At 41.5% G+C, this 110,629-nt stretch overlaps 2 protein-coding genes across 3 annotated transcripts; both read left to right on the top strand.

Moving 5' to 3' along the window:
- Positions 1-11,012: 11,012 nt before the first annotated feature.
- Positions 11,013-13,320, top strand: TMEM169 (transmembrane protein 169). The gene is made up of 2 exons (XM_028112108.2): positions 11,013-11,286; positions 12,448-13,320. The coding sequence occupies exons 1-2, from the start codon at positions 11,013-11,015 to the stop codon at positions 13,068-13,070; spliced, it is 897 nt and encodes a 298-aa protein (XP_027967909.1). The 3' UTR covers positions 13,071-13,320.
- Positions 13,321-20,107: 6,787 nt separating this feature from the next.
- XRCC5 (X-ray repair cross complementing 5) lies at positions 20,108-108,451 on the top strand. Of its 2 annotated transcripts, none has more exons than XM_028112237.2 (21): positions 20,108-20,230; positions 24,338-24,451; positions 27,529-27,712; positions 28,592-28,640; positions 29,651-29,773; positions 33,388-33,579; positions 36,694-36,808; positions 39,015-39,153; positions 42,168-42,280; positions 47,410-47,472; positions 52,481-52,618; positions 53,457-53,547; positions 55,876-56,009; positions 59,379-59,575; positions 68,090-68,180; positions 69,905-69,974; positions 94,520-94,629; positions 96,280-96,376; positions 98,238-98,305; positions 107,382-107,456; positions 108,224-108,451. In XM_028112237.2, the coding sequence occupies exons 1-21, from the start codon at positions 20,210-20,212 to the stop codon at positions 108,236-108,238; spliced, it is 2,199 nt and encodes a 732-aa protein (XP_027968038.1). In that variant the 5' UTR covers positions 20,108-20,209; the 3' UTR covers positions 108,239-108,451. The 2 variants fall into 2 exon arrangements, with proteins under 2 accessions (XP_027968038.1, XP_087877694.1); XM_088021568.1 differs by having other exon boundaries at positions 20,128-20,230; positions 24,342-24,451.
- Positions 108,452-110,629: the final 2,178 nt, after the last annotated feature.

The following is a 110,629-nucleotide window of genomic DNA, read 5'->3' as shown; positions in this document are numbered from 1 at the left end:
ATAATCGGGTTTATTAAGCATAGAGGAACTTTTTAATGCCTCTCTCTTTTTTTTGAGATTAAAAAAATTGTTTTAAGTAATCTCTCTATACCCAATGTTGGGCTCGAACTTACAGCCCTGAGATTAAGAGTCACACGCTCCATCCACTGAGCCAGCCAGGCACCCCGTAATGTCTCTTTATTAAACTTCCCTTCAGTCTCAGTCTTTGACAAAATCAGGCTAATCTTTAATTGCTACCAGTTCAAACTCCCGCCCCAACCCAAATCATTAATCCAGTTACTTAAAAATTTGTTTATTGGACATCTGTGTGTTGGCTTACTTATATGGTAGCATTTCCTAGACCTGAGAGTCGAGTAGAGGAGATAGAAAATAAACAAGCAAAATAAGAAATAGAACTTGGGACACCTGGGTGGCTCCGTTGGTTAAGCATCTGCCTTCAGCTAGGGTCATGGTCCTGGGGTCCCAGGATCGAGTCCCCATGTCGGGCTCCCTGCTCGGCAGGGAGTCTGCTTCTCCCTCTCCCTCTGCTCCTCCCCCTGCCTGTGCTCTCTTGCTTGTGCACTCTCTCAAATAAATAAATAAAATCTTAAAGAAAAAAAATAGAACTTAACTACAGATGTTGATAAGTCTTGTACAGGAAACAGGCTGTTGTGATAATCATGAAAGGCAGGGCAGGGAGCCTATTTTAGGTTTGGTGTCAGGAAAGCTTTGGAGGAGCTGACAAATGAACAGAGCCTTGGGAAATACCAAGGAGATGGCCATGTGACAGAGCGAGATTGTGGAGACCAGGCAAGGCAGACGGTATTTAAGGCCTCAAGTGGGAAAACGTTTAGTGCTCCTGAGGAATGTGTAGGCAGCCAGTGTGGTTGTAGCATAGGAGGTATATATGAAGGAGGTGGTATATTGCATAGCATGGCAGGGTGGAGAGGGGCCACGTCAGGTAGGTCTTTGGGCCATATGAAAAAGTTTGGATTTTGTTTTATACCAATGAGGAGTCACTAGAGGTTTTAAGCAGAAAACGGCATGAGTTTATTTATGTTTTCAAAAGATCTTTCTTACTGCTGAGTGGAGAATTGATTGGAAGACAGCAGGAGGAGAAGCCAGAAGACAAGGAGCATTTTTTTAGAACCACACATAAGAAAGGATGACTTTGGGGTATCTGGGTGGCTCAGTTGGCTAAGCATCCACTCTTGATTTCGGCTCAGGTCATGATCTCAGGGCCCTGGGATCCAGCCCTGCATTGAGTCCTACGTCGGGCTCTGCACACCAGGCATGAGCTCTCTCTCTCTCTCTCTCTCTCTCTCTCAAATAAACAAATAAAATCTTTAAAAAAGAGAGAGAGAGAAAGAAAAAAAGGGGAAGAAAGAGAAAGAAAGAAAGAAAAAGAAAAAGAAAGAAAGAAAGGAGGAAAGGAAGGAAGAAAGGAAGGAAGGAAGGAAATCCTCTTAGATAAGAATGATAGCAATAGAGGTGGGAAAAAGTGGATGAATTTAAGAAGTATCTGGAGAATTTCCTTCAAGAGTGGCTTAAAACCAGTTATTTTATGCATAAGAGTCTAAGCATGTTCTTTAAAACCTATTTTTCCCCCTAGGATGACCAAGAATTTGGAGTTAGTGATTAGTTGAAGTTAGTGTCCTGCTGTATCATGTTTGTTAATAATTTTCAGAGGGTAGCAGAAGTGGAGGGTGGGTGAGACCTAACTTCCAGAGAAAAGAGCAAAGTCCTCTCTCTTCTCTTAACTCTACTGATTAAAACCTTGGAAACTGGGGAAATTTGTTTTACTCTCTCTTTTATGGAATCTAAAAGGAAGGAGAAATGTTCAGAACCTGCTTCTCAGATCAGATATTGACAGCATAATAAAGTGTGTGAAGATGGGGAAGATAATTAAGCCTTCCTTTCTTAACAGTTATATCCTATTTCTTTTTTTTTTTAAGATTTTATTTATTTGAGAGAGAGAATGTGCACGAGCCGGGGGAGGGGCAGAGGGAGAGGAACAAGCAGACTCCACGCTGAGCCAGGAGCCCAACAGCAACTGGATCTCACGACTCTGAGATCACAACCTGAGCTGGAATCAAGAGTCAGATGCTCAACCGACTGAGCCACCTAGGTGCCCCCATTTATATCCTATTTCTGTTTAGGCACTTTCCCTTCCCCTCCGTCCTATCAGGTCAACAAGGACATATTGAGTGTCTGCTACATGTCTAGCCATGGGGTCTTTCCATTGGAGGTGAAGAAGAAGAAGACAGGTCCTGATTTCTAAAATTGTATAATCTCCCTGGGAAGATGAATGAAAAATAATGAAGCCATTCATACTCAATACCAGATGATATGAAATGCTGCATAATTAAGCACTGAGAGAGCATAGTACAGATGACAAATGCTACTGAAATACAGAGTAGAAGGCAAAAGAAAGGGATTGGAAAGTAATATTTATGGGGTATCAATCCATCGTACACATTTTATACTTGAACACTCATTCCATTCTCCCCACTCTTCTGCAGCATTAGGACTGGGGTGGGGACAGATGGGTGGGCTGGAGTAGTCACAGAAGGGGACACGAATGAGTGAGTCTGTCTTGGGCCAGGCTTGAAACAGGTGGAGAAGAGTGAAGAAGGTGATGGAACCAACATAACTCGTCAACACATATACTTATGTTGGTTCCATCACCATCTTCATATGTGTTGACTAGTCATGTTCTAGGGAAGAGGAAAACTTGCTCCTGAACCCTAGCAGCGGCATGAATGGGGAGAGCCTCAACTCCAGACAGACCCTTTTAGATAGAGTTTAGTCAGTCATGACAAGATAGTGATGATTACTGGACAACATAAAGATGATGTTTTATTTTGTTAATCACCATTTAACACATTTGAGGAAGAATTCTGAAATGGAAGGTGAGAAACCAGCTTGGAGGAAGTAGTATTAGAGGCAAATGGGGGTAGTAGAAATTCAAGTGAAGACATTTAACGAAGAGATTTCATGGGAATGAGTGGCAGGACTTAGAAATTGATTACTATTAGAAACATAGGAATCTATCCCTAACATGGGAAATGGGTTCATTGAAGACAACTCTAAGGGTTTAAGTATAGAATCTTGGGTAAATGCTGACAGACAGCATGGCACCATGAATAGAACATGGGCTTTGAAATGAGCAAACCTGGGTGTAAGTCCCAGCCCCACTACTACATAACCTTGAGCAAATTGCTCCTCTAGATGGTAATAATAATTGTACCTGCTTCATTGGTTTGATGGAAAAAAAAAAAAGGGCGCCTGGGTGGCTCAGATGGTTAAGTGTCTGCCTTTGGCTCAGGTCATGATCTCAGGGTCCTGGGATCGAGTCCCACATCGGGCTCCCTGCTCCTTGGGAGCCTGCTTCTCCCTCTGCTTCTCTTTCTCTCTCTCTCCCTCTGTCTCTCATGAATAAATAAATAAAAAATCTTAAAAAAAAGACAATTAAACAATATGATTACTGTAAAGCCCTTAGAACAGCACCTGACACATAGTAACCATCCAATAAGTTTTAGTTGTTACTAATTTTAGGTCCAAATGTCCTCATTTGTAAGATACTATTTGTTTCTTTTTATGATTTTATTTATTTATTTGACAGAGAGAGACAACGAGAGAGGGAACACAAGCAGGGGGAGTGGGAGAAGGAGAAGAAGGCTTCCCGCCGAGCAGGGAGCCCGATGTGGGGCTCGATCCCAAGACCCCGGGATCATGATCTGAGCCGAAGGCAGATGTTTAATGACTGAGCCACACCCAGGTGCCCCAATACCTTCTGTTTCTTAAAATTGCTGTGCCTAGGACAGTTGTACAGTATCTGGCACCTAGTATTGTCCAAAAAAGTATTAGAATGTAATGAAATGGGAAAACCATGTATAAGCAATTAACACAGAGACTAACAAATGATGTTGTCAACAAATGTTATCTTTTATGAGAATAGGCACAACATAAATGTTATAGGGTTTCCTTCTCCATCCCTTTCTCCTTTCCCTTCCCCCTTTCCCTGTCCTCTTGCTAACACTAAGAGGTTAAGTCAGCTAGAAATAAAGATGATGAGTTTGGTTCGAACATGCATAGCCAGAAATGATGAGATATTTAGGTGGAGAATATCTACTAGGCTGCTGGAAATCCATCTGGATGATACATTAATTCTTGACATCTATATTTGGGCATTCTTGGCATAGAGGTGTCCTGCAGAGGTAGGCAGGAAGGCTGCATATTTCAACAGGAGGAAGAGAATGTATTACTGAGAATAGAGGGCAATCAGCTGAGAATTGAGTCTCCAAAGCACTGGCTATTATGGGTGGAGGAGACAGACGAAGGAATAAAGGAGGCAAAAGGAGGATTTGAGGTAGCAAGAGAATGAAGGTAGAAAGTCAAAGGAGGTAAGGGAAGGTTCAAGAAAGACCTGGAAATAAGCAGAATTAGGGCTGTGGTATGGATAAGGAGAATAAGCATGGTAAAATCGTCACTGTGGTCACACTGGTAACTTTCAAGGTTGTATTATTCCACACAGAAAAGAGTGACTCTATCACCAAAGGAAAGAGGAATGAGGTTGAAACAGCAAAAACCGAAAACAAACAAACAACAACAACAAAACCAAGCCCCACACCCAAAAAAACCCACACAAAACAAAAACCCATCAGCTGGCTACTGCAGCCACCACTAATCTTGGAGGGAAAATTCTGGGCTTTTGAAGTTATGCACTTTAGGCTTAAATTCAGGTTCTCTCACTTCTTTATTTAATAGTGGGCTTGTTGAGATGTGCAAATGAGGTAACGTATAAAAAATTTAGCTTACAGCCTGGCACATAAGACTTGATAAATGCTCATTTCCTGGCCTATTCCTTATCTTTTCACGTGACTTACCCGTGTGCATGTGGGGTGTGCGTCTGTGTGGTGAGTGTGTTAGAAAGGGGTTCGGGAGAAGGGAGAAAAAGATGGTAAAGGGAACAAGACATTGAGAGGATGAACTGATAATGACTGGATGTAGACTATTTGATGGAGAAGCTTAGTTATGAAACAGAGAAACAGGACACCGGATAGAATAAGTGGCAAGTAAAGCTAGTTTTCCACCTGGGGTCTTCTAGGTTTATTGGCAGGCAGAAAGGAATCAGCAAAGGGGGAGAAGTTGGAGCTATTAGAAAGGGAGGAGATAAAGGCTGAAGAAGACAGAGGATCAGGAGTACAGTTAAGGGGCACCTGGCTGGCTCAGTCAGAAGAGCACATGACTCTTGATCTTGGGGTTGTGAGTTTGAGCCCCACATTGGGTGTAGAGATTACTCAAAAACTAAATAAATAAACTTAAAAAAAGAAGTACAGTTGAAGTGGTCAAGAAAAATATCTGCTCCCAGATTGCTCACTCTGAGGGAAACCAGACACTGTTGTGAGGATACTCAAACAGCCCACAGAGAGGCCTGCAGAGGGAGGAACTGAGTCAGCACCATGCAAATGTGCCATCTTGGAAGCAGATCCTCTGATCCCATCCAAGCCTTCGGATGAGTGCTGCCCTGCCATCTTCAGGGACCTTGAGACAGAACATCCAACTAAGGCACTCTCACATTTTCTGACCCAGAAAAACTATTCACAGGGGAGCCACAAAGTTTTTAAGAAAATGATATTGACAGAATACCTAAAGAGTTCAGAGACTGTCCAAAAGAAAAAAGGCCTTTGGACCCCCAAATTCTGTAGGTGGGAAGAAGACTAAGAAGACTACTGCCCACCCAGCTAAGACACTCCTAGATTACTGACACAGAACTGTGTAGGATAATACTTGGTTATTTTTTTAGACCTCTAAACTTGGGGTAATTTGCTACAGGACAATAGATTGTTCTGAGACACAGCTGATCTCATTTCAGCCTCATGGCAAATAGAATAAAAAAGTTCCCACAAATTTAGGAAAAGACTGTTCTAAAGCCCTAACAAGTAGTCACCAGAAGCAGTTTTAAACCTGTTTGATCAACAACTGTCTGTGTGAATATGCTTTTGAATGCCCACTCATCAGTGGAAGCCCCTGGCTTCTGACAGGCAAATTTACTGACCTGATTGACTTTTAGAAATGAGAGATGGACTCTAATGGGCTGGTTTCCAAAACATCTCCATTGAGGGAAATTGTTGTTGATCAATTGAACAAGTTCAAAACTGGTTCTGATGGCTATCTTTTACCAGAGCTACCAAACAAACCAACTTTAAGTTTGTCGGGCCATTTTGTACTCTCAAATCATGGGGGTTTTGTTGTTGTTGTTGTTGTTTGGTTTTTGTTTTGTAAGTAAGCTCTACACCCAACGTGGGGCTCTGAGCCACCCAGGAGCCCCTCAAATCATGTTTTGAGGTGAATCAGGGACAGTTACCTATTTCGTCAGTAGACACTGGCTGTATACCTGTCTAAAAATAGCTGTGCCCGGAAGCAGGGAATAGACCCCTAAGGTGAATTACCAGGAGCTCACCAACTCTTTATACTTAATGCTTCCTCTAAAGGATTTTAATGGGGTTTCCAAGGGTCATCTCCATCCTTGCTTACAGATAGAATTGTTCCTCCCACCACCCCATCAGCTGACAAGATAGTCATGTTTCTCTTTACATCCTCAAGAGACGCCAATGCTTCTCTTGACTCCTGTTTTCTGTGTTCTGTTCTAGGGCTCCAGAAACTCTTACTATTATCTAACACCGGTCTGTTGTAGCCACCCAAAACTGAAGAGTTAGAACACCACACATTATTCTGTTTGCAAAAGCCCATTAACAGTGATTATTACTCCATGCATGCATGATGAACCATAGATGAGTCCAAAGAGACAGAGGGAAGATCAGCTTTTATTAAGCTTTGGGAAGAAACTGGGGAGGGTTCTTTTGAACAAAAGTTCTTTGTAAAACAAAGAGTTCGAGGCTGTGGCTGGTTCACATTGGCTGCAAGCAGTGGTTAGTGATTGTTGCTGGGGCAGGGAAGACTCATCCTTCCTTTTCATAAAAGCAGGCGATGAAATTCCTATGTGAAAAATGGCCTTAAGATAATTTTCAAGAGGGGTACCTGGCTGGCTCAGCTGGTAGAGCATGAGACTCTTGATGCTGGGGTTGTGAGTTCAGGCCCTGATGGGTGTAGAGATTACTTAAATAAATAAAACTTAAAAAAAAAGATAACTGTCAAGATAATTCTTACCTTTCTCTTTCTGCCAGTTGTGCAGGCTGCAAGGAGTGGTAGATGCCTGAGAGCTCCCCTGCCCGGGCTTCCTGACTCTATTTTAAATGAAACCTCTTTGGTTTATTTTCACACTCTCAAGCTCTGGTGTTTGTACCGTTAGAGTAGATATAAAGTGGTGCGTTCAGAGATCACCTGCATCATAGAATTACCTTGATATGACTTACCAAGTATCATTTTTACTAGAGGATTTGCACCAGGGAAAACATTTTATATTAAATACAGACTCTTAGAAAGTATAATTCAAAATTCACATACATTTTTAACAACAAAACTCAAACCTTAGGGAGAGCCACACACAGCCTATCTTTCTAGTCCTTTCTGGCTGGATGGCTACTCTTCTGCCCTGGGGCTACTTTGGTAGGGAGAGTACTGTTTGAGCTTATAGACACCCTTAAGGCAAAATTAAACACTCCCTAAGGCAAACTCAGTATTCTAATGGTTGAGTTCCATATTCTGGCTTCTCTTCAGATTCCTCAAATCTTTCTAATGGTTGAGTTCCTTGAGTCCTGAATCAATTTATCTTGGAAAGCCTTTGTGCTCTGGATCTTTCTGTTCTTAGACACATCACCTAAAGGCTCTTACATAAGATTGTGAAGATAATGATGCTCCTTCTTTTCAAACAGTCTCCCCTGCCCCAGGCAAAGTCAGGCTGTGAGGACTTCCTATAGCCTTCCAGTTCTACCTGTGGACATATTCACTTCTGTCAGTCAACACCTTCTTTATTCCAGTCTGTGTGCCCAGGACACAAAGGTGATTGAGACTAAGTACCTGCAATCCAGTGGAGAGGCATATAAGAAAATTAACAACTATAGATGACGAAGAACTTGGGCAAAGGGTAGTGGAGCAGAGCTACTTGCTGAAAAGGTAGCTCAGCCTTTGGGGTGAAAAGTCATTCCGTTGGTATTAAGTTGCATCCAAATTTTAGAAACACTGAGATGAGGAAAAAAGAATGTGTTTTGGCATTTGAAGAAATATGATATAGAGTTGGCCCTGTCACATGATAATATCAAAGATGCATAATTTTAAGACATGAGATTTGCTTCAAATCGAGTGGCATTTAGAGCCTTGTTAGATTTTTTTGTTTTATTTTTGCCCCCTTGCTTGGGCCAGCCCACTGGACATTAGGACCATTTAAGACAAATGAGAGGAGAAGCCTCACTATTGGGGATACGGAGAAATCAAAGAGTATGCATGTGGGATTGAAAGAAAGGAAATACTCAGAGACCACTGAAAGAAAATGAGGAATTGGAAATTGAGAATTAAAGTAACAGAAAGCTGGCAACCTGGAGTCACTGGAGAGTGGCCAGTCTCCAGGATCCTGGGGTGGCAGGGCTGTGAGTAGAGTCTAGCAATGCGCAATTGTAAATACGGTTATTTGTGAATGGGGAATGTATTAGGTAAATAGTTCAGAAATTTTTCATATTAATAGAAGCTGTCACTGCAGTCATTACAGAAAGATATTTTCCCAGTATTATTTCCAATAATAATGGATAATAACAGGGCCACTTGCCTCCTCTACCAAGTTTAAAACTGGGTTTGTTAAAAGTGCATGAGAGTATTCTGGCTAATAAATGAAGAAGAAATGAGAGAATTGGAATATCACCATTTTGCAACTCCTGATGAATTAATGGATCTAGCCAATGATTATCAATGGCTACTAATTTCACACAAAAAATGGCCCAGTTGGCATTAGGTGTCTTCAGATGCAAGTACAAAACGCCCTCTATAACATGGTCTGGCCAAAACAACCAACCCAAAACATTCCAACATGAATCCAATCAAGCCTATTTAGCTACCAATTTACAGGAAATACATGGTTCCGAGGAACACCCTATGGGAATGCAGTCAGCAAAATCTAGGCTGTGTGAATCTGCAAGGTAAATAACCAACTTTGTTTAACAAAGAAACTGGAAGGAAAATATTTGGAGGGAGAGCATATAGACCTGTCCAATAGAGTAGTCAGTAGGCACATGTGGCTATTTTTAAATTGGCTAGAATTCAATTTTTTTCAAAAAAGCATTTCCTCAGTTGTACTAGCATCATGTGAGGTGCAACGCAGAAATTCTATTGGACAAAACTATCGTACACAAACAGGCATAGGTAGGGTCTGTGTGCATCGCATAGATCTTATTGAGATCCTAATTCCAGAAAATAGACTTTAAACTGTTAAACAAACAAGGAAATTTGAACTGACCGGATATTTGATGATATTAAACAATTGTTTTAAAAACAATGAGGTGTGATGATGATACTCTGGTTATGTCTTTTTTTTTTTTTAAGACTCCTTATAGGGAAGAGGTACATACTGAAATAGATGAAATGGTGTCTGAGATTTGCCTTTAAATAAATTGGCTATGAATATTTTGATTATTGTTGAAACTGGGTGATAGGGACAATGAGGGGTCCTTAAAATTGTTCTCTGTCTTTTGTACAGGTTTGCCTCTTTCCATAATAAAAATGTTCTCCATTTAGTATGTTTGAAACTGTCCATAATAACATACTTTTGAGTTTTTGTTTTTGTTTGTTGTTGTTGTTGTTTAAAAAAGCATATGAGCAGGGTACCTGGCAGGCTCTGCTGGTGGAGCATGAGACTCTTGATCTCAGGGTTGTGAGTTTGAGTCCCATTTGGGTGTGGAGATTACTTACAAATAAAATCTTTTTAAAAATAAAAATAGAAAGCATCCGAGCAACTAGCTGCCTAAATATGACTAGCTGGGTATTTGCTAATTTTCCCCTCCTCAGTAGCAGCACTGAAAGCATTTCTCTCCTCTTAATGGTTCAATGCACCCAAAACACAGGCCAATCATGTCTTTAAAAGATGTTATGTAGACTCTTCTCTCTCCCCACCTCTCTTCACCTGGAGAACAGAAAGAGGAGAGAGAATCTTAAGAGTGGAAAAGTGTGCATCCTCTCCACTGGTCTCCCCACATGTGATAGAACAGATCCCCGGAATTTTCTGGGATCTTGGGCTAACAAGAAGCCAGGAGACATGTTATTCATAGAATACCATGGTAGACATGATTGGTGACATTGTGCCATCTTTGGGGAGCTTAATGAAAGTTTCATTCATCCTTTTGAGTATGGTTGTAATGCAGGACTTGACAGCCAGTTGCCTGGAATACTGGCCCTAGCCATCCAAACTGTCATGTTTCATGGGAGTGAGAATAGTTCTTAAGTCCCATTTATCTATAAGTCTTCCTCACGCAACTTCCTCATACTCAATATCTCCCAGCTAAACTGATGGGTTTTGCATAATATTGTAAGTTTGCATAAATGACAAAAATATTGCAACACAAATAAAATTTTATTCACAACAATCCAATCTTGTCAGAGTATTTCCACAGCACTCCCAAAATACAGTGTTATGAGAAGTAAAGGGAGGAGAAGCCTTTGGCCAAGTTGGGAATCATTTCCCAGACCCCTTTCCATCTCATCCTATTTCCTTTCTTTCTTTCTTTTTTTTTTTAATATTTTATTGATTTATTTGAGAGAGACAGAGATAGTGAGAGAGAGCACGAGCCGGAAGGAGGGGGGGAAGTGGGCTCCCCGCTGAGCAAGGAGCCCGATGTGGGGCTCGATTCCAGGACCCTGGGAGCATGACCTGAGCTGAAGGCAGACGCTTAACCATCTGAGCCACCCAGGTGTCCTCCTATTTCCTTTCCATTGATGGCTTTGCTTTCCTATCTTTCCTGTGGAACTCAAGTGATGGAACATCTTTGCATAGCCCCATCCAGGAAGAAGCTCTGTGATGTGTGGATGGTGAGTTTGCCGAAGCAGGTCAGACTCTTCACAAGGAGTAACTAGAGTGAGGAAGCAGGATGGAAGAGCTCGTGCCAGTAGAAGGTGAGGGCCAGCTCCCAAGCCCCCACCACCAGGGCTCTCTGAGGAAGGCTGTGGCTGCTGCCTTGGCCCTGGATGGGGAATCCACAATGGGTCGCAGGAAAAAGAAGAGGAAAGAGTCCCGCCCCGAATCTATCATCATATACCGGTCAGAAAATGAGAAACTGGATGAGGAGCCCGGGGAATATGAAGGTGGAGACCAGCCTAAAGAAGAGGAGGGGGATGATTTCTTAGACTATCCTGCAGATGATGGTAAGTTTCTGGGGCCACTTACTTAAGGCCACAGGAAGGAATGAGGATTCTCCAGAAGACAGACAGGGATTTGCTCACTGACCTACTTCGTCTTGTTGATAACATTTCTTTTTGCAGTGTTACAGTCTTCATTCAACAAATGGGCAGTATTTATGAAGCGTTGACTGTGTTCTCTTCGCAGTGATGTGGAAGAGATCTCTGTCCTTTCTGAACTAGTGTAATAGAAGAGACCGATTTATACACAGAAATTAGTAATACAAGCAGACTATGCTTATTATCTAGTTATTTTTAAGACTGCTAATTATTTAATACACATAAGATAGAGAAGCTAATAGTTGACTTTTATAATAATCAGGAACATGCAAATTACAATAGCAGTGAGTTACAATATTCCTTTACATGTAGGTTGGCCAAAAATTGAGTAAACTATGATAACATCAATGTGAGAAAATAGATGTACTGTCAATATACCTCAAGTGGAAATGGGATCTGTTTTACCCGCTTTGTAGGGACATTTATCAATATTTATTAAATTCAAACTGCATATCTTATGTTCTAGAAATTCTCAGTATTTACCCCATGAAACTTATGCCCATGGGCATAAGGATGCATGTATAAGAATGTCTGTTGCTGCTAACAAAGCCGTCGAGTGTCCGGATTAAGCATCACCGTGCAGCAACAGATGGAAAGCAGAGAGACAGGGATGAGCAGGGAAGGGGAGTGCACTGCACATCAGTAGGATACACACGCAGCACAATCTTCACACATACTAATGGATACTCATGCACTTATAAACTAGAAATAAGATCATTATAAAGTGGAGTCTATGGCAAAGTTCCTCACACCCCTCCGTATTACAGAGATCGTGTCGAGTTTGAGGTCCAGGAAAGTGGAGAGAGAACTTGAAAAGCAAGTTAACCTGCTTTGCAATTTTTTCAGAGTCCACATGTGTGGAGTAAGAGTTCCCTGGGGGAGTAGTAATGTCAGGAATCAGCTTCCTGAGGGAGATCCATCCACTCCATCCCCGAGTCATGGACTCCGGGACTGTGCTGGGTGCTATAAAAACAGGAACTGTGCTATTCAGCCTCTAGCTCAGGTGATGACACTGTGATGAAATGTCCACTCTTCTGACCTTAACGTCACCTCCTTGATGCCCTGCAGGGATATGGAACATGCCTTTGGACAGCCGCTATGTCACATTAACTGGGACCATCACACGAGGGAAGAAAAAGGGCCAGATGGTGGACATCCATGTCACACTGACGGAGAAGGAGCTGCAAGAGTTGACCAAGCCTAAAGGGTCATCAAGGGAGATAACCCCTGAAGACAGAAAGGCCTGCCAAATGGGAGCAGACCGTGGGCCCCATGTGGTCCTCTGGACGCTGGTCTGTCTGCCTGTGGTCTTTATCCTCTCTTTTGTTGTCTCTTTCTACTATGGCACTATCACCTGGTACAACATCTTCCTTGTATACAATGAGGAGAGGACCTTCTGGCACAAGATCTCATGTTGCCCCTGCCTCATTCTCTTCTATCCAGTGCTCATCATGGCCATGGCCTCTTCCCTGGGTCTCTATGCTGCCGTGGTCCAGCTCTCATGGTCCTGGGGAGCATGGTGGCAAGCTGCCCGGGACATGGAGAAAGGCTTCTGTGGCTGGCTCTGCAGCAAGCTAGGTCTGGAGGACTGTTCTCCCTATAGCATTGTAGAGTTGCTTGAATCTGACAATATCTCAGGCAATCTCTCCAACAAGGACCCCACCCAGGAAGCAGAAACTTCCACTGTCTAAATGTCCAACAACTTATGTCCTTCTCTGGTCCCAGGAGCCTATATATCGTCTTCCAATTCCAGAAGATTGTTTCTTTAAATTAAACCCCTACCCCTCTCAGTTCTGGAAAACTCTAGCCCACACTGTTCTGTTCTACCATCTTGGCAGTTCCAGGAGGGCAGGGAACGGAAAAGCAATTTGTGCCAAAGCAGTCTATCCACTGATGAATTCTTCTCATTACCTGTCCTAAAATGACCATTTATCTGGGACAGGGAGCTCAGTTGTGTGTAAGTTCTGGAGCTTGAAGATGTTACTGGTGCCTGGAACCCAGGGGAGGATGTGACTAAATGTGACCTGGAGAAAAAGGAGGCTCAAGGGAGACCAAGTTCACCAAAAAGATACTAAGTAGGATGGAGAGAAACATTTAAGAGACAGGGCTACCACAGTGCAGCAGAATGTAAAGATTTGTGTGTATCACTTAGATTTTGGTTTAGTGGCATATAATTCAAGTCCTAAATATCAGTGATTTAAACAAGATAGAAGTTTCTTTCTTTCTTGTACAGAAGAAGTCCAGAGGCAGACCATCAGGGGACCTGATGGAGTCATCCAAACCCCAGGCTTTATTCCCCTACCATTAGTAGGATATAGCCTTCTTTGTCCTTATCCTCAGTGCTGACTACATCTCCAGCCATCACATCCACGGTTCTTGCAGAATAGAGGAAGTGCACCTCTTCCCTGTTTAAGGAGACTTCCCAGAAGTCTCACTCAACACTTCCTGTATTTCATTGGCTAGGCCTTTGTCACATGACCTCACAAGGAAAAGAGGCTGGGAAATGTAGTCTTTTGGTTAGGTAGCAATAGTCTAGGTTAAATATTTGGGTTCTGCTAATTTAAGCAAAAAGAGAAACATGGCTATTTTGGTAGGCATAAAAGAATCTCAGCTTCACGGTAATTATTTAAATATATTCAGATCCCAAACTGCTAATATAATTTTATTTATTTATTTATTTAGGACCAAATGTTACACAGAGAATTTATACATAGATACTAGTTACATATACTATGTATATGCTATAGATATTAGCAGCTCATGTACTTTGCAATTAGTCTGTAATGTCATGTGGTTTCAGGGTTTTTAGAAACGAAGAGTGAAGAGCTGAATACAATTAGTAGCATAACTTTTTTCCTGGTAGTGAAGGCAGGATTGGGTAGTGATATTTAATCTAATCTACGTATTAAAGACTGTGTAGGGAGGGATTGCAAACAACCCCCACCAGGGATCAGTAGCTCTAAGCACATAGAACACAGGGTTAGGTTTCTGTTGTTTGGCAAGACCTCACAGCCTCACCCACTCGGACCTTACTGGAGTTTAAGGAACAGTATCTTGTCTGTGCTGTGAAATTGTGTCTGCCTGGCCACTAGGGGGCGTATACCAGATGAATCCAGGTTAATAGAATCTGACCTTTTTTTTTTTTAAAGATTTTATTTATTTATTTGAGAGAGAGAATGAGATAGAGAGAGAGCATGAGAGGGGAGAGGGTCAGAGGGAGAAGCAGACTCCCTGCCGAGCAGGGAGCCCGATGCGGGACCCGATCCCGGGACTCCAGGATCATGACCCGAGCCGAAGGCAGTTGCTTAACCAACTGAGCCACCCAGGTGCCCTGACCTTTTTTTTTTCTTTATAAATTTATTCCTGAGGGTGTCTTTCTCATGTCAAGAAACTGAATCCCAAGAGATCAAGCAGATTTTGGAGGTTTGGGTCCTTGCAAGAACAGCTGGTGCCCATTTCTTGTTCATGTCTCAGGAAGAATCTGTTAAGAACTGCTGTGAATCAAACCAGATGGGTCAGTAGTGCTCTCCCACAGAAGGCCAAGGACATTTGCTTAAAGTATGGTGAACGCCACTTTCAGAAGAACCCCCTTTAAAAACAACAACAACAAAAACTAGTATTAGTTTCACACAAAACAAAACTCTGCCCAGCATTTTTGAAAGTAAATTTGGTGCTCTCTGGTGCTTTTGCAGAAATGTAAACAATTGAAATGAAGATAAAGACAATAAAAATAAAATCAAATTAATTTTGTTCACATGGTCTTTGAATTTCTCCAAAATTGCTTTGAATGCTACCATTTCCAGAAAAAGGATGAGCATGATGGCTGTCCTATATATGTATAATGATCTTAATATGGATCCTTATGTCTTGACTCTTTCCACGTACCACTAATTTATGGGGATTCCATTTAGGTGGACTGTTTTCCACAGATCACATATTTACCTAAGCCTACATGAGGAAGTTGCAACTGCATTTGTCACATTTTTCTGGGATTAGGGAAACCAATGGCAAAGGCCAAAAATAATCATGATTAGGACTAGGGTATGGTGGCTGTGGTGGAATGGAGGAGGATGGGGTGAGGGTGGGGCCCAAGGGATACTGAGATGAAGTGGACATGGCCTTCAGCCTAGTTAGGCTCACAACCTAGTGGAAGAAACTGAAATCATTTCACAAGGGCTCTAGTAAGTTATGTAAAAGCCTAGACTAGAGGCAGGAAGATTTAACCAAAGAGATCTAAAGCAATCTCATCTTTGCTGTCAGCAATACCTAGAGAATTAATACCATCTATGAACATTCTGTTAGCTCATAGTTACCTAATCTTTATGGTGAGCATCAAGGAGGACTGCACTTTCTGATGGCTTTGCAGCCATAATACACTGAGCTGGGTAAACCATATCTGATCCACTATGATGATACTGCTATTCCTGAGCCATCTTGGCTATTGACATTGAGCAACACCTTCATATCACTTCAAAGTCCAAGAGGGAATAAAACCTTTATTCTCCAGGATTTTCAATAAAACAAAATTCTAAATTTTAAAGTTTAGATGACCTGAAAGTTTCATTGTGCCCTTGATGGCCACCCAGGACTTATATTTTGCAGTGTTGCAAAAGCCTAGTGGCTAACATAATTGGCCCTCCCTCCTTCCCCCCTGAGATGCAAACAAGCAGAGGTACTAGAATCTCTTTTATTTCTCCCAGGAAACAAACCTGTACCGGAGGAGGTGTGGGTGGGAGGGAGAGAGAAGAGAGATAAAGGAGAGAGAGGAAGAAAAAAAAAAAAGAAATAGAAACTACATACAAGATAAAAACACTGATATGGTTGACACAAAATGAACAAACCTTTCAGAATCTCTAAAAGTAAGAAAGAGTTTTATTTGAGCCCAAGTTAGAACAGGTGCCAGGGAAACATGCTCTTCACAGGGAAGAAAGTGCTCTGGAAAATGAACAGTTTTTACAGGGTTATGTACTTTTTTCACTGAGATTATAGATTAGCATACGGGCAGGTATCACTAGTTTTACTGTAAAGGGATAGGAGTGTTGATCAATAACTCAAGGACAAGATAATTTTTGTCATTCACAAAGCAGATGTACAATGCATGTGTGGTGGCCCATAAATCAGGCTTTGGGTCTGAACAAAGGTTATTTACAATTGACGAGGGAACAGAAGGCAGGCTGAGGACAAAGCACAAGGTGACACCCCACAACCTCCCCTCCCCCCAACTTCCAGGTGGGTTGTGTGTGGCATTACCCGGGCACTCCTGGCTGCCCTAAAGCTAAGGGAAGGAAAAACAAATGGCTAACTGATAGAGATCACAGTCCAGCAGGACATAAGTCTCCCTTAGTTCACAAATGTCTTAGTAATTTACAAGAAAAAAGTATTCTTATCCATAGCCTAACTTCCAGAGACCCATAGACTCAATTTCCTGTAGCTCTAACATCACCCACCCATCCATAGTGATGTGGGAAACAAAGGTAGAAGGAAATGTAAATAAAATTAAATTTCCTTATAACCTGCAGCCCATGGGCAAGGACTTATGATAGGCAGAGTATAACATTCCTCCAGGAAGCTCCCAACTGTCTTACTACTAATGCTTTACTAGAGGGAAAAACAAGCTTAATTTGACAGTGGCAAGGCCTCCAATATCTTGTAGGTCTTCTTTAGCATCTCAAAGTTCTTTTGAAAACCTCCCTTTTCCTATGTCCCCCAACTCCCAAGTATATAATTAGTCACCCCTTCAACCCTGGTGCAGCAGCTCTTTCTGCCCAAGGGTCCTGTCTGATGTTTTAATAAAATCACCTTTTTTTGCACCAAAGACATCTCAAGAATTCTTTGTTGGCCATCGGCTCCGGACCTCTGAAATGGCTTCCCTTGTATATCAGGCTTTTGGAGAGGTTTTTTATCATCAACATGAAACATACAAATTTCTTTCACCATAGTGAATTACTACTAATTCTCTCTTACATTTTATAGAGAGAATTTAAAAAAAATTAATATTTGAGTTTCAAAAGAACTCCTTGGGCTTGAAAGCTTGAAGTGATGTGATGTGGGCCAGGAGTGAACGGTCAAGAAAGAATTCTTCAGGTATTTTCGGCACAAAAAGGTGTTTTTAGGGTGCCTGGGTGGCTCAGTTGGTTGACTGATTCTTGATTTCAGTTCAGGTCATGATCTCAGGGTGGTGAGATCAAGCCCCAGGTTGGGCTCTGTGCTAGGCATGGAGCCTGCTTAAGATTCTCTTTCTCTCTCTCTGCCCCTCCTTCGCTTCCTCCCCTGCCCCCCAAAAGATTTTTTTAAATTTCTTTTTCTTTTAAATATTTTACTTACTTATTTGACAGAGAGAGCACAAGCAGGGGGAGCAGCAGACAGAGGGAGAGGGAGAAGCAGACTCCCCGCTGAGCAGGGAGCCCAACACAGGGCTTGATCCCAGGACCCTGGGATCACACCTGAGCTGAATGCAGATGTTTAACCAACTGAACCACCCAGGCGCCCCAAGATGTTTTTTTTTTTAAACCCTGGGGAAAGTACCTGTGGGCAGAAAGAGCTGCCCTGGGATTGTGAGGAGCTGACTATATACTTTTAAGTTGGGGGGAAGGGTAAAGACGAAGGAAGTTTCTAAAAGGGATTTTTCATATGTTAAAGAAGACTTGCAGGATCTTGGAGGTCTGGCTATCATCAAGCTAAGGTTGCTTTTTACCTAGCAAAGCATTAACATAAAGGCAGTTGTGAGTTCCTTGAGGAATGTCACTGCCTGTCTCTAGTATTTGTCAATGGGCTGCAAACTGTAAGGAAATTTAATTTTATCTACATTTCTTTTGCATGTTCTCATCACGAAGAACCTCCTAGGCTCTATGAGCACACTCTGAAAATGCCTGACGCTATGGCTTCAGGGCATTTATAACATTGGCTCCCTTGAGACCCCTCCATCCTTATCTTTCCAGCTTTAGTTTCTGCTTTTTCCAGGTCCATTTTCAAGAGGGAGAGTATCTGGTTGGATTTGATTTCCCGGTTTGGACAGGGGTTTGCAGCTATTTTGCAGATTGCAGGACCCTTTGTCCAATCACCTCATAGCTTGTCAGCCATTTGGTATAGAAAACAGCTGTTTATGGGCAAGGTTAGGCTTGGGCCTGCCTCCTTCAAAGAAAGCTGGGCATTTTCTTTTGAAAAGGGGTGGTGGGTGATGTGGGAAATAAAGGCAAAAGAAAAATTAAATTTCCTACTACTTTACAGTCCATTAACAAGTCCTTGAAACAGGCAGAATGATATTCCTCTAGGAACTCAGCTGCCTCAATGTTAATACTTTTTTTTTTAAGATTTTATTTATTTCAGAGAGAGAGAGAGAGAGACAGCACATGAGCATGAGCGGGGGGAGGGGCAGAGGGATGGGGAGTCTGCTGAGGGGTTCGATCCCTGGACCCTGGGATCCTGACCTGAGTAGAAGGCAGACCCTTAACCGAGTAAACCACCCAGGGGCCCCTTGATGTTAATACTTTGCTAGAGGCAAAAGGCAATCTTAGCCCAACCCCCCATGATCCTGTGAGTCTACTTTAACATATAAAAATTCCTCTGGAAACTTCCTTTATCTCTACCCCCCCAAGATACATGTTTGCTATCATCCCCCAAGCACCGATATACATCTGAAGGGTCTCAGGACTGAGGGTTTACCAAACAGTAATAAATGACCTTTTCCTAACAATAGCTAGCCCTCTCAAGGTCCTGGAAACCTTGCTTCCAAAATTCCTTAGAGACTTACGCTACCCCCTAATCCCCTCCCAGATTGAAAGTATATATAATCAGTCACCTGTCACAACCCCAGTGCAGCTTTCTGCCCACAGGTCCTGTCCCTATGCTTTTTTTTTTTAAAGATTTTATTTATTTATTTGACACAGAGAGAGAGAGACAGCGAGAGCAGGAACACAAGCAAAGGGAATGGGAGAGGGAGAAGCAAGCTTCCCGCGGAGCAGGGAGCCCGATGCGGGGCTGGATCCCAGGACCCTGGTATCATGACCTGAGCCGAAGGCAGAAGCTTAACGACTGAGCCACCCAGGCGCCCCCACAGGTCCTGTCCCTATGCTTTAATAAATCCACGTTTTTGCACCAAAGACCTCTCAAGAATTCTTTCTTGGACGTGGGCTCTGGATCTCACCTACCTACATTCGAAAACCCCAACCACTTTCTACAACAGTGAGCATGTCAGGCATTTTGATTGATAGCCCCCACCTCTAGAACATCTCCCTAGATTGGCCTTCCAAATTAAATTTCACCTCCTTCCTTCCGAACTAGCGACACTTCAAACTATTGGGAGATCTTTAGCAGGTGTTGTTTTATGCCTCCTGGCCTGTGCATGTCTCATTCCTCTGCAAAGTAAGGAATCAATCCCACTATCCACTGCCTGGAAAACTGTTCTTTCAGCAGTTGGTTCCAATGCCATCGCATCTGTGAAGCCTTTCATTATCTCCCCCTTTTGATTTTAGAGAAGTTATGTGACTTTCTGGATTCATATTCATACTCAAGGAAATCGAAGTCCACAACTCTGACACAAAACGCTGCAGGGGTGACTCTCAACACCAGGAAACGGAAATGAACCTTTCCGTGAAGTCATTCCTCCAAATCCAGGTCTAGAGACCCGAGCAACTCTACAAACCCCTTCGTAGAGCGGAACGCAGGGGCTGCGCATGCTCAGAGCGTCAGCGCACAGTCTCCCCGCCTCTTCCAGGCTCCGTGGGAAGCGGCTCTTTTTACGACACTCTGGCTCAGATTCCGCCGGACCTTCCTAGCGGCGCTCGGGGTTCCCGCCCGGAAGAGGCTGCCGTGGCACCCGCGCACCGGCAACATGGCGCGGTCCGGGAATAAGGTAGAGAGCGTGGGTTTGGGCCTTGCGGGTGCAGGGAATCCGGAGAGGGTGGTTCCGGATCGGGAATCATGGGATCACGGCGGGCCATGGCTGGGTCCCGAGGGCTGGCCGGAGGGATACGGAGAGACCCGCTGGGGATCTGGAGTCCGAATACCTGAATTTGAGCCTCGCCCACTCCCCATTCACTCCGCCTCCTCAGCACTCCCACCCTCTCCACCTCCTCATCCCACCACTTTCTCCACTCCGCCTGCCTCCTTTCTTATTACCCTAGTCCACCCTTCTCTTCCCTTACTTCCTTCACCTCCTCCATTGCTTTTGAGCCTGGATTTTTACAGTCTGTAGGAGAATGAAATTTCGCTTTGATAAACACCTACCCACGGATTTGTAAAACTTCAGAGAGGGACCGTCAGTAAAACATGTATCTTAAAATGTAAAGCGTCATATTACCCCATCATAATCTAATATTTCACATTTATCGAAATCTTACTCTATGAGGCACTGATCTAAACGCTTTATTCCTATCTCATGTAATCTTCACAACAAGCCCATGAGGTGAGAATTATTATCCCCAGTTTACAGTTGAGAAAACTGAGGCATAAAGAAAGTGAAATGATTATCCCAAGGTTATCAAGTCCCTGAGAGGTGGAATTCAGATTTGAACCCAGGCTGCCTGGTTTCAGAGTCATCTGTGTTGCTAGGAACCTATGACCCTCAGTGTCCCAGATTAATAATAGACAATATGATGAATTTTTAAAATGGTTTTTTCAGTGTAGGCAGAGAGTGGTGGTTGTCTCTGAATGATCACTAGAGAGAGGTGTGTTCCAGAGAATTATTTGTTCATCCAAACATCCAAAGGCTAGGCCCTTTAGTAGGCATCTGGTATACAGATAAGCAAGATAGGAGTTTGAGCAACTGATCCGTAGTCCCCACAACTCCCCATTGGGGAATGTTGATTAAAGCGATTATGAACATTTGATGCCACTTACCTTTCTGTTCCTCTGTCAGCTGCTGAAAACATTGCAGCTCTAATGGAGCAGCTGTTTATGGCAGGTGGACTTGCAGCAAAATTCTAACAACCTGTATTGTTTCCTTGTGTATTTTTTTTTTTAAGATTTTATTTATTTATTTGACAGAGAGAGACACAGCAAGAGAGGGAACACAAGCAGGGAGAGTGCGAGAGGGAGAAGCAGGCCTCCCACTGAGAAGGGAGCCCGAGGCAGGGCTTGATCCCAGGACCCCGGGATCACGACCCCCCAGCTGAAGGCAGACACTTAACGACTGAGCCACCCAGGCACCCCCTTGTGTAAATGAAGAGTTGCTATGCTGCTCAGTTTCCCTTTCCTGGTTTTCTTACTATTGCCGGATAGGAACTTGAAGTATCACACAGACCATTCTTCTGCTTCCAGAAAGAAGTCCTATATTGTAAAACCCTTTGATGCCATTTTTTGGATACTTGATTCCTAGTAAAGGACTTTTATTCTTCTAACTTAGAGTTTTCTGGACTAAAAAAAAAAAAAAGTTTTCTGGACCAAAAAGCCTTTATCTTCTAACTTAGAGTTTTCTGGTTTAACAGAGTTTTAAAACCGTTTTCTGGTATATTAGATAAATGGAGTGACATATTTTGGAACTCTTAATTTCAAGATTCTTATGCTCAGGGCATTGAAGCTATGGGGTGTAAATTTTATTGTTTTCAAAGAATTTTGTAGTTTATTATCACCCTTTTTTCAAACGTCCTGTCTTTACTCCATTAATTTCTTAATACTAATGCATTATGTTCAGGGCGCCTGGGTGGCTCCGTTGTTAAGTGTCTGCCTTCGGCTCAGGTCATGATCCCAGGGTCCTGGGATCGAGCCCCGCATCGGGATCCCTGCTCGGCGGGGAACCTGCTTCTCCCTCTCCCACTCCCCCTGCTTGTGTTCCTTCTCTCGCTGTGTCTCTCTGTCAAATAAATAAATAAAATCTTAAAAAAAAAATACTAGTGCATTATGTTCTGTGCTTTGTAAACTAGGGAAAAACTTAACGTCTTTCTTTTCCATCTGTTGCCTGAGATATAACCAAATTTAGAAATCATCTGTAACTTCTCTCATAGGAATGCATCCAGATTTTTCAAACACTTTTTTTTTTAAAGTAGACTCCATGCCCAGCATGGAGCCCAATGTAGGGCTTGAACTCATGAGGCTGAGATCAAGACCTGAGCGAAGACCAAGAGTTGAATGCTTAACTGACTGAGCCACCCAGGCACCCCAGATTTTTCAAACACTTCTAGGGTCAGGAGATCACTGCTTCAGAAAACAGTAGTTCTTTTATTGGTCACTTCTTTTTTTTTTTTTTAAAGATTTTATTTATTTATTTGAGAGAGAGAATGAGAGATAGAGAGCATGAGAGGGGGGAGGGTCAGAGGGAGAAGCAGACTCCCTGCCGAGCAGGGAGTCCGATGTGGGACTCGATCCCGGGACTCCAGGATCATGACCCGAGCCGAAGGCAGTCGCTTAACCAACTGAGCCACCCAGGCGCCCTATTGGTCACTTCTTAATGTTATTTTTCTTCAAACCAATCTTCCTGTAACTTCCATCTGTTGATCCATTCCATCTCTCTCTCTGACCAGTCCTTTTATAACACAGCTGCCAAATAGTTGGAACTATCATGTTCCCCTAAATCTTCTCATCTGCCTCAAATATCTAGTTTTTTTCCAACTGTTCCTCACAACCCATGTTCTGTAGATCTTTCTCTAACCTGCATATTTCATGTTCTCTTGTAATTAGTCTTTCTCATAAGATGTGCACAGAACTGCGCAGTTTGTCACATGTGGTCTGATTAGTACAAAGCACAGGTGAGACTCACTGCCAAAGACCACTGACCTGGAAAAGACCTTGGATCTCATCTAGTCCGACAACTGTTTCCTGCCTAGAATTAACAGCGAGGTTAAGTGACATTCCCAAGGACTCAGAGCTAATTGGTAATAAAGGTGGGACTAGATCTCAGATCTCCAGATTGCTAACCTAGTCTTTTTTCACCATTAGATCTTTGTTTCCGTCCTTGAATTCAATACACTGTTGATACAACCTAAAAACATGAGATAGGTGTGGGGAATGTAGTGCTGTAGCCATGTCATAACTGGTGACACATTATAATCCATACTGAAATCGTGAGTTGCTGTTTGTTCAGGTCTCCTCCGACTCATATTCTTTCGAGTTCTGGATGCCAAACATAGAACTTTGCATGTAACTGTTTTATTTTAGTTTGTTTCCCCTATTTCCTTAGTCCGTCCGTATGGAATTGCTACCTAATGACTAGGTGTCTGTGTGGTTTCCTCTACCAGTAACTCCCCTTATTCACATGTTTGACTCCTGTTCTTTAAGACTCACTCAAACATCACATCCAGAAGCCTTTTCTGCCTCCTTACCCCTCATTTATCCCCTCCACCAGTTTTGGGTAGATGCCCCTCCCATGTACTCTCTCAGTGCCCATGGCACACATCTGTCATGGAATATTGTGCTGTTATTATTTGTTTATGTGTCTTTGTCCCCTACTAGGATAGATTTGGTGTCTTAGTCTTCATTTTAGATCCCCATTTCATGAACTGATTCAAATTGTTGGGGTATATCGTTTTAGTATGTATAGATTGTAGCAGTCACCTGTTGCCACAAAAACGCTTCATAACAAGCTACCCCCAAATCAGAGCCTTACAAAAAAAGCATCTGTTCTCATGCTTGTGGTTCTGCAAAATCAACTGCAGTTTGTTTGATGTATTTTGGGCTCAGCTGCGCTGGACTTAGTTCTGGCCTATAGATTGTTTTTAGGTTTGCTCCCCTTGGGTTTATTCTTGGGCTCAGGCCGAAGAACAGCAGCTTCCCGGAGCATGCTCCTATCCTGGCTTTCTATCTTTCAGAAAATATTAGGACTATTTAAAGTTCCTCTGTAGTAAACATTTATATGTCTTATATACATTCTCTAAGTAGAACACTCCCTCTCCCTCTTAGGGAATGTCCTGCATTCCCTAAGTCTTCTAGAGTATAGGTTCTGTGGGTGAAATAAACATAGGCCATACCTGTTTTCTTTTTTTATGACCATTATCAACTTTTTCTCACTCTGGGACTTTATTTCTAGGCAGCTGTTGTACTGTGTATGGATGTGGGCTCTGCCATGAGTAACTCGCTTCCTGGTGAAGAATCCCCATTTGAACTAGCAAAGAAGGTGATGACCATGTTTGTGCAGCGACAGGTAAGTTTCAGACTGGTCTTGAGCTTATAACTCTTGTTTTAACTGCTTGTTGTCTCCACTTAGTAATGCAAGATACCAGCCTGCTTATGATGTCCAGCCTCAGTATTTTTGGTACTTTATTTTTTTTTTTTTAATTTTTGTTAGAGAGAGATAGAGTACATGAGCAGAGGCAGGGGCAGTGGGAGAGGGAAAGAGAATCCCAAGCCAACTGCATACTGAGCATGGAGCCCAGCATGGGGGCTCGATCCCAGGACCCCGAGATCATGACCTGAATCAAAATCAAGAGTCAGATGCTTAATGAACTGAGCCACCCAGGTGCCTCCAGCCTCAGTATTTTTGGGAATCTGAGGAGTTTTTTAACATATACTTATGTGCAAGTCCAACTACCACTAGAGCCTGACCTTTTTTTCTTCCTTTGTTTTGGCTCCTCCAGTAGAAATTATAGTTTTTATCAGAAACAAGGCAATGTAAAAATGTTTACAAATACAATCTCTAGAGCCAGGTGGCCTGGGTTTGAATCTTTGCTCTGTCATGACTTTTACTAATCTGGTAATCTTAAACAAGTCCTTCAACTACTTTGTGCCTATTCCAGTTACCTTTTGCTGATAACATATTATCCCAAAACTTAATGTCTTAAAGTACTTTTTTTTTTTAATCATCTCTCCTCGTTTTAGGGGATGACTGTGTAGCTCAGTTGGGCTTCTTGTGGTCGCTTGTGCAGGGGCACACACAGATGTTGGCTGGGCTGAATCACCTGAAGTCTAAACTGAGTCGGATGTCTAAGATGGCTCACCCCCATGGCTAGAAGTTAAGCCTCCGGTGGCTGTGAGCTCAGTTGGGACTGTCCATCAGAACCCTTACATGTGGTCTTTCCATGTAGCTTGGGATTCTTAGAGGAGGGCAGCTAGTTCTAAGAAGGAAGGTTCTAAGAGTGGGTATTCTAAGAGACCTGCATGTGGCTTTTTATGACCCAGCTTTAGAAATCCCAGAAAGTCATTTCTGCTCTTAGGAGCCAAGCAGGTCACTAAGACCAGCTCACATTCATAGGGCAGGAATGGGAGGTGGGGGTGAATAAGACTCCCCTGTTGAATTCTGTCCCTTCTACTTGGTATGACTGCTACTTTTCCTAAGCCCATGAACTTCTGCCTCATTCATTGGCAGCTGCTGCCCCTCCTGGACACCTCCATTGTTTCTTCTGGGTGCTGTCCTCTTCACTAGGCACTGTGACATACCCCCGTCATCCTAGATGTTAACAAATTCTAATGACCTGGAGTCCTTGATGTGTCAAGAGAATGCCTCTAACCCCATTCCTGGTTATAGTAGTTTGTGTTATTTGTATTTAAGTAATGCTGCTATGCCTAAATATACAGATTTTTGTTTTTTATTTTATTATTTATTTATTTTTTTAAAAGTAGGCTCCTTGCCCAATGTGGGGTTTGAACTCACGACCTCGGGATGGAGAGTTGCATGTTCTACTGACTGAGCCAACCAGATGCCCCTAGATTTTTTTTTTTTTAAGAGAAGCTGTGCTTCCAGTTTTTCTTTTTGGCTTTGCCTCTTCCTTGGGAGTCTGAATCTGGAAGGCTAGGAGACAGCACCTGGTGCCAGTCTCATGCTGCATTCGAAATTTCCTTCCCTCTCCTGGCTGAGGTTTTATTGTTGAGCAAGATTACCTTGCCTTAAGATGAAGTCTTGTCCAGGACACAGATAGAATTCTAGCTGGGCTGCCCCGTAGTGTGCTGGACATGTTTGAACCTCAACAGCTAGAGTTTTTTCTCCCCATGTGCAGCTGGGAATTGTATCTGGAATTATTAGCACACTGGGAATTTAACAGACCAAACAACAATAAAGAATGACAGACTCCATCCCCTCTCCCCTTGCAGCATTCTTCCCACTGATGGAAAAGGCTTAGGTTAAGTTGGTCGGAAAAGAACCACCTTTTGTGTCAGATTCTGTTTTTTGTTTTTATATTTTCTTGTGAAATGTTTCAGGGCACCTGGGCGGCTCAGTCGGTTAAGCATCTGCCTTTGGCTTAGATCATGATCCTGGGGTTCTGGGATCAAGCCCCATGTTGGGCTCCCTGCTCAGCGGGGAGTCTGCTTCTCCCTCTGCCCTTCCCCCTGCTCATGCATGCACACACTCTCTCTCTCATTCACTTTCTCTCAAATAAATAAAATCTAAGACACACACACACACACAATTACAGATAAACTTGAAGCCCCCTATGTATCTCTTCCCAATTCTCTCCTTTCCTCTTTTCCTCAGAATTTTCAGTCATTACCATGCATATTTTATACTTCTGGATGTAAGCATATTCATAAATAATATTTAGTATCGTATGAAACTTTAAAAAATGGTGTAATGTTTTTATATGGTACATATAATTCTGGAACTTATTTTTTCTCAACCTTATGTTTTTAAAATTTATTCATACTGATAACCATGCACAAATTTATTCATTTTTTATTGAGGTGTAATATTTTGTTCTATAAATATTCTGTCGTGTGTTTTTGCATTCTGTGGATGGGTAGTTAGTTTCCACTTCTCTCCTGTTATGAACAGTGTCCAAGTGAACCCTCTTGAAGTGAATGTTCTTGTCCTTGTCTTTTTGAATACATGTGCAAGAATTTCTCTATGGTGTATGTACATATAAGTGAAATTGCTGGGATACAGGACATGAACCAGCAATTATTTTTCTAATCCTCTGGAAAATTGAAACCTTGAATAGTCATTCCAGAAAGATAGACTAAAATAATTTCAAATTATCCATAATTAGTTTTCATTGAGAATTAGAGTCTGATTTGGCTGGAAGTCATCAAGAGCAGTTACCACTCTCCACTCCCCTACCCCTAAATTCTGTTGAAATGAATGATAGGACCTATACTCAATGAAAGTCTTAGAGCCTAGGAATTGTCTGTCATTGTCCCGTGGGCCATCTAGCCCAGTGTTCTGTTGTTGACGGTGGCCCCAGGGAGATGCCATAGGGAGTTATGGTTGTCTTACTCCCTGAAGGTTAGATATCTAGTGGCTTCCGGGTGATACTCAGTGATTCTTAACCTTTTAACGTTCTTCTCTAGGTGTTTGCTGAGAGCAGGGATGAAGTTGCATTAGTCCTTTTTGGTACAGATGGCACTGAGAATGCCCTTGCTGGTAAGGATCAGTATCAGAACATCACAGTGCACAGACACCTGATGCTACCAGATTTTGACTTGCTGGAGGACATTGAAAGAAAAATCCAACCAGGTTCTCAACAAGCTGACTGTATCCTTTTTCAGCCAGAGAAGACTCTTTAAGAAATTTCCTTTAATCTGGGGAATCATAATCTAGTTTGGTGAGGCTCCCTAGAGTCCCACCTCTGAGTATATGGATGTTTTTGGCTCTGGGGACATTGAGGTGGTATATGTTAGGATTTAATGTGAAATTAATTAGTTTAGATTGGGCCCTCCAGTTACTAGCCCTTTCTCTCTACCAGTGATACTGAGGGGTTGGGAGGCACCATAAGGGGAAGATACTAGTGGGTATATTTGTGTATTGATATGTGCAGAGGGATTGGTGGTCGTGATGGTTAGAAATGTTTGGATGTAGAGAAGATATAAGTAGAATATAGCACTAGTATTCTCAGTGCTTTCCTGGACGGAGGGTATTTTTGTGCCAAAAATCAGACTGACATCTAAACTGAGATTTCTCATTTCTTCCACAGATGCTATGATTTTAAGGGGTTACTCTTACTTTTCTAAGCAGTAATGGTATCCCTGATCACTGGGAGGTGCTGCTGTGCCTAGTTGCAAATGCTAAATTTTAACTCACTTCATCTTTAAGAATAGACTATAATCACCAAAAATGGATTCCAGATATTGTAAAATGGCATCATAATTTTTGTCTCAATGAATGGGAATATGTTAGATTACCTTTGAGTTTATTTTATTTATCCTTTGATATATACTTTGATATATAGCATATGTGAGTATATGTTAGTGAAATAAACTTTGGAAGAAGGTAATTTGGCAAGTACTTTTAAATCATCACAGAGTCAGTCCAGAGTCCACAGTTGCAAGCCCTGTGGACCTCACTGGAAAAAAGTTGCATGTTCTTGGGATAAAGGGACTGTTTAGTGGTATCTTCTGCCCTTAACTAGCCGAGTCCTGGATGCACTCATTGTGTGCATGGATGTGATTCAACAAGAAACTGTGTAAGTGTCTCAACTGAGGAAAGATGGAAATGAGCCTCTCAGCAAAAATTGCATGTTGATGTATTCTGTGCATAGTATTCTGTGCGTAGTGTAATTCATTGTAATCGAGCCGCATGTTTGTGTGGCTAAGGAAACATTTGATAGAATTCAGTGGTCCAGTTTGCCCTTTCTTTTTTTTGAGTTTAAAAAGAGAAAGGGCTATAGTTGATGGGAATTTTGCTGGGAGAAATAAATGTTTGGCTTATTTCAAGTTCCTTCCTTTTTGACTTAATTACCAGGAACTTTAAAAAATGTTAAGTTGTATTATTCCTAATCTTACTGAAATTAAATACATGAAACTAATATAACACCATATGTTAACTAACTGGAATTAAAATAAAAACTTAAAATTTTTTTTTAAAAGCTAAAAAATTAAATGCATAGCTCTGGCCACAGCTTCCTACTTCATTACTTATTTAATTGCTGTACCTTTAAAATGTGGGTCTTTGAATATATACACACCCACCCACCCCTTGACTGTTAGGAAGAACATTTGCACAAAATTTGCCTAAATTTGTATTATCATTTCTCTGTGTATTTGTGTAAAATCCTGCCACTAGCCCTGTAAGTGGAATCAGACCAGGGTATTTGGAAAGTGAACCCTTGCAAGGCTGATGTTGTCATCACTGGGAGAGTTCCTTGTTTACATTCTGCCTAAGTGGAGGTTGGAAAGGGATCCTTTCTAATCACAGTGACCACATCATTGGGATTTAATATTTCCATAATGCTCAAAAATTTTGATATGTTTTGTAGATTGTAGCTATTTGATTATATGTTAGTAGGAACTTAACTAAGCATCAATGATACATGGGATTCTAGAATGTAATCACATTTGTTAACTGTTTTGTTAACTATCTAGATTTGTTAACTAGATTCATTTCTTAGCCTCTTTCTGCTCAGTGACCAAGTATTTTTGAGTTTGTGGGCAATAATTCAGAGAATGATTTCTAACTGTGATAACTCTCTTTTAGAGGAAAGAAGTTTGAGAAGAAGCATATTGAAGTGTTCACTGACCTCAGCAGCCCATTCAGCAAAGATCAGCTGGATGTTATAATCCATAACTTGAAGAAATTTGGCATCTCCCTGCAGTTCTTGTAAGACCATGAGAATAATGTCTGAAGACCACTCCTATACTCTTATAACACAGGGAGTGGGGCCCCTTTATAGAGTGCTTGGTTCCCACGAGTCTTCTCTTTGTGCTTAGAGTCGAAATATGTCCGATGACTGACTTCAGCAGACGTTCGCTGGAGTACCTGCTATTCCAGGAACTCTTGAGTTTTGGTGATAAAGGGATGAAAGTCACAGTGAAACAGGAGTTTAGCTCAATAGCAGATTGTTTGTTGGCTCTTCTTGGACTCAAAGAATTGAGGAATCTTTTGAGGATATTCAGTTTATCTCTGCCTACATAGAGGACATTATACAAACAATTACCAGATTGATGGTTTCTTTTGTTAAACAGCTCTAGGGTACTGTGTTTTGCAGGCAGTAGATGTTTTTAGGGTAGAGAGAAATGTCAATGTGAGAATCATTTTAAACACATAGAATGCTTATTTATAAGTCTTTTTCAAATCTAATGGATATGCACATTTATGTAAAATGTAATTTGCTTGTGTGTATTTAGAAATGGAGTGTGCAAATTACAGGCAAAATTGTTGGCAGAAGGGGTGCCTGGGTGGCTCAGTGGGTTAAGCATCCGACTCTTGATTTCGGCTCCGATCATGATCTCAGGGTCATGAGATCTAGCCCTGCACTGCGCTCTGTGCTGAGCCTGGAGCCTGCTTAAGATCCCTCTCTGCCCCTCCCCTCCTCCTATCCCCCACCCCCATCCCCCACCCCCCGCTCACACACACACTCTCTCTCTCAAAAAAAAAATGTTCACAAAATATTTCACAATTCGTTGCAAGACAATCTCTCTCGTTCCCCAATAACTTGAATGCCCCCCTTCCCACCCCAGGCATTTACTTTCTTTATCTTCTATCCCTAACAAGAAAGTTTTTTCACCACACTAATCCTGCTGCATTCGAAACCCGTTTTAGCTTGTCCTATTTTTGGTGAAAGCAGATTGATGGTATAGGATGTTGACTTATTTGTCTTCTGGGGACACTCATTTTTCGGACTGAGAGCTGTGCCAGGAAGCCTCTAGCTCAGAGTGGTAAGCCTTTGGCTTCTTTGAAATGCTGCTATGGGGAATTAAGAACCTCTCTTGCATGTATGTACCTCTTAAGACTGCTGAGGGGCATCTCCTTTCTGTAGAACTATAGAAAAGTAGTTCAGAATAACCCATCAAAATGATACTTGTAAAGATAGTACTTCAGAGAAATTAAGTGCTTTTTAAGTGACACTTCTTATTGAGTTGAGGTTTTCTCAGTACTTCAAAAGCCCTGCCTGGCTCCTCTTCCCTGTTCATAATTTCAGGATGCCTTTACATGGTTGAAGCATACTGCACTTCTGTCAGTGTCATTGGAAAGGGCTTTTTTGTCTGAGTGATACTATAAAGTGTGTTGAAGAAGGAACATAGCCTTATTGTATGTCCCTGTTTAGTTCCGGTTGTGTTTTTTCTTGGGCAATACGCTCTATTCCTGTGCTATAAATCTCCAGCATACAAAGTGGAGTTTCTGTTTTAATTGTTTGTTGTACCCAGGTATGATTGATCATTCCAGTTGGAACAGGCCCAAGAAGCACTGTGTTCTGAGCAAGCTCATTCCTTGGACCTTGTTTTTAGTTTCTTCTTTTGGCTGTTGAGATGTATACATTTTTTTGTGACCACTTTTTTGGGGTAGAAAGGACTGTTATTGTGACTTCTTTTTCCAGGATAGCTTCCTGACTCTTGACTTTCGTGTCACTCTCCCCTTTTTCCATGTTGCTGTAGTGGAAACAGCAATGGCCTGGTGCAGATCCTGTGTGCCATACCCCGATCCCTGGCAGCTCTTTATCCGATAGGTCACACAGGACATGCATATCTGTCATGTGGAGTACACGTAGAAAACATTTAAATAGGGAGCGCTATTTTATTTATTTATTTATTTATTTATTTATTTATTTATTTAATTATTTTAAGATTTTATTTATTTGACAGATAGAGAGCACAAGTAGGCGGAGAGAGGGAGAAGCAGGCTCTCAGCTGAGCAGGGAGACCGATGTGGGGAGACCGATGTGGGGCTCAATCCCAGGACCCTGGGATCATGACCTGAGCTGAAGGCAAACACTTAACTGACTGAGCCACCCAGGTGCCCCAGGGAGCGCTATTTTAATGATAGCAAATTAAATGGTAAAGAAATTACCTTAAAAATAACCATCCACATAGGGGTGACCAATAGGTGATGTTGAGTGAACTGAAAAGTCTACTGTTTGGGTTTCAGGGGCAGTGAGGTGATATGCTGCCTTGGAAAGGACTTTGTCCTTCAGTCAGGTGACAGTCTTTGCTGTGTCACTCACTAGCTGTGCGGCTTGGCCAGATTAGTTCATCTCTGTAGCTTCAATTGCTTTTTAGGAAATGGAGGTAGAAATCTCTGTCCACCTAATAGATAGGATTAAATGAGGTTGTTTGCATGAAAGCATTTATAAAGAGTCATATAGAATATTACCATAAAGTGTGTTTGGTTGGTTGATTTTTCAATTTGTATATTGATTATTGAATATCTCCGTGACTGGTAATCCCAATCTAGTTTTAGTCTCATTTCAAACAACTGGGGTGGAACACAAGAACAAAATTGATTTGCCCTATTTCCAGCAATTAAGTGATGTCTGTATGGGAATTCTAGATCTACAGTAATAAAGGTAACATTATTTGAGTTTTAAGTATTTTGTACACATTCTGTGATTTAATCTTCATAATAACATTGAGGGATCATTAAAGTGTATTTTATTTTTTATTATTATTCTTTTTGGCTGCCTAGAACATCACCCACCTTTTTCTAGGAAGAAATCCTTCCTACGCTTTATTTATTTATTTATTTATTTAAAGATTTTATTCATTTGTCTGAGAGAGAGAATGAGAGAGAGAGAGCACATGAGACGGGGGAGGGTCAGAGGGAGAAGCAGACTCCCCGCCGAGCAGGGAGCCCGATGCGGGACTCGATCCCGGGACTCCAGGATCATGACCTGAGCCGAAGGCAGTCGCCCAACCAACTGAGCCACCCAGGCGCCCCTTCCTACCCTTTAACCTCATGACTCGACTGAGGGCCAACATCTTCTAGTCCCCAGGCTACCACTGATACCCAGCTTGTTTGAATTTGAGACTAGAATATAGTATTAAATACTCAGTCCATTCTCTTTGGTAGTAGAGTTGGGCAGTGTGTGCTCGAGTGCACTCAGGCGATGTGGAGGAAGCCAGTCAGAGAGTGAAGCCAGCACGAAGGCACATGGAGACAACACCAAGACAGTGAGAGGGTCAGGTAGTCCTTGAGGTGTTTGAGACTGGGTCCAGTGATCCTGAGGCCATGTGCAACCCTGCACTTTCAATTATTTGGTTATATAAACCAATAAGTTCCCCCCTTTAGCAGGCCAAAAAGGCTTTTGTCACTTGAAACTGATAGAATATTGACTAAGGTCGATAAGCGCCATTTGACAGATGAGGAATATAAAGCTCTGGTGACCGACATGCCCATTTTCTCATAGCCAGTGAGCGACAGTCATAGGATTGGAGCCCAGTTTATTTTTTGGCTTCAGGGCTTGTCTTCTTAAATACTGCTGATTTTTTTCCCGATAGTTTGCCTTTCCCCGTTGGCAAGGAGGATGGAACTGGGGACAGGGGAGATGGTAACTCAAGCTCAGACCACCATGAACCCTCCTTTCCTCTAAAAGGAATTACTGAGCAGCAAAAAGAAGGTATTCGGATGGTGAAAAAGGTGATGATGTCTTTAGAAGGTGAAGATGGGCTAGATGAAATTTATTCCTTCAGGTAAGAACTGAAAACTTCGATGGCAACTTTCACTTGTGACCATGTAAATTTCTCTTTTGATCAGGGGGATCCCTAATTAGCCCCTCTTGAATTAGCCGCCATTCTTCAATGAATGTTCTGATTTTTATTGAAGAAACAGTGCACCAACCCCCGATCCCCTTTTTTAAGTTTGTGTGGTTGGAACAAGACTTCTGGTTTATTTCTAGGACAGTGTGTATGAGGTTTAGAAATGTATAGATACCACAAAAGATTTAACAAGTCGTAAAAGATGAGATAGTAGATTTCTTCTTTATGCCAAGTTTGGGGCACATTTCCTGGGTCCTTTCTTTTCATTCACCTACAAAATACATTCCTAATTGTGAAAAGTGGTGTCAGATCCGAAATACGTGGTATCCTCTTATCCTCTGATTGAGGTTTTAGGAGACAGTATACTTAACTGTAATAGACTTTTTTTTAAATTTTTGGTCACAAAATAGTTTGTTCAGACAGAACAGAACAAAACATCCAAAATGTAAAGAATTTATAATTTACATCTTTTATATGGGTTTTGTAAAGGGAAAACAATTTAAGAAATGTGAAATCCCTGAAGTGCCATTTAACAATAAAGCAGACTGCCTTTGCAACCATTCAGTTAGAGACTATGGGAGAGACTGTCTCCTCTCTGGGTTAGTATTCTTGGTTGGAATTGGACATGCACTTATTCTGAGCAAAGAACCTGAGAGGAGTCTGTAGCATCCAGGACAGTATGTGTTTGAAGGGCCGGACTTAGAAGAACTGTGCAGTGTGGCTTGTGGAATTTCATGTTCTGCAGGATAATAGCACTGAATGTTCATGAGTTAATTCTTATTCATCAATAAATACACAAAATACAGGCATTTTGAGCAAAGTTCTTCATTGAAATAGAAGTTCAACAATTAAGATATTTTTGAGTAGTTAAGTGATATATGCCCAAATTTTTTTCTCAACCACAATTTAAAAATTTTTATTTATAATATATTACAAGAAATACAAATAGTACATCCTGATTTTTAAATATATCACCCTTGAAAAATTGTAGGTAATGGGAATTTTACAAATTGAATGGTAGTTTCCCTTGGGGTTGGAAAAGGAATCAGTAAAGAATCCTGTAAAGTGATGTTTCTTGTCATAATATGTGTTCTTAACTGTAATATATGCAAATATGTTTCTAACTTATTTCTTTCAAATTTGGACGTGGCTTGCTCTAATGTGAGAATGTAGGTCTGAAACTAACAAATTTACCATGATATCATGAATGAAAATTGTAGGCCAAACAAATTAATGTTAAAAAAAGTTTATTTTCCTGTGTCATAGCCAGGAGGCAAATTACTGTGTATTATCCTCACAATTTGAAGATACTTTGATTTGATACAACAGCCATTATCCACATATGGCTATTTAAATTTAAATTCATTAAAATTAAATAAAATTAAAAATTTAGTCCCTCGGTCACACTAGCCACATTTCATGTGCTCAGCAGCCTTTTGGACAGGAACGGTTAGAAATAGAACATTTTTATCATTGCAGAAAGTTGTACTGGACAGCACTGGGCCATACTTGTCCTCATTTAGACTTCTGCTTGGGGAGATTCAGGTCAACTGTGGAAATGATCCATTTGCTCTCAGATGTTACGTATTAGATGCTAATCTTTAGAATTTCTCCTGGAACTGAATTCAGACCTCACAGTGGTTTTAGATGGGACTCAAACCAGTGAGGTCCTATGGATAGGTTAGATCTGGTTCAGACCCCTTCATTCCCCAACAAGTCCAAAGCCAAGGAATAAACTCTGTTTTATTTGTTTGTTTGTTTGTTTATTTATTTCCATAGACTTGTGTTTGTTATAGATTATTTCTGAAAATTGGAGTCTTTTGAAACCTTTTTTGTCCATAACTTTGGATAATGAGGATAATTCTTTTTACCTTCTTTGTAGATCTATTTTTCATCTGTACCAAGGGGATTGATCATGGTCTGGATTTTTTTTTTTTAAGATTTTATTTATTCATCAGGGAGAGGGAGAGAGCACAAGCAGGGAGAGCGGTAGGCAGAGGGAGAAGCAGGCTCCCCGCAGAGCAAGGAGTCCGATGCGGGGCTTGATCCCAGGACCCTGGGGCCATAACCTGAGCCAAAGGCAGATGCTTAAGCGACAGAGCCACCCAGGCGTCCCTGGAATATATGCTTTGACTATGTTTGGTCATTGGTTCCTTTCTTAGTGACTACAACAAATTCTGTTTCCTATAGTCTTCTCTGCTGTGTTTGATTAGGGACCAGATAAAAATAGAATTGATCTTCATTTATGTTCAAATAAAGTAGCACTCTACATTGTGTTTGTTACTTCCTGATTCCCCATCTCCGTCCAGTAAAAAACCTAGTTATCTGCTTTAGCTTAAGACTAAGTATGGACCAAATTCCTTTATTCCCTGGAGATTTTTTAACTCTCTCCATTGTGTGCTGTCTGCTTTACCTTAAGACTAAGTGTGGACTAAATTCCTTTATCCCGTGGAGAGTCTTTATTTAACGCTCTCCATTGTGTGCATATATGTGCTTTTTATTTAAGGTGATTGGAAATAAATAATAAATTGTAGAGTTATGAACAGTGATATTTTGGGATGGTACTTACCCTTTGATATCCTGGAGCCAGGGGTTCTTATCCCCAGGTCCATAGTTTTCAGTGAGTTGGTGAACCCTTTAAATTGTGGGCAAACTCTTATGATTGTGCTTTTATCATATCTTCAAAATGTCCTTGGTCTTGAAAAAAATGTTAAGAACCATGGGCTGAGTTGAAAGAAAAGATTGAGTAGGGGAAGATAGAGATGTTCTTTCACCTGTAATGTAATTCAACTTCTTTCTCCTAAGCCAACTCAGTTGTATTCTGGCTCTCTCCCAACTTGTGGTTGTCATTTTCCTGTTGTCCCTTGCTGTTCCTCTCATTATGATCAATGACAACTCACTTCTCATTCTAGAAAATTAACTGCATCACCCAGCAAAGTTAATGTTTTAAAATTGTTGCTTTCATTATATATGTTTTTTTCCATTATGTGTATAATATATATATATTTTATTAAGTAAGAGTTATATATATATATTTTTTTTATTAAGTGAGAGTCTGAGACAACTGTGTGTCTTCAAGAAAATTGAGAAGCGTTCCATCCCTTGGTCCTGCATGCTGACCATTGGCTCCAGTTTGTCTATAAAGATCGTGGCTTATAAATCGGTAAGTGGTACATACACATTTTTAATTTTTAACTTTTTAAATTTATTTTTAAGTAATCTCTACACCAAACATGGGGTTCAAACTCACAGCTCTGAGATCAAGAGTTGCATGCTCTACCAACTGAGCCGGCCAGGTGTCCCCCACACATATTTTTTAAAGCAGTGCACCAGGGGCGCCTGGGTGGCTCAATTGGTTGGGCATCTGCCTTCGGCTCAGGTCATGATCCCAGTGGGATCGAGCCCCACATCAGGCTTCCTGCTCAGCGGGGAGCCTGCTTCTCCTCCAGCTCCCCTGCTTGTGCTCTCTCTCTCTCTGTCAAATGACAGAGTGGCAGGCAGAGGGAGAGGGAGAAGCAGACTCCCCACCGAGCAGAGTCCGATGTGGGGCTTGATACCTGAGACCATGACCTGAGCTGAAGGTAGATGCACAACCGACTGAGCCACCCAGGCGCCCCATAAATAAAAATTAAAAAAAAAAATAAAGCAATGCACCAGGCAGGCAAATATGCTTATATAAGGAATTGACAATTCATTTGTGGGTTATTCAGTACCATAATTATTGCTTCTCTAACTGCTCTCCCTGTTCGTCTTATTCTATTTAGCTTTTTTATATAAAAGGCATATTAGGAGAGAAAGTTTTAAGAATCATCTGTAATCCAGGTTGATTCCCTTCTCTCCCTTTTTTTTCTTTTTTGAAAGAGAGAAAATGGAATGCATGAAGTCCTATCACTGTAGTATTATAGCAGAAATATAGATATATACTAAAGAAGTCCAGAGTTTTTAAAACTCAGTCTCACCCAGTTCAGTTAACAATCTGGTGGTAACAGCATCTGTGAACTATCAAAAACTATTGACTTGTGACTGTGAAATTGACTTTTGTAGTCTATGTATGTTGGTACATAATAGCACACTTTCAAAAATAAATTGCTTTTGGTAATTATTTGATGAAATTGCAGTTTGAGTAGGAGTCTGTGACCTATGCCTCCATGTGACCCTTCTTGCCTGTTTTCTTTAAATGAATAAACTAGGGCACCTGGGTGGCTCAGTTGGTTGGGCGACTGCCTTCAGCTCGGGTCATGATCCTGGAGTCCCGGGATCAAGTCCCACATCGGGCTCCCTGCTTAGCAGGGAGTCTGCTTCTCCCTCTGACCCTCCCCCCTCTTGTGCTCTCTCTCCTCTCTCATTCTCTCTCTCTCAAATAAATAAAATCTTAAAAAAATTAATAAACTAAATACATACATTTAAATATAGAAAATAAACATGTATTTATATATTCAAGTATTTATATATTCAGGGACTTAATTCTAAAACACATGCTACATCCACGAAAACCTTGGAGGTACTTTTTTTTTTTAAGATTTTATTTATTTATTTAATTGACAGAGAGAGAGAGAGACAGCGTGAGAGGGAACACAAGCAGGGGGAGTGGGAGAGGGAGAAGCAGGCTTCTGGCTGAGCAGGGAGCTTGATGCGGAGCTCGATCCCAGGACCTTGGGATCATGACCTGAGCCGAAGGCAGTTGCTTAACCAACTGAGCCACCCAGGCGCCCCAGGAGGTACTTCTTTATTTCAGCTGCCATCAAGCCTGGAATAGAATATAGTCGTCTTTTTTTTTTTTTAAAGGAGGTTTTTAATATTTTTTAAGATTTTATTTATTTAGTTGGCAGAGAGAGAGCCAGCACAAGAAGTGGGGAGCGGCAGGCAGAGGGAGAAGCAGACTCCCCACTGAGCAGGGAGCCCGATGTGGGACTTGATCCCAGGAACCTGGGATCATGACCTGAGCTGAAGGCAGACGCTTAACTGACTGAACCACCAAGGCATCCCTCCTCTTCTTTTTTTCTAGTTTTCTTTTTGGATTTCCTTATTGAGTTCTGGCCCCTGATAGACGGCTCTCCCTTTCTTCTCTATTGGAAAACTGTAGTAAAAATGTGTGGTCCCATTTTATGAGTCTGAAGGTTTTGTATAGCAAGTGCTTGTGTATATACAAATATGAATATTTATCTGTGGATTACCTTTGGGGAAAAAGTGAAATGCAGCAGGAGTTATGAAATAAGTGAAAATTTCACTGGACAAGAGCAAACAGAAGAGTTTAGCTAGAGTAATTATTACAGATTTTTTTCCTATAAAGCAGAGAATATATGGGGTTTTCATTTTTTGTTTATTAGAATCCTGGCTTTCCTTGTTTTCCCTTTCTTTTTGGAATTAAGATTATACAGGAGAGAGTTAAAAAGTCTTGGACAGTTGTGGACGCCAGAACCCTCAAGAAAGAAGATCTACAGAAAGAAACTGTTTACTGCTTAAATGACGACAATGAAACCGAGGTCCCGAAGGAAGACACTATTCAAGGTGCGCCCGTGAGAGGGCTGCTTCCGGGTGGTGGGAGGCAGACTGGGGTTTGTACTGGTAGTGTTGGCAGATGTTTTTCTGAGTTCTGGAGACATGACCATGGGAGGGACCATGAGGCGCTAGGTCCTAAATTGAGCTCATCTGTCAGGTCCGAGGCAGGATCTACTTGGGTACTCCATCTGAGTTTGACATGTCCTCCAGTGACAGGACTTAATACTTGGTTTTATTTTAAAGTTTGAAACATACTAGCTAAGAGAATACTTCTGTTAATGTGGCTGAAGCAGGTTTCTTTGTTTACTCTGTTTCACATCTTACTTCCATGGTGATTATTCTTCTGAGTGCCTATTTCAGGTCTTAGGAATCCTGCCAGCTCTGCTCCCTTAGGGTAATTTAGGGGATTAGACACATTTGTGTCCATTATATGGCTTTATGTTCACTAGGATGTTTACAGTTGTACTTCATGTGTGATACCCATTTGATCTGTAGTGTGTCTAGAGGGCAGCTCTATCCAGAGGGCTTACAAATTAGCTGAGAGTGTCTGAATTTTGAAGAGCTAAAATTACAAGATATCAAGATGGTTAAGATAGAAACTAGAGTCTTTAGATAAATTCATTGTCAGGCTTTGTGCTACCTGGTATAATTTTAATTTGCAAGCCTTGAAAAAAAATGCCTTTTGTCTGTGGCACTAAATCTCGATGTTTGTGTATATTTGTATGTGGGTGCAGGGGAGACTGGTTAAGGCGATGGTGGTTGCGATTCCTTCCTTTCTCTTGATCGATTATGAGTAGAAAATGTAATTAGTATCCTGCAATCCCTACTAATTCTTTAATTCAATTCTGTATTGTAGTGTAGTCAAGAAGGTGAGTTTTGGAGTCAGATCTGGGTTAGAATCCTAGCTCCGTCAGTTACTAATCATATGATCCTTCTATAATGACTGAAAGAAAGAAGAGCATGATTAAACGTGTAAGACCAGGAAAGTAGAGAGCTTCTCAGTGACAGCAGGTAGTTGGGCCGGTGTGTCGGGCGTACACAGTTTAGTACTTGGGAACAGTATCCCATAGATGACCTGAATTTTCCCTTCTAATCATCAAAACAGCCTCATGAAACAGGCATCCCACTCTTGTTTCCATTTTACAGATGAGAGAATTGAGGCTGAAAGACACTCATTCACGTATTCAAAGTCGTACAGTTAGCAACTGGCAGAACTCGAACCCAGGACTGCCCTACTTCAGAGTCTTTGTTTCTACAGACCATTCTGAATTAGGAACGACTTTGAATGACAGGCTGAAGAGTTGATGCTTAATCTTGAAAGCAACCTGGAGCCATTTCTAGTTTTGAGGAGCAGAGTGTCATTGAGGCTATGTGTTAAGATTAATATGACGGAGATAAGATGCCAGTTCTTTTGGTTGCAAGCAAAAACAAAACAAAACAAACCAGCTCTGTTTATTTTAGGCAAAAAAGACATTTATTGCTGGAGCAATAATGGAGAGGGAAGAGTTAAACATTGAGTTCAGAGAACACAGAGGCAGCTTTTTTGTCTTATACCTTGGTGCAGCTACCCACATACTTCCTTCACCTATACTCCACTCTCTGCCCCCTAATATGCAGATGGAGGCCCTAGCAGACATATGTGTGCCAAGGAATACGGTTATATGTTGCAGTCTATTCTGTGCTTTTTGCCATGTACAAAATTTAGATACTAATTTTCTCTTTCAGTAGATGAACCAGAAAACAAGGCAGTTTCAATTAGAATTTTCAAGTTAAAAAATTCAAGATGTCTGATGACAGAGAAGAGTTAGGAAGAACATTTGGTTTAGTTACCACTCTTAGTCATGTGCCATACCTTTCCCTGATAATTTTTTTTTTAAAGATTTTATTTATTTATTTGACAGAGAGCGAGAGGGAGAGAGTACAAGCAGGGGGAGCTGGAGGCAGAGGGAGAAGCAGGCTCCCTGCCGAGCAAGGAGCCCGAGGTGGGGCTTGATCCCAGGATCCTGGGATTATGACCTGGGCCAAAGGCAGCTGCTTAGCCAACTAAGCCAGCCAGGCGCCCCTCCCTGATAATTTTTTGCTGGAGTTTTTGTTTTCATCACCAGCTTTTTTAAAAGACATACATGAAAATACAAATATATTTCTTTTTAATTAAATGCATGGCATTAACAGATTGACAGGAACAGATAAACTGGATCACAGAATCTACCCCAAACGTACAAGTTTCTTTGTGTCTTGGAGTAAAGTTGCGCGTGCTTTTCCTTTCCATTTACCCAAGGCCAGAATCCTTGGAATTTGATGATCGTTCTTCCCACCAAATACAGGAGACTGTATATTGAAAGGGCATGACTTTCCATAGAACAGAGGCCCTGGAACAGGACTGGAGTTATTTTTAAGAAACCGAGGGCCTGTATTTGTATGAATAACCAAAGTAATTAAGAAGAAAAAAACATAATATAATCCCAGAAATGAAGTAGGTTTAAATGCAGAAAAATAGCCAACTTATCAATTGAATGTTCCTAAATAGAAGAGTTTTGGCTTCTCCCATTAGGCATTTGTATGTCTCCAGCATGCATTTTGGAGAACATTTTATTCTGAAAATTTCCTTTGGGCATTTTTCTCTGTGGGTCTCCAGGTTTCTGAATAAATGTGTTCTTGTTATTATGTTTACAAATCACACTTATACTTTAGTCAACTACAGTTTATCTTTGGAGGATAACTGGTACATTACATTTGCTACATTCTTTCTTCTAGGCTAGATAATCATTAAGGTAACTAGATTGCAGAAGATGCTGCTTAAAAAATGTAATTAGATTTTAATCGCCTCTATACTGTGTATGTTGTTTATCTGCTGCTGCTTTTTCCCCACTGATCACAAGGGGCAGTAATTTGATTCCAGGGAATAGTATATGGAGGCTTGATCTGGAGTCTGCGTGTATTGTTAATGTATGCGTAGGGGTAATTTCAGCTTGTAGAAAATGAGGCCCCATATGATTAACAAATGCTCTTCTCTTGTTCTCTAGGGTTCCGCTATGGAAGTGATATCGTTCCTTTCTCTAAAGTGGATGAGGAACACATGAAATATAAATCGGAGGGGAAGTGCTTCTCCGTTTTGGGATTTTGTAGGTCTTCTCAGGTATAGCACTTACTTTACTCGTTGTCAACAAAAGAAATGAACTTTTCTCTTACTGTTATTTGAGAGGGTATGCTTTCGATTGGTCCTTTTATTTACAATGTGTATTTATTTGACTTTTAGTTTTTTTTGAATGTAGTCTGGGGATTAGTGTTAACTATCTTCAATTTTTGAACAGAGAAACCAAGATGTAGAAAATTTGAGAAGGCTTAGCATGAATCAGAATATATTCCATTGAGAGTCACTTCTTAGCTTGGCTGTCTGTCATAGCTCACATAGCCTTAAAGAAACATCATTCAGTTCTTTGCTATTGTGTTGCTTTCTCTAAAGAGTTATGTATAATAGAGTGTTTTAGAGGAATGAAGGTCTACTTGGGTTTTGATTGACACCAGGCCTCGTAGAATATCATTGGTTTATGCTGGTCACCCTTCTCAACGTCCAACAAAGAGATCTGGGATCTGAAGCCTGTCCTTAAGTCATACATTCTTTAGACACTGATGCAGAGATACACAAAACACATAGTGGAAATGCAGTAATTCACTGAGGGCCATGGGATAGCATACACTATTCTAGAAAGGGTTATTAAAGATTCCTGGAGATCTTAGATTAAATGTTCTTGAGGTAGGCAACCAGAGAAAATGAATAAGCATATCCTATAGCGTATCTTTTCTAAGGCTCTATAGGGATAAAGCAATGTTTGTTGGTTCTAAAGAAATTCAAGTGAGAATTGTAATGAAAATAAATATTAATCAGTATACTGGATTTGAGCTTCTTCGTGTTGCTCTGGGATATAGTCCCTGTGTGCTTTGGTGTTAGAATAATTCTGTGAGGGTGGGGAGATATTTTCCATGATGTGCCCAAACCGTTGGATATGTTTTTAAACTTCTTAAGCTGGAAATTGGGAGTACTTACTGAAAGTTGGTAAGATTTTAATGGTGAAAACAGATACTTTTTGGAGTTGAGAGTTTTTAACAATTCTCTAACAAATTACACTAAATATATATTTCTTAAAAATAAAAGTATTCACTTTGGGATTTCTACAGACTTAAAACTTACGGCTGTTAATGGCAGTGCCCCTAAGTCTTTCCAGTGAAGCAGAACCTTCGTTCAGGCCTGTGGATTAAAACTGGCCTGTTGGGAAGTGGGTCTGCCTAATTCCAGTTAGCTCGAAAAGACCTATCCAAAACGACTGATCCGAAATTCATGACCCAAATAACTGAAGTCACCTATGCCAGGGTGGGAATGGGGGGGGGCCTGTTTGGTTAAATGACAAAGCAAAAAAGAGTGAGCTGAACAAAAAGTACATTTTTCCATTTTAAGAGTTCTGTTACCTTAAAATTAACTTTTAAGTCATGACGTGTTCTCTAAATCAACTTATTTTTTTTTAAAGATTTTATTTATTTATTTGAGAGAGAGAATGAGAGAGAGAGATCACATGAGAGGGGGTAGGGTCAGAGGGAGAAGCAGACTCCCTGCTGAGCGGGGAGCCCAATGCAGGACTCGATCCTGGGACTCCCGGATCATGACCTGAGCTGAAGGCAGTTGTTTAACCAACTGAGCCACCCAGATCCCCTCAACTTATGTTGTTTTTAAGCTCTATGTTTATCTTACGTAAAATCTCAGACGGGTGCAATAAAGATAATCCTAATAGTCACCATTTATTGAGTGATTTTAATATTCAATTCAATATAGTAAGCATTTTATTTGAATTCCCGTTTAATTCTTATTACAACCCTCCTGGATAGGTGCTATGATAATATATTTTATACATTCGAAAATTGAGTATGTAATTGGTCTAAGGTCACAGCTAGAAGGTAGTAGAGATTGGTTTTGAACCAGTTCTCCCTGACTTAAGAGCCTATGCCATTAATCACTTGTAATTTGCCCACTAGGTGGACAAGCTGGTTTTTTTGACTAGTTTGGTTTTCATCCCTGCTTTCATGTATTATCTTAAGAAATGCATACATATCTTTTTAAAATTAATTAATTGGTTAATTAACTTGGGGGGAACACATGAAAAACACTTTGTATTTTGAGACAATTAGATTCACATGCAGTTGTAAGAAATAATACTGAGAGATCCTGTGTACCCCATACTTCATTTCTCCCAAAGGTAACATCTTGAACACTCTAAGGCAATCCTATTACCAGGATATTGACATTGATACAGCTGAGATACAGAACATTCCATCACCACAAGGATCTCTTCTGTTGCCCTTTTAGGGCCGTGCTCACTTCTCTCTCACCCTCATCCCCTCTTCAATCCCTGGAAACCACTCCTTTGTTCTCCAGTTCTATAATTTTGTTACTTTGGAAAGGCATATAAACGGAATCATACGGTATGTGACATTCAACTGGCTCTTCCCACTCAGCATAATTCTCCGGAGATTCATCCAGGTTATTGTATGTACCGATAAGCTTGTTTCTTTTTATTGCTGAGTAATATTCCTAGATATGGGTTTACCAGAGCTTTTTTTGTCTTGTTTTGTTTTTAAACGGTTATCCACTGAAGGACATGTTTTTCCCAGTTTTTGGTTATTATGAGTGAAGCTGCTATAAACATTTGAATACCAGCTTTTGTATAATGTCCTTCATTTCTCTGGGATAAATGCCCAAGGGTACAATTGCTAAATTTTGTAATAGTTTAGTTTTAAAAGAAAACTGTTTAATTTTGTAAGAAAACTAAATGCCTAGTTTCTTCAGAAACTGTCAAATTGTTTCCAGAGTGGCTGTGCTCTTTTATATTCCCATCAGTAATGGGTGAGTGACTCAGTTTCTTCACATGCTTGTCAGCATTTGGCACCATTGCTATTTTTTTATTTTAACCATTCTGATAGGTGTTTATTTTTTTCCCATTTTATTCTTCTTTAATTTAAATTTAATTAACATGTAGTATATCATTAGTTTCAGAGGTAGAGTTCAGTGATTCATTAGTCTCATATGATACTCAGTGCTCATTATATCACATGCCCTCCTTAATGTCCATGACCCCAGTTACCCCATCCCTCACCCCCCTCCCCTCCAGCAACCCCCAGTTTGTTTCCTGTGGTTAAGAGTCTCTAATGGTTTGTCTCCCACTCTGATTTCTTCTTGTTTTATTTCCCCTCCCTTCCCCTATGATCCTCTGTTTTGTTTCTTAAATCCACATATAAGTGAGATCATATGATAATTGTCTTTTTCTGATTGACTTATTTTGCTTAGCATACTACCCTCTAGTTCTATCCACGACATTGCAAATGGCAAGATTTCATTTTTTTTTGATGGCTGAGTAGTATTCCATTGTGTGTGTGTGTGTGTGTGTGTGTGTGTGTGTGTGTGTACACCGCATCTTCTTTATCCATTCATCTGTCAATGGACATCTGGGTTCTTTCCATAGTTTGGCTTTTGTGGACATTGCTGCTATAAACATTGGGGTGCAGGTGCACCTTCGGATCACTACATTTGTATCTTTGGGGTAATGCAATTGCTGGGTTGTAGGGTAGCTCTACTTTCAACTTTTTGAAGACCATACATATTTTTTTAAGAGCAAGGAGTTTTCCATAGCAACTAAGCACACACCTTTTAGGAGACTAGTAATTATCTTTAATGAGATCACATATTTTTCCATCCTCCCTTAAAGTGAGGGAAACTAACATTTCGGGATTGAATTGATGGAGCATTTTTATTATATGAAATAGGTTTTTTGATCTTGGTGTTTTTGATTTGTTTTGTTTTTTAATTGTGAAATTGAGAATTATTCTCTTAAATTTTCAATTTGTCTTCCTCCAAGTTGTCAGTGTTCTGGGTACCTAATTGTAGAATGGGTAAGAATTTAGCCAGAACTTCTCCCAGATGTCTGGTTGTCCTTTGAGAAGTCATTTAAGTGTGTTAGGAAACAATATCATTAACTGTTCTTTCATCAATCAAGAACCATTACAGATTCTAATAGGAGGGCAAATCTATATGAATGTAGCAAACTTTGTAGTTTTAATATGGGATTATTCCTGTATATCTTTAAATAGTTTTCAAATGGGGACTGGCAGTGGAGATGGAGGGTGTTTGAAGTATGTGGGCCAAACCCCCATACCTTTGAGACTCCGTCTTCTGGAGCTGCTGTGATTCTGAAAGTGCTCAGTTTCTTGGCTTCAGAGGTGGGAGGGCAGAAGAACACTTGAGGAGCATTGCCCTGTTCAGCACATGGCATGTTCTTACAGATAAGCTCCAGGCTCAAGATTACACGGAGCGGAGAGAAGTTGATCTTGGTCAGTAGATGCAGGTAGTTGGTTATGATGCTAGGAACCCTTCAGTCTTCATTTCTAATCAGGTATCGGTGGAGCTGCTTTGACCCCTCTCATACCCTGCCGGAGAAGCAATGGAACTAAAAGGGAGACAGAAGGACTTGAAGTACTTCTTGTTGGTTTCACTAGTCTCCCCTCCTCCAGTGTGGCCCCCACCCCCCTAATGAGTTCTTCACTCTGGTCTCTACAATTTGGCAGTGCCTCGTCTTTGCTCTTGGGATGAAGTCTAAGCCGCTTAACTCTGCTCATAAGACACTTCATGATTTGATCTTTGTTAATCTAATTTTTCACCTCTCCCCTCATACTAGGGCACTGCACCTACTCCAAAAGCAGTTCCCCAAAGGTACTATGTTTTTATGTCATTCCAGACTTAATTCACACTAGTGTCTCTGCCCAGCACACTTGGACGAGACTTTTCTCTTTGTTCCTGAGCATCCTTTAAGTCTTGACCTAGGTGTCACTGTTTGCAGAAGCCTGCCCTGACCAAGCTGGATGCCCTGTTTATGTGCTCTCGGAGCCCTGAGCTAGAATATTGCACTCTTGTGCTTTTATAGTGCTGTACCCTAATACTGTAGTACAGTTTCATATTTGTCTAAGCTCCTTAGGACAAGACTATATCCTGTTCATTATTGTGTTTTCGGTGCTCAGAACAATGTTTGACATATACTTGGAATTCAGATAGGTATTGTGTTTAATTGAATTGAACCTCAAATAATAAGGTGTTTCTAGTCCCTATGAATGTTTTTTTTGCTACGAGCATTTTGAATAGAATTTCTTAGTAACTGTGGCGTTACGGCTATAGGCATTACTTATTTTGGGTCAAAACCAATTGTTTTCCTCGCTTAACTCTTGCAGGTCCACAGGAGATATTTTATGGGAAATCAAGTCCTAAAGGTCTTTGCAGCAAAAGATGATGAGGTGAGTTGACAGTGGGCCTTTGAGGTAGTGCCACAGAATTGAATTGTCATTTTAAGTGAGTTGTTTGGGGCTTTTATGGTTTAAAATGACGTTAATTCTTGCAACAACAGTGGGAAAGTTCACTGAGCTTTAACTCTGAAAATGGAGAAATGATAAATGAATTTGTCATAGCATGAGCACAAGGCCCAAGGACATAGTCCTGCTACTGGAGACCAGGTGCGTATTAAAAACAAAAACATTTGAACAAATGCATTTAGGTGTGGGAATCTCCTGGTCTAATGTTGAGGGGGCTTGGGGTCAGGTTGACATTTTCATTGTCATTAAGCACGGAACATTTAGCACTGGCTTTAGCATCCTGGAGATAAGCGTTAGTGTTTTACTGGGCCACTTCCCTCATCTAGAAATTCGTCTTTGTCCCCGTCCCTCTCTCTTTGTACTCTTTTCCCACCTCCCCAGGAGATTCAGTTTTCAGGCTGGTTTTTGCCTAACGACCCATGACCATTGCATCCTACAGTCATACTTGCCCTCTCTAAATATTTCCTGTTCAGCCTCCGTGTTGGAACTTGTCATGTGGAGATGTTGAACTTTACTGGAATACTGCAGTCTCATATCTGCTTAAGATGACGTAAGCAGGGATCCAAGTTCCAGAAGTATATTTGCTTTTGAAGTTAGCAAACTGGATGTAGAAGGCTTGGTGGGGATGTGGGGAGGGCGGAGGTAGAAGTGATCTAGTCTGCTTAGTCCCCTTTGCTGCTTTTTCTCCTCACTTCTGGCTGTTGATCTAGTGAATGGGGGTGCCATTTTATTGGAAGAGTTAACTTAGGAGAATTGCTTTGTTTCCCGTCAGTACTGAATGGATTCAGTCAGAGCATAGTAGGCTTATGTGAATCCTAGTTTACATGAGAATCCTCATTCATGGATTTTTCCTGGGTCAAGTGCTCTTGGGAATTATACATTTGTAGTATATATTGTCATCATAGCTTAACAGCATTTTAACTGAATTTTAACTCCAACTTACTGTTCCTTCACACAGAGAAAATTCTGAATACTTCATGTGATTGCTGGTATGCTGTGAAGACTCTTGTCAACAGCTTTGTGTTACGGCCTATGTGATTATCTAGACTTGCTAGCTAAGGGCAGCCTTGTGGCATGCATAATTCCAACCCACCTCATACAGACCCTATAGATCATTGGGTTACTTTGAGGTCACTCAAGGAAAAAAATAGATATCTACTAATGGCAAAGGGCTCCTCTTTGGTGTCATTCTTGATGTCCTAGTCAAAGGATCATACTAATAATTGGAGCTTCTGAGATAGGCACGGGAGTAAGGAAACTATGTCAGGTGATGACTTCTAAGAAAACTTCGTAGGTAGGTAGGGAAGTAGGAGGGACATCAGATGTAATACTCCCATCATACATTAGAGAATTACCATGTGGAATAGAAATTAAACTAGGTTTCCTACCAATAGGTGGTAGTTTTGTTCAAAATGAAGAAGAATTTTTCTCAACAACGGTTACTACCTCCAGGTGAATTGATTTCTTGTGAGATGATCAGATCTCCATTCCTAAATGTTTCCCAGCAGAGTCTTTATTTGCACTAGCCAGATTTGGGGGAGGGAATTTCATCATCATGTGGGTGGTTAAATTAGATGAGTACTGTTGTTTTTCAACTCAAATATTCTATGATTCTGTGAGTAATTCCTTTTAAAAATATGTTTTCTCTGATCATTATCATGCAATTATTTTTTTGTATAGAGAATCTACACATGTATATGATTTCTACTGGGTGTGGAGGAGAAGGAGATAAAGAAGGGAAGGAAATGGAGCTTTAGTTGAGTTTCCCACAGGTGTAGCATTGTGCTTATAAAGTCACAGTCATCCCAGACCCCATCCTTCCTTCCTTAATATCCTCTTGGTTCTATCAAAGACACCCAGATAGAAATTTGCAAACAAATTGGAAGTAATCTCATCCTCAGACTCCCATTGTGCTTCTCTGGTCTCTCCAGTGGGATTTGTTAGACTGTACATCTTCTGTATTTGGTACATATCTCATTTCTGCTAGTAAAGAATGTATTAGTTCAATGAGATCAGGGACTCATCTTTGTTTTCTTACAGGGCCTAAGACAGTGTGTAGCAAAGAGCAGGCACTAAGTAAATATTCCTTTAATTGAACTAAAAAGGTAATGAATCTGCCACTAAACCTATAGAGGATTTTGAAGACAAGGTATTGAGGTCATAGGTTTTGGTGTAGGAAATGAAAATATACATAGCTAACTTGGATAAAGGTTAACTATAATACTGAGAAAAGTACAGACAATGTGTTTGGGGAGTTATGGAGAGGGAGAGACTAAAGCAAATCTAAAATGGCAAGGGTATCAATTTACTGGGCCTTGAAAATCGGTTAGCAGCTCAAGAGACAGAGATGTGGAGAGGGCATTCTAGCTAAGAGCAGAAAGCTACAGAGGAGGGAAAGTACAAGACTTATCCAGGAATAATGGTCAGCTCACTGAGGCTGGGATAATGGAACCACTGGAGATTCTTTTAAAGATTTTTTATTTATTTGAAAGACAGAGGGTGAGTATGCACATGCGCTTGAGCAGGGGCAGGGAGAGGGACAAGCAGACTTTGTGCTGAGCAAGATCCCAGCTGAGCAAGATCCCAATGCGGAGCTCAGTCTCATGACCCTGAGATCAGGACCTGAGCCAAAATCAAGAGTCAGACACTTAACTGACCGAGACACCCAGGTGCCCTGAACCATTGGAGTTTCTTATGTAAGGGAATGATATGATCAGCTCTGTGAACTGGAGAGGTATTGATGGAAGAGATAGATTAGAGAGATAGCACAGAGGTAGAATTAGTAAAGTTTGGTGAACACTTGAAGGCGAGGGATGAGTCAGGTGGCATTACTGAAGACTTGAGGTCTTCTTGTTTGGGTGATTGGGAGGTGGAGTTCATGAGGTAGGGAGTAGCAGAGAATGAGGGAAAGATAGTAGTTTAGTTTTGGTCATGAACAGTTTGAGATACCTGTGGTATACTACCAGCTAGTAGGCAATATAAGTCTGGATCTTAGGAGAGTTTTAAAGCTGAATATACAGATTTTTGATTCATCAACTCATGGGACTGGATAAAATAATTCCCAAGTAGAGTTTCACAGTGAGAGGAGTGAAAGGCCAAGAACAGAATTTCAAGATTAGTCGAAGAAGAGAAGAGTTAGGGGAGGAATGACCCACAAAGTAGAATGATCAGAGGAGAGTATTGTTTCTGAAGCCAAAGGAGAAAGTGCAGAGAAAGAGGAATGGTCAGATGTTGCTGAAAGGTCAAATAGAATGGGAACCAAGAATTGGCAATTAGGAGGTCATAGGTGACTTTGCAGAGTAATTTCAGTAAGGTGAGGGCAACAGCTGGATTAGATTGAAGAATAATTGTGTTGTAAGCCGTGAAAACACCAAGACTGTTATTTCATGAAATTTAGAGGTCAAGGGGAAGATAATAGATAGTAATTTATGGAGGGGGAGACAAAAAGATTTTGTTTAGGAAGGCTGAGACTGGAGTTTGTTTGGAGTCTGAGGGTATGAATTGAGAGAAGAAAGATTGAAGTGATGAGAGAGAGGAGCCACATATTGAAGTAAAGTTCCAGAAGAGGTTACAGTAAGTGTGATCAAATGCAAATGTATACACAGTGTGGCCTTGAAGTGGATAGAGGGCACTTAAAAAAAAAAATCTGAAATAGGAATAAAGTGGATAACAATCTTTTTTTTTTTTAGGCTCAGTATATTTTTCTTTACTGTATAATCATGTAGATATTATAGTGTAGTTCAATTAAGAAAAGGTATTCTGTTATATACATCTGAATTTATCTGACCAAAATATGGGGAAAAAAGATTAATCAATACATGATCAATATATATTGAAGAGACTCAAAAATCATTGTGAATCAGGCATGAATGGTTCTGGTGATAACCAAGAAATGACTTAGCAGAACCTCTTTAACTTCTGGCATGAAAAGGATCCAGAAAAAAGAGGTTAATGTTTTCTATTGTATTATCAGTTTCAAATTATAATACTAGTAACTCCAACTGAGGCTTTGGAAACACTAAAAGTACTCAAGTACTCAATATTTTTCCTGTTCAGTCTATATATTTGATCTGGTTATCAACAATAGAGTCCAAGGGTAATTTTTGTAAGCACAAAACTCAATTCTAAAATTCTAAATTCTCAAATTCTAAATAAAAATGTTTATAGCACTAGAGCTCAGAAGTTTGCCATACTGATAATCTAACTGCCAATAAAGAATTTCATTTTTAGTAGCATTGCTAATAAAGCTATGCTGTTTTACCAGCTAATAATATAGGTTGTAAGCATAGTAGAAACAATGTATAACTTAAAGACAAAAGAACTTTCTTTTTCTAAGTGGATAACAATCTTGTAAGTATGGTTGACCCTTGGACAGTGGAGGGTGGAGAGTTGGGGGTGCTGACACCCCATGCAGTCAAAAGTCCAGTATAATTTTTGACTCTCCCAGAACTTAATTACGAATAGCCTACTCTTGATGAGAAGCCTAACCAATAACAACAGTCACTTGCTGTGTTTCATATACCGTATTACAGTGAAGTAAGCTAGAAAAAAGAAAATGTTAGAAACATCATAAGGAGACTACATTTGCAGTACTGTGCAGCTGCGTGCACGGGTGGGCCCGTGCATTTATGGTACTGTGCAGCTCTGTGCGCGGGTGGGCCGGTGCATTTACGGTACTGTGCAGCTGCGTGCACGGGTGGGCCCGTGCATTTACGGTACGGTGCAGCTCTGTGCGCGGGTGGGCCGGTGCATTTACGGTACTGTGCAGCTGTGTGCACGGGTGGGCCCGTGCATTTACGGTACGGTGCAGCTCTGTGCACGGGTGGGCCCATGCATTCCATGCGCGCGTGCTCCCAGGTTGGCTGTGTTGAGTTGTGTGGGGAAGGAAGGCTCACTTGCGGTCTCCGTGTTCATCCTGCGGCTCTCTTCCCAGGCAGCTGCGGTAGCGCTCTCCTCACTGATTCACGCCTTGGATGAATTAGACATGGTGGCCGTAGTTCGATATGCCTATGACAGAAAAGCTCATCCTCAGGTTGGCGCGGCACTTCCTTATATCAAGGACGCCTATGAGGTAAAACCCACAGTTCTTTCACTGTTCATTATTTCCCGTCAGTTCCTTTATTCCGGACAGTGCTTCTCAACTGGGAACGTGCGTAGGAATGACTTGGGGTTCAGATTCTGTAGGTCTGGAGCGCTACCTGAGACTGTGCGTTTCTCACAAATTCCCAAGTAAGGCTGACGCAGTTTGTGAACCACATTTTCAGTTGTAATGAAAGAACGTAAATTATAAAAGTATGTGAGGAGCTTATTATTAAATCAAATCAGCGAAGGTTACCTGTAACCTTATGTTTGCCCAGTCCAGTGACCTCTCAGTTCTCACCCTTCTTGACCTCGCAGAACCTATTGGGGATAGAGAGTGCCCCTAGTTTTACAAATGAAGACTATGGATAAAGGTCAAGGGTATGATTTTGTTGTGGTTGTTGAAAAATTCAGTTTATTTAGGGTTCTCTTGTTGAAAATACAGGCTTAGATTCTTGACCATCTCCTGTTTCTCAGAGAACTTTCTGTGGTAGAACTGGAAAGGAGAAGGCAAATATCTTGACTTCCCGATATGCCTTCCAGTCACCGTGACTTTTCCATTTGTTGTATTGGTCACACATTTTGCAGGTATTCTTTGATAGTCTTTCTTTTAAGTTTTTTGTTGTTGTTGTTGTTTAATATTCTTTGTACTTTTCACAGTTGTAAACAATGAATAACAGAAATCAAAGCAATTTACTTACCACGTACCAGACTTGACTTGCCTGATTTTTGAAATACTTTTGTTGCGCCACTTGCATGGTGCTTGGGACCACTTTTATATTTTTTCCATTAATTTGGTTTCTGCTTTTACCTCCTGTCTTTCTCATTAGTGTTTAATATATGTGCAGCTGCCGTTTATGGAAGACTTGCGACAATACATGTTTTCATCTTTGAAAAATAATAAGAAATACATTCCCACGGGTGAGTTCATTTCCATTTTGCTCATGAATTGGCTCTGCACGCAGACTGTCCTTGGGAAGTAAGTCACCTGTCTGCAGTCATTGATGGGGCCGGGAGACTCCACAGGGTGGAGTTACTTAGATTCCAGTTGTGCTCGTACACAGTGATGATGAAGGTGGTGCATCATGTTTTTTCATAGTGGGGATAGATTTGCCCTGAACTCTCCAAACACTGTCTGGTTTCACTCCTCTGACTTAGAGCTTGTAGGTAGGGAGCAGCTTATTGGAAATGGATGCACATTCTCTAGTTGTGAACCAGTTCGCTCTCTGCTGAAGTGAATTGACGTGCAGTGTCAAAGCTGTGACTTTAGTGTCCTACATAAAATATGATGTAACTAATTTTGAACTGAAAAGTAAGTGCTGGAGATGAACTTTTCTCTTTGTCCTTTTTTTGTAGTTTATAGGTAACCCTCCAGGCCTCCTTGTTCCTTGTTTCTGGGAATTACTTTGAGCTTGATGAGAAAAGACCTTTATTATGCATCTGGCTACAAATGTCAGGGTGCCGCATGGAATGATTCTCACAGATAACAAATCCTATCTTAGAGCTCATAGTTTAAGACAGCTGCAATAAAATATCAGAGTGGGCCAGTGTAGAGAATATGTACCAAAAAGAACACAAAATAACGAGTAGATGTTTCAGTTTGAAAGTTTAAGTCTGTGTCAATATAGGATTACGGAGTTGTGAGGTGAGTCTCAGAAGTGGGTTCTCTGGTTTTTTTGGTTAGATCCTTGAGCAGTGTGCTGTAGAAAAGCCAGGAATCAAATAGACGCTAGGGCTTGTGTCTTCACCTTCTAGAAGTGAGTCCCTCTGCATCTTGGTGGAGCCAGGCATGGACTTGAAAGTTTAGAAGCCTCCACTGTGTTACAGTATTATTTCTCTACGTCTTGATAATTTCAAACATTTATTGAGTAGACATTTAAAAAAGAGAACTTTGTTGAGAAATTATCGCATGGACATAAATCATTCACTCAGGATCTAAATATTAAGTATCTTTCAGTCTCTTGATTTATTTTCTGTGAGTTTGCATATTTTTATTTGGACGTTCTCCATTGGGAAATGGATCATGAAAACTGTTTGACATATGCCCCAAGTAGATATTTACATAGAGGTGTGCAATGCCAGAGTGATCTGGCCTGATGGTAGTTTGATGTAGCAAATGGAAATCACTGAATGTTCCACACGCACAGGTGCAACCTCCTACCTATTGCCAGGTGGACCCTGCAGTAGTCAGTTTAAGATGGTGATGGCTGTGCCAGTGTCTGAAACCTCCCCTGGAAAATCCAAAAATGGGATAGAAATGTATCAGGATAAAAATCCCTCCGCTCTTTCCTTTTGTAGTAAAAGAGATAATTTGAAAAGGGAAGAACAGAAGCACAAGGGGCTTTTTAGGAACTGCTTACTCTTTTCCACCTTTTGCCTAATGGCTGTGAATGATCCAAAAACAGCACTTCAGCTTTTAACAGCTGAGCTGCTGTATGAATCAGCAGAATGGAAGTTATACATGGTGGTTTAGGTAGAAGTGTTTTTGGAAAGTATTGCCTTTCATCCACATTGCCTTGGACTGTGCCCCTTTTTGTTGAGTCGGTAGGTTTTTATTGAGGAGTACTTGCTTTCTGCTAGGTATTAGAGAGGTGATGAAGATGTCGTGTTCTTGCTGTCAAGGATCTTATGGTTTGAACAGAGTGGGGTAAGACAGGGACACAGGTGTGCATATAGGCCATGAGGTCTGTGAGGGGAGAGAGCTCATTCTGACTTGGGGAGATTGGGAAGGAGTCCACTCTCTCTGGTCTACTGGTATCTTCCCGTTAGGTTACTCTTCCTCTTAAGTCACTCTGACACAAGATCTAGGAAATCCTTGTAAAGCTTACACCTCATCACCAAAGGTACTGGCTTTTTCTTTTTCATGTTTTTCTCCTTTAGCTAATTACTAATTGTTTTGAATGTACTAAGTCATTGAATACTGAATATTTTGAGTCTCCGTATAGAAGTTGGGTTTTGTATGGCTGTGGTGCTTCCTCTGGAGCAAACTCTTGCTTTTGATATGATATTACACTGCAGAAGTTCACCCAGTGGACCTAGGAGGCCAGCTACTCGAAATAGCTCTTTCTACGAAAGAGAACACGAAGACTCAGGTTAAATGACTGAATAACTAGAGACTATTTTTTGGCCAAGCCTGGAGTGTATAACCTGCCACGAATGCTGTATCTATGAATGCAAAGCATTTATTTTAGTGGAGAGCAGTGGAGGTAATCATTTTTGCTTTGTGCACTCTTTTTATCCTTGGTTTAGAGGCTCAGTTGAGTGCTGTTGATGCCCTGATTGACTCCATGAGCTTGGTAAAGAAAGATGAAAAGGAGGACACCATTGAAGATTTGTTTCCAACCAGCAAAATCCCAAATCCTCAATTTCAGAGATTATTTCAGGTAAGAGAGAAAAGATGAACCACTTTTTTTTTTTTTAAATGAAAGAGACCTGAGTGAAAAGTTAGTGTAATTGGCCAGTCCCAAACAAGCGTCCTTGTCGTCTGAGAGCCTCAGTTGCTTTATTTAATGGAAGAATAATACCTTCCTCTTCCTACTAAAAAAGATAAAAGTACTCTGAGCTGTTAGAAAGAAAGAAGTAAAGTTAGGATACTTGAAAAATTATTTTTCGGGGCGCCTGGGTGGCTCAGTCGGTTAAGCGTCTGCCTTCGGCTCAGGTCATGATGTCAGGGTCCTGGGATTGAGCTCTGCTTCTCCCTCTGACCCTCCCCCTGCTCGAGCTCTCGTGTTCTGTCTCTCTCTCAAATGAATAAATTAAAAATCTTTAAAAGGAAAAATTATTTTTCTGGAGGAAGACTAGTTTTTTTTTTATTTTTTTTAAAGATTTTATTCATTTATTCATGAGAGAGACAGAGGGAGAGAGAGAGGGAGAGAGAAGCAGAGGGAGAAGCAGGCTCCCAAGGAGCAGGGAGCCCGATGCGGGACTCGATCCCAGGACCCTGGGATCATGACCTGAGCCGAAGGCAGACGCTTAACCATCTGAGCCACCCAGGCACCCTTTTTTTTTTTTTAAACGCTAGTTTTCTAATAAAAACAGATTCTTCTTTTATGCCTTTTCTAGGATTTTCTCCTCTGTTTTATATGAAGGAGACTTTGCTTTGTTTTTAATATCCAGATAGAATTTTTGTGAACTGTATAACAGTTTGACACTGTTTGAAAGAACTGCCTAGAATTCATACTGAAGATCTGGAATTCATTTTTCAGTGGGGGGGTTGGATAGGCTATTTGTCCATTGTTTGTCCTAGTTCTTTTCCCAGAAATGTCACTTGAATATCACAGAATCTTCCAGAGTAGTCTGCTGTGTTGCGTGTGGGATTACTGCTTACATCTTGAGGGCTTTCTAAGCTTTGTAGGTAATTTAGTGACCTGAGGTAGAGCACTGTGAATTAAGAATTATGCACAAGAAGGTTGGGGGTAGATTCATAGGGTTTGGGATCGCTTTGGTTTCTCCTTTTGCTTCACATTAAAGGAGCTGATGTTGTTGATGCTCAAGGGAACGTCGAGTAATTAGGAAAGCGGAAAATGGGAGTGAGACCCTGAGACAAATGAATATACTATGGAGAAGGAAGAGTGTGGTTTGGTGTATTGAGATGAGGGAGCAGCACATGAAAGTTCTAGAGGACGTCAACTCAGACGATATTTACTATTTAAGCTGAGGTTTTTGTTTTTTAGAATGGAGACTTCAGCTTACATTTTCTACAGGGTCGGAAAACAGTCCATGGGGTGGTATAAGTCATATACCTTGTGATATGAAACAGTATTTTGGAATTGTAAGAACTTTTCAGCTCCCTGGTTTTTTTTTCTTTAAAATTATCAAGGTTTAAGTCTTCTAAAGGTGGGCATAGTAGGAGTCTTGTTCTCCAACCGAATTTTGGAATGATTCTCTAGCAAAGGAAAGAAAAGGTCAATTCTTTCAAACAGTGCCATCACCCTACAGGAGATGTTCTAAAGCATCAACCACTCATATTTTTTTAAAGGTTACATTTTAGATAAAACTAAGTGGGATATGTATCAAATTCATTCAATCAAAAAAATCTCAATTCTTTAAAAATTGAGGTTACAAGAAAGTAACACTGTTTAATAGCAAAGGAGCTGAGATTACAATCTTTTTTTTTTTTAAGATTTTATTTGTTTATTTGAGAGAGAGAGAGAGCACGAGAGGGAAGAGGGTCAGAGGGAGAAGCAGACTCCCCGCTGAGCAGGGAGCCCGATGCGGGACTCGATCCCGGGACTCCAGGATCATGACCTGAGCTGAAGGCAGTTGCTTAACCAACTGAGCCACCCAGGCGCCCGAGATTACAGTCTTAAAACTTATTTCTCTTTTAAGCAACTCTTAAACTCTCTTTTAAGATCTGTCTTCCTCCTATTGTTTATCTTCCTATATTCCTTTGAGAGTATTTACTTTTCTGGGCAGATACTGGCATTGCCAAAGCTGGCTTCATAGCCGGAAAGCAGTACCGGTGACTGAATGGAATGGCTTGTCCAGGTTTCCACTCATGGGAGCAGTGCAGACCAGCCCTGGCCTTGATCCCAGCCCGTCCTTGGTGCTGCTTCCTGACACTTGTATCAACAAATAGAGTCCCGGAAAAGAGTCCCTCATTCCTTCAACCAACACCTGTTAGCTGCTTATTATGTGCCACCCACTGTTTTTGGTACTTGACATTTAGCAGTAAACAAGACAAACAAGATCTCTAGTTTTAAGAGCGGAGGTTAAATAATGAAGAGGTAAACTATAAGATTGATAAGATAATTTTAGATAATGACAAATGCTTTACAAACTATAAAACAGGGGTGATGGGAAAGCGCTGGGCGGCAGGATGGGAGTAGAGTGTCAGGGTAAGCCTCTCTGAGGAGGTGATATTTGAGGATGGAATAGAAGGATGGAAATAGGGCCAACTCTGTGGAGATCTAGGGGCAGCCCTATGAGCCAGAGAGAGCGATAAACACAGGCCCCAAAACCTGGGCTGCACTGGCGTGGGAGTGAAGCAGGAAGAGCCTAGCCTAGCTGGGGTGTGAGTGAGGGAGGAGGTTGGCGGATGAGGGAGGCGCTGTGGTGTGCTTGACTTCTTTGGGTGTGGGAAGGGCTCGGTTTAAGACGGCTTCAACTACACAGGACAGTGAAAGTAGATTCAGGGAGCCCCGTTAGAAGGTGATTGTGGTGACTCCCACTCGAGGGCTTGGTCCCCAGACAAGAGTGCTGGGAGAGCACATGGACAGAAGTGGATCGACCAGTGGAGAAGAGCCCAAACTCAGCACTCTGTGGGGTTTGGGACAGACCAGTACTCTGTCTCTCCTGCAGACTTCTGCCTGGGACTCTCGGAGCTCGGCAGCTCCACCTGATCCCCGTTTTCACTTGCTACACATTGTTGTCTAAGATAACGCAAGGGAGAAAGCAGTCTGCTGAGGGAAGCCAAAAGGATTAGATGCTTCTGGAATGATGCATCTTAGGGAGGCTTGTGTATTGTCTGGGTGGTAGAAGCAGCAGCCTCTTTCTGTAAGATGAGCCTCTTCTTTAAGAGGTCTGTAGCTGACGGCACTGCTGGGCTCGGATCTGGTTTACAGTTGGTTGTAGATGTTGCCGGTGTCCTGCTAACCCAGGTGCTTCCAAGGCCACCTCTTTGTTCCCTGTTATAGGTGGTAGGAATCCTATAGCCCTCGAAAACTAAACACAGAGGATCTCTGATCAGAAAAGTCTAGTGATCATGTGTGATGTCTACATCTGTGTTTTAAAACCCTCTTCCTTTTCCACAGTGTCTGCTACATAGAGCTCTACATCCCCAGGAGCCTCTGCCCCCTATTCAGCAGCATATTTTGAATATGCTGGACCCCCCCACTGAGGTGACAGCTAAATGTCAGATTCTGCTCTCTAAAATAAAGACCGTTTTCCCTCTGACTGAAGCCATCAAGAAAAAGGATCAAGTGACTGCCCAGAACATTTTCCAAGACAAGTAAGTGCTCGATGTCGTTGCACTTGACATTGGAATATGTAAGACTGGGCAGTCTTAGAGGAGCTCTGGAATTAAGAGTTGCATATGGGTCTGTGGTTGAGGGAAGAAACCTTTTGATGTTTGACCCTTGCATTGAAAGTAGTCGTTTCTCCTCTCTGTCCATTGTAGATCTATTATCCTTACAAATTCACCTGGAATTTATTTTTCTTTCCTTTCCTTTTTTTTTTTTCCTACCTGGAATTTAGAGCTATCTTTTGGGTTGTTGATGTTTTGGTCAGCATCACATTCTTGGTGATTTATGTTTAATGGGAAGGCTAAACAGTTTTTGAACATCTAAGACTTAACTTTTCCTGTTTTCAAAGTAGGGTGCTGGGACTGAGGACAGGGCTCAAGGTCGTAAGTTTTCTCAGCTGGGAGGCTGGCATCAGAGAATAGCAGCGAGATTTTTGGAGGAAAAGTGGGAGGAAGGATGGAAACCTGGCTCTTACTATATCAGTGATGTACTTGGGTGAACCAGGAGTGAGGGGTTTATAGTTTAAGGACTGCAAAATGCTTTCCTGTGATCAAGCTTAAACCAAATCAAGCTTTCAGGCAGCTAAATAAGTTTTTTCCCTCATCAGATTCTGTTCACGGTCTGTGTCAGTTTCCATTCAAAGCAAAACAAAAATCCTAAGAAGTTGTTGACGATCCCGAATCATTTAGGTGGATAACATTGATTTTACCAGGTGTGGGTTCAGTTATTGGTGACTTTTCTCCCCAAATCAAAATGATCTATTCATTTCTTTAGGTTACATTCTAAGATTCAGTTTTAGACCGTATTTTTTTTTCCTTTTTTTGATTTCCTTCCCACACCTGTATCTTTATGGACAGACTAAAGCGTATTGTTTGTAAACACCCCCTTGGAGGAGTACAGAATAACTTTCAGAAACCTTTACAGGGTTCTGTAAATTTTTAAATTTATTGAATTATTTTCCATGTTGAATAGAAAGCTTTGCATGTTCTGTGACTTTTTAGAGGTTAATACCCCAAGCTTTATCAGAATTGGAAGGCAAAAATCACGGGATTGGTATATTCTGTCATGTGCGTTCCTAACACCCTGGAGAGCCGTGCGTTCCTTGTCTTGTACATGGGGAGACTGTCACTAAGAATCCACTTTCCCTCTGCTGTCCTCACCCACTGTCTCCCTCTGGATTAGGATTTTAGAACAGCTCTGTACGCTTCTGAGTCCCTTCCTTCCCAAGACAGGTTTGCTGTGGTCTTGCCACAGTCATGTGGCTCTTCTCTGTGTACTAAAGCTCCAGTTCATGATCTTGATTACCTTCTGGTGTTGTGGGAAAGAAATGGGCTGTTTTTCCCTCCTCCCGTTGATTAAAATGCAAGTTAGCTGATTAAAAAGCACCCCATGAAGGCCCCAAAGACTGTTGTTCTGTGATTTGATCCCTGCAGTGATTACACCTTCAGCTCTGTTCCTCCTGCTCACTCTTCGAGGAAGAGGAAGCCCGAGCGCATCGCGGGCTGCTTGTGCTCTGCTTCCACAGTGGTTTGCGACAATGCCAAGTCATCGGCCTGGGGCCTGGGGATTATCTCGCTCACATACACCTACTTACATGCCTAACATACACCTCCTCACACGCCTATTCTTAACCCTTTCTTCTCAGAAATCTTCCAGGCTTTTAAGAACTGCAGAAATGACTCATTTAACAAATATTTATTGAGTAGTTCCTGTATTTAAGAAGAATGACTCAGTCCCTTCTGCAAGGTTCTTAAACCCCTCAAGTTTAATGATGAGGCTTCAACCAGCTTTAGAGGTGGTCTCCCTACTGGGGAAAAATTGCTAACAACTGGCTTTGTTTTTGTGTATATTTAGCACCTCCGTATTCACAGTACCTAGTTCCATTGTAGAGGTGAGGGGCTAAGACTGGGGAGTGGGCAAATGTCTACAGGAGGTGTCAGGCCAAGACAAGAGTCCTGAGCTGGGAATCACCAATTTTTATTCCAGCTTTGCCACTCGCGATCTGATTTTGGTTAATTTACCTTTACAAGAGTTTCTTCATCTAACAACAGCTTCATCTCGAGATATTTTAACAACGAAATTACAGATACTGAAGCAATTTGAACTATTTGAAAGGAAGGCAGGAGTCGGAACCCAAAGCAATAATAGTATCATTATCCAATAAAACATTGAGTATTTGAGAAGATCTAGTATTCATGCTGGACCTGTTGAATCCTGAGTGTTAGGAGTGATTTCTTCATTTCAGAAAGGTAAGAGCACCATTTGACAATATAGTCCAAAAATGTACTATGACCCCTACCATATAAAAGCATTGCTTCCCTCAGTGTTGCTGCACACCCTTGAAACAATAATGTCTCTTGGACAGGGAACTTCAACACGAGAATTAGGACATTGGAGGTCTAATCTTGTTTGGGCAGCTAACTCATATGTGATCTTGATTTCTTTTTGTCTCTGTGCAGATATAATCTAAACTTTCCTCCTCTTTTCAAGTCCCCTAAGATCCTCCCCACTTACCTTCAGCGACCAGCCTCACCTGGTTTCTGGTATAGACCTCAGACTCCAGAGTCCAACACTGTGAGTTGGTCCCCTTGCTCTGCAGTGTAACCTTAGGCACAAGCTGCTTATCCACCTTAAGCCTCAGTTTCCTCCTGGGTAAATAGGGTTACTAGGAATAGCTCTCATGGAGTTGTCATGAGGGTTCATTGAGTAATATATACTAATGACTGTTGCATGTCTAGAACCCAGTGCAGTGCCTGACACATAGTAAGCAGTGAGGAAATGGTGAGGAAATGATTTACTAAATCTTTGTAGTGTCCCTGGCATATTCAAGATGACTCCAATGGTGATAGTGGTGTCATAGGGAAGGTAGAGGCCCGTAGGTGGGAATGCGTCAGTACTGTGGCCCATTTCCTCTAAAAATATAGGAACAGTACTGTTCTGCATCTGCCTTCACTTACTTCTTTCCTTTTTTCTTTTTTTTTTTTTAGATTTTATTTATTATTTTAAGAGAGCGAGTGTGCGCACAAGTCGGGGGAAGGGGCAGAGGGAGAGGGAGAAGCAGACTACCCACCAAGCAGGGAGCCCAGTGTGGGGCTTGATCCCAGGACGCTGGGATCATGACCTGAGTCGAAGGCAGACGCCTAACTGACTGAGCCACCCAGGAGCCCCAACTTCCTTCTTTTGGGTCTCAGTGGAAGGGGGTACCTCATCCTGTCCAAAGTCCATCCTTTCACCTGTGTCCTGGGATGCCATCTTCTGTCTCATCTGATACCTCTGTCCACTAATAATTTCTTCCCACTTTCTGTATTTTCATCTTCTCCCTCCTGACCAGCTCCTTTGCCTCCACGTTGGCATTGTATCTCTTTCCTCCAAATCAAAATACAGTCATGCCCTCAGCTTTCTCCCTTGGATTGCTGCCTGTTATCATCTTCTTTCCTTCCATAAGGTAGGCTTATTGGAAGAAAAGTCCACACTGCTGCTTTTCCCAGCCCCCACCACTTCCCTGCAACCCGTCTTCCATAAGACACTAACTGGGAAATTTCCTTCAGCCTGGCGGTCCTTTCCTTTCCTGACCTCCTTGTAGCACTTGACATTGTCAGTTATTTTCCCCCTTGGGACTCCTATATCTTCCTTAACTTTAGCTTCTCCAGATTTTTCTTTCTAAACCTTTGCAGTTTCCTCTTAGATGCCTCTGACAATGTAGTCCAAAAATATACTATTACCCCCCACACCCCCTGACCCCCCGTCTTAAGTGTTGATGTTCTGTCCTGTAGGACTCCTTCTCAGAAAGAGCTGACATGTGGGCGCCTGGGTGGCTCAGTTGGTTAATCGACTGCCTTCGGCTCAGGTCATGATCCTGGAGTCCCAGGATCGAGTCCCGCATCAGGCTCCCTGCTCGGCAGGGAGTCTGCTTCTCCCTCTGACCCTCCCCCCTCTCATGTGCTCGCTCTCTCTCTCACTGTCTCTCAAATAAATAAATAAAATCTTTAAAAAAAAAAAAAAAGAGCTGACATGTATTGGACACAGGTGTGTGCGCTGTAAACATGCCTTACCTATGTGGACCATCTTGGCCGTTCTGGGAAGTAGATTCTTTTGTTAACTCGCTCTTAAAGCTGAGGACACTGAGGCTTCGAGAAGCTAAGAAACTTGCCCAAGATCACAGGGGGTTAAGTGTTGGAGAAAGGGTTTACACCCAGTCTGACTCCAGAGCTTGCCTTCCCAACCATTATGCCATATTGCCTCAGCAATGCATGTCTCAGGACCTTTTATTATTTCACATACAGGTCTTCAAAAACTACCGAATATCTGTCTATTCTAATATGCTTCGATCCTGTGCTCTGGATATCTGAAGTGTCTATAGATCCCTCAAGTTCAGTATGTCCAGAAATGACTTTATCATCTCTGTCTCCTGCCATGCTCCCTTCAAACCCTCTTCATGCTGTTATTCTGTGTTTTAGTGAATGACACTTAATTTCCAGGGAGCCAATACCTTTCCTTTACTTTCCATGTCTGATTGGTTTACCAAGTTGCGTTAGCTTTACATCAAACCCCCTCCTTTGCTTCAGGTTAGTGTAGTGGCTAATAGCATTGATTTTGCATTGCAGTCAAGTAGAGTTGGATCCAAGTCGAAGCATTTCACTTCAATGGTAGTTAAAATTGACAAGTTGCTCTGCGCTATTTGCGGTGACATATATGTACCTTTCAGAGGCCCTTCGGGAGAGTGGCTTACAGAATTCATTGTGCACCCCCTTACTAACTGTGTGCTTTAGACAAGGTCAGGCCCTTTTGAACTTTGGTTTCTTCATTTGTAAAAGGTCAATAATGATAGCTAACTCATAAGGTGGTTGTGAAGTTTAACTGACTTTTTTTTTTTATTAACATATAATGTATTATTTGTTTCAGGGGTACAGGTCTGTGATTCATCAGTCTTACACAATTCACAGCGCTCACCATAGCACATACCCTCCCCAATGTCCATCACCCAGCTAACTGAGGTATTTTAAATATGCTTGGTGTAGTGATTAGCCCATGGTTAATGTTTAAAAAAAAGTTAGCTCTTATTAGCATTTCCCACTGCCATTGCTCTTCTATAGTCCTCAGTTTGGCCTGCTTTACTGAGATAACCCCTTAAATGATTTCCCTTTCAGGTCTTACCTGTTTCCAATCTACCGTGCATTTGCTACCTGAGAGATTTTTTTTTTTTTTAAACAAATCCGATCACATCATTGCAGTGATTCTTAATCTTTGTGTGTACATATGATGGACCCTTTCAGTAATCTGATAAAAACTGCGAACCCTCTGCTGGAGTGGAGGGGGTGGGAGGGAGGGCACTGCTGGGTGATGGACATTGGGGAGGGTATGTGTTGTGGTGAGCGCTATGTATTATGTAAGACTGATGAATCACAGACCAGTACCCCTGAAACAAATAATACGTTATATGTTAATAAAAAACAAAACAACAACTGTGAACCCTCTCCCCAGGAAAATGACCTACCATACTAAATTTTGCATATAATTTCGGGTGGTTCACAAATTCCTTGTCACTATCCTTGGACACCTGATTAAAAACCTTTGCTTTAGTGGCTTTCCATTAGCATTGGCTTAAGATCAAACCTAGAGAAAAAAGAGAAACCTAAAAAGAAAATCTAGACAAGCAGAAAGAAGTACCTATTCATAATCCAGCTCCCTAGAGATCCACTTTCTTTCCTCACACTTTCGGTGTCCATGACTTAGATACAGTAGTCCCCCCGCTTTCCCATGGGGAATGTGTTTCAAGACCCCCGGCAGAAACCATGGATAGTACTGAACCCTATCCATGCTGTTTTTTTCTATATATACATTACATAACTGTGATAAAGTTTAAGTTATAACTTAGGCACAGTAAGAGATTAACAACAGTAATAGAACAGTTATAATAATATACTGTAATAAAAGTTCTGTGAATGTGGTCCTTCTCTCAAAATGTCTCGTACTCTACTCACCCTTCTTGTGATGATGTGAGATGATAAAATGCCTACGTGATGAGATGAAATGAGGGGAATGACGCAGGCATCGTGACGTAATGTGAGGCTACTGTTGACCTTCTGACCCTAAGTCATAAAGAGAATCATCTGCTTTCAGACTGCAGTTGACCACGGGTAACTGAAAACTGTAAAGCAAAAACCATGGATAAGGGGGAGCTACTGTATTTTCCATCCCCCTTTCTCACTATTTCCCAGTCTGCCTCTCATGCCCCAGCCCAGTACAGCTACTGGCTATCCTCTTAGAGGGACATGCTGTTTACCACAGTAGTTTGTTAATCACTTGTTTATATATTTATCTCTTTTGTTTGGTGAATTTCCTGAAAGTGTTGGTTGTGTATTACTTTTTATACATTTGGAATCTAGAGCCTAGTGTAGTGGCCAGCATATAGTAAGTTATTAGGTAAAAGTTTGGCCAAATAGATGAATTACAAAATATATACATATTTATAAAAGACAATAAGAAAATGAGAAAGAACAATAAATTATTGACATCCAAATGCAGCAGCTGTTGACATTTGTATGTCTGCTAGGGTCTTGCATGGATAATTTCTATCTTCCAGAGCTCAGCTTCTTCAGATAATTTTGGGATGAGAGTCATTGCCCTTTCCCACTAGAGAGAGACATTATTAGTTTAATATATGTAAAATTCCTAATAATGCTATTAAATGGTTCAGTCTTGAGAACATTAACCATACTCAAATTTTCACTACTTTCTGCTTATTACCTTTACCTGTCCAGTCTTGGAGGATTGATATATGTGTCTCTTTGTCCTTCCTTCCCTAGAACCATATTTTGGAGGGTGTAAGAAATTCTTCATGCGATTCAACCTTGTGTTCTCACAGAACTAAGCATAGCGCTTTATATGTTTAATGCTTCTTAACAGCACTATATGAGGTGATTTGCATTTTTGGAAGACCGTAGATGAGTAGTGATATGCTCATGGTGCTTTTCATCATAGTATTTTTCTGAGGAGCAAACTGAAGACCAGCGAGGGGAGTCATTTACTAGATTTTAAACTCTAGATATACAAAAATTAAGATATCAGTCAATACCTTTAAGAAGACGTAAGGGTTCAGGGTTAGTCAGTGGAAAAAGTGAGACTTGAATCTAGGAGTACTACATTGTCTGTCTCTTGGGAAGAACTGACAAAGGTTCACTGAGATGGCTGTGACTCTTTTAAAAGGACTCCAATTCTGATGGAATTTCATGCTCCCTTGGGCTTGTGCATTTTTCCTGTTTTTGCCATCAAGGCTTTGTGTGGTTATTTCTTTTTCTACTTGAAGAGCTCTGGATGACTCACCCCTTTTCATGTTTCCTGGTCTCTATCCTTCTGTCTTCTACTTCTCTTTCCTTCTCAAAGGGAAAAAGGCAAGTGTTGAAAGAAAAGATGTCAAGTAATAAAAGTTTTAATTCATGTTTGTGAGGCTATAATAATTACTTCAGCCCTTTTATCTCATGGTAAGAGATTCTTTATTGAAATATCATTGAATAAGCCAGCTTATGCCTCATTTTTCTTTGTTTTTAGGATAACCTCTTCTTCAAGGCTCATTCTCTGAAGGTTGGGCTTTTGAACAAAAACATATCAGGTTTAGAGATACTGGATCTTGGTTACTAACTTCCCTTCTCATTCAGCCTTTTCTTGACCGCTGCTTTGGCCCAGATTATTTGTCTGGGAGAAAAATTCTATCTCTGTGTTCAGCAGCTTCAGGGAGATTATCCAACAGTCTTTGGATCTGTTTTTCTTCTCCTTTGCAATTAATTTGTCCTCCTCTTGACTTTAAAGCAGGCTGTTGAAGCCAGCATGTTACTTGAGATAAGATGTTTGATACAGTTCCTTGGAACCATCTTTCCCTTACTACACAGATGCTGTTGGACTGTTAGCATATTGCCCAAAACAGAATTAGGTTTATAAAAGAACAAATTAAAAAGCTTTTTTGGAAAGTGGTTTTTTTTTATAGTTTAAGGACTTCTAAGAACAAGGTCTTGCATATTTAATTAAGGATTGTCTAGTAAGTTTTGACAGCTGTGAGCAGAAGCTTATAAAGCTCTCACATATATGATGGAGAAGATAGGGTATTAGACCCAAAGGTTACCCATGTCCATGGAAAGCTAATAGCTATCAATTCTGAGACAGAAACTAGCAAATGGTATCTGAGGGATAAATGGGTCTCTTCCTGAAATGCCAGGTTTCCTTTACCTTTGCTTGCAGTTTCATCTTTGGAGGGGGCTCTGTGATGCGGCTGCTGATTATGACTTCTCTGGCGCTGTGAGGCAGAGCCAGGGCAGCTCCCTCAGGCCTTCGGGAATTCTAGGACTGCGGGGGGGGCGGGGGGGCAGGCTCTTCGTCAACAAGGACTAAGTGTGGCTGTTTATTTTTGACACTTGAAAAATAAACGTATACTTCATGGGTCAACCAAGTCTGGTTTTTGTATTGTGTATTCTGTTTTAAGAGAAAAAATCCATTTATTTCTTTTCCAGCCATGAAGAGGGTCCCACCTCTAAAAAACTGAAGACTGAGGAAGGGGAGGCCTGCTTTAGTATCAGCCTGGCTGAAGGAAGTGTCACCAGTGTAAGCAGTACTTTCCCAGGGTGTTTCCCGCCTTCCTGGAAGGTTGGGACTTGGGTGGGGTTGGGGGAGGGGGTGCGGGAATGCATCAATTTTTGTTAGTCCTTTAATAATTCACTTTCTCTGGTGCTTCTAATATATGAACCATGTACATCCTTCCCACACTTCTTCCTTTATTGTCAGGGAATTACCTACAGAATCTCCTTGACACATGTGCGTAGAGCATGGTATAATATGCAGTACATGGAATAACTCAGGTAATACTTTTGTTAGAGATTTCTTGGTTGGCTTTACTTTGCAGCTTTCTGTTTAGTTAAAATGATGGGATAAGTGGAGGTTGATGATAGGAGTCTTAGTCTCCGAATTTGTAAAATTTAAGAGCATGACTCCTCTATTTCTTTTCTAATATATAACTTTGGAACAGGCTTCACAAGTTTAACATTTTCCCAAACCAAGTGTCTTTTAACACTTGAGATCTTCTTTATTTAATGAGAAGGTTTTGGAACTTGAATATATTGTCTTCTGTTAAGTGGCATTATTTTGAATCAGTGAATCTTAAAAATTGTCCCTTACTAGCCAAATGCACTAGGAAGGATAGTTAGCATTAGGGGATGCCTTTTTTCCAACCTTAAAAAAGAATGCTCTCAGGAAAACTGAACACCTGAAAATGATTTGGATTTTTATTTCAGTGTTTTATAATAAAGGAAAAAAATCATGACGTTATTTGTTCTGAGAGCTTTTCTGACTGCTATCCCAGAGCAAACTGGAAACTTTAGTACATTTTGTACCAGAGTTTACCAGCTGTAATAGAAGCCCGTTGTCTTCTCCCCAGTGAGCTGAGTGATACTTAGGGCTTGTTGAGGTTGGGACTGGAAGATTTTTTTTTTCTTTTTTTTTTAAGAAAGGGAGGGGCGGAGAGGATGAGAGGGAGAGAGAAGGAGAGAGAGGATCTTAAACAGGCTCCACGTCCAGTGCGGAGCCCGACATGGGGCTCAATCTCACGACCCAGAGAACATGACCTGAGCCAAAATCAAGAGTCGGATGCTTAACTGACTGAGCCACCCAGCTACCTCTAGGTTGGGAGTGGAAGATTAAAGACCTACGTATGATTAGGAAGTGCCATATGGTGTGGCAGAGTTTTATCTTTGAATCTTTCATACCTAGCACTATGGAAAATCTTTACACAATATCTGCTTTTATTTTGGGGGGGACATGTGCAGCTGGACATGTTTGTGTGTTCTACCAAAACTTCAATGCCAGAAAGACCTAAGCAGTCCCCACAAAAGGGCAGTTCAGCAAACCAAGTATCAAGGCAGTTATTTCTCATGTCATCTGCAGTGGGGCAAATATATTCTGAACGGACCCCACACTGCAGAATCCTCCCCTTCCTAACTTGTTGGATGTCTGGATGTACCAGCACTGTGACACATAAAGCCTTCTGGCTGAGCTGACTGGTGACTTGGGTTGTAATACTTCTGACCTCTCTGGAAAGAAGTCAGCTTCCAGAAAGAGAGGTAAGTGAAAGTACAGACAGCAGCTTTTTGGCTACAGGAATCTGCTTGCTTTTAACACAACCCTGGAAATGGAAATGAATAGAAAGGACCTTCTCTTTGTCTTTGGTTTTATTTTATAAGAGCGCATTTACTACATTAAGCCATCTCGTATTGCCGGGGTGCTGCCAAAAAGAGAAGTGATCTGTGGGTTCATTGTCCGTGTGTGCATTCTAGGTTGGAAGTGTGAATCCTGCTGAAGACTTCCGTGTTCTAGTGAGGCAGAAGAAAGCCACCTTTGAGGAAGGTGAGTGCTATGCTGTTGCCTCTGCATTTAAGGGAAGATAGATAATTAGAGTAATGGATTTATAATCTAGATTAAGAAGTGTAGCCTTTTGTTGGTATCCTTATACAGCAGGTTTCCTTCCTCGTGGACCTTTGTGATTGTGTGTTACTGGTGAGCTCCTCAGAGCAACACTCTGAGCACATGAGGGTAAACTCAGCACAGGTCTGCCCAAGTAGGAAAAGAGCTAATTTGTAGGTCTTTTTCTTAAGAAAACTGAAAGCCGGAACCTTAGAGCTCTTGGTTCCACTTCACTGAAGTTCTTTGGGGTCTTGTGAGTGAGCTTGGAATAAAACATTTAAAAAAAATATTTTTTCGAGAGCACATGAAAGCAGGGGGAGGAGCGGAGGGAGAGGGACAAACGGACCCTGAGCTGAGCACAGAGCCCAATGCGGGGCTTGAACCCACAACCCTGAGATCATGACCTGAGCCGAAATCAAGAGTCTGATGCTTAAATGACTGAGCTCCCCCAGGTGCCCCTGGAATAAAACATTTTTGTGTCATGTCTTTCTCTTTTCAGTGACCCATAATTCTTGTTCTAGGCCTAAGGGTTTGAGCCTCTTTACACAAGTCCCAGAACACCGTCCTGCTGCCCCTAGATTTGATCTTTCTGAAATTGACTACATTCTCACATTTTCTTTTTATGAATTATAACCTAGAATTCCATTTAGGCTTGGGCTAATATTTGAAGTTTCCTGGAATGGACAGAGGGTCTGGGACCAACATTCATTCACTTGATTGTGTTCAACTTCCTGTTTACTCTTTAAGGAGAGGTGGCTGGCAGTTCTAATCCTGCAGATTTGTGCATACGAGAACATTGTGTTCACTATTGCCATCCAGGGTCAGGCCTGTCCGTGTGTTTATGTGAACGTGTGCACAGAACTTCTCTCCCAACTTCTTGGCATTTTAGGGGGAGAAATGACTTCTAAATGTCTAGGAAACCGTACAGTTTCTACTTTGATCGTCTGCAGTGCCTGCCTGTAGGTTACTTCTTGAGAGTCTGAGAATCCTAGCAAAACGCCTGGGCTTGTTGTGCTATTGCCCAAAGGCAGTCGTGACCAGCTGAGCCCCAGAGCATACGGTCTCCTGGACCAGTCCTGTTGGCAGGAACACCGAAGGCCAGCCCATGAGAATTTCCGGAGGAAGACAAGCTTCGTTACTATGATAATCTGTATATGTTTTGTGTTTTGAGGTGGGGAAAGAGCTTTTTGCCCTGTTAAGAACTGCCATACAGGAGAAAAGCTCTTGAGTTTAACACAAAACAAAACTACATGTAAGTAGATGAAGGAGATCTGAAATTAAAGCGACAGCTTTCCAGAAGGATTGGTGGAAACAGTACTTCGGAATTTCTCTCCTGCGTGTATGGGGGTGATCAAAGGAAGCTTTCACAGCATTCCTGCCTGTCCTGTTCTCTGCTTGGCTGCATATTGTGACTGTTTTTGGGAGAATGCAGAGACATTACTGTGGCAAATCAGCCAGCCGTTGCCTGTCATGATTACCATGTTTTTGAAAAAAGATGGAGGCCTTCTTAGCTTTTGATTATATGTTGTCGATTACCTCGGCCAAAGGCAGAGGTCCTCCCTTTGGAAGTGACTAGTCTTTCTGGCTGGTATAGGTGTGGTCTCTTCAGGGACTAACTCTGGCACGATCACGAATGTAAAGGCAGGCAGTAGTGTCTGCTATGTTCAAGTCACTGTGCTAGCATATTCTGTATGTAATAGCATATGCTGAGCTCTTACATTCTTTGTCTCAGTTATCCCACATAGCAATCTTGCAGTCATGTGAGCAAGTGGAGAAGACAGTAGAGCTTTAACAGTTGGTGCCAGAATTTTCTGAGAAAAATAATTTTTTTTGTTTTTTAATTGGGAAAATATTTTGGTAACTGCCTAAGGTGTAGGCTGAGCCTGTCTCCAGCCTGGTGGTTGGCCAGTTAGGGTTCAGAGAAGAGGGACTCTACTGACATCGTAGAAGTAGAAAAACGGGAGCTAGTTCAGGAAAGGAAGGGCTGAGTAGAAAAGAGAGGGAGTGAATGAATTTATATAAGGACACAGTGTTCAGCAGTGTGTTCCCAACTCATAACTGCCAATATTCACTGTCAATAAAATTCTGGATTCCTTGGTTTGAGAGCTCTATCTGGGGAAACTGGTGAAGAGACAAAGAGTTTTGGGTCTGGAATTACTTCAGGCAGAGCAGAGAAAGGACCTGAGAGCACAGGAGACCAGAGTCTGAAGGGCCCCATGAGAGAGTAAATTCTTAAGAATTTGCTCACATCTCCAGAAAACAGTGTTTCCCCAGGCCATGAAACCTGGGGATTGGAAGTAGTCTTGTGAAAGTAACAAGGGCAGGTGACCCCTACATGGCATATAAGTTACAATAGGTAGCATTCTCCCCATTTTATGGGAAAAACTGTACGACTAGGAGAGATGAACTTCACCCCAAATCACACAGGGATTCAAAATCCTTCTCTTTTTCAAATACTGGATTTTTCTACTTAACCGACTGTTTCTCCTGATTCCTAATGCCCTCTTTCCCTACACAAGTTTGTTGTTGTTCAGACATAATAAGGTCATGTATTTTCAACCTTGTGCCTGTAGGTTGGACTTCTGAGGAGTAGACCGCCCTTTTATGTTGAATGTGACTGAGCCCTGGTGTGCTGCTGGTGGTGTGATGGTGGGATCCCTCTGTTCCTCCATCTAGGACTGGGTCATTTAGAGCTCTGCAGTGACCTCACAAAGGCGGACTTTCTGCAGGGCTGTGGGAAAATGGGACTGCCCACCTGTGAGCAACCAATTCTGTTTCATGGTCCTAACCTGGCTTCCCTTTCATCCTTCCTTTCCTTGCTTCAAGCTCCAGAAATTTTGTTTGTTCATTACTTTTCCTAGCTGTGTTCTGCATAGGCATCTCTACTAAGGCCCTTTGTGAGTGAAGACTCACTTTCCCTGAAGCCCAAAGTTGTCCTCCAAACTTGAAGCTACCTTCCTGGTATTGCTCTCCTCTGTCCCTCCCGGGATCTGTGCCTAGGGCAGGGGAGGGAGAAGCTCTTCTCTTTTCTCCAGTAGATCTGCTTTTTAAATTCAGTTGCCAAAAGCATGATCAGTAATAGACGGTAAGATTGTTTTACCCTTAGGCATTGACCCATTCACCTATTATTATAAACTAAAATATGGGTATAATTTCTTTCCATCTGGCTTAATAGTATAGTCATACCGAGAGTTTTGCGATTCTACCCCCTTGACACTAGCAGTCTTCAGTAGGCATCTACACATTTTCTTACATTCTGGTTTTCAGTGTGAGGGATATTTCTTGTCCGAAGCTTACTGGCATAGAGGAGATGACACTGAACCCCGGGAACGTGTTATTTCTGGCTGCTGATGCTTCTGTAAGCTGTCTTTGATTCTCAGGTGCTCCTCTTTTTCTGATCCCTTTCCTTCGCCCTCCCTGCCCACCCCACCATTCTGTCAACTGCAGTTTTACAAGAGAAAAATTCTTGACCACAGCCGTATGCATAGTGTTTCTCAGTGGTGAAAGTAGACTTGTTTCTCTCACACGGCATTCATAAGTGCATCAGCGCCTTCCTCCGTGATATCTGTTCTCTGCAGTCGTGGGTTATTGGAAGGACCTGAGTCCACAGCGTTCTCAGAGACTCCTTGAATCCAGGTTATCCCTTTATGTGAACACCCTCCTCCACCAGCTGTTGGAGGAACACCATGGATTTCAAAATCCTTGCCCCTTCCCTGCTTTTATTTAGGAAGAATGCTAAAATGGTCAAAAGACAGCAAATTAGAGGAGGAGAAAAGCCACATTATTTCAACCCTCTAAATAATTCCTGTGATCAAGGTAAGTCTAAATTGAGATGTTCCCACTAAGTATGAGATATTATGTCAAGTAGCTTGGATGTACCTGGTGTCTCAAAAACAGGTTCTCTGAGGACCTTATGAGTCAGAAAGAATGGAATGTAACTTTGTTCTCTGGACCTTGTTTTGCCACTTAGATTGTAAGTTCTGGGGGCGCCTGCTTGGCTTAGTCGGTTAAGTGTCTGCCTTGGGCTCGGGTCATGATCCCGGGGTCCTGGGATCGAGCCCCCCGATAGGGCTCCCTACTCGGGGGGGGAGTCTGCTTCTCCCTCTGCCCCTCCCCTCGTTCATGCTCTCTCGCTTGCTCTCAAATCAATAAAATCTTAAAAAAAAAATCTCACTTGAAAAAAAAAGAAAGACTGTAGGTTCTGTATTAGGCTTCCAAATCAGGGTGGTGGAGCTCCATTCCACCCGGTTGAGTTCACAGGAGCATGGTTGGTTTAAAAAACAAACCTGTCCAGAAGACCCATCCTACGCAGGAATGGTATGGACGTTTACCATTAGATTTAAGTACAGGGAGCAGGAGTGTGCACATACCCATCTGATTAGATGGTGATCACTTTATTTTCTCGCTCTGAGGCCTTTCTTTTCTTGTATCTGTTTTGTCTCACTTTGTTTGGACCACTTTTCATCCTCAAGCCTTTTTGCCTTTGTTCTCCCATCTACCTCATTCTCATTGATTATCAAACAATATTCCTTCAGTTTTAAAGGGTGTTTCTTAAAATTTACCAACACAGGATGGAACGTGGTAACAGTTCATGATAAAATTACATCATTCATCAAAGCCAAATAGACATTTTTTTCAGTTCCATTTCTGTATGGGATGACACTGTCCCAGGTGCACAGTAGCTTACTTACATGCATTATATGACTCTCTGCCATGAGGCAAGCCCTGAAGTGTGGATCCCCAAGAATTGAGACCTAGGAGAGATTTCCCGTGTGTGTGTGTGTGTGTGTGTGTGTGTGTGTGTGTTAATGAGCCTGTTTATGTAATCTTGGGTATGGCTTATGTAACTTATCATAGCTCTTCCCAGATAAACGTAGGAAGATAAGAATATGGCCTTTTTCTGTTGTTTTACACAGAGCTGGTAAATTTAAGAAAAATAAGTTCTGTCAGATATCTTGAATGTCTTGAAAGAAGGATAGTAAATACAAACAGTAACTAAAATTGTAAACATCTTCAGCCCTATAAAAGTTGTGTCATTTTTTAGCAGTGTGACACACTTTCTTAGTCCTTTCCCAAAACAGCAGTTACACATCTAGTCAGGAGAGAAAAAACACATGATTATAGGTTCTAGAGGCTTAGTGCATACTTCATATTTTTTATTCAATATGCCACTTGTTTCCTGGATTCCCTTTTGACTTGTTTGGTTTTAAATTATTAAACCACAGAACGTGACTGTCAGGGTTATTTTATGTCCCATTTATCGATGACAAGAAGTCTTCGTTGGAAACAGCAATCTGTTTCTTTGGAAGTGTAAGGGAGACCCACTACAAGGGTGTGTTAGGATTTGACATGGTAATTAGGTAGCCCTGACCCTAAGTGTCTCACTCAGGGATCTTCTTGGGGGTGGACTGAGGCCAGGAGTCGTTGACTTTCTACTGATGACTGCAAATATGTGGAGGACACTGGATCTTGTGGCTTACACTTCTTCATGGGTTGCCTACATTTCATTAAATGGCACAGCACTGCCCTGCAGTTTATATTTTAATATAATAAAACTAGTCAACCAAATAATTAAAATGAGATTCTTCAAATGAAGACAAAGAGAAGAAAGAAAAAAGACATGACACCGGAAGCAAAGACCGTCATACACACATAACCACTTTGAAAGTCTTTTTGGTTTTCATCAACTCTCCTAAAAGGCTTCTATCCATTCTTACTCAGCTTTTTAAATTCTTTCAAGTTCCTGTCAATCTGTGGATCAGAAGATGTCTAATTACAGGGTATGGTTCTGTAAAATGTAGCCTGGCTATCCGTTAAGAAAGAGAGCCAACTGGTAGCATAAAAATAAAAGGCTGTTTGCTGTGGGTATGTTCCCAGTGAGCACGAAGATTTCTTCCTGAGAGCGTTAGAGGGGGTCTAGATGCGCTCTGCCATAGCAGGGTTCCCACTCTCAGCGTTTTGTTCTCTCCTGTCAGGCAGAGGTTGCTTGCCTTAAACCTGCTGAGTGGGTTGATTTTTTTTTTTTTTTCCCTTTTTATGTTAGACATGGAAAGGGTATTTTTCCCTCTGGCTGAAAATGTGGAACTCACATGAACACTTTCCCCGCGTCAGAACACCCAGAAGAGCAGTCTAGTCTGAAGCCGCATTTAACATAGTGACCCGTCGGCGTGCCATCATGGTCTGGGCCCGCAGTGCCTCGAGGCAGGTGCTCACGGGCGGCTCTGCTGGGAACTCGGATTAGTGACGGGTGCTTCCCAGGAAGGGTATGTTCTCCAGTTTGCTGTCGGAGTTCACCCTTGCGCTGCGTGCTAATGAGCGCGATCTGGGAGGCAGAGAGCAGTTGTACTTACTTACAGCACTTCCGCTCTTGCCCTCAACCTCCTATAAATTCTGCGCCTCTTGCTTGCATGGTGCCTGATCGTCACGCGGGGCATTGCACTTGGTTCTCCTTGAATTGGGCTGTCCTCAAGATTGCTTCCTAAGCCCAGCTGGTTGAAGAAGAAAACTGATTTCAGATTGTGCTGATGTGCAAACTGCTTTAATCAATGACTTAAAGTGACTGCTCGTGGCAAACAACAGAAGCTCTTAACCAATTAAGATGTTTAGGAAAGGATGTTAGGCTTTTGTTAAAATAGTCACTAATCAGCTGAAATGTGTTTAGAGGAGCCTAGAAACAGCTTGGAGTCCCACTTAAATGCAATAAAAGTGTTTGGGCCCTCCCCTTTCAAATTGCAAGCCCAAGGCAAAAAATATGCTGACACAGAAAGAAGTGGCAAGTATAATTTGATACAGTTAGTCCTGTCTGTTAGGCACGTCTACATAAAACTTTTAAAAATGGCATGCTTGTTTTTTAGGCTAGAAAAGGGAAGGGAGTTTTTTTCAGATGTGGAGCACAGTTTCAGTAGGGCTTGAGAATATTGTCAGCATGGATGCCTTTGGACAACGGAGAATAGTTAACTTTTTTTTTAAACAATTTTTTTTAAGATTTTATTTGTTTCACAGAAAGAGAGAGAGAGTGCACAAGCAGGGGGAGCTGCAGAGGGAGAGGGAGAGGGAGAGGGAAAAGCAGGCTCCCCTGCTGAGCAGGGAGCCTGGTGCAGAGCTGGATCCCAGGACCCTGGGATCACGACCTGAGCTGAGGGCAGACACTTAACTGACTGAGCCACCCAGGCGCCCCAGCCTTTTTTTTTTTTTTTTTTGAGGTCGTAAGTTTCAGATGAGATCATGAGGGTGGAGCCCTCATCATGGGATTGGTGACCTTTTAAGAAGAGGCATCAGATTTGTGCTTTTTCTTTTCTCTTCCTATGTTTCTTTTCTCTCTGCCATCTGAGAATATAGTGAGAAGGTGACAAATGCAAGCCAGGAAGAGAGCCCTCACCAAAACCTGACCATATTAGCACCGGCCTCCAGAACTGTGAGAAAATAAATTTCTTAATGCTGAAGCCTCCTTAGCCCATGGTGTTTTGTTATGGCAGCCTGAGCTGACTGATGCAGGCCCATTTTCATTTCCTTTGTCAGATTAAACTGCTGAAATCCTGTAGTTTATATCTTTGTGTCTTTTAGTGGTAATGAGATGCAGCTGAAACACTCAAGATAGCCACTGTAGGCCGTTGGAGTCAGGAGCCATTTCTCATGAGCATGATCTTTTTGATAGTCCCCTTGTCCTTGGAATCTAGTAGTGTTTCCTTGGGGCACTGAGGATAAAATTCGCTATCTGAGCTTTAGCAGTTATTCTATCGTGGAAACATAGTGGAAGCATCCTGTCTGTGGTAGATCTCCACAAGTCTCTGCACTAATTCTATGTGCAACTCAGTGATCTTTTGTAAATTTATAAAGTTATATGCTCATCACCAAAAACTTTTCTCTCACCCAAAAAAGGTCCGCCTGACCATTTGTAGTCCATTCTTTTTTCCTATCACCACCCCAAGTAACCACGTCTGTTTCTATGGGTTTATCTTTTCTGGAAATTTCACATAAATGGAATCACTCATTATGCAGTCTTTTGCATGTGGCTTCTTTTACTTAGCTTTATAAAGTTTTTGAAGTTTGTTATGTTGTAGCATGTATCAGTAATTGATTTTTTTTAAGATTTTATTATTTGAGAGAGAGAGCACACAAGCAGGGGCAGTGGCAGAGGGAGATGGAGAAGCAGGCTCTCCGCTGAGCAGGAAGCCTGATGTGGGGCTCCATCCCAGGACCCTGGGATCATGACCTGAGCCAAAGGCAGAGGCTTAACCGACCGAGCCACCCAGGCGTCCTGAGTAATTGATTTCTTCTTATTGCTGAATAATACTCTGTTTTGTGGATATGCCATATTATGTTTATCCATTCACCAATTGATGGGTATATTTGGATAGTTTCCAGTTTTTAGCTATTATAAATAATGCCATGAAAATTATAGGTCTTTGTATTTTTTTGTTTTTCTTGGGTGAGAGTGGAATTGCTGGGAAGTTTATGTTTAACTTTTTAAAAAAAAGCCACACTCCTTTCAAAGCAGTTTTACCATTTAACATCTCACCGGCAGTGAATGACGGTTCCACTTTTCCCATATCTTTGATGGCACTTGTGTCTTTTCAATTATAGCTATTCTGGTGGCGATGTGTTGGCATCCCTTTGTGGTTTTAATTTGCAGTTCTTTAAATACTAATGATGCTGACCTTTTTCAGATGGTTATTGGCCATTCATATATTTTTTCTTTGGTGAAATGTCTATCCGAATCTCTTCCCCATTTCTTAATTTGTCTTAACTAGATGTGGAGAATTCTGTATATATTCTGGATACAGGTCCTTTGTCAGATATGTGATTTGCAAATATTTTCTACAGTCTGTGGTTTATCTTTTCAGTGGTGTCTTTTGAAGTATAAGGTTCTTAATTTTGTTTTTCTAGATTATCAGTTTTTATTTTATGGATTATCATTTTGCAGTCTTACATAAGAAATCTTTGCCTAGCCAAGTCACAAAGATTTTCTTCTGATAGTTTTAGGTCTATAATCCATTGAGCTGATTTTTGTAAATGGTTATGAGGGTGAGTATCCTAGATGCATTGTTTTTCAAAGGGTAACCAGTTGTCCCAGCATCATTTATTGGAAAGACCATCCATTTCCCATCCAGTTGCTTTGGTATCTTGTTGAAAAACAACTGATCATACGTGTAAGAGTTTATTTCTATACCCTTCAATTCGCTTACATTGACCTATGTCTGTTCTTCATTGATACATTATTTTAATTACTTTAGCTTTGTAGTAAGCTTTGAAATACTATAATATGTCTTTCAATTTTGTTTTTTCCTAAAATTGTTTTGGCTAATCTAGATCCTTTGCATTTCCATATAAATTTTAGATTCAGCTTTTCAATTTATAGAAAAACGTCCTCTGGGATGTTGATAAGGATTGCATTGAGCATATAGAATAATTAAGGGAGGCGTTCCATCTTAACAATATTGAATTTTTTAACCCCTGAACATAGGATGTTTTTCCATTTATTTAGGCTTTTATTTACTTTCTCTCCATAGTGTTTGTAGTTTTTAGTATTCGAGTCCTGCACTTCTTTTGTTAAATTTTTGTGAGTATTTTATTCTTTTTAATGCTATCGTGGATGGAATTTTTTAGTTATTTTTTGGATTGTTTGTTGCCAGTGTATAGAAATACTGATTTTTGTATATTGATCTTATATCCTGCAAACTTATTAAACTTGTTTATTACTTCTAATTGTTTTTATATACTCTGAATTTTCTTAAGAATTTTTTTTAAGGGGCACCTGGGTGGCTCAGTTGGTTAAGCAACTGCCTTCAGCTCAGGTCATGATCCTGGAGTCCTGGGATCAAGTCCTGCATCGGGCTCCCTGCTCGGCAGGGAGTCTGTTTCTCCCTCTGACCCTCCCCCTTCTCATGTGCTCTCTCTCTCTCTCTCTCTCTCATTCTCTCTCTCTCAAATAAATAAAATCTTTAAATAAAAAAAAGAATTTTTTTAAGATTTTATTTATTTGAGAGAGAGAGAGAAAGAGCACAAGGAGGGGGAGTGGCACAGGGAGAGGGAGAAGCAGACCCCCCCACTAAGCAGGGAACCTGACACAGGGCTTGATCCCAGGGTCCTGGGATAATTACCTGAGCCGAAGGCAGACACTTAACTGACTGAGCCACCCAGGTGCCCCTATACTCTGAATTTTCTACATGCAAGATGATATTGTCTGTAAATAAAGGCAGTTTTATTTCTTCTTTTCTAATTTGTATACCTTAAAACTCTTTTTCATGATTGTACTGGATGGAATATCCAACAGTCATAGAATAGTAAGAGTGATTAAGGTGAAAGCTTTTAGTCTTTTACCGTTAGTATGATGTTCTGGTTTTTCTCAGATTCCCTTTATCAACTTGAAGATTTTCTTTTCTCATTCCTAGTTGGTTGAGAGTTTTTATTACGAATGCATGTTTAATTTTGTCAGATGCATTTTTTTGATGCATTTTCTATATAGAAATGATAATGTGGGTTTGATTTTTCTGTTAGTATGCTATGTTATATTCATTGATTTTCAGTTGTTAAACCAGCCTTGCATGCAGGGATAAATTCCAGTGGGTATGTATATGTGTGTGTGTATGTGTGTATATATATATATATATATATATATATATATATATATTAGGTATAATTCTTTCTTGTATGTTCCTGAATTCATTTTGCTGATACTTTGTTAGGATTTTTGTGTATATGTCCATGAAGGATACCTTTCTATAGTTTTCCTTTCTTGCAGCATCTTTGGCTTTGATATCAGGGAAATACAGGCCTCATAGAATGAGTTGAGAAGTATTCTTTCTTCCCCTTCAAGATTAATATTATTTCTTTTTTAAATATTTGATAGAATTTGCCAGTGAAACCTAGGCTAGGGTTCTTCGTAGGAAGCTTTCAATACTCGGTTATTTTACATATTGTAGGTTTGGTCAGATTTTCCATTTCTGCTTCATGGTCAATCTAAGTAAAACTTCACGGTTTTGCTTATCTTATAGAGATCCTGATTTCTGCTTTTATTGATTTTTTTCCATTATTTTGTTTTTATTTCATTGATTTCTGCTCTTGTCTTTATATTCCCTTTCTTCTCACTTTGGATTTAATTTGGTCCTCTTTTTCTTAAAGTAGAAGCTTAGATTATTAATTTGAAACTTCATTTCTTTTCTAATGTAGGCATCGAAAGCTATACATTTCCCTCTAACCAGTTCTTTAGCTGCACACCATAAATTGTGATACATCATGTTTTTATTGTCATTCAGTTCAAATGCTTTCTTATGTCTTTCATGATTACTGCTTTGACCCTCAGATTATTTAGAAGAGTGTTCAATTTGCAGATATTGGAGATCCCCAAATTTCTTTGTTGATTTTTATCTTCATTCTGTCATAAGACATATTTTGAATGGTTTCAACCCTTCTAAATATATCGAGACTTGTTTCATGGCTTAGCCTATACTCTGTTCTGACGAATGTTCCATATGCCCTTTAAAATAATGTGTATTCTGCTGTCATTAGGTCGAAGGTTCTGCAAATGTCAGGTCAGTTTAGACGATAGCTTGTTCAAATCTATATCCTTGTTGATTTTCTGTCTAGTCGTTCTCCATGATGTTTTGAGTATTGAAAGTTATTCCTCTTGAGACCTTGTGGACTGGTGAGACCTTTATAATATTTGCCTGACCCTAGCTAAACAAAAATCTGGAGACGCAAGTGAATCTCTGCAGAGTACCGGTAAAGAAAACGTCAGTTCAGGTAATAGAGTGTATTTTAAATAAGTCTTCAGGTATTGGAGTTTAAAAAAATTTTTTTAAACTTAGATACATGTATCACAAGATTATGTTTGTGTTTCATAATCCTCTGATTCATTGGAGGAATTCATTTACTTTAGTGAATGACCACCTTACTCAGTACAGAAAAATTGTGTAGATTCGGGAACTTGTTGGAGCACAGAGATGATTAGTTGTAAGTGATGAAAGTCAATTTACAATTTAGTGATAAATAGGTATTTTATTTTTTTTAAAAAGATTTATTAGAGAGGGAGAGAGAGAAAAGGAGAAAGCACTAGTGGAGGGAGGGGCAGAGAGAGAGAGGGAGAGAATCTCCAGCCGACTCCCTGCTGAGCACAGAGCCCAATACGGGACTGAGTCTCACAACCCTGAGATCAAGACCTGAGACAAAACCAAGAAGTCAACTGTGCCACCCAAGTGCCCTGACAATAGGTATTTTAGTACATAAGTCTAAGGTCAGTACTTATAGATTTGGAAAGTTTATAGATTCATTATTCCTTCCTTTCATTTGTTTCTTTTGTGCCATTTCTCAAGCATGGGTTTATTTTGTTTGATTCATTATTTGTCTCATACATTGAGAAGAAAATATATGGAATAATTAAGGTTGGATTATCCTGTAATTGTCTCCATTTCTAATCACTCTTAGATGGACTGTAATGAAGCCAACAAGACTTATACATTGAAATTTTAAATGTACAGGATGAGAGGGAGCCGTTGAATATATAAACCAGAGATAAGATTTGCCTGTAGCAAATCCAGTTCACATTGGTAGTCTTTCCTGAGGACAGTGGGTAAAATTAAATAATTTGAAGGTCCTTTTTAATACAGCCCTTTAAGTATATGAGTAATAAACAGAAAGAAAAAAGTAGATGGTGCCAAAAATAAAAAAGAAAGGATCATGAAATAGAAATATTCTGAGTTTCACCATCAGTAAATGCCAACCCATGAAAAATATCTACCCATTTAAGACTCACTAGAAATAGAAACAACTGTTTATTAGCTCCCTAGACTTCTCCTCATTAAAAAATAAATGCATGCTCATTGGAAAAAAATCAAATAATAATAGAGTAGTACATAAAAGTTAAGAAAAAGAAGTCTCTTCCTTCATTGTCCCCATCTTTTCCAGTCCCTTCCCAAACTCACATTTTATCTTGCTTTCTCACCGTCTCCTCTTAGGAGTAACCCTGTTAATCCCTGTTAACGCTCCGTGTTGTAGTCAAGATGGTTAATATTTTAGGGTGTGGTAAATTGGGGTTATAGCCATAGACAATACATTTTGGAAAACACTCCCCCACTACCCCCCCAATTCCCAGTGCGATCAATCAACGTGATCTAAGAGAAGAAAAAAGAGCATACAGCAAAGTGGGATGGAGCTAAGTCATAGTAAGTGACAACAGAAAGATGACTATGTGCACATAGGACAGCGTTGGACATGGTATCTTTGGGGCACCTGGGTGACTCAGTTGGTTAAGCATCTGACTCTTGATCTCAGCTGAGGTCATGATTTCAAGGTTGTGAGCTCGAGCCCTGGGTATGGAGCCTGCTTAAGATGCTCCCTCTCCCTCTGCCCCTCGCCCCCATTAAAAAAAAAAAGAAGTGGTATGTTCTCCACACATGCCTGCACACATCTCTTACACAGCCCATTTCCCTTTGTCTATGTATTTCCCCCTTCCATAGAGCTTTATTTTCGCCATCTCCATCTCTGTAAAACTAACGTGAAGTGTGGTGATAAAAGTTCTAGACTATCCATTCCCCTTAGTGATACCAGTTCTAAAAATGCAGTGTGTGGGTTTAAATTGAGGGAATTCAAAAAGACATTTTCATTCTTTAGAGGTTTTACAGGAGTAAATCAGTGACATTTAGGCCATTCGTTCATCCATTTAGCAAATGGTGGAGCATCCTACTATGTGCTAGTCACTGTAACGAAACACAGACAGTAAACAAATAAGAAATGTCAAATGGTGGTAAGGACTTGTGTTTGTTTCCAAGGGTTTTATAACAAAGTACCACAGAGGGGCCTCCTTAAAACTATAGAAGTTTATTTCCTCACAGTTATGGACTAGAATTCCAAAGTGGAGGTTTCAGGAAGGTTGGTTCCATCTGAGGACTCCGAGGGGAGTCTGTTCCATGCCCCTCTCCTAGCTTGTGGTGACAGCTGACAGTCCTTGGTGGTCCTTAGCTTGTAGACACACCACTCTGGTCTCTCTTCCTCTTCACAGGGAGCTCTCTTACAGTATGTGTCCAAATTTCCCTCTTTTTTTTTTTTTTTTTTAAGATTTTATTTATATGAGGGGGAGAGAGAGAGCATGAGCCGGGGGAGGTGCAGAGGGAGAGGGAGAAGCAGACTCCCCACTGAGCAGGGAGCCCGACACAGGGCTCAATCCCCGGACTCCCCCAGGATCATGACCTGAACCAAAGGCAGACGCTTAACTGACTGAGCCACCTAGGTGCCCTGAATTTCCCTCTTCTTATAAGGACACCGGTCAGATTAGGGCCCATTCTTATGACCTCATCTTAATTTGATTACATCTGCAAGGGCCCTATTTCCACATAAGGTCATATTCTGAGATTTTAGAAAGGACATGAATTTTCAGAGAATGGTATTCAAGTCATGATAGCACTAGAGAAAAAATTAAAACAGGATAGTGGGATAGTGAGTGCTGGGGTGTGATGGGCTTATGATTTTATAGAGGATCAAGGAAGGCTCACTTTTGGGGTGTCATTTGAACAGAGAATTGAGGAAGGTGGAGGAGAGAACCTGGTGGGTATCTCTGGGGAGAACGTTTCGGATGGAGCAGTATGTTCTCCTGAAGCAGGGCGTTTGACTTCATTAAGGAGCATCAGGGAAGCCATTGTGGCTGAAGGGAAGAAGTAGGAGATGAGATCGGGGGGTATCTGGGGTACATATCACATAGGGCCTCCTAGACCTCCTGCTTCTACTCTCAGTGAAATGGGAAACCACTGAGGAATTCTGAGTAGAGGTTGATCTAATTGACTTATGTTTTCAAAGTGCCCTGGCCACCATGTTGAGAATGGGCAAGTTTGAAGTAGGCAGATGAGTTAGAAGGCTACTGTAGTAATGCAAGTGAGAGAAAGTGAGAAGAGGTCAGATTCTTGGCATGCTTTAAAAGAATTGGCAGGTTTTACCGACTATTTGAATATAGGGTGTGAGAAAAAGAAATGAGTCAGGGATGACTCCTAAGTTTTTTGGCCTGAGCAACTGGAAGGAATTGGTTTTTACTGAAAGGACAGAGACATGCTAAGCTGGTTATGCAGGTCTGGACTTCAGGCAAGAGGTCTGGGTTCTAAATATAAATCTGGGAAAAGTCACCTAGAGATGTTCTCTGAAGGCATGAGACTGGATGAGATCTTTGAGAAGGGGAGAGGTGTGGTGTCTAGGGCACCGGTAGAAGGGGTCACTTAGATGCACAAATAGTACTCCAAGGCAGTAGGACACAAGGCAGTGTGGGTGCAGATGCAGGTGGGTGACCAATTTGGGGAAGAATTCATAGACTAGCCTGGCATAACCTGAACCATTAAAAGGCTGGACAGGAAAGCCCAAAGAAAAGTATCCCAAGTGATGGAACAGCCTAAGGATATCCTGGTGCTAATAGGACTTTCCCCAGAAAGAAGGGTTTTTTGATGCTGCTGTTGTTTTGCTTCTTGAGTTGACTGTTGATGAGCATATCTGACCACTTTGTACCCATTTATAATTCTCCCCTAATTTCCCATCATTTTCTGGATCTGTCTCTTCCTTTCCATCCTAACTATCAGTATCCTAATTCAAGCTTTCGTTACTTCACCATTGGACAGTTATAGCATCCTATATTAATTATCCTCAAAGTTCTTCTTGTTCATCCCATATGTTGGTACAGATTTAGCTTTCCTTTTTTTTTTTTTTTAATTTTATTTTTAAGTAATCTCTACACCCAACAAACTTACAACCCTGAGATCAAGAGTTCCACGCTCCATTGACTGAACCAGCCAGGCGCCCCCAGACTTAGCTTCTTATAGCACAGATTTGGTTAAGGGTCAGCCCTTTTTAATCACTCCCCATGTCTTTAAAATTAGTCCCCCATTTCAAGGCTTTCCACAACCCTCTCTGCCATTGCAGACCCATCTTCTACAGGCCCCCTCTGTGAACTCTGTACTCAGACCAAACAGTATTCCTGCTAATACCCTTATAACATTGGCTTGCCTGCCTCTGTATATTTGCTCATGATGTTCCTTCCACAAAGAATGCCCATTCTTTTTTCTCACCCCCAAATCCCGCTCTAAAGAGGTGCTTGTGATTTAAGAGCCAGTGTATCCTGGGATACCTGCGCCTAGTAGTAGTTTTATTGTAGTGTGATACATTGTCAAGACGGCTGCTGTTCGTCCACCATCATTGGAACAGATAACCTCCATCTGTTTTTATGCTCGGTGAGTACTGCTGACTAAGTAATTTTTTTGTTTCCATTGTTGACTTTTTTTTTTTAAGATTTTATTTATTTAATTGACAGAGAGAGAGAGAAAGACAGAGAGAGAGGGAACACAAGCAGGGGGAGTGGGAGAGGGAGAAGCAGGCTTCCCGCCGAGCAGGGAGCCTGATGCGGGGCTCAATCCCAGGACCCTGGGATCATGACCTGAGCCGAAGGCAGTCGCTTTACCAACTGAGCCACCCAGGCGCCCCTCCATTGTTGACTTTAAGGGAGCAGTGCTTGAGAATAATCACAATTTGAATTTTTGAATTACAACAGAATTAACTCTCAGGTTCTCTGGATCAATTCATAAGTCTTAGCCCCATCGAAGAAGTGGAGAAAAATAATATCTCGGTATTTTGAGCTCTAAAATATTATACAACTTTCTTCACAAAATCAAAAAAGGGAAAAAATGAAAGGAAAAAAAGGATCTGAAGGAAAGATGCCATGTAAACACAGGGCATTATTATTTATCAATTTTTAGGAAGATTTACCACATGAAACATAGTTGTTTTAAATTTTCTGGTACTTGATACGTCCTTTTAAAAGTGACTCAGATTCCATCAAAAACTAATGATGTAATGTATGGTGATTAACATAACATAATACAATAAAATTAAAAAAAAAAAAAGAGTGACTCAGATTCTTAGGGCATCGTAGGACACTGTGCTACCACCCCACCCCCATCGTCCATAAAAGCACATTCAAGCAGTGGCCGCCTGCTTCTCCTTTCTGTGGAGCCTGACTCACCACTCACTGTATCTCTTCAACTGATACATGAATTTCAATTCCATTCAATTGCCAACTTTTAATTGGATCCCATTGCCAGATTGGTCTCCTGTTCCAGAGTGTTTCCTCCTGGCTGCACTGTTACTATGGCTACTTGGTTCCTTCTGCTTACTTCCTGCATTAGGTTGATGACATCCACTCTGCTATGAAGCTAGACAGATACTGTAAAATTGCTACAGTACCAAACACTGTCATCTTGCATTCTGCCTCCCTCCTACTGCCCATCTGGAATGGGATCAAGTCTACATGGTAAGGTTATTAATTCTTCCATAGCACTTTTATTTTAGGAAGCTTCACCAAAGTTTTAGAGTTAGAAAATTGTGGAGACCCTCTCTCTCTACTGGAGACCCTCTCTCTCTACTCCCTAGCCCCACACCTAACACATACTTCCAAGCATATGGCATATACATTACACAAAGGAGCCAAAGAAGTCACTTCATTTGATGAAAAAAATCTTCCTTTAGCTTCTTTCTTATGTTAGCATCGTGTCCCAATTTTGGACTTTAAATGCACTCCTTCCTGGAATTGGGGAAATTAGTTATAAAAACAAAAAAATGGACGTTCTTTGGTCTTTAGCAAACTGCTGTATGCCCTGTAAATCTGTAAATATTCATAGATAACCTTCAGGTTTTGTGGGACATGTTCAGTGGGTCTTTAGTGGTTAAATTGAATGTTGTTAATAAAAAATAAAAAGACCATAGAATGCCATAGAACCCACCCTTTGACCAGGAGACTTAAAATTTTCAGCTGACTTAGGAACAGACCTGGTCTTACACTCAAGTTATTTAAGAGGAGAACCATTATTCATCCAGAATGAAGAAGACTTGTTGTAATGTTCTCTTACATAAAATGAGCTTACCACTAGTGGGCTTGCTGGATGCCATTTTTCTAGTTTCTCATTAGCTCGCACTATCACTTTTTTCTAGAGTGAGCTAAGACCAAGAGACCGTCCTGTGGCTATAAGGTAGGACTCACAGCTCAAATAAAAACAAAAATAAAACGAGCGAGATCTCGAGTCTGCAGGAATGGATTCTGACAATAAAGACTTTGCGTTTACTCTGCTCCTTGTGCCTGGGGTTTTAATTTAACACATCAATGAAAAGGCAGCATTTAAAAGGGAGGGAAACACCCAGCAGGACTTACTTTTATTAGTGCAATTTGTAAGAAATTACTGCATTTAATGAGAAAATCATTAAGCATGAAAAAATGGTCTGTGACTGAACTTGTGGAGTTTAAATGGTGAGGCTTTAATTGAGTTTTTTAGTTACTGGTAAGAAAATAATATAATAAACCAGCCAAGGCTGTATCTATATTGTTGAATGGTCAGCATTTTATATGTCTTCATTCAATTTCCTGTGTCACTGGTCACGCGTGATACTGTGGCTGTGGTGGTCTCTGTGTCAGGGCCACGGACTGTTTCTCTTCTCAGAAGGGAGGCAGGCAACTCTGTCTGCTCAATGAGGAATTCTGGGGCAAATTGTCTCGCAGAACAGCTTCTAAAAGGGGAAGATCAGGGCAGAGGCAAAGAGCAGGACAGAGCTGTGTCTATTTCACAGTCCAGCTGCTTCAAAATAAGACATCTGCACGTCATTTTCAGGTTTGTAAAGTTTCTCCTTTTGTCCTAATTCTCAGTTTCTTTTGTTGCCACCCGGTGATTTCTTTCTCCCCAACAAAGATATTTCACTGAAGACCACAAAACTAAAACCGGGAACACCAGACATGCTAGACCAGGAGCAGAAACATTGAGGGCAGATTCTGCCTGGGGTCTTAGATCCAGCCTCTTTTGGAAATAGAAGCAGAAAGGACATTTAAGAAATAAGTCAGCATATCTTTTGTCATGGAGAAGAAAATATTTAGGATATCCTTTTTTGTACTTCAATCTTCAGAAGATCCTTTGACTTCTGTGAAAGGGTTCAGTCACTTCCGGTTCTTCTGGTTTGTCATCGCGGTCCACACAGGTGTGTGGCCACCATGTGCTGGGTTTCACAGGGTTAGACCTGAAGAAGAGGGAGATGTGTGTAGCTCTAAAGGTGTTTCAAGTAGACGTGAAAATCTTTTTTTTTTCACGTGATCTGGTTTTGTAGAAGTATGCTTTAAATATATGTATTTTTAAAGATTTTATTTATTAGAGTGCACGAGAGAGAGGGAGCATGAGCGAGGGCAGGAGGGTGGAGAGAGAAGGAGAAGCAGACTCCCCACTGAGCAGGGAGCCCAACACAGGACTCAGTCCCAGGATCCTGGGATCATGACCTGAGCCGAAGGCAGACACTTAGCTGACTGAGCCACCCAGGCACCATACACACACACACACACACACACACACACACATTTATTTAATTAATTTATATATAATTTATATGTATATACACACAAAATTGGCTGAGAAAAGCTTTAAACAAATGCTTATGAACCTTTTCAATAACTTTTCATTGAACTTTGTTGTATTCTCTCTCACTAGAAAGAAGGAAAGAAAAAAACCTATACATTTTATCTTCCTTTATTATTTAAAGAATACTTTGTTAATTTTGTGTCTCCAGGATCTATCCAGTGCATAAAATGGGGCATCCACCTCTCTGGGTTCATAGTGACACTGTGTGGAGTGGCCCCTAGACCCACTCCTCGCCCCTCCCATGTATGTACCAGATCTGGGTGGTGGGTGGGGACGGGACAGAGCCAGCCCCTGCAGGTTGTATTTCGCAGCCTCCCATGACAACTGGCTTCCTACAGGGTTCAGCCAACAGGAGACCCTGGTGGGAAATTGGTAGGAGGCAAGGAGGGAGGGAGAAGCCGGGGTATTTCTTCCTCCCTCTCTGTTAGGCAGCATCTCCAGTCCTCCATGGCTTCAGCTCCCACTGGACAGGCCCCTGAGCTCTAGTTGTTTTACCTCTCTCTTCTCTTTTCTCCCCTTTCCCCTGCACTGCCAAGGGGTGCTGAGGGCTTCTTGCTCTTCCTAATCTCTGGGTTACAGCACCATTTTCAGTTGGCTCTACAGCCCTTCAGCACCTGTGTAACAGTTGCCTGCATTGCACTTCCTTTGTCAGAGTGATTTCTCTTCTTCTGGTTGGACCCTGGCTGATAGATACCCAGCTTCTATCCATGATGACCAATATTTATCCTGTAGTAAAGAGCCATAAGCCTGTTGGCGATCCGCTTCTGTTCTAGCTGCCTGTATTAAAACACAGACTCATTTCCTTATCAGGCAGATGTTTCTTGTAAGTTTCTGGCTTAAAATGGTAATTGTATTTACATGTGCATTTAATTGGTGGCAGACTGGACTAGCTTTGAGTTTTGTTTGCCGATAGATACTATTATTTTATTCTCTTTAATTACTGACCTGACCATATACTTATTTAAGTGCTTAATTTATATCGTCACTTTTTAAGTTTGTTTTATGAAGATGCCACTGTCATTGTGTAAATCTGTTCTTAACATTTAAAAATAATTTAACTGCCGACTTCTGTAAAATATGCACCCCTTCAATAAGTACAGTTCACAGGAGGCATTGAGAATAGTGAGAAGAATTAAATTGGGAAGTGTCCTGAATGATGCCTGGGTTGAGCAAAATCGTTTGAGATGGTTTTACAGCCCTTTATATATAATGTGTGACGGGTGAGCGAACCCACTGCTGTTTGGGCTCTGTCCGATGAAGGGGAAAAAACCCACAATAAATGACTTCCTTTCATTCTGTTGGAAACATCTTTGCAGAGAACAGAGGTAGTAAACAAATGTCAAGTTAGAAGCTGACAAGCACATGGCCCCGGGTGTTTTGGCCCCTGTGAAGAAGAGAGGTGATTCATTTTCTGGGATTTCGGGCGGTGGTGAATATTTTCTCTAGAGAGGGAGAACATACATTTCAGATTAAACAAAAAAACTCTGCCATTTTCCCCATACATAAAACTTTTGTATCTGTGTTGCATTTTTAGTGTTAACACTAAAATATTATTGAGACTGATTTTGTGTATCAACAATCTTTACATATGTAAGATGCTGGGCTAATATATAATGCCCATATTTAAAACCTCAAAATTTAGACCATTTTGATTTTGAAGACTCCTTGAAATAAATGACGGCCCTTGCCTAAGATGGATGGCTCTTTCAATGGCCATCTTTTATATTAGCTACTAATGAGTATTACTGAGCCTCTGACTAATTCTGAAAAGCATTTTGGTGAATTATAATTGGCACTGTGATTTACTGAGTATGAAGACTGACAGGCCATTCCATACCCTGTAATTGATGTGGAAGCGGAGACAAGCACCCTGATGATCAGCATTTCCTTTATGTGGGGTGGGGAGGATGGGGGCTTCAAAAGCGTCATCAAGCCAAAGTAGAATATTATTTTTGTCTGCCATTTCTGCATTTTACTTTTATTAAAAATGGCAGGAAAACATGAAATGCCACCAGACTTTGGAAGGGAAGTCTTGTCCACATCCCATTGTGATATTCAGTATATTAAAGCATCATCCATCACAGCTATTTGCTGGTGTTAAATGGTTCATGATAGTCAGTGAACTGCAAAATAGTCTGGATAGACTGACAGAATTCAGAATCATGGGCCAGATGCACAGGCCATGTAACCGATGATTCCTGGAAGGGCAGAATCTGGTTCTTCGTATTCATTGGATTTATTGCAGGTGTGGATATATTTATCTCCCTGTGTTCCTGAACTTCCTGGAGGGAAAGACAGTCTAACATGTAAGAAAACTCAATCCATATAGGACCACAAATACGTAAGAACTTCACTCTCCAGTAGAAAGTAGATGTTGAGACTCCTGCTTCCTTTTCTTTTATCCCTTCTTTCCTGTATCATTATTGCAAATGGATTATTGACTTCTGCTTTTGCCTGTAAGATGGCAAGTGTGTGTGTGTGTGTGTGTGTGTGTGTGTGTGTGTGTGTGTGTGCGCGCGCCATCATATATCAAGATAAAATGGGTCAGGGAACTGTTTTTTGCAAAGCAGTTCAGTCCCTATTTAGTTGATATATGGGCTCCTGGGTTTAAGGACTCCCTAAGCTTCAGTACGTAATCCCTTGTGCTTTTTATACTCTTTTTTTTTTTTTTTTTTTGCAGTCTTTATGTCATAGTTTGGACACAGCAGACAGCTCTCCTCTTTAATCTCTTAGCATCTTTGGCACCATACCCTCATGGTTTTCGTGTGTCTCCCTCAACACTCCTTAGCCCCTTTGTCAACTCTGTTTTCTCTCCATGAGCTCTAAATGTTGCAGTTCCTTAAAGGCTTGGTCTTCAACCCTTCTCCCCTGCAGTTGCTCTGGAGCCAAGCTCCATCCTGCCTCAGCGCCCTCACACAGACTGCTGTCTTCTTAGACCACCCACCTCTCCCCTAGCTGATTCTTCCTCCTTCCCCTCCTCCTGTCTGGACTCCATTTGCTTCTCTTCAGACATACCCTGTCCTTTCCCACCTCTCTTCTTCATACTTTTGCTCATTCTGTTTTCTGCTCTATGATGGCCAAATTCTATTTTTCATTGCCCAGCAAAAAAGCCATGTTAATTCATGAAAATGTCTTATAATCAGTCACCAGGGATTTTTAAAAATTCACATCAGCTCACTAAGGTCCCTGGCTCTCATTTCAAAAGAAAGGAGGAATGCTGAATCTCTGGGATTACTACCCATGGCCTGTGAAGGCTCTTGTGGCTAGATATGTAATTCTGAGTGATTTTCCGTGGGTCTCTTCAGAGCAAGCAGGCTGCAGTAAGTGCTGGAGGAGCACTGTCAAACCCTTCTGTCACTTGACCGCTCCAAGCTGATAGATCGCTTCTGTTGCTTTGAGCTGCTTGTTGGTTTTCCGCTCTGCCTACTAATCAGGGCTGTGTTATTTACCTTGTTTAAAAAGACCCATCCAAACATCCTTTCTCTCCTTTGTATTGTTGGGTATTAATTCACCACTGCAGGATACATTGGTAAAGATTTCAGAAATTGCAAGGAACTGTTTCTTTAATCCCTCAAGTTTGCTAAGTACTTTATTATAATGGAGATCATAATCTCCTAGTTGGTGGAAGAGACGAAATAGTTACTGGGGATATTTTTCTCTTGCTGCAAAATTATTGTATTAGGAAACACTTTGTCCAGTTTTTTTTTTTTTTAAGGTTTTATTTATTTAGAGCATGAGAGTGGGGGGAGGGGCAGAGGGAGAGAGAGAGAATCCCAAGCAGACTCCCTGCTGAGCGCAGAGCCCAACATAGGGCTGATTTCACAACCCTGAGACCATGGCCTGAGCTGAAATCAAGAGTGAGGTGCTCAGCTGACTGAGCCACCCAGGCGCCCTGCTTTGTCCAGTGTTTTAATCCTTTCCATATGCTATAGGATTCTTAGGATGTAAGTTGATGGCACTGAATTTGATGTCTTTCATAAGGCATTGAGCAGTGCTCAGGTCACTGTGATTAAGTTAGTGGCCTCGAGCCTTTATAGGCAAGCCTTGAAAGTAGTTTCATTAGTACTGTGCACGTACCCATTCATAACTATTACGATGCTCAGACGAGGCCATGATTGTGGCCGCACCTTGACCGTTCAGCATAAATTGCCCTCCCAGCCAGCGAGTGAGTGGTTTCAGGGCACAAGTAAGACTGAGCCTTTATGCCATGAATGTGTACATCTCCTTGGTTTGTTCTATACCAGTTGTAAGGGTCAGTTGCAATCTGCTCAGTGACTTATATTCCCTGATGACTTTATGTTTCTCTTTTCCTTACTGAAAACTCTTTGTTAGGCAGCCTCAAGTTGCAACCTGTCTTAGAAACAATAACATTAATAATGTATTTCCTCTTTCTGTAGAATTTATGACATTGCTGACAGTTATTGTTTATTAAGTGTTCATGGCTTGTAGAATACTGAGCAACAGAGAGAATATTCAGGTTCAAGGGCAGAAGATATGTAGCAATGATTCTTCATTCTAAAGGGATATTATTAAATTAAGACAAAGGCTGATCTTTTCTAATTTGACCTGTGACTGATAGAAGATGGGGTGTCCCTGGCTCATTACTCTTCTCTGTCTGGCACTGTTTAACGTTTATCATGAGTAGGATTAGGGGAGGGACTAGAGGATCTATTTTCTGTGACTGTATCAGGAAAGACAGTTTGGAATTACCCAAATGGCCCCTAAATTCTGGGGGGAAAACAAAAAGGAACCACAACTTTTTAAAAAACCGTTTAGTGTTAGTCCCCTAAGGAACACTTAGGCATAATTCTAAGCATTGTAGAAATTAAACTTTATTTCTTGACAGATATCAGTAAGTATTCTCAAACTTTTCGAATGCAGACTTTCAGAATCAGCATTTTGCATCTCACCTGCCCTTCCCATCCGCCCCCGCTCAAAGAAGAATAGCTTTTGTGCATACTGACCATGAGGCTCTTGAACCATAATATATACTTACAGGCACACAAAGCATGTACTCTCTCTAACCAACGTCACTCAAAACAAGGAAAATAAATTTGTTGTCTTATGTTCTAGCAAGTTGCCAGCTAATAAATCACATTGAACAGTTTCTGGATACTAATGAAACGCCGTATTTTATGAAGAGCATGGACTGCATCACAGTCTTCCGGGAAGAAGCCATTCAGGTAATGCTATCCCAGCCTGTCTTCCTCTTCCTGGATGCTTAGCCACCATCACAGGGGAGACATACAGCACCCCACAAGTAAGCGTAGGCTTCGGAAATCGTTGTTCTCACCCTGAATAGCTGTGTTTGCCAAGAGATGCCAAAATGACTAAGTCTTTTTACTGTCACTGTCGTTTCTGAGGGGGCATAAAGGTGGGTGGGATGAACGGGGTGCTTCGTCCCTGGGAGTCAGTTCTTTATTACATCATAGCCCTGGCTGCATGGTTCCTGGCCAGCAAACCAGGGAAATTTCCATTGTAACCTCTGGTGACCCACCCGTTAAAGGACCAGCTAAGTTATTTTAAAGAAATTGGTGGAAAATATGTGTTGGTGTAATTATTGAGAAGGATTTTATGAAGACGGGAGTAGGGATCTGAAATGCCAGGAAAAATTAACGCTGAAAATTAATTAATCAGCACCACACCCCACTTTTTATGTAGGTTTTTTTGTTTGTTTTATTAGGAATTTTGAGAAAACACTGTGAAAATCTTCCAAATTATTTCTAGGCTTTTATACATAAACTCTAGGCAAGAGTGAGCAAGTTTAAATTAGAAAGTATATTTTTAAAGTAGGCACAGTTGTAGTATATGTTCTCATGTGGGTGCTTATTAAATATTGGCTGAGTGAACAAACTAATTCTTGAATTGTTTAGGTTCTTACAAAGAATGATAAGAAAATGGGAAAATTGTTAAAATTAGGGTAGAAGTAGATGATCCAAATGCCCTATAGGTAAAAGACAAAATATGGACAGTCAGTATAGGACTAAGGATGCCCCAGGTGAAGAAGGATCTGGTAAGGTGGGAAAAGGTAGTGAAAGTGTATTGCTTTTTTAGCATTGCCCTCAGCTAGATGGAGTGCCCAGTAACACTTCAGTGCCCTGTTGTCATCAACTGTCCTTTAAAGTACCAGGTCACTTGATTTCTTAAAATAAAAATTTTTAAAAAGCAAGGGAGAGATGGAAGAGCATCAAAAGAGACTCTAGAGACATATCAGCCACTCTTAATATAGAGACCTTTTCTAACTGCAAAACTATACAACACACACACACACGAAAAAGAAAAAGGGTTTGTAATTGGGAAAATGTGAATACTGACTGGCCATTTACTCCTATTAAGGAATTACTACTAATTTTTTCGTATTTTTTAAAAAGTCCCTCTCTTTTTAGATTTTAGATACTGCATACCGGAATATTTATAGATAACATAACATGGTTGATGTTTGCTTCCGAACAAACCCAGGGTTGTGGGAGAAGATTGGGGTATATGCGGAGCAAGACTGGCTGAGTTGACAGTTGTTGAAGCTGGGTGATGGGCATATTGAGCATTCATGAAACTCTTCTATTTTTGTTTGACTTTGTCTGTATTGAAGGTTAAAAAGCACAGCACCGAAAAACTGGTGTGGTTCTGAGCAGGTGTGTACCTTCCACAGATGGAAGGATTTCTGGTTCCCAGCAAACCAAGCTGAAATTTGGAATGACAGACCAGACCTCCCATTTACCAAAGGGAGGGCATTATATATTTTTCTTATTAATAACGGTGGGTTTGTATATATAGCCCTTTGTCCTGGGAGTGACTTGTTTCTGTATCTGCTCTGCCCCCACATGCCGCCCCAGTTTTCAGAAGAGCAGCGCTTTAACAATTTCCTGAAAACCCTTCGAGAGAAAGTGGAAATGAAACAGTTAAATCATTTCTGGGAAATTGTCGTTCAGGGTAAGGTGTCTTCTGTCATTTTCTCCAAATATTTATGCTCTTTTTTTCTAAACCTAAATGTAAAATATGGCAACCTGGTGACTTTCCGTGTGGATTTGGGAAAATGCTCAGGATTCAGTGAACGAAAAATCTTGCTTAATGAGCATAAATAAAAAGTGATAAATAATAAGTAAACATGTAAGTCCTGTCTTGAACTCTGTGCAGCAAGACCCATTTCCAAGATGGAAACTTTTTTTTTTTTTAAGATTTTGTTTATTTGACAGAGAGAGAGAGACAGCGAGAGAGAGGGAACACAAGCAAGGGGAGTGTGAGAGGGAGAAGCAGGCTTCCTGCTGAGCTGGGAGCCTGATGTGGGGCTCGATCCCAGGACCCTGAGATCATGACCTGAGCCGAAGGCAGACACTTAACAACTGAGCCACCCAGGCGCCCTGAAGATGTTACCTTTCTGTTTGTTGGAAGGACCTGTGTGGGCAAACACTGCCCCCTTAGATTCTTAGACCCTCTGTCCTGCCTGACCCACAGCACTGTCACTGACCTCACCCACATTTTGCCCTCCTGCTACCTTTCATGAGTATGTTCTTGGGCTTTCCGTATCAGCAGACCAGCGTCTTCATGCACCAAAGCCACTCCCTCACTTATTCACAGTGACCAATGCAAACTTAACCTAGAAAGAAGGCAGCACACACTCTTTCAGTGTTAGGCTTGATGTTGGATTTCCTTCATGCCCTTTGCCTGTTTTTTTCTCACCTGACTTGATTTTCTTTCAGAACCAAGTATAAGCTACTACCTATTAAAAATACCTCTTATGAAAACAATGATGTTGTAAATTATGAAACTTTTCACTTGAAGTAGGGCCCTCAGATTAGTTTCAACCTGTCTTTCTGTGCATACTCTGTAAAAAGGAGTTGCATATCTATCTATCCAGCTTCTAAGGGGCAGCTTTTCATCACTCAGGCAAGTATTTCCCTGACAGTTAATTTTTCAGCCCTTTAACTTCTACACTGGGGAGCAAAAGCAATTAGAATAGGTGGTGAATGGGGCTTACTCAAATCACTCTGGTGTCTCTGCTGCCAAGGAGATTGGTTTTGGTGTTTATTGATTGCCTGTGGCATATTGTTTGCTGAAAGGAAACTTACAGGACATACACAAGGTACGTATTTTCTGAGAACTTATATCCTAATACACATGACCTGTGCCATTTCTAGGTACAAATGGATGTTAAATGTATGTGCTTTTCTGAAAGTTTATCATGCCTCAGCCATTTGAGGCAGAAGAAAATCTTAGGAAGAAGAGAAAACTAAAGGGTAGATTTTCTATCCTTGATTTGCTCTCACTGAGCTAAAAATGTCTGCAGCTTCCTATATTGGGTATCTAATGGGTTTGGGCCAAAGTATATAGTCATTCAGTTATTTATTTACTGAGCTTGTGCCATGCCTACATTGAAGGGAATAGAAAGATGAATAAAACACATTCCCTGCCCTTGAGAAAAGTATGATCCATCAGGAGAGAAAAAATATGTACACATAGTTACACAAGGTAAGATACGATGACAGCAACTTCAAAGGCATAAACAGAGTGATCTGAAAACTCTGAAGGAGAGGTTTAATCAGGGAAGACTTCATGCAGCAGATAGCATTTGAGATGTGGCCTTTATTTTACACAGGCTAAGTAGGAAACAGGATAATATAAGATGGAAGGAACAGTGTGAGTTAAGTGCCTTCACAGTCTTCCATTTCTTTTAGAGAAGAGCACCTGTGGAGTTTTAAAAATCTCTGATGCAGATATGGGAGGAGGTGTGGTGGAGAGGAAGGTGTGATTGGGATTGCTTTGCCCTGGGGTTTCACTCTGAATTACTTTTTAGATGGAATTACTCTGATCACCAAAGATGAAGCCCCTGGAAGTTCCATCACAGCGGAGGAAGCCAAAAAGGTATTGTGGAATAATAACCATCTTTAGATGAATTATTCTAATGGGTATTATTTTCTTGATGCCCATTCCTCCTTGAAAAATTTAAATTTTAAGGGTAACTTAGTGTACCTATTCTTTATTTGACCAATTGGCCAATTCCTTTTCCTTCAACTATAGCGTTTTTGTAGGAGAAATTGTAAACTCCCTCAGTCTTCCATAGACTATAGCCCTGTTTCTAGAACTCACCTGGAATCACATTGTCATTAGCTCTAGAGCTCCTGAAGTCCATAGCACATACCAAGCGTAGCCGAGACATTGGTAAAGGCTATGAAATCCAGGTAGCCCAGCGATTCCCACTGTGGCCACACTTCAGTCACCTGGGGAGCTATTATTTAAGAAGTATTGATGACAAGGCCCCTCCCCCAAAGATTCTGGTAATCCAAAATGGGGTCGTGGGCAGGGTTTGAGTTCTTAAAGCCCCTCAGGTGGTTATAATGTGTAGCAAAGTAGAGAAACCTTAGTATTCCAGAGTAAGGCACATTCAGAGGTGTTTTTAGTGAAAGACTCATGTATTGACACAAGCAGACCAATGTCTCCCTGTTTGAGCTGATTCAGCTATGAATCAAGTATATGTGGCTATTGAGTTTAGTGATCTTTCATTATATCTCACGTTTGTGATGAGAGTTAAAATTAAATAGAGTACCTCAGAGTATATGGTTGGTAACACTGAGCTTCATTTACAGCCCCTGACTGATCCAGGCTTGCTGGCACAGCGCCCAGCGCCTGTCGGTCACATGCTAAAGCCTCAGCTGTCTGCTAGGCACTGTGCTGGGTAATAAGACGGCATTCCTGCCCTCCAGAAACTTAGCTACAGACTTGCAGAGGAAAATATTGGAGATTTAAAAACATAACTACACACGCTCACAGAGAGCTTGATATGGGCTGGTGGACAGGAATCTGTTAAAGGAGTGGCAGGAACAAGGCTGGAAGTATTCATCTTATGGCTAAATTCAGGCCAAATTTAAAAATGCCTTACAATTTCAACTCAAAAAGGCATTTGGCAGAAACAGTAGTATTTTTTGGCAAAGAAATTAGGATATACGAGAATGTATTAAGGATACTTTGCCTGGCAAAAGCATTTTGTTAAAGAACATATATGGTCCCTGCTTTCAGGAAGTGAGATCCTGGAATTTTAGAAGCACACGCTAACATGCTGAGGATTGCCTCAGAAGGGGCTCCACTGTGTCTGTACCTCTTCCACTACAGTTAATACGTGAATATGTCATTACTCTAGAGGATGTCATTTAACTGCTTGATTTTATTTCTGTTTGTTACTTTATACAATGGCATGATAATATTTCCCCTTGGAACTAGTGTATCACTCAGTGCTCTCCAGAGAGACAGAACCAGTAGACTATATATATATGGATGTTTGTGTGTGTGTGTGTGTGTGTGTGTGTGTGTGTGTGTGTGTGTGTGTGTGGGTTGGTTGGGGAGAGATTTATTTATTTTAAAGAATTGGCTCATGAAATTGTGGAGACTGGCACATCTGAAATTTGTAAGGCAGGCCAGCAGGCTGGAAATTCGGGCAAGATTTCTGTGTTACAGTCTGAGGCAGGATTCCTTCAGCTGATTGGATGAGGCCTACCAGTATGACCAAGGGTAATCTTTACTTCAGGTCAGCTGATTGTAAATGTTAATCACATCTACAGAATACCTTCACAGCAACATCCCGACTAGTGTTTAGCACCACAGCTGGGCACTGTGGCCTAAGCCAGGTGGACACATAAAATTGACCATCACTTAGCGTGAGGGCTTATCAGTCAGCTTTTGCTAAACAAGTAAAATAAGTCAAAGCAAATCATTTAATTTTAGTCATTATTGCATTTTATTTTTTATTTTTTATTTTTTATTTTTTTTTTTTTTAAAGATTTTATTTATTTATTTGAGAGAGAGAGAATGAGAGATAGAGAGCATGAGAGGGAAGAGGGTCAGAGGGAGAAGCAGACTCCCCGCCAAGCAGGGAGCCCGATGCGGGACTCGATCCCGGGACTCCAGGATCATGACCTGGGCCGAAGGCAGTCGCTTAACCAACTGAGCCACCCAGGCGCCCCGCATTTTATTTTTTACTTCTTTAAAAGTTTTTACATATTTATTTATTGGAGAGAGAGAGAGAGCTCGAGCAGGGGGAGGCACAGAGGGAGAAGCAGACTCCCCGATGAGCAGGGACCCTGATGCAGGGCTCAATCCCAGGACCCCGAGATCCTGACCTAAGCCGAAGGCAGGTGCTTAAACGACTGAGCCACTCAGGCGCCCCAGTCATTATTGCATTTTTAAAAATCTGTCATCCAGGTGAGAGTTGAGTACATATTACTGTTACTGAAGGAAGACGAGAGCACCAATCTAAAAAGGTAGTAGTTTCCCTCTCAGCAGTATAGTGCATCTTAACCAAAGGTGTCATACCTAAGTGAGTCCAGAATAGTAGAGAGGAAAGAAATCTAAGAAGGGATGACGTGCTTCTCGCAAATTGTCTGGGGCTTGTTCTGTGATGCAGAGGTGGTGTCTTCTTTGGAACTTAAGGGCACAGAGCCTAATCATGGGGAATCTTCGTGTCCGTTCATTCAGCTGCAGAGGACTTCGAGTTAATGACGAGGTTTGGGGCAGTGTCCTTGCGTGGTTCCAGTGTCAGCAGAACTGATTTCAGTTGGTTGTAATTGAAGATAACTCAGAACTTGCCATCTTTTTTCTTGTTTAATGTTCAAAAACATTAATTTTGTTTCCCGGGGGAAAATGAAATCCTTTGTATTAAAAATGTTTTTAAATAGCACCTGTAGGTTTTTGGAGAGAAGTGTGAAAGAGAGTGTGGGGGATGATGGGGAGAATCACTGGGGGTGAGTCTGGCTCAGAGAAGCTGGCTCCTTGTGGTTCCCAGGAGAGAGAAACGCCTCCGCCCGGTCAGGGAGGGTAGTCTCTTCTGACAACGGTGCACTGCAGTATGTATATCGCCTTCAAAGGAAGTGTTGAGTTTGGTCCCTCGCCATATAATCAGTTAAGGAAACCTGACTATAATCAGAGGTTGAAGAGCAGTACTTACAGCCCATTTCAAGTCTTCTAAGGCACTTACATAAGTTATTTAAAGTTAGAAAGCTGTCGAATTATTTTTATTAAATGTTGATTTGAAAGGAAATAATTATCCAGGGATGTCCATTTTAAATGAAAATTAAATCATAACTTTACACTTGCACCTCTTAAGGAGAGCCATTTCTCTCTGGTGTATTCTTGAAAAGTGTAGGTTTTATGACTGAGAAATCTAGGTAAGTGAGTCCTGCTACAGAAATAGAAAGTTCTTCCACGATGTGAGTTTAAATATTCTTTTAAATTCACTGACAGCTCCCCTTTCATTTTGAAGCCTAGACATAAACATGATCCCTCTTTCACATTTATTTTTATTGTCACTATAACCTGTCAGTTCTTTGACTTCACTTTTTCTGTTCCTGTTTGTTACTGTTAGACATACCATTAGCACTTGATGTTTGGTAGAGTCTCTCGAACTCTTCTCAGGACATGGCTCTGCAGTGGGCGGGTGGAGTGCTGCTAATCCTGGCATGTTCCAGGAGCATCTGGGAGGTTGTTTGCCTCAGGCCACCATCAGTAAAACACCTGGACTTGTGGAAGGTTAGGAGAGGCTGATTCTTCATTGGAAGTTTATCTTCTTTATCAAAGACTTTTTTCTTCTTTTTTAAATAAGTTTCTTCTTGCTAACCTGTGTTAGGGTTAGAACGGTGATTCTCAACCAGGAATGATTTTGCTCCCCAGGAGACATTTGGCCATGGTCTGGAGTCATTTGGGTGCTTGCCACGGGGGGAGGGGCTGCTAACTGACTCCTAGCAACCAGAGGCCAGAGATGCTGGGAAACAGGACAGCCCCCATGTCAAGAATTATCTGGCCCAAAATGTTGATAACGATGTTGGGAAGCCCTGGGTTAGAAGAATTAAAACAAGCCAGATCCTTAACTAAGGCAGAGGAAATTGGCTCAAGTTGTATATCATTTTATTCCCAGCTGGAAAGAATTCTAATGATCTTCTAATGGAGTTTTTATTTTTAAAACTAAAGCTTACAGGGAGGCCTGATCTATGAAACAGAGAAAGGTGGTGCTCCTCAGTCGGTAGGCAGTGGGTGCGGCAGGTCGGGATTGCCCGTGCACAGGGGACTCGGAAGAATCTTCAGGACCTTGAGGAACAGAACCTGAAAAACACTGATCTCGTCCAAGCTCCTTATTTTATAGATGAAGGATTCTAGGGTCCCGGGAAGTAAAATAACATGGCTGAGATCTCTTAGTAAGACCCTGGCCAGGAGTCCTGTTCTAGGACTGACCCCCAGTCCTCCATTCTTTTCACTCGGTAGTAAGAGCCCAGGGGGGAAAGAGGACTTATCCCCTTGGCTTTGCAGCACTGTACTTCACAGGATTCCAAGGGGCCAAGCTGTATCTAAGCATCTGATACAAACTCGGGGGGGTGGGGGTTGGTATCTTTTCAGCGCTAGTTTTTCTGGTAGCTGCCTAATCTGGCCTTTATTGTTGTTGACATTGATTTTCTACCTTAGCCACATAGGCGATAGGAGTTTAGCAGTCTGGTCATTTTACAGACTCGGTCTAGAGAGGTGACGTTGACTTACTGTCTCCTGGCAAATTCACGGCTAGCAGAATTGACTAGAATCAAGACCCCAGCAGACCTAGGACAGTCCCCCTCCTGCCACACCATGGCGCCACGCCTCCACCTTCGAATGCCACCAGCCACGTCTACATATGGGAAAGATGCTCAAGGTCCCTCTTGCAAAAGTGCACCCAGTTTTCTGTGTGTGAGTTTTAAAGAGATCTCCAAAGTCTTGTGAGGACTTACAAGATAAAGTTCAAGAATCATTTCTTGAGAATAGTTTTCTTTAACTACTGTCCCCCGTTGACCCCATGATATTTTCCTTTGCTCTTTTCCACTTTCCTTCTCCACCTTAAATCTCTGGTGGAGTTGTTCTGTGTGCTAATTCAAAGAAAAGCAATAAGGAAAGTACCACAATTTTACCTCACATTTGTTTAGAGCTTGATACTTTTAATATACAATTTTAAAATTTCTGTTGAGGTGAAACATACATACAATAAAGGCACAGATGTGAAATGTGCAACCTGATAAAGTCTTACATGTTCACACCTCTGGGCACCAGCACCCAGATCTAAAGAACATTTACATCAGTCCGGAAGCCTCCCTATGCCCTTCCCTGTCAGATACCCCTGACCCCTGAGGTTTCTGCTCTTCTGACTCCGGTCACTGGACAGTACTTTTGCCTGTCCTTAACCTTTTGATTCATCCATGATGTTAAGAGTTGTTCTTTCTTTAGTACAGCTATGTAGTGCTCCCTTTTATGGTTATATCACAGTGTATTTATCCATTCTCCTGACAATGGGCATTTGACTGTTTCCACACTTTAGCAATTACGAATAAAAATGCCGTGGATACTCTTTTTTTTTTTTTTAAGATTTATTTGTTTTAGAGGAAGAAAGAGAGCAGGAGGGAGGGGCAGAGGGAGAGAGAGAGAGAATCTCAAGCAGACTCCCTGCTAAGTGCAGAGCCTGACACAGGCCTCAGTCCCATGACCCTGAGATCATGACCTGAGCTGAAATCAAGAGTCAGATACCTAACCAACTTAGTCACCCAGGTGCCCCTAAAAATGCTGTGGATATTCTTGTACATATCACCTGGTGGACATGTATTGGGTATTTTCGTAGGAATTGGAACATACAACCTACAATATGACAAAGCAAGTTTGCATGCCCTATTTCATGTGAGACTCGCCACAACCCCATGAAATAGGGTGAGTAGTATTAGTAATCTCATTTTGTTAATTATAGAAAGGTCAAGCAGCTTGCCCAGGGTTACTGAGGAACTAACAGAGCTAAGGTTAGGGTTCTGTTCTCCCACATTAGGTTGTAGGATTTCTCTGCTGTGCGATACTGCCTTTATAGCATGAAATAAGATACAGGGGGCATTGAATTCAGATGTATGTCCTTTTAGACAAAATACATGCAAACAGACTTGTTCTTCCAGATGCTTTTATGCATCTGAATTGTGGGTGTGTCTTTGGAATCACCTGATGGTGTTGGAGTCAGCCCAGTGGAAGCCATGTGATTTTAATTTGAGGATTGGTAAGGGTCTGAGCACAAGCTGATTGTTAGTTTTTAGTCTTCTGGAGGGATTAGACTGGAAGTTTCTATACAGGCGTTATTGCCTCCATTTCTTTGCTTGTGGCCAGGATTGTATTTCAGTGTGCTTGCAAAGTAATAGTTTATTCATTTCGTAAAGCTCTCCAAGGAAGGACACTCTTTCTTGGTAACCCCAAGTAAATCCTGGTGGTTTGAGGAAGGAGTGTGTCACACGGTGTTCTTCCTGTTTGTTCTCGACTTCTGAGCATTGCAAAGGGGAAAGAACACAAGAAAAGATGAGAGTCGGCGCCTGCCCCTTCCTGTTGGGTTAAGAGAATCTGTTGCTTTCATTGAGAAAGAAGGCCAATCATTGAATTCTCTGCTCTATCTCTAGCTTCCTGTCACTCTGCACAGCCTGCAAATTACTTGCAGTTAAAAACTCTGATGAAGAGGAGTGATATGTGTAAGGGATCAGCCTTGCCTGGGGCTTTGGGGAGGTAATGGATGGCAGCCCAGCTCGTAGCCGTCACTGCTTACGCACAAGTATGCAGCAGATCTGTCAGGAAAATCACTTGCATGAGTTTAGCACTTGATGGAAGTGCAAGTTTGCTTGCTGCTGCTCCTGTCTTCCTAGCAACTCGGCCTGGTCGCCAGGGTGTGCCGTTTCTGCTTAATTGTATGTGGTTTGGCCACACTGTGCCTACAGCCCTGCCCTCATTGATCTGGTAATCATGCTGTGGAAGGGCTGTGCGGCTGAGAGGGGATGGAGTTGGGGGCTCATAAGAGGCTGGGTGCCAGGAAACGGTAGGGGTTTTCTAGATTCGGAAGCGCCTACCTCGAATCCTCTTACCAAGGGTGATAAAGGGTGTGGTGGCCGGCAGAACTGCTGAGCCCAGGGAGTCTGTCAGTCTTTGGAGGGTGCTCGTCATTTGTGGCCCACAGAGGCTTATGGCAAGACACAGCTCTACTTTTAATTCTCTTCACCCAAACTGGGTAAGTCTTATTTTTTAGCCAAGCGCATTTCTAGTATAGAGAAAATCATGCAGGTTCATGGAATGAGGAGAAGACCAAAGTAAAAACCACTTTTAGTAATAATTAGAATCATAATCTAGTGTATCCTAGATATCTTGGAGTCTAGGCTAGAGCAGAGTTTAATCTTTAGACATACACCACATGCAAATACATGTGTGAATAATTTATACTTGGCCCTCAGATATCTTTATTAATAATCAGCCAAAGTAAATAAATAGAATTAATGATACAGAAGCTCCATTACAGTTCTGTTGCAGACTATACCCGCCCCCCCCGCTAGCATTTCCTGTCTCTCATACCATTGATTCCCAGTGTTGGGCATGGTCCAGTTTAAGGTCAACAAGGGGCTATGGAGAGATCCATAAATGTCCATAGAAGAACATAAATTCCTTACTCTCTCAGTCAAAACTGAGGTTAATGAATGGTGAGGTGGTCTTGACTGAGGGAAAACAAAGTCCAGGAGAGAAGTTGAGTCAAAAGCAAACTGTCATGGCCACGTCCACTGTTCCAGTTCTGCAGATGCAGCCTCCACTGTCGCCTCTTGTTAACTTGTGTGCGTGAGTTTCTGGACATGAGGCATGGAAGGACCTGCAGCCCTGGCTTCCTGAGACTTGCTGCACACAGCCTGATGCTTTGAGAGTGAATTTAGTTCATGGTTTGTCAAAGAGATATATTTTAACCTATTTGTAAATCTGAGGTTTCAGAGGCCTCAATGGTTTCCATTGTACCATAATAGGAATGTATAGGGAAAGCAGTTCTTGTTTTCATGTTGAGATAGTGAGAAAAGTACACCTTTCCATCCTGGGTGGAGGCAGCCGTGGGAGAGCAGAAGGGGGCTGGAAGGCCCACTCAGCATGTGCGTGCTCTGCGCACACGGACCCTGAGGAATGCTGACGGAGAGAGGGATGCCCCACCTTCCAGCTTCCCCTTTAAAAACATTCCTCCAGGTTTGGCTCTGCTGCCATTTCAAGTAGTTATGATACCAGAAGATGGATCACCTTCACGTGTTAGATAAGTGGTGGACAAAACCTAACTCTTAGATGCAGTTACCGTGAGCCTTGAGGGAAGGAGTCCCCACTGCTATTTCACAGAGGGACAGGATGGAGAGCAGGAGTCTTCAGATGGTTTTCAAGGGCACCCAGTACCCTTTTAAAATCTGAATTTCATCCCTAGATCCTTGCAGACTTCACTTCAAGGCCCTTGCTTTTCTGCGCATCTGCCTTTTAGAAGCTCTAGGTCTAGAGTACTAATGCTGAGCAGAATCATGCACTAGAAGCTTTCTCATCCACCTTCCTTTTTCAGACATTTCCTAACACTGTTGAAGGATTTCCAGAAAAGGAATTGCCCAGCCTCCCAAGCTCACCCATTTTTGTGTTTCACATCATTTACAGGAAGTCTTCCTTTTGTCCTCTGCAGAGTTAAGGAATGAAATTTTAATTGTTGAGTTCAAATACTTGATTCTTATGTTCCTTTCAGGAGAGAAGACATATTGGTTTGGGGAGTCTGGTTCTTTTCTTAACCCTAATGAGCGCACATATCCCCTGTGGAAGCAGAAATGGGAATATCAGTTGACCTCTGCACCTGACATGGGCCCATCCATGGGGTCACTGCCTTGGCGAGCCATGTCGTTTCCTCCCTCTTTGTGAACTTTATCTCGGTGACTAGTGAATGTGGGCTCTTCAACTTCAAAATCAGTCCTCTCGCCTGGGGCCAGAGGAAGGAGTGTGCATCCAGATGATGTTTCTTTGAGGCCGTTGCAGTGAGACTTTGCGAAGCAAGCCTTCTTAGATCTGCCTGTGGCGCTGCTAGCAGACCGTGCCTTCCATCCAAAGAGGCAAAAATGTCATTGTGGTGTCCCTGACTTTCTGTTCACAGTTTCTGACCTCTAAAGAAAATCCAAATGAAGACGCAGCAGCCATATTTGCAGAAGGTGGTGACGTGGATGATTTAGTAAGTGCTTTTAATATATACCAGGTGTTCTCCAGATTGAAACCGCCGAGCTGTAAACACAGCCACAACGCTGCTGATCGTAGACTTGTTTCTTATTTGAGTTTTAATTGCTGATATGCCAGAAGCTCCCTCCACTATTATTTATTGCCATTATAAATTTAATCAGATACATTATTTCATAATGGAAATTCCTGTGCTCTCAGGTTTCAGTTATATTGTTCATTCAGTTTAATCGTCTCCTGTGAAGGACTGAAAAGAGCTGGCGAGGCCATTCCTTTAGTAGCAAAATGTCATAATTTACTGAAATTGCTCTCAACCCAAATAGGCAATACAACATGCAATTTGTGTGGGTTGACAAATAAAAACAGCCTTTCAGAAGCCTAATTCTTGAATGTTCTCGATTAACTTAATGTAAACAAAATCGGCTGATAGGCATTTGGGTGTTTTTGGACCTCCTCATACCACGTCTGGATGCTTGGGAGGCGTGGTGTAAGTTTGACTTTGTATTCCTCTTTCATGTGTGGAGACTTCCTGCCTAGAAGCCGCACGTGACAGCTGATTCCAGTAAACACTTTCAGTCTTTTTGTGGAGTTTTTAGTGATGTAATGAGACACTTGGTATTTAACACCTCCAATAGTTAGCAGTGAGTCGGTGCCCAAGTCCAGCTATACCAGAAGTGAAGAGAGCCATGTCGTTAAACTGGCTCCCACCACAGAAACAGTGGTCTGGAGTTGGTTCCTTTCTAAAAATGTCCTTCTTCTTCACAGCTGGATTTGATCTAGGTCGTGGCTGTGTGGGGAATCGAGAGTTGCCACCGCTGTCACGCTGAGACTTCTATCCAGAGGAAGCCATTCGAGGGGAACGGGAAGCTTTGGAGATGGTCCCCGTAGGTTATGTGGAAGTGAATCTCCTCATTTTCTGGAATGAGTATATACATGTGGAAGGGATAATTTCGATCCCATACATGTTTATAAAGAATCCCTGTTATTTTCTCATTGGTGTATATTTCTTTTGTGGTCTTTATTGATCTCAGTATATTATGCATGTGCTTTGAAGTTTCTGCAAAACGGATTTCCTCTTGCCCTGGTGTGTTGGTGAGGATTGTGGCCCTCATGAAGCTGTCTTGTGCAGAACTATGGCATGTCATTGGTGAGTTTTTCAGTCCTCCCCCAGAGGTGGAGTTCTCTGTCGGGCCCTCCAACCGCAAGCCCAACTATGCTGATCAAACGGTGGCATTAGTTTCTTACCAGCAGAAAGGTGGGTTTGGGAAATCATAGCTAAGGGCTGACTCTTTGTCTTTTTACTTAAGCCTTTTAGTCCCCACATTAGGTCAGCTGTGTGTATAGGTGGTTTTCCTTAAGCAGGGTGGGAGGGGAGCACCACTTCCCTGCGTACTGAGCAGTGCTGGTGCGCTCATGAAGACAGGATGCCCCTTTGGCCCAGCCTCTGACGTATCAGCGAACCCTAAACAAGAAAACAAAACAAAATGGAGAGATTCACCCCCAAGAGTTAGGATTTTATCATTTCATTACTGCCTACTTAGCAGTCTCACAGAGCGAAAGTGTGATTGTGTTCAAGCACTTCTTCCTTAATTTTCCATTCTTTTCCATTTCTAGCTTAGTCTCCTTTCCTCTCTGTCTGGGTGAGGTTTCCTTTCTTAAAATAAGAAAATAGCAAAACCCTTTTTTTTTCCCAGACCTCCTTCTTTCCCCGGGTTCTGACTCCTTCCTTGGTGTCCCCAGCTCTGCGGTGCCCAGTCTCCCATATCCTCCGCACCCCCGTAAACAGTCACTGCTTCCCTTCGTTTTGCAAAGGACTCTCTCTCACTGTGGATCGCCACTCATCAATTGTCTGCAAAAGAATTTTTCAGTGCTGTGCTGGGAATTAGAGACCCTCTATGCATTGCTTAAAAACGGCCCTCCACAACAGAGCATTGTTCAGTCAGCTGATTTGAGAGAAGAGTGGCTTACTATGGGCCTCTAGGACATCCCTCTCAATACTGTGCACACCTTAGTCACTTTTTTTTTTTTTAATATTTATTTGACAGCACAAGCAGAGGGGAGCGGCAAAGGGAGAGGGAGAAGCAGGCTCCCCGCTGAGCAAGGAGCCCGATGCGGGGCTCGATCCCAGGATCTTGGGATCATGACCTGAGCTGAAGGCAGCCTGACTGAGCCACCCAGGCGCCCCCACCTTAGTCAGTCTTGATATCCAGGTGCCCATTTGAAGCAACCCCCATGAAGGATGCCATCTGTATCTTACTGTCTAGTTGGATGGTTGGAGCCCAGGGGATGTTTGTGACTTGGACAGAATTGAACCATTTCATATCAAGAGGGAAAGCTTTGTACTTTAAATTCTACATTATGCTCATCAGATCATCCTGGCAGTATGAATGCATTCAGTGGGCATGGCCTGATAAGATCACATGCCTCGTCTTTGGCAGTTTGCAAAGTTCTCTCTCGGAGACAGTTCTTCTGTCAAACCAGGAAAAGTTTGAATCAAGTTAGTCCTTTAGATCTTATACTTTCTGATTTGTGTTGTGCATAGTGGGATTATTTGTGCTTCTCTAACCCCACTTTAACCTAAAGTGTCTGAATACTGAAGAAAGAAATGAGTTCAACACGCTAGGGAGAGAAAGGACTAAATAAGCCACGCAGTTTCTGAATCCATGTCCCGTAGGCACAGTATACAGGCTATGCGGACTCAGTCAGAGCATACTCTTGTGCGTAAGGCATGCATGATGTTTTTGATGAACACACCAAGGTCCCATTTCCCTGAAATGAGTTTTGCAGATCTGTAGAATTCCCAGGAGTTCTGCCAGCTGTGACCTGGGAGAGCAGTGAGCAGTAATACATGATCATCCGCCGGCCGTGGCTGGGCCTCGGAAGCCTGTTAGTCCCGCAGATGATAGGTTTGTATGGGAGTCGGAAGTCATGGACTAGCCTCCCTCTCACCTTTGGTCTTGTGTGCCGCTAACATGTATGACTTCTAGAGGAAGTGGAGATAAAGGAGGGGACTCCCCACTGCCCCTCAGTCACAACCCCAGTGCCCCCGCAAGTTTACGTGCTGCCCCCCTGTTGAGAACCACTTTTAAATGTTAGTGTTTGATTCTTTGCCAATTAATTTACATATAAAATTAGAGTCTTGGAAATTGTTTAGAAAACCACATTGAGAAT

The sequence above is a fragment of the Eumetopias jubatus genome, unplaced genomic scaffold (genome assembly GCF_037043125.1).
Source record: "Eumetopias jubatus isolate StellerSeaLion01/CBP00866 unplaced genomic scaffold, mEumJub1_p1.0 scaffold_3, whole genome shotgun sequence".
In the NCBI taxonomy this organism is placed as follows: Eukaryota; Metazoa; Chordata; class Mammalia; order Carnivora; family Otariidae; genus Eumetopias; species Eumetopias jubatus.
Note: the sequence above shows the minus strand (reverse complement) of the source record. Positions and strands in the feature narration are given on the sequence as shown.

Bases quoted from the DNA above. Each gene is read 5' to 3' on its own strand.
- TMEM169 (XM_028112108.2), top strand. From the start codon at position 11,013: ATGGAAGAGCTCGTGCCAGTAGAAGGTGAGGGCCAGCTCCCAAGCCCC. The intron at 11,287-12,447 runs GTAAGTTTCTGG...GATGCCCTGCAG, and splicing joins AGACTATCCTGCAGATGATG to GGATATGGAACATGCCTTTG.
- XRCC5 (XM_028112237.2), top strand. From the start codon at position 20,210: ATGGCGCGGTCCGGGAATAAG. The intron at 28,641-29,650 runs GTAAGTGTCTCA...ACTCTCTTTTAG, and splicing joins GTGATTCAACAAGAAACTGT to AGGAAAGAAGTTTGAGAAGA. The intron at 52,619-53,456 runs GTAAAACCCACA...CTTTCTCATTAG, and splicing joins ATATCAAGGACGCCTATGAG to TGTTTAATATATGTGCAGCT.